Here is a 144,179-nt window from a genome sequence, read left to right on the forward strand (position 1 = left end):
TACATACCACATCCCGCATATCATGTCATGTTTTGCATCATGTTGTTTGTGCATTGCACCGTTGTTGATTGTGTCTCCCTTTTGCTTGTGTTCTTGCTTTGGGTAGAGCCGGGAGACGAGTACGTGTGCGAGGAGCCCGTTGAGTACGCTTACGAGGATCGAGCTAACGTCAACTCGGAGAACTTTGCAGGCAAGATGACCATACCCTCGAAATCACTTATATCTTTGCTTGCTAGATGCTCGCTCTTTTGCTATGCCTATGCTATAATACCTACCACTTGCTTATCATGCCTCCCATATTGCCATGTCAAACCTCTAACCCACCTTGTCCTAGCAAACCGTTGTTTGGCTATGTTACCGCTTTGCTCAGCCCCTCTTATAGCGTTGCTATTTGCAGGTGAAGATTGGAGTTTGTTCCTTGTTGGAACATGTTTATTGTTGGGATACCATTTTTATATCTTGTCTACTTTAATGCATCTATACACTTGGTAAAGGGTGGAAGGCTCGGCCTTATGCCTGGTGTTTTGTTCCACTCTTGCCGCCTTAGTTTCCGTCATACCGGTGTTATGTTCCTTGATTTTGCGTTCCTTACACGGTTGGGTTATAATGGGAACCCCTTGACAGTTTGCCTTGAATAAAACTCCTCCAGCAAGGCCCAACCTTGGTTTTACCATTCGCCACCTAGCCTCTTTTCCCTTGGGTTCCGCGGACTCAAGGGTCATCTTTATTTTAAACCCCCGGGCCAGTGCTCCTCCGAGTGTTGGTCCAAATTAGAGCCCCTTGCAGCGCCACCTCGGGAAACTCAAGGGTTGGTTTTAGTTGTACGGATTGCTTATCCGGTGTGCCCTGAGAACGAGATATGTGCAGCTCCTATCGGGATTTGTCGGCACATTCGGGTGGTCTTGCTGGACTTGATTTACCATTGTCGAGATGTCTTGTAACCGGGATTCCGAGTCTGATCGGATTGTCTTGGGAGAAGGAATATCCTTCGTTGACCATGAGAGCTTGTGATGGGCTAAGTTGGGACACCCCTGCAGGGATTTGAACTTTCGAAAGCCGTGCCCGCGGTTATGGGCAGATGGGAATTTGTTAATGTTCGGTTGTAGAAAACCTGAAAGTTAACTTAAATTAAAATGAATCAACAGAGTGTGTGACCGTGATGGTTTTTTTTCGGCGGAGTCCGGGAAGAGAACACGGTCTCGTGTTATGCTTGAACGTAGGTTGTTCTAGGATCACTTCTTGATCATACTTTCTCGAACGTGCCTTGCCTTCTCTTCTCACTCTCATTTGCGTATGTTAGCCACCATATATGCTAGTGCTTGCTGCAGCTCCACCTCATACCTTTTCCCTACCTATAAGCTTAAATAGTCTTGACCGCGAGGGTGTGAGATTGCTGAGTCCCCGTGACTCACAGATTACTTCAAAACCAGATGCAGGGGCCGATGATACCATTCCAGGAGATATGACTGAGCTCAAGTGGGAGTTCGATGAGGACTCAGGACGATACTACGTTTCCTTTCCAGACGATCAGTAGTGGAGCCCAGTTGGGGCGATCGGGGACATTATGCATTTGGGGTTTATCTTTATTTTGGTTCCATAGTCGGACCTTGATCATACCTGGATGATTGTAATGTTATATTTATGCTATTGTGTGACGTGGCGATTGTAAGCCAACTATGTATCTTTTTTCTTATTCAGTACATGGGTTGTGTGAAGATTACCCCACTTGCGACATTGCTTACAATGCGGTTATGCCTCTAAGTCGTGCTTCAACACGTGGGAGATATAGCCGCATCGTGGGCATTACAGGGGGCCTGTTGGGGACGCGGCTGGAGATGCTTTAAGTAGTGAGTTGTTTGGTTATCTAGCTCGCATGTAGAAACTGGCCCGCATGAATCTTAAAGCGCTCTCAGCTTGGCTCGCGAGGAACGCTCAGATCGACCATTTTTTCAGATGCAGACTCGGCCTAGTGCAATTTACACTACAGGGAGGATGCGAGTTAGGCTTGATGCAGCCAACCAAACGGCATGCAGGACATGCCCCAGATCTTGTATACACTTCAACAGGCTTCACTGGGCCAGACTCCATCGAGAATGTAACCAGACGCGGCCCATGTGCCCTCATCAGAACATAGCACCAATATTTACCTAGAAGGATGTGCTCCCAGTCAAATTGTAGCACTTGCAAATTTCAAAAACCGTGAAATAAGAAAACAAATTGTACACATTTAGTTCATAGCTTGTTTTATCAGATCACACACAAAGGAAAGCACCTCCAAGCTCCAACAAATTGCTATGAATTACTTACATACTCCTGCCAACCAGGCAAACATGTCAAGGTGTAAACAAAAGCATGGATACAACTCTGGAGCCAAAAGAAGCATTTTACATGACACTGTATTAACAGTCCCCAGACGAGTGTATAATGATGTACGGTTGCCTATCATTGCTGAGTCAATAAAGGGACATGTACTGGAATGGACAGATTGCTCACGGTATTTATTCTTCAAATTTAAGGATAGGTCGCAGGAAAGATTTGACGCCTTCTTCCAATTCCAATCTCTCCCAGGATCTAACATCAATCTCTAATACCTGCAGTTTCTGTGGCAAGCTGTCTGATTTGAAAGGAAGCCTCTTCAACTCTGAACAATCAAGAATCGCCAGTTGCTCTAGGGATGGGAATGTCACATCGGGATCAGCAATACTGACCAGCGATCAGCAGAACATAAATCTAAGATATTTGAGGCAGGGAAATGTCTTTGAACTGTCTTGTCCGCTGCACATATTATCACCAGGGTCTCGCATAAATGCTTGTTGCATCCCATAATAGTTACCTATCACGAGTTTTTCGAGGCAAGGCGGATACATCGACCAAGAGAGGTGGTTTAGCTTTCCACAGAACTCCACCTCCAAACAGGTGAGCGTTGGAAATAGAGATGCCGGAGAAGTTTCCATCCAAATTATTTCTACCAAGTCTGATAATTGTACCAAAATAACCTGATTGAGAATACCAAAGCAGTTGCTTGGTCGTGCAGACTCGGGTCCTAGTATTATTTCCTTCATGCCACACATTCCAATTTGCAGTTCATACAAGGACCTTCGTGCAAAGTCACATGATAGAATATCAAAGAAGAGTGCACATGTCTCGAGTTTCTGCAGATTTAAATACCTGATTGGGAGGATAGCGCATTCTTTTAATAATTCATACTGATGAAAGCGCCATGCATTAATACCAACTGCTTTCAAGTGGGGTAAGGTGTCCAACTCTCGAAGCATTCTAGAAAGAAAGTCCTCAGAACCTCGACTTACAAAATAAGTTCTGAAGTCTATTACTTGCAATTCTTGAAAGCTAGATATGATCCCCTCATGTATCGTTTGTATGCTAGTCGATTCGAGGTACAAGAACTTGAGCTTAATGAGGTTCCCAAAGTAGTGAGGCACTTCATCTATACCAACATTATGCGACAAATCAAGGTGTTCCAAGTTTGCCAAAAAACAAATTGCTTCAGGTATCCCCCTCAGATTGTTGAAGCGCAAATTTAGATATGTCAGTGAAGTGAACTTCTTGATTTCTTCAAATATTATGCTTTCACGCAACCGGTTATTTCCAAGGCATAACATCCTCAGGCGAGTAGGATTAGAGCCAACAGGAGGAAGTTTTGACAAAGAATTTTGCATCAATGAGATGCATCTAACTTGGCTCCAAGGAATGCTAAAATGTTCATACTGGCCAACTCCTGCACGGACAAACCACTTGCCATTGTTTTTACTGCAGCCACAAGCGATCCATAAAGCCATGTCATGAACCACATCATGCATTTTAACATGATTACCCAATTTTCCACATACATCTAACAAACATGCAGCTAAAAGCTCGCCCATCAAACTATATGCTTTTGTATAGGAGCTTTGAATATCTGACTCATCCACCAGACCTAAGCCAATCCAGCATTGAGCGAGCTCTACTTTGGGAATCTTCTGATCCTCTTGCCACAATGCACAAGTCAAGAAACAATCCCTCAAAATGTTGTTTCGTAAACTATCAAAACTAAACTTGACCTTGCTAAAAACAACTCTTTCCATATCCAATGGATCATCATTATCACAACATGACAGTTTCATATGTTGGATGGCATATTCCCACTTGGCTGTATCAGTTTTTGCATACATTGCCCTACCAGCAGTTATCAAAGCTAATGGCAAGCCCTTCATTTCCTTAACAAGTTCTCTTGCAAGAGCTTGAATGCGAGGACCATTAAGAGTTTCATGGCCGAGCTTATCTTGGAATAGCTGTCATGCCTCATCCTCCTGCAAACACACTACTTTAAACTCTTTTCTCACCTCCATTTGACCACAATTTTTTTAATCTTGTTGTGAGCACCACTTTTCTTTTGATTTGGTTTGCACTTCCAAGTGGATATGGTATGCAAACTGCTTGCAGATCAATTTGGTCCCAAAGGTCATCCAACAATACAAGAAAGCTTTTGTTCTTTAGGAAGTCAAAAATGACATGGCATCGAGATTCCACATTACCACCTTTCTTCAATCTAAGCTGACGTACAATGTCATTTTGGATCTTTTCAACCGAACACCCCCTTGAAGCTATCACTTGCACCACATAGTTAAAGGTCATGTCTCCATCAAGTGAGTTCTTGATATTGTTCAGAAGGTGTGTTTTCCCCACTCCACCTGGACCCCATATTCCAACCATTCCCACAAGATAATCCTTAATGAACTGGAGAGCATCTTGAAGGTTGCGTTCCTCAGCAGACATAGATGGATCATACTGAACCGCAATAGTATGAAGATTATCACTGAGGCATTCTTCGGCCTCTTGACAGTTATGATTCTCTACAGACATAGAGGTATGAGACTCAACTGCAACAATATGAAGATTATCATTGAGACATTCCTGTGCTGCACAAAGATTCTTAGTGGACCCTTGTTCAGCAGTAACATTCTTCTTGGCACTATCATTCATAAGAAGAACAATATTCCTCCTCAGAAGCAAGTTGTCAGTGGCATCCTCCATATTTTCGCAAGTTTTTTCTACCTTCAAGGCATAAGTGTACACATGTAAGTAAATACTCGAAGTTGGTATTAAGTTGAGTTATACATTCCACGAATGAAGTTACCAGTGGTATTGTTGAACAACTCACACCAGTCATGATGCATGTATTTTCTATTTCATCAAGCCTATTGATTATATGTGATGTATCTAGCCTGTTCTCTTGGTTACCATCAATGCACTCTATCCCTAGCTCGGTGCATAATCGTATCTGCTTCAATTGCATGTCCCGTTGTGATTTCCCCAACTTATTCCTCCAAATTTCAAGTACCTATTTAGATATGAAACTGAAGTGTGTTAGATATGTACAAAAAAATCTTCACTATACCTGGTATAGTGAACCATTATGTACCTGCAGACATACATATAGTAAAATGTCTCATTTTCTCTATATTTAAATATGGCATTTGATAAACCAATTCACCAAAAGTATCATCTTTTAGTCTGATAATAATACTATATATGATCAATTTATAACTAAAACAAATTGTTATAGTTCTAGCATTTATTAGTAGACTAAAGTAATGTCAAAGTATGGATGAATTATTGTAGCATGTTACTACGGAATTGACACGGCTCTAAAGTGGGTCAATATACCTAGGTATGTATATGTGATGCTATTCTAAAACTAAGAGTAGAGTAATCTTACTCTTCACCTGAGCCAACCTACCAAGTTGTAGCACAACCAACATGACACGTCGTATGTCCTACTAAACCACCACTTTCCACCCCTAGGCCCAACAAATGTCCTGAGTACTATCATTTGATCATAACTTCATATCAATTTACAAATCAATGAACATATAAATTTTGCAATTATTACCATGCTTATTATCATTTAGCTAGCACATGTTACGAAGGAATGTCTCTTTAGTTGTCCACAGTCACCTCAATAGCTTGGTTGGGAACAAAACACATTGCATGAGGTGCGTAGATTTAATCCATACTTGTCCTTTACTTTTAACTACAACATACAAATATTCTCACGGCAGTAAAATCATGCCATACTCCAATCATGAAATTGGTTTGGCAGGTTACTAGTTGGACATGGATGGTTTGGACGGAACACGCAAGTTTGATAGTTTTAAACTGTAAATTCATATAAGAAAATTTCTGAAGTATCTTTTTTTTGTGCGGGTGAAGTATCTTATAAAGCCACATAGAAGAAACCGTGTACTTCTAGTAAAAATATTCCGCCGTGCTATAAAATAAGTTATTCTACTCACGAACCAATACACAAATCAACAAAAGAATATCGATTTGTTGACCACATCAATTGAAGCTCGAGCAGCAAGACAATTCTTCCAAAAATAAAAGGATTGTACCAATAAGCGCATCTCATCCACACATATAGCAATAGAAAAGTAGAAGTACAATATTGCACATCCTGAGAACATATAGGTAAAATCCACTTACAATTGTTCTACCTAACGAGAACAAATCATCCTATCACCTCCAAATTTTTTGTCATTCATTACCATATTGGGAAGATTGATGTGTTCTGTGATTTGGTTTGATCTTACTAGTGGATATAATGTAGATTGTAAGATATAGTGTTACACTTTGTCCTGCCTATATTCTCTTACTCTCTTCATGATGTAGACAAAAAGAAGTGGCGTTGATGAATTTTAGACAAGGCTTCGTTGAGTTTTGTAAGATCTGGCAACATATAAATTTCACTTCCATGTTCCATTGAAAAAAGTAGGAATAAATGGTGTATTCCTAGTTATACTTAATCTACTTTGAAGAATGATATTATGTAACGCCTTCTTAAAAACTTTACTCGCGCCGTCCCACAAGATAAGATGTTTTTGCAAGCTATATTAGGGCATCTCCAAAGCAGACCCTCAAACCTCCCCTATGTGTCTGGACCATAGTGTTCGAACCATTTTGCCATCTAACGGGGGCCCTTATATGTCCGCTTAGCAGCCCGAAACTATGGATTCCGGTATCCTAGACGTGTGCGGCTTTGCGGGAGTCTCGACATCCACTTAACCAACCAAAAGTAACCACGTGGTCCTCCCCTCTTTTCCCTCTCTTCACATGCATGGTCCCCCTCTCCTCTCAACCAGATTAATTTGAGAATAACATTGGATGAACGGCTCCCGCATCATGTCCGCGGACCACGTACGGACAAGAAAAAGACATTCGCGGTAACCGTTTGTGGGTCAACATTGGAGATGCCCTTAGCTTGCAAGAATGTCTTATATTGTGAGACGAAGGGAGTATCTTCCTAGAGATATTTTAAAATCTAGCATTTACCCTTTTTTGAGGGATGTCTAAACGTTATCATATGGGAGAACTACAAATATTGTCTTACATTATCAACATCTGGATATGCCGGATACCACTTCTTTCCGGTTAGCATCTCTATAATTATGACACCAAGACTATATATGTCCAACTTGTATGTGATTTTGCACATGTCTCCACTATGGAACTCTGTTGCCATATACCCTCTGCATTAAAATGTCGTCATATAAGCCGATGGTAAAAGAAGAAGAATGCAATTACAACTTAATATAAAAAAGAATTAACGAGGCTTTCCCAACTTACAAGGTTCCAGCCATATTTTTGGTAATAGCTCGACTTTGATTTTCATTAAAGCACCTTGACAGCCCAAAGTCAGTAATTTTTGGCAACATATTTCCATCCAGCAGAATATTTGCCGGCTTGAGATCTAGGTGAACAATATGATTTTGGTGAAGGTAATGTAAACCTTCACAAATACCTTTTATTATCTGATAACTCTTTATCCAGTAAAGTCCATAGGATGCATCTATAAATGAGATGGAAGCAAAGAAAGTATAGTTTTAATATTTTGTAATGCTAGATAGAATACGACAACATAGGTGTCACTACTCACTACATGTGTGGGCTACTTGAACTCAGTAACCTTTACTATATTCATTAAAATGGAAACAAAAGTTGCACGCCACACATACCTTTGATATACTCATCAAGATTTCCTTTATGTACATACTCAAAGCAGAGCAACCTTTGACGTACATCTGCCATGACAAAATCTCCGTTGTACCCTACCATTTGGCCTTGTATGTTAGCACAATATCCCAAAAACCGTACTATATTTTTGTGGTTCACCTTCATCAAACAACGAATCTCTTTGTTGAAATTATTATCAGGAATATCAAGCTGTTCATACAACTTCTTCACAGCAACGATCCCATTCTCAAGCCTTCCTTGCAAGTCGCAAGAGCCTTCTCAGCATCAACTTGAGTTTCCAGATCAACCGAGGGCAGTTGAGAGTTGTATTACCTTATAAACCACCGCAGACCCACCGCAGCCAATTTGATTGTTCTTAGAGAAACCATCTGTGATGTCTTCCAAAAGTGATAATGGCAAGGCCCTTGGCTGTTCGTTCTCATGAGATAGCATGTGCTCAGGTCATTTCATGCAGTACTAGCTTGGCGGCCCATTAACAGTTACGTATGGCGAGTATTGCCCTTGAAACAAGAGCAGAGCATGTAATTTAGGACTAAGAGGCCAATATACCTAGTTCCCCAGTTACTCGTGTAATCATGAAAGTAAAAACTACAGAACAGAAAACAATCTTCTGTTTTGTTGTTTAGGAAAACATGGATCTGTGAGAAAAAAATCAATAACCACACTAACTTTACCGAAAAAGGCTTTCGCCCCGCTTTATATATAAAGCACAGATCAACCATAGCCTAAGTACAAACACACCCCACCACAACACACGCACACACCCAAGGAGGGATACATAGGCACTGAGCGCAGCAACACCACCCCTAACACTACAGGAGCAATCGGGGACCTCCACCGCGAAGAGATGAAGCCGCATATGACGAATCGTGAGCTCCAAGGCGGCGCCTCCAAGAAGGTTACGACGCTAGCACGCCGCCACCGCCTGACCCGGGGGTCAGAGTTTCCCCTGGAGCGACACGGTGACCGGTGAGAGCCGCGACGACGCCTTCAAGAAGGTAACGCGCTACGCCACCGCCGGTCCGTCCGAGGATAGAACAGGTTTTCACCCCAGCAAACACTCACCGCCACCAAACGCCACACCCCTGCCACCATGCTGCCCACGCGGCCGTGGTCACCGGGCAGCACCAAGCCACGGGCTCTGCCCATGAGCACTACGCTACCACCTCCAGGGCCACCACCCCGGCATCCAAGACCTTGACAGCACCGCACCCAAGACCCGTCGCTACCCCAACCAAAGAGACGAGTGGAAAGGTCGCTCATTTACACACCCCTGGACGGCCCCCGGCGTCGAGACCCAAAGGGCCGGCCCAAAAATGGCCTCCATCACCCGTCCTGTTGCACCGGGTGCAAGACAAGCTCGGTCCTGCTGCCGGGCGCGAGACGAGCTCGGTCATGCTGCCGGGTGCGAGACGAGCTCGGTCTCGCAGCCACGGGCGCGAGACGAGCAATAGACCGCAACTGGGAGCGTTCCAGCCCTATGACAAGGGTAGAGCCCGGACGACGAGAGGAGGAATCGAAGGTCGAAAAAGGCCGCTCACCGACGGCCGATGCCGGAGGAGACCAGCCGCCGCTGTGAAACGATCCAGACCACTGCCATGAGCTACCACCACGCCGCGGTAGCCCACATCCATGCCGAGACCCCGGGGAGCAGCCCCGAGCCACTTTGCAGCAGCTGCGACATGCCGCCGAAGGCGTAGCCCACCCCTCGGCCATGGACGCCCGGCGCCCCGCCACCCCGCTATCGTGGATCTAAGACTGACAGTAGAATGGGGGTAGGTATGAGGAGAAAATATCCTAGCTATGGAGTAGTTGTACACACAAGTTTACGAGTTCAGGCCCTTCGCGGAGGAAGTAACAGCCCTACGTCTCGGTGCCCTGAGGCAGTCGACTAGATTGTATGTGTGTGTGAGTTTACAAAGGATGCGAACCCTGTGCCGGTGGAGGGGGTGGCTTATATAGAGTGCGCCAGGACCCCAACCAACCCACGTTACAAGGGGTTCAATGTACATAAAGAAGGGGCATTACAGGTAAATTCTGTATTAAAGTGCTATAAATGATAATTAAGTCTATGGGTAAACGCCTGACTGTTGTTGTGTAGAGTGACTTTAGATCTTCTATTTGTCGAGTGGTTTCTGTGACGGTCGAGTGACATTGATTCTTCCGAGTGGAATGTCATTGGTCGAGTGGATGATGGTACCCTTTGAATGCTTCTGGCTTTAGGGTGATGTCCTTGGGGAGGGCGCCTAGGTTAGGCCTATGACCCTACCCTAGGTACATAGCTTCATCTATAGCCCCCGAATGGTTCGGGGCTTGAGTGGAGAAGGAGTTGAGAATTCCTTCGATTCAATTTTCGTGCTGCAGGAGTGACTTATTGCGACCAAACGAACAATCATGATGATCTCAACTTCTTTTCAGTCACCGAGTGAACTTTACTGTGATGTCTTGAGTACTGATATGGAAAAGATATTCCGTCTGACAGGTTGCCTTGCTGCGCGTGGATATCGTGGGATTCGGATTTGGGGAAGCGCGCGGGACGGGGGAGGCCGCAGTAATCAGAAGGGATTAGGTGAGGCCGCCTCGATCACCGTGCCACCTTTTTCGCCACATACCTCGCGTGCAACTGTTGCGGGATTTGATTGGATCGTCCGGACCCACAGGTCAATCACTCGGAAGCGGCCCCATATAAGTGTGCCAGATTGGGGTTTTGTGCACATCGTGCCCCTGTTCTTCTCCTTTCTCCTCTGCTTTCTCTGTCATCCCATATCCGCTCCCAGCGTCGCCGCTCCGTCGAGTTTCGCCTGCGGCCATGGGGAAGGAGAAGACGATGGCTCTGGAGCGCGCGAAGAAGGCGACGGCGAAGGCGAAGGGGAAGAGGTCCAGCCGGGGCGGTCCTCATCAAGGTCTGGCCTGCCGCGCGGCTGGATCCAGGGCGACTGGATCCGGTCGACGATCAGCCAGGACGACATCGACGAGCTGGTCGAGGGAGGGATGACCCCCCAAGAATCGGCGTGGCTTCCGGAAGGAGAGACTGAACCGCGTCCGTGAGATGGTGAATACGAACTCCTCGCAACTCATGTCGACCAAGGTTTTTCTCTGCCTCCCCATCCTTTTTTAAGGTGGTTCCTGAACTTCTTTGGAGCACAACTTCACCATTTCAACCCCAACTCCATCGTATATCTTGTCGCCTACGTATCCATGTGCGGGAACTTCTTAGGTTGTAGGCCACACTGGGGTCTTTTCAAGCACATTTTCACTTGCTGAAAGTGCAACTATCCCTAGGTGGTTTTGGTAATTCATAACAACATATAGCTCATTGAGATAATGCTATTCCAATATGATTATTTCAGGAAAGCTCAATGATTGGCATGGCATGGATGTGAAAGTGGAACCCTCAAAATGCTAAGGACAAAGGATTGGCTCAAGCTCAAAAGCCCAAGACTCTTCATTTTATATTTTAGTGATCCAAGATCACATTGAGTCTTTAGGAAAAGCCAATACTATCAAGGAGGGATGAGGCGTTGCTTAATAAGCCTCTTGCTTCATGTGCTTAGTGATATGCTCCAAAATCCTCAGCTACTTTCCCATATCCACATTTGACCTAAACCCTAAGCCAAACTCGGTCCTACCGATTCTTTCTATCCGGCGCCACCGAGTTTCACTTGTCATAAGCCACTGCCAAACCCTAGCAATTCGGTTCTACCGATAGGGATCTCAGTCTCACCGAGATGGGATTGCAAACTCTCTGTTTTCCTTTCGTAACTTTTCGGTCTCACCGAAAGAGCGAATCGGTCCCACCGAGATTGCAATGTAAATTCAGTGTTTCCCTTTTGTAACTTTTCGGTCTCACCGAAAGAGCAAATCGGTCCCACCGAGTTTGCCTGACCAACTCTCTGGTTAGCTAATTACCAAATTCGGTCTCACCGAGTTCGTGTAATCGGTCTCACCGAGATTACGTTATGCCCAAACCCTAACCATATCGGTCCCACCGAGTTGCATGTCAGTCCCACCGAAAATCTCTAACGGTCACTAGGTTTACATTTTCGGTCCGACCGAGTTTGTTGATTCGGTCTCACCGAGATTGGAAAACTGTGTGTAATGGTTGGATTTTGTGTGGAGGCTATATATACCCCTCCACCTCCTCTTCATTCGTGGAGAGAGCCATCAGAACACATACACAATTCCTACTCATATGTTCTGAGAGAGAACCACCTACTCATGTGTTGAGACCAAGATATTCCATTCCTACCATATGAATGTTGATCTCTAGCCTTCCCAAGGTGCTTTCCACTCAAATCTTCTTTCCAAAAAATCCAAATCCTATGAGAGAGAGTTGAGTGTTGGGGAGACTATCATTTGAAGCACAAGAGCAAGGAGTTCATTACCTACACACCATTTGTTACTTCTTGGAGAGTGGTGTCTCCTAGATTGGCTAGGTGTCACTTGGGAGCCTCCGACAAGATTGTGGAGTTGAACCAAGGAGTTTGTAAGGGCAAGGAGATCGCCTACTTCGTGAAGATCTACCGCTAGTGAGGCAAGTCCTGTGTGGGCGATGGCCATGGTGGGATAGACAAGGTTGCTTCTTCGTGGACCCTTTGTGGGTGGTTGCTTCTTCGTGGACCCTTCGTGGGTGGAGCCCTTTGTGGACTTGCGCAACCGTTACCCTTTGTGGGTGGAGCCCTCCGTGGACTCGCGCAACCGTTACCCTTTGTGGGTTGAAGTCTCCATCAACGTGGATGTAGGATAGCACCACCTATCCGAACCACGGGAAAAACATCTGTGTCTCCATTTGTGTTTGAATTCTCCAAACCCTTCCCTTTACATTCTTGCAAGTTGCATGCTTTACTTTCCGCTGCCAATATACTCTTTGCATGCTTGCTTGAATTGTGTGATGATTGCTTGACTTGTCCTACAATAGCTAAAATTTGCCAAGAACTAAAATTGGGAAAAGGTTAAGTTTTTATTTGGTCAAGTAGTCTAATCACCCCCCTCTAGACATACTTTCGATCCTACAAGTGGTATCAGAGCTTTGGTCTCCATTTGCTTTGATCTCCATAGCTTTTGGTGGTCATAGCCTTGGTTTCACAACCTAGGAGAGTATGGCGTCTAGCGAGGGAAATTATCACCGTAGAGGTCCTTACTTTGATGGTACTAATTTTGCTAGTTGGAAGCATAAAATGAAAATGCATATTCTTGGACATAACCCCGCCGTTTGGGCTATTGTGTGTGTTGGTTTGCAAGGTGACTTCTTTGATGGGAAAGAACCAAACCGTGAAGCTACCGCGGAAGAGTTGAAGATGTTGCAATACAATGCTCAAACTTGTGATATTCTCTTCAACGGATTGTGCCCCGAAGAATTCAACAAAATCAGCCGTCTTGAGAATGCAAAGGAAATTTGGGACACTTTGATTGATATGCACGAAGGTACCGACTCCGTCAAGGAATCCAAGTTGGATGTGCTTCAAAGTCAACTTGACAAGTTCAAAATGAAGGATGGTGAAGGTGTCGCTGAAATGTACTCTAGGCTTGCTCTCATCACAAATGAGATTGCCGGCTTAGGAAGTGAAGAGATGACTGATAGATTCATCATCAAGAAGATTCTAAGAGCCTTGGATGGAAAATATGATACCGTGTGCACATTGATCCAAATGATGCCCAATTACAAAGATCTCAAGCCAACGGAGGTGATTGGAAGAATTGTTGCTCATGAGATGTCACTTAAGGATAAAGAGGAACTTCACAACAAGTCAAGTGGTGCCTATAAAGCCTCATGTGAAGCCCCCACATCATCAAGTGAGAAACAAGACTTCAATGAAGAATTAAGCTTAATGGTGAAGAACTTCAACAAGTTCTACAAGAGTAGAAGCAAAGATAGAAGCTTCAAGTCAAGGTCCTACAATGACAAAAGATCTTCTAGTCAAGAGCGAAACTGCTACAGTTGTGGAAGACCCGGACACTATTCCAATGAGTGTACGGCTCCCTACAAGAGAAGAGAAGATTCTCCAAAAAGAAGAAGCAAAGAATCACCACCAAGAGAGAGAAGGAGTAGAGATGATCGTTATGAACGAAGATACTCACGGAGAAGCAAGGATTCGGAAAGGAAGGAAAAATCATCAAGGAGCTACACAAAACGAAGACATCAAGCTCATGTTGGTGAATGGGTATCCGGCTCCGACTCCGACAGCCACTCCGAGAGAAGTTATCACTCCGACTCCGAAGATACTCAAGATGAAGGTGTTGCCGGTCTAGCACTTGTGTCAACCAACTCCTACGACATATTTGACTCACCAAATGAGGGAATTGGAAGATGCTTCATGGCCAAAGGTCCTAAGGTAACACACCCCGAGTATGTTGATTTCAATAGTGATGAAGATGACTTGTTAGGTGATGATTTGCTTGTTGACAACTCTAGTGATGAATACTATATGAAACGTCAATTAATCATCCTAATCAAGATAAAACAAATGACAATGATAAGGAGAAGATTGAGGCTCTAACTAAAGAACTAAACACTCTTAAGTTAGCTCATGAAACTATCTTCAAAGATCATCGAGAACTTTTAAGAGCTCATGAGAAATTACGCTTTGAAAAGCTCAATATTGAGCAAGAGCATGAGTTCTTAAAAGCAATCAATGATGATCTCTGGAAGAAAAGTTCTTCTTACATTGCCAAGTGTTTACTCTTATCCACTTACATGCCTCAAGTCAATTCTAGTAACAAAAACAAGAAAGATTCTTTCTCTAGCAGTAACAATGATCATGCTAAATCCAATATTGTTGCTTCTAGTAGTTCTCTTGATTCCATTAATGATTCTCTTAGCCAAGTTACACTTGAGCAAGAAAATAGCTTATTGAAGGGAATTATAGAGAAAGGAGTGTACAAAAGCCTTGCCGGGAGCAAGCAATTCGAGGAAATTCTGCGCAAGCAAGGAATGCACCGGAAGAATCAAGGTGTTGGTTTTGAACGAAAGTTCAATGCCAATGGAGTTGAGTGGGAAGAAGATCAATACCCCAAGACAAAGTTTGTTCCTCAACAAGAGAAGTATGATACTTCTTTCAAAGGGACACAAGCTCAAGATGATCTTCCACCACAAGACTATAAGCAAAAAGGCAAGGACAAGCTTCAAGAGGAAATTGACACATTTGAAGAAGCTCCTAAGACCTTAGTCAAGTGGATTCCCAAAACTACTTCAAGTTCCACTTCATCAAGTACGACTACAACTCCAAGGATTCCCATCAAGATGATGTGGATCCAAAAGAAGAAGAACTAGAGAGTTCTTGAGGGTGACTCCGCCAACATACTTCACTCTTATCATTTTGGCAAGAACAAGTGCAATCAACTTCCACATCTTGCACTAGTTCAAGGAGTCACAAACCCTCTTGTTGGTAAGACAAGGGACAAGGTAACCTAAAAGGTTTCACGGACATCATCTTGTGTGTGCATCACTCTATGTCTATGGATATCCTTGTTTGTTCCTTGTGGGACTAACCCATGTAGGTATTGAAAGTGCAATTCACTCAAATGGATAGCTCCAAGCGATCTACATCAACATTGAGTGTCCACATCTTCAACATCTACATGAAGTCGTCATCGACAAAACCCAAGGTTAGTTCATCCCTCTTAGGGGGATATCACATCTAGGGGGAGCTTTACTCTAAGACTTGAGCTAAAGCAACTCTAAAGATGTGAACACAACAATGCTTTATGTAAAAGTGGTAACCCCACTTGAGCTTAAACGATGAGTATGACCTATGATCAAGTGTTCTCACTTGACTCCTAAGTCAATATACTCATATATAGATGACCTAGTCATCGCAAATTGCTTGATAGATGCTAGAATTGGTTGTGCATGCCTTGTCACATATTTCATTTGCCATCTTATTGTGTGAGCATGATGGTTGCATATTTTACTCATTCGTGGGCATCCACTTGTTGTTTTGATTGTTTGGTTTTATTTCCTTTTGCCAAGTGGATGGACAAGAGTGCCTAAGAACCTCCTCTAGCTATCTATGCTTTTCTCATCTCAAACTCTATTCATGCTACATCACAAAATTTGATCAAGTCAGATTCGAACCACTCTGTGTGAGGAGCGCTCGGAGTCCCTGATTCGTCATAGACTTAAACTTCCAAAACCTCTTTATGATTCTCGGTCTGACCGATACCCCACTTTCGGTCCTACCGAGATTATTAAGTTGATCTAGGTTTTTGATCTCGGTGCAACCGATTTGAACCTTTCGGTCACACCGAGTTTCAGTAACTGCCTGCAGTTATGAATCTCGGTGCCATCGAGTTGTTCCACTCGGTCACACCGACAGGGTCGGGCTATATATAGTCACGGGCAAAATTTTGGAAATTTCTCCGAACCCCTTCGCCCGCGCGATAGCCTGCTCTGCCAACGTGGTCTCCGGATCGTCTCCTCGCCGCCAGCCGCCTCCAGTCGCTGGTCTCCATCGCCATCAACGGAATTCTACCCCGCCGTTGCCGCCGTAGCGAGTCTCCGCCGAACTAGGGTATGGACTCGATCTTTGTGCTATTCTCCAATCTGATTCCTAGAACATTGTGATCATCATGACTCTTGCCACGATTGAAACACTCATATCCAGTCAATGCGTTCGTAGATTAGGTTTGATTCGAAAATTTTAGGGTTAGGTTTCCGCCGAAACCATCTCGGACCCACCGAATTGAAAAACTCGGTCCCACCGATTTGGCTTATGCCATTGCACAAGTGAGACTCGGTCTGACCGAGAATTACTTATCGGTGTGACCGATTTTGTAACTCTGTGAAACCCTAGCAGTCTCGGTGCCACCGAACTGTGACTCGGTCTGACCGAGTTCACTAGTTCAGGTGCCAAAACTGCTTCGGTATCACCGAGTTTAAAAATCGATAGATCCGAGATGATTTCAGTGGGAAACTAAAACTAAGTTTTTGGATCATTCTTTTGCAAAAATCTCTGCATTTTGTGATGCTCATCTATTCTACCTCATCTATAAACTGTTCACAGGGTCAGCAGTCAGCTTGTTCATCATGTCAGACCAGAGTGACAGCCAGAATGTGTCAGAACAGCAAGTGCACATGAGTGAGGGCACTAGTCCCTCCAGCTCTTCAGATGATGGCAGCAGAAGTACCCCAAGCAATTTGCCAAAAGCTGTCACTCAATAGAGGAAGAAGAGAACTTCAGATTCTGAAGATGAAGATTATGTGGCAGAGGAAGAGGCCACATCAAAGAGAGTTGAGCCAGCATAGGGCACAAAGCTAGGCTTAAAGATCAAAAGGCCAGGAGGCAGGCAGCCTATGTCAAAGGCTAGAGCTTCAACTGAAAAGCCTGCACCCAAAGAGCCAGTTGCTGCTGAAGGCAAGAAGAGGAAGGAAAGGGTAAAGAAGACCGTAGCCAGAGTGCTTGGAAAGGCTTCCTTTATGGAAGAGGAAGAGGAAGAAGAGGTTGCTGCACCAGCACCTAAGGCACCTAAGCTTATGGGTGATGCTATTAGGACAGGGGCTGCTGCATCTAAGCCCAAAGAAGCACCCAAAGCTGCCTCTAAGCCCAAGTCTGCACCAAAGAGGAATACAAGGAGCATATCTGCAACTGAAAAGAACAAGGCCCCAGTGCCTGAAGCTGCTGAAGAAGAGGATGAAGAGCAAGTTCTCAGAAAACTCAAGCCCAAGATCCCAGACCACAACGATGTTCATCCTGTGGCTGAGGATATGAAGCTCAGGAGAGACTCAGGGCTGAGGAAGTGGAGAGAAGCAGATCCGTATGCTTCAAGGAGGAGGACTGATGTGGATTACAGATTGCACACCAAGGAACAGCAAGATTTCTATAAGACAGTGCTGCTTGACAAGAAGCCCATTGTTTGTGACATGAGATGGGTCGACTGGACCTACATGAAGGAAACTGAGGAACACTACCCTGGAGTGTATGACAGCTTTAGTGCGTGTGGAGTTGCTGACTTTGTTGGGCAGAAGCTCACAAAGTGGAACGAGGAGCTTATCATGTAGTTCTACTCCACAGCACACTTTTATCCAGATGGTAGGATCACATGGATGTCTGAAGGTACGAGGTACCAATCAACTGTTGAGGAATGGGCAAAGTTGATCAATGCCCCAGAGGAGCAAGCAGATGACTTGGACATTTATGCCAAGAAGATGGATCATAACTCTATGTCCAACATGTACAAGGAAATTCCAAATGAAGCTCTTGATACTTTCAAGTTTGGGTCTGTGCATTATCTTCTGTCAGGGCTGCCTACTATAAATTGGATATTGAGGCACACTCTCTTGCCCAAGTCTGGAGATCACAAGATGATCAGAGGCCATGCAATCAACTTGCTACATGTATTTGATGTGCCACAGAAATTCAAGGTCATGAGCCTCATAGTAGAGACTATCAAGAGGACTGCAGCAGATCAGAAGAGGAGCTGTGGTTATGCCCCTCAGATTCAGGAGCTCATCAACTCTAAGATGGGCACGGGCATATACTTATTGGACAAGGAACACTTGCCCATCCGTCCAGATTTTGAGGACAATCAAGTTGTTATGACTGAGAATGAGCCATCATCTGCCCAAGCACAAGCAAAGAAGGAGAAGGCAAGGAAGGAGAAAGCTGCCAAGATGCCAACTCAAGAGGAGGCATCTGAGTATTTCTTGAAAACCAAACAAGAGCAGCTTGGTTACCTGATTGCATCCACCCTGCGGATTGAGAAAGGACTAGCCACCCTAACTCAGAACCAGGCAAGCTTAGAAAGGATCATGGAACAAAAGTTCTATGACTTGGATGTCAAGGTGACAGAGATTCAGACTGCCGTGGAGCAGCTCCAGGATGACATGCAGGAGAGGAGAGGCAGGACTACAACTGATGCCTTTGCCAGAGTGCCACGAGGTCCGAGGTCGTCTGCCATGCCAGTTGCTGACACCAGAGCCACCACTTCTGCACCAGCTACAGCCTCAGTTCCACCAGCTCCAGCATCTACTTCAGCTCCAACTCCAGCGTCTACTTCAGCATCTACAGATGCCTTCGTCCTTGGAGTGATCCGGACTCCACCACCACCTGAAGATTAAGCCTGAGTGTCGATCTAGCACTATGCATTTTCTAGGAACTTTTTGGTAACTTATTGTCAAAGGGGGAGAAAAATGTATAGATCATAGGCTTCGAGAGAGAGTGTGTTGCTTTTTTCTCTCTTGCTTTATTTGGTGGTTTTTCGAACTTTGTTTGCTTTTGAGTGCTTGAGATACTACGTCATTATCTGTGAGACATTGATGATCATGTGTTTGATCATAAGCTACACTTAATGTTTGCTTAATGCTATTATCTTATCTATCTTATGTGATCATTCACTATTCTTGGTGATGAGTGCATGTATTTCATTCTTATCATTTTAAGCACTCCACCAAGATGTATGTGACATGGAAGAGTAACCCATGACTCTAACTCCTTGTGCATTTGCAGTCCAAAGCAAATTTTAAATATGCACAAATTTAGGGGGAGCTCTTACTTATCACATACTTCTCAAAGCGACGATATATTTCATGCTTATTATCATTTGTCGAAGCTTTGATCTATATGTTGTCATCAATTACCAAAAAGGGGGAGATTGAAAGTGCAACTATCCCTAGGTGGTTTTGGTAATTCATAACAACATATAGCTCATTGAGCTAATGCTATTCCAAGATGATTATTTCAGGAAAGCTCAATGATTGGCATGGCATGGATGTGAAAGTGGAACCCTCAAAATGCTAAGGACAAAGGATTGGCTCAAGCTCAAAATCTCAAGACTCTTCATTTTATATTTTAGTGATCCAAGATCACATTGAGTCGTTAGGAAAAGCCAATACTATCAAGGAGGGATGAGGTGTTGCTTAATGAGCCTCTTGCTTCATGTGCTTAGTGATATGCTCCAAAATCCTCAGCTACTTTTCCATATCCACATTTGACCTAAACCCTAAGCCAAACTCGGTCCTACCGATTCTTTCTATCCGGCGCCATCGAGTTTCACTTGTCATAAGCCACTGCCAAACCCTAGCAATTCGGTTCTACCGATAGGGATCTCGGTCTCATCGAGATGGGATTGCAAACTCTCTGTTTCCCTTTCGTAACTTTTCGGTCTCACCAAAAGAGCGAATCGGTCCCACCGAGATTGCAATGTAAATTCAGTGTTTCCCTTTTGTAACTTTTCGGTCTCACCGAAAGAGCAAATCGGTCCCACCGAGTTTGCCTGACCAACTCTCTGATTAGCTAATTACCAAATTCGGTCTCACCGAGTTTGTGTAATCGGTCTCACCGAGATTATGTTATGCCCAAACCCTAACCATATCGGTCCCACCGAGTTGCATGTCAGTCCCACCGAAAATCTCTAACGGTCGCTAGGTTTACATTTTCGGTCCGACCGAGTTTGTTGATTCGGTCTCACCGAGATTGGAAAACTGTGTGTAACGGTTGGATTTTGTGTGGAGGCTATATATACCCCTCCACCTCCTCTTCATTCGTGGAGAGAGCCATCAGAACACATACACAATTCCTACTCATATGTTCTGAGAGAGAACCACCTACTCATGTGTTGAGACCAAGATATTCCACTCCTACCATATGAATCTTGATCTCTAGCCTTCCCAAGTTGCTTTCCACTCAAATCTTCTTTCCACAAAATCCAAATCCTATGAGAGAGAGTTGAGTGTTGGGGAGACTATCATTTGAAGCACAAGAGCAAGGAGTTCATTACCTACACACCATTGTTACTTCTTGGAGAGTGGTGTCTCCTAGATTGGCTAGGTGTCACTTGGGAGCCTCCGACAAGATTGTGGAGTTGAACCAAGGAGTTTGTAAGGGCAAGGAGATCGCCTACTTCGTGATGATCTATCGCTAGTGAGGCAAGTCCTGTGTGGGCGATGGCCATGGTGGGATAGACAAGGTTGCTTCTTCGTGGACCCTTTGTGGGTGGTTGCTTCTTCGTGGACCCTTCGTGGGTGGAGCCCTTTGTGGACTCGCGCAACCGTTACCCTTTGTGGGTGGAGCCCTCCGTGGACTCGCGCAACCGTTACCCTTTGTGGGTTGAAGTCTCCATCAACGTGGATGTAGGATAGCACCACCTATCCGAACCATGGGAAAAACATCCGTGTCTCCAATTGCGTTTGAATTCTCCAAACCCTTCCCTTTACATTCTTGCAAGTTGCATGCTTTACTTTCCGCTGCCAATATACTCTTTGCATGCTTGCTTGAATTGTGTGATGATTGCTTGACTTGTCCTACAATAGCTAAAATCTGCCAAGAACTAAAATTGGGAAAAGGTTAAGTTTTTATTTGGTCAAGTAGTCTAATCACCCCCCCTCTAGACATACTTTCGATCCTACACTTGCCGTTCTCAGTCGGTCAAGAAGGCCAATCCGAGTGACGAGAAAACGCACGTGATTCAGATGTGCGGGGGCCATGGGATTCATATGAGGAACAACAGCACTTTCCCAGCCATGATCCTTCCTGAGTCGGTCCGGGGTTGGCAGTCGACCTGGTTTTATTGTAAAGACCATCCGACTCCAGGCCAGTCGATCGGGCTCCCTGCCTTTTCCATGGCTCGGGTCGACAAGCCTTCCGCATTGAAAGTGATCCCAGAGGAGAGAGCTCAGGTGAAGGTGTTGGTCGAGCGGGTGGTCCAGCTCGTCCGGGACGGCATGACCGGTATGGATCTGCTGGAGGTATTCCTCAAACGACGCATCGAACCGCTCCAAGCTCGCGATCATCCAATGTGGATGTACTCAGGCATTGAGGATTCCACTCAGATCCACCCAGAGGAGATCGACGAGGGCACGGTGGAGAAGTGGCTGAGAGGCATCACATGCAACAAGGATAACCCCAGGGGGTCCAGGAGGGTCGTTCCATTCGACAATTCACGCCAGCCAGACCAGGTCCGACTCTGGATTACCTCGAGTACTTTTTTGATTAATCATGTAGCCGCCTGTTGACGACTGACTGTTTTTTGCTTTGCTTGTTATCTTTCAGGCTCTTGCTGAGATGTATTCAATGCCCAACGGAGAGCAGGAGTAGGACTCGGAGGAGGAAGCGAGTGGAGGCGACAGCGGCGAGTGGCACTCGGACGAGGAGGATGGTGAGGAGAGCGGCGACCCGAGTGACGAAGAAGAGGTCGACTCACCTCCTCGCAGAGAAAAAAGGTCCAAGCACGCTCACGACCCGGAAAGCCTCCACGCCACGATGGCCGCACCGATTGGGCAGTCTTCAAAGCGTCCTCGGATGTCCTCTCCTGTGCCAACTGAGAAGACACCGAAGCAATCTAAAGTTGCACCTCCTCCAGCTCCGAAACCACCGAAGGCTGCATCATCCAAACCTCCGAAGGCTTTGCCCAAGATCAAAATGGTCATTCCTACTATCTCTGGGTAATAATCTGACCTGATTCTTTGGTTGACTCGGTGTAACAAACGTGACTGACTGAATATTGAAATTTGCAGAGCTACCACCTCTGGGACTTCCACCCGCCAGTATGAATACGAGGACATGGAAGATGCAGTCACCTCCAACCCGGGTACAATTCTCGTGATCTTGTTCTCGATTGTATGGTCGATTAAATTCTGGTGACTCATCTAGGGTCGGCTGATTTCTTTGCAGCCCCTCCCAATGTCATTGAGCTTCCAGATGATGACGAGGACGTGCCGCTGAGGCCCAAGAAGAACAAGGAAATAGCTAGCAAGACATCCCAGTCGGAGCCGGCGGCGGAGCGGGTAGTTCAACAGCTCGAAGATGCGAGTAAGGTTTCTGTAATCTTTGTTGACCCAGTGTCGAGTGTGCGCCCCGCATTGTCGACTGCACCAGAGCTTGTCTCAACCATCCAACTTCATGCCTCGGATCTCCAAGCCGCTGCGTCTGGAACATCCGTCCCCTTCTTTGCCACTCATCATGTTCCAGAAAGCCAGTCAGACGCTGCTGCGGAGGCCATTCGTCAGGCTGGCATAATGATGGAGCGGGTGAAGGCAGTGCACGAAAGCAGTCAGGCTGCTTATGACGCCAGCATGGCTCTTCGAGCCAATGTCCAGGTAAGTTAACTCCCGATTGAACTTGTTCTTTTAGGATATGCTACCCGAATATTTTCCTTCGCGCAATCTTTCATTTTCTTGCACTTCGAGATTGTACATCCACTGGGTGCTTTGTCATCCTTTTTTTGTACTCGGTCTGGGCGGACCAGCCAAGTGGAATCCGAACCAGTGGGGGCACGCCAAGTGCACCCACTAGGTGTAGTCCCCGAGACCGCAGTCGACTGTTAGCAGTCGGTTGGGGTCTGAGCACTTCTTTCTCTCCCCTTTTTTTGTACTTAGTCTGGGTGGACCAGCCGAGTGGAATCCGAACCAGTGGGGGCACGCTAAGTGCACCCACTGGGTGTAGTCCCCGAGACCGCAGTCAACTGCTGGCAGTCGGTTGGGGTCTGAGTAGTCTTGAAGTTTTATTCACTCGGAAGTAAATAATCATTGATCTTGTCGATTGATATGTCTTTTACTCACTGTAGAAATCTTGTACGCTTATCTCCAAGTTCGCCGAATTTGAGGAAAAGCAGAGGCAACTCAACCTTAACCTGGAGTTGGCTCAGCAGAACTTAAAGAAGGCTCAAGACGAAGTCGCTGGTATGGAAGGTAACGGCCTGTCAACTACTTATCTTGACCATCCTTCAATTTATCTCTTCATTCTTCTGTTTGATCTAAATGTGTATTTTGCAGAGAAAATGAGGCTGGCCCTGGAGAAGAAGGACTTGGACCTTGCAGCTGCACAGAAGGAGGCTCAGGAGAAGACTGCCCTTGCCGACCAGAAACTGGCTTCGGTCGGAGTGCTAGAGGAGGAAATCAACAAGTTGAAGTCGTCTCTCACTGAATCCAATCGAGAGGCGACTTGTCTGAAAAAGATAAAGTGGCTCTGAACGACTAGCTAGAAAGCATGACTCGTAGGAGGAACAATTTGGAGGCTTATCTAAAAGCTCTCGCCAAGAAACTCTTTCTTATGCTCGAAGGTGTCCCCTTTTTACCCGACTGTTTTACTGTTTGCAAGTTAGTCCTGACCAATCGACTCATTAACTCCTTGACTCTGCAGAATTCTGCCAAAACTTTGAAGAGGAGACTGGACGGATCGAGACGGGCTTGGACCGTATCCTTTCTCCAGTCGGCGACGAGGCTGCCATGAATGTGCTTCGACTAGAATCCCACGTCGCCAGTGTTACAAGTTATCTTGACCGTCTGAAGGTGGCAGTTTCACACATCAACTCATCGCTCAATGTGGTCCCTGGTCGAGTGCAGGATTGGAAGAAGTCCTCTGCCCGATGCGGCGCTGATGTGGCCCTGTCACTGGTTAGGGTCCACTGCAAAGAAGCTCGAGAAGAGAAGCTGGCGGCGATTAAGGTCGCCAACACAAAAAGGCACGACTTCCAATACTTCATGGAGACTTTCATTGCTGCTGCCACTCGGATCACGGACGGGATCGATTTGGACGAGTTTGTCAAGCCTGCAAGTCTTCCTCCTGCCGAGTGAACAAACTTGATACTTAAACTTGCTTTAAATTTGCCTCGGAATGCCGAGTGGTTTTTGTAACCGTTAAAATCCTTCGGGCCTGACGCCCGAGTACTTTTATCTTCGTCCTGAAACTTTTGAGATTTTATCTGATCTTGGTTTATCTTCTGCATGTGCTTGCATTTGCCTTCAAGCGGAACTTATTCTTCACTCGGAATATTCTTTGAGATGCAACTCTGAGGGAGATATCCCAGTCGATCTGTGCCTCGTCATCCTTGGGGATAGGGATGGAGCGCTCATTGTACTTGTGGCGCAGCTCTAAAGAGAGGTTTGCAGTCGACCTGCACCTCGTCATCCTTGTGGATAGGGATGGAGCGCACATTGTACATGTGGCGCAGCTCTGTGGAGAGGATTGCAGTCGACCTGCACCTCGTCATCCTTGTGGATAGGGATGGAGTGCACATTGTACTGGTGGCGCAGTTCCGTGGAGAGGATTGCAGTAGACCTGCACCTCGTCGTCCTTGCGGATAGGGATGGAGCGCACATTGTACTTGTGGCGCAGCTCTATGGAGAGGATTGCAGTAGACCTGCATCTCGTCATCCTTGCGGATAGGGATGGATTTTCAACTTAGGCGAATACTAGACTGCAGCTAAGCCCCCGAGTGTGAGGTTTGCTCATCACTCGGTAGGTTTTTAGAAACTTAGGCGAGTACTGGTCTGCAGCTAAGCCCCCGAGTGTGAGGTTTGCTCATCACTCGGTAGGATTTTTGAAACTTAGGCGAGTACTGGACTGCAGCTAAGCCTCCGAGTGTGAGGTTTGCTCATCACTCGGTAGGATTTTTGAAACTTAGGCGAGTACTGGACTGCAGCTAAGCCCCCGAGTGTGAGGTTTGCTCATCACTCGGTAGGATTTTTGAAACTTAGGCGAGTATTGGACTGCAACTAAGCCCCCGAGTGTGAGGTTTGCTCATCACTCGGTAGGATTTTTGAAACTTAGGCAAGTATTGGACTGCAGCTAAGCCCCCGAGTGTGAGGCTTTCTCATCACTCGGTAGGATTTTTGAAACTTAGGCGAGTACTGGACTGCAGCTAAGCCCCCGAGTGTGAGGTTTGCTCATCACTCGGTAGGATTTTTGAAACTTAGGCGAGTACTAGACTGCAGCTAAGCCCCCTAGTGTGAGGCTTGCTCATCACTCGGTAGGATTTTTTCAACTTAGACGAGTACTGGACTGCAGCTAAGCCCCCGAGTGAGAGGCTTGCTCATCACTTGGTAGGATTTTTTCAACTTAGGCGAGTACTGGACTGCAGCTAAGCCCCCGAGTGAGAGGCTTTCTCATCACTCGGTAGGATTTTTTCAACTTAGGCGAGTACTGGACTGCAGCTAAGCCCCCGAGTGAGAGGCTTGCTCATCACTCAGTAGGATTTTTTCAACTTAGGCGAGTACTGGACTGCAGCTAAGCCCCCGAGTGAGAGGCTTGCTCATCACTCGGTGGGATTTTTTTTCAGCTTAGGCGAAACGGATTCGCAGCTAAGCAACCGAGTGAGAGGCTTGCTCATCACTTGGTAGGGTTTTTTAAACTTAGGCGAAACGGATTCACAACTAAGCCACCCACTGGGTGATTTCAGAAACAAGAGTAAGCAATCGACAATCATTTTAGAAGACTTTAAAAATTCTTGTCTTTGATAAACAAACTACAAAGGTGCTTCTTATTACACCCCAATAGACTGAGTGCTTAAGTATAAAAGGGGCGAAGCAGCTCCGCATTCCAAGCTCGCGGCTCGTCTTTCTTGTGCTCGATGTTGTAGAGGTGATACGCTCCATTGTGGAGCACTCTGGTGACAACGAAGGGGCCTTCCCAGGCAGGAGCAAGCTTGTGTGGTTTCTGCTGATCCACTTGGAGAACCAAGTCTCCCTCTTGAAATGCTCGACCCCTCACATTTCTGGCATGGAATCGACACATGTCTTGCTGATAGATGGTTGATCGGATCAAGGCCATCTCTCTTTCTTCTTCCAGAAGATCAACTGCATCTTGTCGTGCCTGTTCTGCTTCTTGTTCTGAGAAAAGATCGACTCGGGCGCATTGTGGAGCAAGTCACTCGGAAGTACAGCTTCGGCTCCATAAACCAAGAAAAAGGGGGTTCTGCCAGTCGACCGATTGGGAGTTTTCCTCAATCCCCACAATACTGATGGAAGTTCATCTACCTATGCTCCTGCAGCGTGTTTGAGGTCACACATCAGTCGGGGTTTCAGTCCTTTGAGAATCAATCCATTTGCTCTTTCAGCTTGCCCATTCGACTAGGGTGTAACATCCCAAATTTTCAATTTGGAATGTTATACATTAGATCATCAATGCATATCATATTTTATTTGCTTTTGGTTTGATCCTATAAATTTCTACGCAACTCAAGGACCCACGGAGAGAGTTGGGGAATTCATTATTTTCATATTTGAGTTTTCTCAAATTTTGCGAATAGGATCGTTTGATTTTAATTATTTTATCATCAATTATTTCTATTACAAAAATATGAGAGAGGGAATAAAATGACTTTCCCAAAATAAAGAAATATTGAGGATTTAATAATAAAAACAAACAAGATTTTATTTCAGAGTTTTTCGGTATTTTATTTGAATTTAGGAAAAATGCGCGTTTTTCAAAATTGCATTTAGGCCCCAAATAAATGTTCACCTTGTGCGGCTTGATTTTAGAAGCCCGGGAAAAATTATTTCGGGATTTTTGGAGTCTGTTTAGTATTTCTTTTATTTGTTTTTCTGTGCGGAATAATTAAAAAAACGCGAACCGACTTCGGGCCGTATCCGAGCGGGACACCGCCCGGGGGCAGCCTTTAAATAGCGCCGCCCCGAGCCCACCGCGCCCGAAAATCAGAGCCGCCGCCGCCGCCCGCCGCCGGACCCAGGTCAACCTCGTTTTCGCCGCCGTTTTGAAAAAAGAGAGTAGCGGTTAAAAAAAGTCACGGTTTTTTTTAGTTTCGGTTTTTGAAATAGATCGATTTTTCCAATCTATTTAATTAGCGAGCGTTCGTCCGTTCGTACGTTCTAGCGAACGTTCGTCGTTTTTCTTTTTCTCGGATTAAATCCGCGATTTTTCTGATCGCAATTCCTGATACGATTTTCGTTTTAGTATAACTTTTCGCTCGGTTATCGGAATCACGCGATTCAAGCGCCTGGAGTTTCGTCTCGAAACCCTCTAACCGTTTAACCAACTTAAACAAGTTTTTTCCACTGTAAAAATTGCCCTAGATCCAGAATAGTAAACGAAGCCTGTTTCTTTTGCCGTTTGACTTACGTTGCTTCGTTTGATTTGATTCTTTTTGCCAACCGGAGTTCTTAAGTTGAACTTTCTGGTTAGATCCCTTATTTGAGTTTTACCTGTGCATTAGATGAATACTTATTGTATGCTTGTTTGTTTGTCTACGATAGAACACCCGGAGTGCGCCGCCTGTTACTTCGAATCTCTAGGTTTCGCGGATCATCAGCAAGGCAAGTAACACTTTGATCATACCTCCTACTACCCAGTTTTATTGCATTAGATCAATCCTCAAACATTGCATGATTAGGATCTAATTAAATTGTGGGATGGGAAGTAGTTGAGGTAGTACCTATTACTTGTTATATTATCAAACCTTTGGGAGTTACTTCTACGTTTGCTTACTATTGCTATGCTATGCTAGTAGACGTGGATTGGGTGAGTGAATTCCATGACAGATGTGAGTTTGTTAATTAATGGTTTATCTAAGGTGGCAACTTAAACACACATCTGGATGGATTGAGGTACCTGGGTATTACAGGATTGCCTGTTTTTCTTTATGGACCGCCACCCAGGCCCAAAGGGATCATGAGATTTTTCATACTAGAAACTTCCGTGTGCAGCCACAAGCTATTATGGGCTCTAGCATAGTTGATTAAGTCGTGCGAACTCTTACAGGGTAGACTAGCAGATGTAGGGGAAAGTAGGTGTAACGGTCTATCCATCGTAAGGTGCTAGCGCTTCTGAAAGACTATGTCTCGGTCATCCGTTTCTCAAACACCATGTAGTGCGAGAAACCAAACGGAGGCGATCGAATCTTGTGAGGAAAAGTGCGCAAACCTCTGCAGAGTGTATAAACTAATCATGGTTAGCCGTGTCCCCGGTTATGGACATCTTGAGTATTTAGTACTTGGGTTGTCATGTGAATCTCAACATGTTACTCTAAATTAATTTTGTTGGGTTTTGTTTAATGATGATGCTTAATTGGGATTGAGAATGCTGTCAACCATTCTCAATGTTTAACAACTACCATGATAGTTAAATAAAATTTATTCCTTTGTAGTAGGTAAAAATTGGATTTACGCAAAACTGTAACCATAGAGCTTTCCACCAGCCAAATATGCATATAGTATAATTGTTTCATTCCATTACTCTCTATGTGTTACTTTGCCAGCATATTCCATGTGCTGACCCGTTTCGGGCTGCAACATTAATGTTGCAGACTTTTCAGACGATGATTAAGGAGTTTTTAGGTCGTGGTTCTATACTCAGTGATGCCGTTGGAGTTGATGGACTCACTTATCTTCCAAGCCTTCCGCTGTTATCGTTATTAGATGGCCTTAAGCCATATTTATTGTAATAAGTTCTCTATTGAGACACTCGATGTAATATGTGTGTGATTGCTACTCTGTTATAAATCCTCCGAGTACTGTGTGGTGTTAGCATTACTGATCCAGGGATGACACCTGAGCACAGAGATCAGACCATTTGAGGTCTGGTCGCTACAGAGATGGTATCAGAGCACACGCTAACTGTAGGACACGACCACTAAACTGAAGACCTAGAACACTATTCACTCTCTTCTCTTCTGACCTCTCATCTTTTCTATTCTTTAGGATGGCGGATGCAAGGAACAAGTTCACGCAACCGGATGACGATACACCCTTTGGACGTCACTTGAAGGAAGTCACTAGATACCTGAACATAGGAGTACCAAGCTTCACTGGAACCTACAACGCTACTTTACCTGAAGAAGAGTGCTGGATGATTCAAGTTCAAGTTCCAGGAAGGACGTTCATGCCAGTCACTGAGCCATAGAGTTTTCTTTTGATGCACCAACTTGGAGTCTAGGAAAGAGCATGGCAGCTCACATCGCCATGGGACGCATTGGAGAAGTCTACCGCAATGATCTCAAGGATACTATCTACCAGATTTGTGGGCACCGAGATGAGCACTGGGAGATGATCAGCACCAGAAAGGATAGATCAATTGCAGCTTTTATCCAGGAATTAAACCAGCACATTCGATGACAGGAGAACCAGATGTGCACCGACATGATAGACCTGAAGAAGGCAAGGATAAGAATCAAGGAACTGGAGGAAGAACTCAAGGCTACACGTGAAGATTTCGAAGAGGAAATCAAAGTATTGGTGGAAAAGAATGACGATCTGATCAAGAAGATCGGAATATTTATGGGAGGCCCTACACCAGTAGAAGAAGACGAAGAACCCAAGGAGATTCGCCCAGAAGACTACATCATCATCGACGACACCGACTCGGACCCAGATGATAGCGATGATGACTATGTTGATGAAGCCGGAGCAGATATCATGGAGTCTGCAACCGAAGAATATTTCTAGTAGACCACCTCATCAGTAGTAGTAGTCCACCATGTAAATACAGTAGTCCGAGCACTTTTGCGATAGTTAGATCGATTGTATGCCCTTGTTTGATTGAATGAAGTGAATTGTTTGCTTTCGCCTCATGTGCATATGGGTAGTGTTTTCTATTTAGACCCCCTCTATTCTTAAATCTCATCTTTTATAAAACCTCACATGCTGCCGAGACGTGACCCCGGATTTACCTTTCCACTGGAGCTCACCCAGTTGATCCAGCAGCAGAACACATTGATGCAGTTGCTAGTCCAGAATCAGAATCAGGGGAACAACAACAACAACCCACCACCACCACCACCTGTTGATCACTTAGCCCGTTTTCTTAGGCTGAATCCGCTGGTGTTTTCCAGTAGCACCGAGCCGATAGTAGCAGATGATTGGCTCCGCAAGACAGCTAGAGAGTTGACCACAACAGGATGCACAGATGCGGAGAAGGTGAAGTTTGCCGCACATCAGCTTGAAGGACCCACAGCATCATGGTGGGAGAATTTCACAGCCACTTTCCCTGTCGACACTGTCACGTGGGACCAGTTTCAGCAGGCTTTCTGTACTGCCCATGTTTCAGCAGGAGCTATGGCCATGAAGAAGCGAGAGTTTCGCAACTTGCGCCAAGGAGGACGGACAGTTGGCCAGTATGTGGAGGACTTTAGTAAAATTAGCACGTTATGCCCAAGATGACGTTGCTACGGATGCAGCTAAGCAGGAGAAGTTTCTAGAAGGACTGAATGATGAGTTAAGCATGCAGTTGATGATAGCAACCTTCAACAACTACCAGGAGTTGGTAGATCGTGCTCTTATGATTGTAGGCAAGCAGCAGCAAATTGAGAACCGCAAGAGGAAGTATGGACAAGGGAAGTACAATTCTGGAGCTCAGCAGAAGCCACGTTTTACCCCTAGATCGGGAGGACATTTTCAGCATACCCATGGAGGAGGTAGCTCGCACAATCACAATGGCACCAAGAATGGTAATGGCAATGGAGGAAGCAACGGCCAGAACCGTACCAACCCATCAACCCCCGCCAAGAAAGACCTGAGCCAAGTCACTTGCTTTAAGTGCCAGAAGACCGGACATTATGCCAATGAATGTCCTGAGGGCCAAAATGGCAATGGAAGCTATGGGAAGAAGCTAAACCCTTTCAACAGGGGACAGGTGAACCACGTTAACGTGGAGGAGGTTGAAGAGCAGCCGGATGCCGTAATCGGTAAGTTTTGGTTAAGTCATTTACTGCACTCGTTCTTTTTGATACCGGTGCATCGCATTCATACATATCAAGGGGATTTGTGGATAAGTATAACCTGCCCACTAAGGTTCTTAGAACACCTATGCTAGTAAGCTCACCAGGAGCGGAGTATAGGGCCAGTCAAGGATGTTTTTAAGTGACATTGAGTATAGGTAGGCATATGTTTCCCTCGGATTTAATCATTTTGGAATCACAAGGATTGGATGTAATTCTGGGTATGGATTGGTTGTCGATGTACGGAGGAAACATCAATTGTGCCAGTAAGACAATTTTGCTTACCACCCTAGAAGGGAGAAGGATCAAGTATGTATCCCGACATGTGCCAAAAGGGACTCAAGTAAATTGTTTAACAGGAGTTGTGCAGGAGGAAGTACCAGTGGTAAGGGATTTCCCTGAAGTATTTCCAGAAGAGTTGCCAGGCATGCCACCGGATAGAGACATTGAGTTTTTGATTGAGCTATTGCCAGGCATAGGGCCAATATCGAAGAGACCATACAGGATGCCTGCAAAGGATTTGGTGGAGATTAAGAAGCAGATTAAGGAGTTATTAGATAAGGGATATATTAGGCCAAGTTCTTCGCCTTGGGGATCGCCAATACTTCTAGTGGAGAAAAAGGATGGATCGTTAAGGATGGTTGTTGATTATCGAGAATTGAATGAAGTAACGATCAAGAACAAGTACCCACTACCAATGATCAATGATCTGTTTGATCGATTGCAAGGAGCTAAGGTATTTTCCAAGATCGATCTGCGATCAGGATACCACCAGTTGAAGATTCGAGAACAGGATATACCTAAGACAGCTTTTACCACCAGGTATGGGCTGTACGGGTATACCATTATGTCATTTGGTCTGACTAACGCACCTACCTATTTTATGAACATGATGAACAAAGTGTTTATGGAGTTCTTGGATAAGTTTGTCGTGGTGTTCATTGATGATATTCTGGTTTACTCAAAAAGTGAAGAGGAGCATAAGGAGCATTTGCGATTGGTACTTGAGAAGCTCAGAGAACATCAGTTGTATGCCAAGTTCAGCAAATGTGAGGTTTGGTTGAAGGAAGTAGGATTCCTCGGACACATTATATCCGGAGAAGGTATAGCAGTAGATCCCACTAAGGTTGATACCGTGACAAATTGGGAGGCACCAACAACAGTTGGAGAGATCCGGAGTTTCCTTGGACTCGCAGGATACTACCGGAGATTTATTGAGAATTTCTCAAAGATTGCGAAGCCTATGACGGAGTTGTTGAAAAAGGATACCAAGTTCATATGGACCGAGGAGTGTGAGGCTAGTTTCCAAGAGTTGAAGAAACGCTTGGTTACTTCACCAGTGTTGATTTTGCCAGACCAGACCAAGGACTATGAGGTGTACTGCGACGCTTCACGTCGAGGACTTGGAGCAGTGCTTATGCAGGAAGGGAGAGTTGTTTCATATGCCTCAAGACAACTTAAGCCTCATGAGTTGAATTATACTACGCATGATTTGGAGTTAGCAGCCGTAGTGCATGCATTAAAAACATGGAGACATTTCCTCATTGGAAATCATTGTGAGGTGTACACGGATCACAAGAGTTTGAAGTACATTTTCATGCAGAAGGAGTTAAACTTCAGACAAAGGAGATGGTTGGAGCTCATCAAGGATTATGATATGAGATTGCATTACCATCCCGGAAAAGCTAATGTAATAGCTAACGCATTGAGCCGCAAAAGCCATGTCAATACACTAATGACGGGAGAAATACCAAGGGAGTTAGCCGAAAATCTTCGTGAACTATGTTTGGAAATAGTTCCGAGAGGCTATGTAGCAGCATTGGAGATTCAGTCAACTTTGATGGATAGAATCAGAGAAGCTCAGAAGACTGACAAGGAGATTGCCTCTATAAAGGAGAAAATAAGCGAAGGAAAGGCTAAAGGATTTCGTGAGGATGAGCACGACACCCTATGGTTTGAAGACCGTGTTTATGTGCCCAATGACCCGGAGATCAGGAAGTTGATTCTGCAAGAGGCACACGATTCACCATATTTGATTCACCCAGGAAATACCAAGATGTATTTGGATTTGAAGGATATTTTCTGGTGGACTGGAATGAAGAAAGAAATTACGGAGTATGTAGCAGTTTGTGATGTATGTCAGAGAGTAAAGGAAGAGCATCAGAAGCCAGCAGGATTGCTATAACCATTGCCGATACCCGAATGGAAGTGGGATAAGTTAGGCATGGATTTTATCACGGGATTACCCAGGACTCGTTCAGGCTATGACTCGATTTGGGTTGTAGTTGATCGGTTGACGAAAGTAGCTCATTTCATCCCGGTAAAGACCACTTATACTAGTGCGAAGCTGGCCAAGATATACATGACCAGGATTGTATGCTTACCTGGAGTTCCAAGGAGCATTGTACCGGATAGAGGAACCCAGTTTACCTCAAAGTTCTGGAATCAGTTGCACGAAACTTTGGGTACCAGGTTAAAGTTCAGCACAGCTTTTCATCCACAGACAGATGGACAGACCGAGAGAGTCAATCAGATTTTGGAGGACATGCTAAGAGCTTGTGCGCTAGATTATGGATCTAGTTGAGACGAGAATTTGCCGTATGCAGAGTTCTCTTACAACAACAGCTATCAAACCAGTTTGAAGATGGCCCCTTTCGAAGCCTTGTACGGAAGGAGGTGCAGGACACCCTTGTCGTGGGATGAAGTTGGAGACCGCCAGTTGTTTGGACCTGACTTGATTAAGGAGTCTGAATAGAAGGTGAAATTGATTCGCGATAGGCTCAAGATAGCTCAATCCAGGCAAAAGAGTTATGCAGATTCTAAGCGCAAGGAGACAGTTTACGAAGTTGGAGATAGAGCTTATCTTCGAGTATCCCCACTTCGAGGAACAAAGCGCTTTGGTGTTAAGGGAAAGTTAGCACCACGATTTGTAGGACCATACCGAGTATTGGAACGTATGGGAGAAGTGGCCTACAAGTTGGAATTGCCTGAAGGATTGTCAGGAGTTCATGATGTGTTCCACGTTTCCCAGTTAAAGAAGTGCCATGCGGAGATGGCTGACATACCGCTGAGAGATACGGTACCACTGGAAGCAATTCGGTTGGACAGTGATTTGACCTATGAGGAGAAACCTGTTAAGATTCTCGAGTTTTCAAGCCGAGTCACCCGTAGCAAGGTTATCAAGTTTTGTAAGGTTCAGTGGAGCCACCACACGGAGGATGAAGCCACCTGGGAGCGAGAGGAAGCTTTGCTCAAGGACCACCCTCACCTATTTTCTAGCCAACCCGAATCTCAAGGGCGAGATTCATCTTAAGGGGGTAGGTTTGTAACATCCCAAATTTTCAATTTGAAATGTTATACATTAGATCATCAATGCATATCATATTTTATTTTCTTTTGGTTTGATCCTAGAAATTTCTACGCAACTCAAGGACCCACGGAGAGAGTTGGGGAATTCATTATTTTCATATTTGAGTTTTCTCAAATTTTGCGAATAGGATCATTTGATTTTAATTACTTTATCATCAATTATTTTTATTACAAAAATATGAGAGAAGGAATAAAATGACTTTCCCAAATAAAGAAATATTTAGGATTTAATAATAAAATCAAACAAGATTTTATTTCGGAGTTTTTCGGTATTTTATTTGAATTTAGGAAAAATGCGCGTTTTTCAAAATTGCATTTAGGCCCCAAATTAATGTTCACCTTGTGCGGCATGATTTTAGAAGCCCGGGAAAAAATATTTCGGGATTTTTGGAGTCCATTTAGTATTTCTTTTATTTGTTTTTCTGCGTGGAATAATTAAAAAAACGCGAACCGACTTCAGGCCGTATCCGAGCGGGACACCGCCCGGGGGCAGCCTTTAAATAGCGCCGCCCCGAGCCGCCCCAGCCCACCGCGCCCGAAAATCAGAGCCACCGCCGCCGCCGCCGCCGGACCCAGGTCAACCTCGTTTTCGCCGCCGTTTTTTTTAAAAAGAGTCGCGGTTTTTTTAGTTTCGGTTTTTTTAAATAGATCGGTTTTTTCCGATTTATTTAATTAGCGAGCGTTTGTCCGTTCGTTCGTTCTAGCGAACGTTCGTCGTTTTTCTTTTTCTCGGATTAAATCCGCGATTTTTCTGATCGCGATTCCTGATCCGATTTTTGTTTTAGTATAACGTTTCGCTCGGTTATCGGAATCAGGCAATTCAAGCGCCTGGAGTTTCGTCTCGAAACCCTCTAACCGTTTAACCAACTTAAACAAGTTTTTGCCACTGTAAAAATTGCCCTAGATCCAGAATAGTAAACGAAGCCTGTTTTTTTTGCCGTTTGACTTTCGTTGCTTCGTTTGATTTGATTCTTTTTGCCAACCGGAGTTCTTAAGTTGAACTTTCTGGTTAGATCTCTTATTTGAGTTTTACCTGTGCATTAGATGAATACTTATTGTATGCTTGTTTGTTTGTCTGCGATAGAATACCCGAAGTGCGTCGCCTGTTACTTCGAATCTCTAGGTTTCGCGGATCATCAGCAAGGCAAGTAACACTTTGATCATACCTCCTACTACCCAGTTTTATTGCATTAGATCAATCCTCAAACATTGCATGATTAGGATCTAATTAAATTGTGGGATGGGAAGTAGTTGAGGTAGTACCTATTACCTGTTATATTATCAAACCTTTGGGAGTTACTTCTACGTTTGCTTACTATTGCTATGCTATGCTAGTAGACGTGGATTGGGTGAGTGAATTCCATGACAGATGTGAGTTTGTTAATTAATGGTTTATCTAAGGTGGCAACTTAAACACACATCTGGATGGATTGAGGTACCTGGGTATTCCAGGATTGCCTGTTTTTCTTTATGGACCGCCACCCAGGCCCAAAGGGATCATGAGATTTTTCATACTAGAAACTTCTGTGTGCAGCCACAAGCTATTATGGGCTCTAGCATAGTTGATTAAGTCGTGCGAATTCTTACAGGGTAGACTAGCATATGTAGGGGAAAGTAGGTGTAACGGTCTATCCATCGTAAGGTGCTAGCGCTTCTGAAAGACTATGTCTCGGTCATCCGTTTCTCAAACACCATGTAGTGCGAGAAACCAAACGGAGGCGATCGAGTCTTGTGGGGAAAAGTGCGCAAACCTCTGCAGAGTGTATAAACTAATCATGGTTAGCCGTGTCCCCGGTTATGGACATCTTGAGTATTTAGTACTTGGATTATCATGTGAATCTCAACATGTTACTCTAAATTAATTTTGTTGGGTTTTGTTTAATGATGATGCTTAATTGGGATTGAGAATGCTGTCAACCATTCTCAATGTTTAACAACTACCATGATAGTTAAATAAAAATTTATTCCTTTGTAGTAGGGAAAAATTGGCTTTACGCAAAACTGTAACCATAGAGCTTTCCACCAGCCAAATATGCATATAGTATAGCTGTTTCATTCCATTACTCTCTATGTGTTACTTTGCCAGCATATTCCATGTGCTGACCCGTTTCGGGCTGCAACGTTAATGTTGCAGACTTTCCAGACAACGATTAAGGAGTTTTTAGGTCGTGGTTCTATACTCAGTGATGCCGTTGGAGTTGATGGACTCACTTATCTTCCAAGCCTTCCGTTGTTATCGTTATTAGATGGCCTTAAGCCATATTTATTGTAATAAGTTCTCTATTGAGACACTCGATGTAATAAGTGTGTGATTGCTACTCTGTTATAAATCCTCCGAGTACTACGTGGTGTCAGCATTACTGATCCAGGGATGACACCTGAGCACAGAGATCAGACCATTTGAGGTCTGGTCGCTACGGGGGGTGGGCGACTGAGGCATAGTCAACTCGAGTACCTTGGGGAGCACAGAAAGTTATGAACTCATCAGAATCGAAGTTTGACCCGTTGTCAGTGATGATGTTGTGTGGAATACCATATTCGAATGTTAACTCTCTGATGAAGCTGACAGCAGTACTGGCTTCAAGGTTCTTGATAGGCTTAGCTTCAATCCACTTGGTGAACTTGTCGACTACTACAAGCACATGAGTGAATCCACACCTACCAGTCCTTAGAGGTCCAACCATATCCAATCCCCAAACAGCAAAAGGCTAGATGAGTTGGATGGTCTTCAGGGCCGACGCAGGCTTGTGAGACATGTTGGAGTAAAACTGGCAACCTTCACATTTGTCCACTATTTCTTTTGCCATGTCATTTGCCCGTGGCCAGTAAAATCCCGCTCGGTATGCTTTGGCCACAATGGTCCGAGAGGACGCATGGTGACCACAGGTCCCCGAGTGGATGTCATTGAGGATCACTCGACCTTCTTCAGGTGTTATGCATTTCTGACAAACTCCAGTCACACTTTCTCTGAACAATTGTCCTCTTATCACAGTAAAGGCTTTAGACCGACGGACGATCTGTCGAGCCTCTTCTTCATCCTCTGGGAGTTCCTTTCTAAGAATGTACGCGATATATGGTACTGTCCAATCAGGGGTAATGAGCAAAACTTCCATAATCAAATCAACCACGGTTGGAACCTCGATTTCAGTCGGATAGATGGCACTCTTCGGCTGCGGGGGCACTTCAGTGAAGGGATCTTCTTGAACTGAAGGTGTATGAATATGCTCGCGGAACACATTGATGGGAATGGCTTCCCTTTTGGACCCTATCTTTGCCAGATCATCGGCTGCTTGATTTTTCAATCGAGGGATGTGATGGAGCTCTAACCCCTCAAACCTCTTTTCTAACTTTCTCACTGCATTGCAATAATCAGTCATAGCTGGGCTTCTGACATCCCACTCCTTCATCACCTGATTAACCACTAAATCCGAGTCGCCATAGACCATGAGGCGACGGACGCCGAGTGAAATGGCCATACGCAACCCGTACAGACGTGCCTCATATTCAGCTTCATTGTTGGAGGAGTCAAAGTGAATCTGGAGAACATAGCTGAGTTTGTCACCACGGGGGGGGATACCAACACCACCCCAGCACCGGAACCATTCAGCATCTTGGACCCATCGAAGAACATGGTCCAATGCTCCGAGTGAATTTGGGCCGGAAGTTGCTGTTCGATCCACTCGGCAAGGAAATCAGCTATTGCTTGGGACTTGATAGCTTTCTTTGCCTCAAATTTGATGTCCAGGGGAAGGAGTTCAATCGCCCACTTTGCCACTCGACCAGTTGCATCTCTGTTGTTCAGAATCTATGATAATGGGGCGTCGCTGATGACTGTAATGGAACGATTGGAGAAATAGTGTGCAACCTTCTTCGTGGTCATCTAAATCCCATAAGCAAGCTTCTGATAATGTGGATATCTTTGTTTCGCCGGATTTAGAACTTCAGAAACATAATATACTGGGCGCTGAACTTTATAGGCTTTTCCTTCTTCCTCTCGCTCGACCGTGAGTACTGTACTGACAACTTGTCCAGTGGTTGCATGATACGTCTCCAACGTATCTATAATTTTTGATTGCTCCATGCTATATTATCTATTGTTTTGGACATTATTGGGCTTTATTATCCACTTTTATATTATTTTTGGGACTAACCTATTAACCGGAGGCCCAGCCCAGAATTGCTTTTTTTTGCCTGTTTTAGGGTTTCGAAGAAAAGGAATATCAAACGGAGTCCAAACGGAATGGAACCTTCGGGAACGTGATTTTCTCATCGAATACAACTCAAAAGACTTGGACCGTACATAAAGACACCTAACAGGAGGCCACGAGGTAGGGGGCGCGCCTACCCCCCCCCCCCCAGGCGCGCCCTCCACCCTCGTGGGTCCCCTGTTGCTCCACCGACGTACTTCTTCCTCCTATATATACCCACGTACCCCCAAACAATCAGATACGGAGCCAAAACCCTAATTCCACCGCCATAACTTTCTGTATCCATGAGATCCCATCTTGGGGCCTGTTCCGGAGCTCCATCGGAGGGGGCATCGATCACGGAGGGCTTCTTCATCAACACCATAGCCCCTCCGATGAAGTGTGAGTAGTTTACCTCAGACCTACGGGTCCATAGTTAGTAGCTAGATGGCTTCTACAATGTTCTCCCCCTCTCTTGTGGAGATCTATTCAATGTAATCTTCTTTTTGCAGTGTGTTTGTTGAGACCGATGAATTGTGGGTTTATGATCAAGTCTATCTATGAATAATATTTGAATCTTCTCTGAATTCTTTTATGTATGATTGGTTATATTTGCAAGTCTCTTCGAATTATCATTTTGGTTTGGCCTACTAGATTGATTTTTCTTGCAATGGGAGAAGTGCTTAGCTTTGGGTTCAATCTTGCGGTGTCCTTTCCCGGTGACAGTAAGGGCAGCAAGGCACGTATTGTATTGTTGTCATCGAGGATAACAAGATGGGGTTTTCTTCATATTGCATGAGTCTATCCCTCTACATCATGTCATCTTTCTTAAGGTGTTACTCTGTTTTTAACTTAATACTCTAGATGTATGCTGGATAGCGGTCGATGAGTGGAGTAATAGTAGTAGATGCATGCAGGAGTCGGTCCACTTGTCTCAGACGTGATGCGTATATACATGATCATACCTAGATATTCTCATAACTATGCTCAATTCTGTCAATTGCTCAACAGTAATTTGTTCTCCCACCGTAGAATACTTATGCTCTCGAGAGAAGCCACTAGTGAAACCTATGGCCCCCGGTTCTATCTTTATCATATCAATCTCCTACTACTTAGTTATTTACTTTGCTACTTACTTTGCCTTTACTTTACTTTGCATCTTTATCATAAAAATACCAAAAATATTATCTTATCATATCTATCAGATCTCACTCTGGTAAGTGGCCCTATATGGATTGACAACCCCTATTTGCGTTGGTTGCGAGGATTTATTTGTTTTGTGCAGGTATGAGGGACTCGCGCGTAGCCTCCTACTGGATTGATACCTTGGTTCTCAAAAACTGAGGGAAATACTTACGCTACTTTGCTGCATCATCCCTTCCTCTTCGGGGAAAACCAACGGAGTGCTAAAAGAGGTAGCAAGAAGGATTTCTAGCGCCGTTGCCGGGGAGGTCTACGCAAAAGTCAACATACCAAGTACCCATCACATACCCTTATCTCCCGCATTACATTATTTGCCATTTGCCTCTCGTTTTCCTCTCCCCCCACTTCACCCTTGCCGTTTTATTTGCCCTCTCTCTCTATCCTCCCTCTCTTTCTCTATTTGCCTCTTTTTGCCCGCTTGCTTTTTGTTTGCTTGTGTGTTAGTTTGCTTGCTTGTCGCGATGGCTCAAGATAATACTAAATTGTGTGACTTCACCAATACTCCGATGCTGAATCTTGTGAAATTAATGCTGCTTTGTTGAATCTTGTTATGAAAGATCCGTTCTCCGGCCTTCCTAGTGAAGATGCCGCTACCCATCTAAATAGCTTCGTTGATTTGTGTGACATGCAAAAGAAGAAAGATGTGGATAATGATATTGTTAAATTGAAGCTATTTCCTTTTTCACTTAGAGATTGTGCTAAAGCTTGGTTTTCTTCTTTGCCTAAAAATAGTATTGATTCATGGAACAAGTGCAAAGATGCTTTTATCTCAAAGTATTTTCCTCCTTCTAAGATCATCTCTCTTAGAAACGATATTATGAATTTTAAGCAACTTGATCATGAACATGTTGCACAAGCTTGGGAGAGAATGAAATTAATGATACGTAATTGCCCTACTCATGGTTTAAATTTATGGATGATTATACAAAAAATTTATGTCGGATTGAATGTTGCTTCTAGAAATCTTTTAGATTCGGCCGCGGGAGGCACTTTTATGGAAATCACTTTAGGAGAAGCTACTAAACTCCTAGATAATATTATGGTTAATTATTCTCAATGGCATACTGAAAGATCTACTAATAAAAATGTGCATGCGATAGAAGAAATTAATGTTTTGAGTGGAAAGATGGATGAACTTATGAAATTATTTGCTAATAAGAGTGTTTCTTCTGATCCTAATGATATGCCCTTGTCTACTTTGATTTAGAATAATAATGAATCTATGGATGTGAATTTTGTTGGTAGGAACAATTTTGGTAACAACGTGTATAGAGGAAATTTCAATCCTAGGACTTATCCTAGTAATCCCTCTAATAATTATGGTAATTCCTATAACAATTCTTATGGAAATTATAATAAGATGCCCTCTGATTTTGAATCTAATATTAAAGAATTTATTACTTCGCAAAAGAATTGTAATTCTATGATTGAAGAAAAATTGCTTAAGATTGATGATTTGGCTAGGAACGTTGATAGAATTGCTCTTGATGTTGATTCTTTGAAACTTAGATCTATTCCACCTAAGCATGATATCAATGAGTCTCTCAAATCCATGAGAATTTCCATTGATGAGTGCAAAGAAAGAACCTCTAGGATGCGTGCTAAGAAAGATGCCTTTATAAAAGTGTGTTCTTCTAGTTCCTATGAAAATAATGATGAAGATCTAAAAGTTATTGATGTGTCCCCTATTAAATCTTTGTTTTGAAATATGAATCTTGAGAATGATGGGACTGAATATGATCCACCTTTACCTAGAAGGCGTTCCAAGAATTCTGAATCTTTTGATCTTGATGCTAAATTTGATAAAAGTGTGATTGAAGAAATTAAAACCCTAGATGTTGCTAAACCCACTATTATGGATTTCAAGGAATTTAACTATGAAAATTGCTCTTTTATTGATTGTATTTCCTTGTTACAATTCGTGCTAAATTCTCCTCATGCTTATAGTCAAAATAAAGCGTTTACTAAACATATTGTTGATGCCTTGATGCAATCTTATGAAGAAAAACTTGAATTGGAAGTTTCTATCCCTAGAAAACTTTATGATGAGTGGGAACCAACTATTAAAATTAAAATTAAAGATCATGAATGCTATGCTTTATGTGATTTGGGTGCTAGTGTTTCCACGATTCCAAAGACTTTGTTTGATTTGTTAAGTTTTCGTGATTTTGATGATTGCTCTCTAAACTTGCACCTTGCGGATTCCACCATTAAGAAACCTATGGGAAGAATTAATGATTTTCTTATTGTTGCAAATAGGAATTATGTGCCCATAGATTTTATCATTCTTGACATAGATTGCAATCCTTCATGTCCTATTATTCTCAGTAGACCTTTCCTTAGAACGGTTGGTGCAATTATTGATATGAAGGAAGGGAATATTAGATTTCAATTTCCATTAAGGAAAGGCATGGAACACTTTCCTAGAAATAAAATTAAATTACCTTATGAATCTATTATGAGAGCCACTTATGGATTGCCTACCAAAGATGGCAATACCTAGATCTATTCCTGCTTGTTATGCCTAGCTAGGGGCGTTAAACGATAGCGCTTGTTGGGAGGCAACCCAATTTTATTTTTATTCCTTGCTTTTTGATCCTGTTTAGTAATAAATAAATTATATAGCCTCTGTTTTTTGTTGTCTTTTTTGTGTTTAATTAGTCTTTGTGCCAAGTAGAACCGTTGGGAAGACTTGGGGAAAGTCTTGTTGAACTTGCTGTAAAAAACAGAAACTTTAGCGCTCACGAGAACTGATATCATTTTTATTTGGAAAGTTATATTTAGTTAATTATTTTTGCAGATGATTAATAGATAAATTGCTCACGTCCAGAAATTTATTTTAGAATTTTTGGGGTTCCAGATCTTGTGCTAGCTACAGATTACTACAGACTGTTCTGTTTTTGATAGATTCTGTTTTTCGTGTGTTGTTTGCTTATTTTGGTGAATCTATGGCTAGTAAAATAGTTTATAAACCATAGAGAAGTTGGAATACAGTAGGTATAACACCAATATAAATAAAGAATGAGTTCATTACAGTACCTTGAAGTGGTCTTTTGTTTTCTTTCGCTAACGGAGCTCACGAGATTTTCTACTTTAAGTTTTGTGTTGTGAAGTTTTCAAGTTTTGGGTAAAGATTTGATGGATTATGGAACAAGGAGTGGCAAGAGCCTAATCTTGGGGATTTCCATGGCACCCCCAAGATAATCTAAGGACACCTAAAATCCAAAGCTTGGGGATGCCCCGGAAGGCATCCCCTCTTTCGTCTACTTCTATCGGTAACTTTATTTGGAGCTATATTTTTATTTACCACATGATATGTGTTTTGCTTGGAGCGTCTTGTATGATTTGAGTCTTTGCTTGTTAGTTTACCACAATCATACTTGCTGTACACACCTTTCGAGAGAGCCATACATGATTTGGAATTTGTTAGAATACTCTATGTGCTTCGCTTATATCTTTTGAGTTATATAATTTTGCTCTAGTACTTCACTTATATCTTTTAGAGCACGGTGGTGGATTTGTTTTATAGAAACTATTGATCTCTCATGCTTCACTTAGATTATTTTGAGAGTCTTAAATAGCATGGTAATTTGCTTAAAATCCTAATATGCTTGGTATGCAAGATTAATAATAAAATTCTTTTATGAGTGTGTTGAATACTATGAGAAGTTTGATACTTGATAATTGTTTTGAGATATGGAGATGGTGATATTAAAGTCGTGCTAGTTGAGTAGTTGTGAATTGGAGAAATACTTGTGTTGAAGCTTGTGATTACTGTAGCATGCACGTATGGTGAACCGTTATATGATGAAGTCGAAGCATGATTTATTTATTGATTGTCTTCCTTATGAGTGGCGGTCGGGGACGAGCGATGGTCTTTTCCTACCAATCTATCCCCCTAGGAGCATGCGCGTAATACTTTGCTTTGATAACTTGTAGATTTTTGCAATAAGTATATGAGTTCTTTATGACTAATGTTGAGTCCATGGATTATACGCACTCTCACCCTTCCACCTTTCTAGCCTCTCTAATACCGCGCACCTTTCGCCGGTATCATACACCCACCATATACCTACCTCAAAACAGCCACCATACCTACCTATTATGGCATTTCCATAGCCATTCCGAGATATATTGCCATGCAACTTTCCACCGTTCCGTTTATGACACACTCCATCATTGTCATATTGCTTAGCATGATCATGTAGTTGACATCATATTTGTGGCAAAGCCGCCATCCATAATTCTTTCATACATGTCACTCATGCATCATTGCATATCCCGGTACACCGCCGGAGGCATTCATATAGAGTCATATTTTGTTCTAAGTATCGAGTTGTAATTGTTGAGTTGTAAGAAAAATAAAAGTGTGATGATCATCATTATTAGAGCATTGTCCCAGTGAGGAAAGGATGATGGAGACTATGATTCCCCCACAAGTCGGGATGAGACTCCGGACGAAAAATAAATAAAAGAGGCCAAAGAAGCCCAAATAAAAAAAGAGAAAGAAAAGAGGCCATAAAAATAGAGAGAAAAGGCCCAAATAAAAAATGAGAGAAAAAGAGAGAAGGGACAATGTTACTATCCTTTTAACACACTTGTGCTTCAAAGTAGCACTATGATCTTCATAGTAGAGAGTCTCTCATGTTATCATTTTCATATACTAGTGGGAATCTTTCATTATAGAACTTGGCTTGTATATTCCAATGATAGGCTTCCTCAAATTGCCCTAGGTCTTCATGAGCAAGCAAGTTGGATGCACACCCACTTAGTTTCTTTTTGAGCTTTCATATACTTATAGCTCTAGTGCATCCGTTGCATGGCAATCCCTACTCACTCACATTGATATCTATTGATGGGCATCTCCATAGCCCATTGATACGCCTAGTTGATGTGAGACTATCTTCTCCTTTTTGTCTTCTCCACAACCACCACTCTATTCCACCTATAGTGCTATATCCATGGCCCACGCTCATGTATTGCGTGAAGATTGAAAAAGTTTTGAGAATGTCAAAAGTATGAAACAATTGCTTGGCTTGTCATTGGGGTTGTGCATGATTTAAATATTTTGTGTGGTGAAGATAGAGCATAGCCAAACTATATGATTTTGTAGGGATAACTTTCTTTAGCCATGTTATTTTGAGAAGACATAATTGCTTTGTTAGTATGCTTGAAGTATTATCATTTTTATGTCAATATGAACTTTTGTCTTGAATCTTTCGGATCTGAATATTCATACCACAATTAAGAAGAATTATATTAAAATTATGCCAAGTAGCACTCCGCATCAAAAATTCTGTTTTTATCATTTACCTACTCGAGGACGAGCAGGAATTAAGCTTGGGGATGCTTGATACGTCTCCAACGTATCTATAATTTTTGATTGCTCCATGCTATATTATCTACTGTTTTGGCATTATTGGGCTTTATTATCCACTTTTATATTATTTTTGGGACTAACCTATTAACCGGAGGCCCAGCCCAGAATTGCTGTTTTTTGCCTGTTTTAGGGTTTCGAAGAAAAGGAATATCAAATAGAGTCCAAATGGAATGAAACCTTCGGGAATGTAATCTTCTCATCGAATACAACTCAGAAGACTTGGACCCTACATCAAGACACCTAATAGGAGGCCACGAGGTAGGGGGGCGCGCCTACCCCCCCCCCCCCCCCAGGCGCGCCCTCCACCCTCATGGGCCCCCTGTTGCACCACCGACGTACTTCTTCCTCCTATAAATACCCATGTACCCCCAAACAATCAGATATGGAGCCAAAACCATAATTCCACCGCCGTAACCTTCTGTATCCACGAGATCCCATCTTGGGGCCTGTTCCGGAGCTCCGCCGGAGGGGGCATCGATCACGGAGGGCTTCTTCATCAACACCATAGCCCCTCCGATGAAGTGTGAGTAGTTTACCTCAGACCTACGGGTCCATAGTTAGTAGCTAGATGGCTTTGTCTCTTTTTGGATCTCAATACAATGTTCTCTCCCTCTCTTGTGGAGATCTATTCGATGTAATCTTGTTTTTGCGGTGTGTTTGTTGAGACCGATGAATTGTGGGTTTATGATCAAGTCTATCTATGAATAATATTTGAATCTTCTCTGAATTATTTTATGTATGATTGGTTATCTTTGCATGTCTCTTCGAATTATCAGTTTGGTTTGGCCTACTAGATTGATCTTTCTTGCAATGGGAGAAGTGCTTAGCTTTGGGTTCAATCTTGCGGTGTCCTTTCCCGGTGACAGTAAGGGCAGCAAGGCACGTATTGTATTGTTGCCATCGAGGATAACAAGATGGGGTTCTCTTCATATTGCATGAGTCTATCCCTCTACATCATGTCATCTTGCTTAAGGCGTTACTCTGTTTTTAACTTAATACTCTATATGCATGCTGGATAGCGGTCGATGAATGGAGTAATAGTAGTAGATGCAGGCAGGAGTCGGTCTACTTGTCTCGGACGCGATGCCTATATACATGATCATACCTAGATATTCTCATAACTATGCTCAGTTCTGTCAATTGCTCAACAGTAATTTGTTCTCCCACCGTAGAATACTTATGCTCTCGAGAGAGGCCACTAGTGAAACCTATGGCCCCCGGGTCTATCTTTATCATATCAATCTCCTACTACTTAGTTATTTACTTTGCTATTTACTTTGCCTTTACTTTACTTTGCATCTTTATCATAAAAATACCAAAAATATTATCTTATCATATCTATCAGATCTCACTCTCGTAAGTGGCCCTATAGGGATTAACAACCCCTATTTGCGTTGGTTGCGAGGATTTATTTGTTTTGTGCAGGTACGAGGGACTCGCGCGTAGCCTCCTACTGGATTGATACCTTGGTTCTCAAAAACTGAGGGAAATACTTACGCTACTTTGCTGCATCATCCCTTTCTCTTCGGGGAAAACCAACGCAGTGCTAAAAGAGGTATCACTACAATATAAAGCAGTAAAGGCTCTTTGTTGATTGGTGCAGCAAGCACCGGCTGGGTGGAAAGCAGGGCTTTGAGCTCTACAAACGCTGCATCAGCTTCGGGAGTCCACTCGAACTTATCAAACTTCTTCATCAGTCGATAAAGAGGCAATGCCTTTTCACCGAGGCGGGAAATGAATCGACTCAAGGCGGCCAAACAACCAGTAAGCTTCTGGACATCGTGCACACGCACAGGGCGTTTCATCTGAAGTATAGCACCAACTTTCTCCGGGTTAGCATCGATCCTCGTTCGGAAATGAGGAAACCGAGTAACTTTCCGCCAGGAACTCCGAATGTGCACTTTGATGGATTAAGCTTGATATCATATCTTCTGAGATTGGCAAAGGTTTCAGCAAGGTCAGCCAGCAGGTCGGAACCTTTACGTGACTTGACCACAATGTCATCCATGTATGCTTCCACATCCCGACTGATTTGAGTGAGTAGACACTTCTGGATCATCCTCATGAATGTGGCTCCGGTGTTCTTTAAGCCGAATGGCATGGTGACATAACAGAAGCATCCAAATGGAGTGATGAAAGCCGTTTTTATCTCATCAGGTCCATACAGTCAGATCTGATGGTACCCGGAATAGGCGTTCAAAAAAGACAAACGCTCACACCCTGCAGTTGAGTCGACGATTTGGTCGATGCGGGGGAGAGGAAAATGATCTTTCGGGCAGGCCCGATTGATATGCTTGAAGTCAGTGCACATGCGAAGTGAATCGTCCTTCTTGGGGACCATGACAACATTGGCGAGCCACTCGGAGTGGTAGATTTCTCGGATGAACTCAGCTGCCAGGAGCCGAGCCACTTCCTCACCAATTGCTTTTCTCTTCTGGACGACGGGCTGTCGGAGATGTTCCTTGACTGGTTTTACTTTTGGGTCGACTCACAAACGATGCTCAGCCAGTCCCCTGGGTACACCTGGCATGTTAGAAGGTTTCCATGCAAAGATGTCCCAGTTCTCACGGAGGAACTGGATGAGCGCTTCTTCCTATTTGCTGTCGAGCGTTGTTGAGATATGGGTCGGAGCAGCATTGAGATCGGTCGGGTGAATATGAATCGACTTAGTTTCACCGGACGACTGAAATGCAGAATCTGTGGCAGGCTTCTTGGCTCGCAGCAAATCACTCGGATCTGCATTTTTCTGATATTCTTGCAGTTCTACTACTGCCATTTGTGCATCGTCAATTTTTTAGCCCTTTTGGAAGCACTCTTCTGCCTTCTGCCGATTACCAGTGATGGTGATTACTCCTCTAGGACCAGGCATCTTCAATTTGAGATACACGTAACATGGTCGAGCCATAAAACGTGCATAAGTGGGCCTACCCAGAATAGCATGGTAAGCACTCTTGAAATCCACAACCTCAAATGTCAACTTTTCCTTGCAGTAATTCTTGGAATCACCGAAAACCACATCAAGGGCGATCTGGCCGAGTGACTGAGCCTTCTTGCCAGGTATAACGCCATGGAAACTCATGTTGCTTTCACTAAACTTGGACATCGGGATGCCCATTCCCTTCAAAGTTTCAGCATAAAGGATATTCAGGCCACTGCCACCATCCATCAGCACTTTAGTCAGTCGAGTGCCTTCAACTACTGGGTCGACCACCAGTGCTTGCCTCCCAGGGGTGGCTATATGTGCTGGATGGTCCGACTGGTCGAATGTGATGGTAGTCTGGGACCACTTCAGATAACTGGGTGTTGTTGGAGCAACCATGTTTACTTCTCTGTTAATAACTTTCAATCGACTTTTGCTTTCAACATCAGCAAAAATCATTAGCGTGGAATTGACATTGGGAAAACCATCATCATCTTCTTCCCTATCCTCACCTCTATCCGACTCCTTTTCCTTCTCCTTGGGTTGTTTCTCTCGGAACTGCTAGATCAGGAGATGACACTGTCGAGTGGTGTGTTTAGGGTAAATGAAATTCCCCTCTTCATCTTTTTTGGTATGAATATGGCACGGTAAATCCAACACATCATTCCCATCTTGATCCTTAAATTTTTTGGGAATCCAGGGCCCTTTGGGCTTTCCTTTGAACTTTCCTTGGGCAACAACTAAAGCTTCACCAGGAGCAGCTGGTTCGGCCTTTCGCTTCTGTTTCCGACTGGAATTCCCTCCTCCGGTTTCTTGGGCGTCTGTTTTGTGCTTGCCACTCCGGAGCCGGTCTTCCTCTTCACCATTGGCATACTTGGTGGCAATCTCCACCATTCATATCAGGGACATATCTCCTGTCCGGCCGAACTTCAGGTTCAACTCTCTGTACTTAACTCCTTCCTTGAAGGCACAAACTGCTTGGTGATCCGACACATTCTCCACTGTGTGGTGCAGAGTGATCCATCTCTGGATATAATCTCTCAAGGTTTCATTCGGCTTCTGAACACAGGACTGTAATTCTGTCAACCCTGCTGGCCTTTTGCAAGTACCTTCAAAGGTTCTAACAAACACTCGAGCAAATTCCTCCCAACTATATATGATGCCAAGAGCCAACTGATTCAACCACGCTCTGGCTGAGCCCTCAAACATCAAGGGAAGGTGCTTCATGGCCACATCATCATTGCCGCCACCGATCTGCACAGCCACTCGGTAGACCTCAAGCCAAGTGTCTGGCTTGGACTCACCGGTGAACTTGCTGACTCGAGTCGCCAACCTGAAGTTGGGGGGAATCATTGCTGCTCTGATGGCTCTGCTGAAACACTCGGGTCCTGAAACGTGCACCCTGCTTCCAGTCAGATAATCCCTATCGTGGCCTTCTCTGTGAGCTCTGTTCCTATCAACCAGACCTTGAACAAGAATAAATCTTGCATCAAAGCCTGGCTCTCTAGGGTCGACCGGGATTCTTCGTTCGTTGCTGTGGGGGCGCCTATCATCTTGCCGCCAAGGCACGTATGACCCACTCCTCGGAGGAGGTGTGGGCACTCGACGACGGTCATCGTGGTCGATTCGATGATCATACTGCTCACGGTTCCTATACTGATCTTGCCGGTGCCCACGTCCCTCACGCCGCGGAGGCGATCTTGGGCTGTGAGCAGATTGGACAGTATCTGCCACCACAGATCTGCTATGAATCCTATTTCGCGACTGAGATACTGTTGTATTCTGCTCTCCTGCTGCCCGGAGTAAAGCTCGGATCTGCATCAAACCTCGGCCAGCTTCTGACTGGGAAGGTTGAATTGACTCTGCTATTCGAGCTACAGCTGTGAGATTCTGGATCGGAGTTCGGTATACCTGAGTCGGAGGCAAAAAAGTTGTCGTCGACTGGACTCAGGAATCCGCTGCCGAGCACGCTCGTCGAGTGCGCGCTGGAGGTTCTCCAGTCGAGTGCGCTCAGCCAAGTTGGCCAGGCGCGCCTCCTCCAAGGCCTGGGCCTCGGGGGTTTCTCCAACGATAGGAGTGTGGAGTGCATCCATATTACGGCGGCGAAGATCTTCCCTCCGCTGCGAAGAGAGGGGTTCGGGGCGGTACTCCTCGTGGACATGTGATGGGTTGCCGACGCCATCGCCTCCGTCTTCACGGGGGAAGCCGGGAGGACTGCATGGTCCATTGACCATCAAGACTTCCACCGTGGGGTCGCTGCTGTCACACTCAGATGCAGTCTCGACGGAGCCAGACGACGGATCGAACATGCTGTAGAGAGTTTCATCGGGCTCGATCGCCGCGATTTGTGGGGTGGCCGATTGGCGGGTCACCGCATGTCTCACCCACCGCTGAAGTCGCGACCGACTAGATCACTGACGCCAGCGAACAATGGGAAGCGAGGATGCCGTAGGAGCCGACTGATACTGAATCGATGACTGTCGAAGAAGGACGCCGCGGACGCATGCGCGAAAGTGCGTCGCCCCGCGGACGGGGAGCGCCTCGACGTTGAGTGGAGCCTCGTGGAGCCAAGCGGAGTCGTCGACGATGAAGATGAGCGCGCCGAGACGGATCTCGCGGCCTTCAGCCAATCCTCCGCCGAAAACCATGATGACGGGAATCGGAAGAATCACAACTTCTCCAACAAACTGCTAAGACACCTGCCCCATGGTGGGCGCCAACTGTCGTGGATCTAAGACTGGCAGTAGAATGGGGGGTAGGTATGAGGAGGCAAGATCCTAGCTATGGAGTAGTTGTACACACGAGTTTACGAGTTCAGGCCCTTCGCGGAGGAAGTAACAGCCCTATGTCTCGGTGCCCTGAGGCGGTCGACTGGATTGTATGTGTGTGTGAGTTTACAAAGGATGCGAAACCTATGCCGGTGGAGGGGGGTGGCTTATATAGAGTGCGCCAGGACCCCAGCCAGCCCACGTTACAAGGGGTTCAATATACATAAAGAAGGGGCGTTACAAGTAACGTCTGTATTAAAGTGCTATAAATGGTAATTAAGTCTATGGGTAAACGCCTGACCGTTGCTGTGTAGAGTGACTTTAGATCTTCTGTTTGTCGAGTGGTTTCTATGACGGTCGAGTGACATTGATTCTTCCGAGTGGAATGTCTCTGGTCGAGTGGATGATGGTACCCTTTGAATGCTTCTGGCTTTAGGATGATGTCCTTGGGAAGGGCGTCTAGGTCAGGCCTATGACCCTACCCTAGGTACATAGCTTCATCACCCGCAAGGAGCAGCCAGACCGCTGGCCGCCCCGCCACCACCTTAGCCAGGTCGCCGCCGCCACCCACACGACTGCCGCCACCACCACCCGGATCTGGACAGGGGCACCCAGATCCGGCCCCCGCCCTCGGAACCCCAAGAACCGCCGCCAGGAGGGGGAGGGAGGAGGACGGCAGGACCACCGGGACGCCAGCACGCCGAGGAGGGGGGGAGGGAGCAGAGCCCGAGGACGGGCGACGACCATCGCCGACGAAGCAGAAGGTCGCGCCCCGCGACGCAAGCCTCCGGCGTGCGGGAAGAAGACGCCCCGCCGCCGCCTACGCCGCACGGCCATTAGCCGGCGACACGGCCGGCGGCGGCGAGGGGAGGGAGGCCGGGAAGGGGGGCTGGGGAGCGGCGCCGCTAGGGTTGGCTCCCTGAGTCGCCCGCGGGAGCGACTCGGGAGCGGATGTCTCGGGCCAACCACACTAACTTTCGCTCGCTGGGCAAACATTATAAAATACATAATCTCAGTTAACTGAAAAATGTTATGAAACAAAGCAATCTCAGTTAACTTTTGCTGCCTAGTGAAGGAGAGTTTAGATGTGCACACTAGGGCGACAAGAAATATCATTTCTGAAAACAATAAACAGAGGAATAGGTGATATCAGACCTAACACTCGATTAATGAAAAACATATTGTAAGATCGGGAATTGAGACCAAGATCCAACGATAAATATACACTTGATTAATGAGAAATATATTTAGTTATTCCCAACAATTTAGAACTAATATGAAATAACGCTAACAAAGGATTGTAAGATCAGAAGTACTTACCGACTTACTGTGAACCTCCTTTTTCTTTCCAGGAACTGCTTCAAATAAGACCGGCTTTATGACAAACAAGCCTTGTTCCCTTTCCAGAATTACATGAGTATAACTGGAATGAGATCTGGAGTTGCAGACAATATTAAAAGAGCAAAGCGTCAGGAACTCAAACAAGAGAGCTTTCACAAGTTGCAGTAGGCAAGGGACTGGAGGCAACGGTATGTTCTTAGGAATGAGCAGCGATCCAATGAAGGTGTTTATTCCTGTGGCTGGAGTCGATGCAAGTCCCTTGCAAGGGAGAGATTAGTCAATAATGGAGGCCACAAAAGAACAGAGGTTCACAATAGAGTATATACTCAACAGCTCCAACAATAAGTACTTTAAGATTAAAAGTTTCAATGATTGATCATTAACTAATAGTGAGTGCATCACGTGGATAAGTACAATATTTAATTCGGGCGGCTAACCTCAATCCAATCATATTTCTTTGGTGTCACGAAATTTGGTATACGTCAGTCTAAATTTTACGGTGGCATGTACAACCCTCATGTCGCGAAGCATACGAAATGCATATCCATCCCCTAAGTATGCAAATTTCCACTTTCCAATACTAGCTCCATTATTTACAGTTAGTGGGGCGGCCTAAACATTAGTAGAACATAGCGTCGGCCATCTGCTTTGTCATATGCACAAACTGCTTGTATCTAAATCACATGCTTGCGCAGCACCGATTTTCACCCAAAGAGAGAACCCTATAGCAAATAAGAGTGCTAAACAAAATGAATAAGAACAGAAAACATTCATTGCATCCGAGCAGGGTAAAAACAATGTAACCTCCATGTGAGGAAGTCGAAGGAGTGATGCTCCACGACAGGTAGAAACAGAGATCTTGCCCTCCACTATGTAGGCCAAAACCAGTATCAAATCAACTTTTGTTATGCCCTACACTGCTTAGCCAATGGCACAGAAAAATTTCAGGAACCAGAGCACCTACTTGCTCCGATGCCCACTTCCTTCATGCGATAAAGTAGCACTATTTTACTGATAGGTTGCTCTCATGCATGGAGGAAAGTTCACCGTGTCAACTTTTTTTATGTATGTGTGGGTCCTACTTTTTTACATGCTGCAATCATACACTGCTCGAGCGGTGCCAATATTTTTCTCAAGGCACCGCTGGTGAGGTGACAAGCTTTTGAGGCATCGGGCACCGATTACATAGTAGAAGGCCTTACGGGCTGTTTTTTCAAGAAGGGGCCCTCCCTGATTTTATTAACGAAATCATTAGATGTCTCTTACAAAACTCCGCACTGACGCTCGTCCATCAGAGAACGTTTCCCGTCCATTGGTCCATCCTCCGACGCCCGCCTGACCCATCTGTGCGCGCCAAAACGGATGCCTCGGGCCTCGCGCCACCTCGTCGCGGTCGGTACATAAGCTTTTTGTATTTCTCCATTGTGGCCACTCGAGGTAGAGCGACCAATGGTGTCTTGGATCGACTGAAGGTGGCGCGGATGAATCCAGCGTTGACCATCAGGCTGTCAGCGGGTTCATTTTCTTATCTTTTTCAATTCCCTTTTTTAGGGAACTCTCCTTCAATTTCTTTTGTTACAACTCAATCTCCTTTATGAATTGGACAGCAATGTTAGGGCATTTCTAACCAATCCCCTATCCCGCGTTAGAGGAGTAAAAAGTCGGTTTTACTCCTCTAATGCACACCTAACCGACCCCCAACCCACTGTAGAGGAGGAAAAATTATCCTTCGACGCCTCTCCCTTCCCTAAATATACTCGGCCGCTACGGCTCCAAGTAAAAGCCGAGCCTCTCCCTTGCATCGCACCCCGCCACTGCATCTTCGCCGGTGCACCTCCCGGTGACCGCCTGCCGGCCCCACCGCTACCTCGTTGCCTTCCTTGGGCCCCGCCGCCGTTCTGCGGTTCTGCCCGACGTCGAGCCCGTTCGGCCCCTGTCGCCGTCGTTGAAATCAAGCTGAAACGCCACTGCCATCATCATAGTCGATTCGTTGGATTGCTTCAAAACTTCTTCATTTTCTGTCGGCCACCGCATCCTTGCTTGCACACCGCCGTAGATCATTCACACGCGTCGCCACCCGCTGGTTTGGTCTAAACGACATCGGCCGACCGGTGCACTACCACTGCATCGCAAGTGTTCGACGAATTGCCTAAGTGAGTTTTTTTGTTAGTTTCCTTTTTAACCGATCCGTTTGGATTGAACGTAGTCATTTGATTGTAGATGATGAGGTTGAGGGAGATGATCTTAGAGGACTCGTCGTCATCTGAGGAGGAAGAAGACGGCGATGACTTTGACACTGTTTTAGGCATGATTTTCAATGATGATGTTCGGCGGCCTAGGAGAGGATCACCGTTTGGCCACATACAAATGAACCATGATAGAGCGGAGGGCCATGCCAAGATCATGAGAGACTACTATGATAACCAACCTATGCGAAGAAGTACTTTCGTCAACGATTTCGGATGCACACAAGTCTTTATCTGACCATTCTAAAAAGCCGTTGAGAGGTATGATGACTGGTTCAAGCTTCGGAGAAATGCAAGTGGAGAGATAAGTGAAAGCCCACTGATGAAGTGCATTGCGGTTGTTCGAGTCTTGGCATATGGGTGTTTGGCCGATGCAATTGACGACTATGTCCGCATTGGTGAAGACATAATCTTGGAGGCCGTTTGAAGGTTCACTAAAGCAGTGACCATTGTCTTTGACCCAGAGTACTTGAGAGCACCTAACGAGGAAGATACTTAGAGGCTGATGACAAAGAGTGAAGCAAGAGAATGGCCAGGGATACCTGGATCACTTGACTTTATGCACTGGACATGCAAGAATTGTCCTGCACGGTGGAAGGGTCAGTACAAAGGCCACTACAATGATCCAAAGATCATTCTTGAGGTAATTGCAATGAAGGATCTTTGGATATGATATTTAGTTTTTGGTTTGCCTGGCTCTCACAATGACTTGAATGTGCTGTCAAGATCACCACTGTTTTCTAGGCTTCTTACAGGAGATGCTCTTGGCTTGCAAATACTCGGTCAACAGGCACAACCACTCGATGGGTTACTACCTTGCGGTTGGCATCTATCCACCATGGGCCACCTTGGTCAAAACAATTTCACGTCCAAAACATAACAAAAATATTCACTTTGTCCAATGTTAAGAAGTTGCTAGGAAAGATGTGGAGAGAACCTCCAGTGTGCTTCAGAAGCGTTTTGCAATTGTTCGTGGCCCTGCCAAGTACTGGAGCCCCAAGGTTATACGGCATATCGTGACTTGTTGCATCGTATTGCATAACAAGATCATGGAAGACAAAAGGGGTATGCCTGAGAATTTTTGATACATCACCAACGGAACTTCGGTTGATCCAGAGTATGATACGAACATGATCCTGGCATTCCTTGAAAAGCATCACAAGATCGAAAACCGACAAGTTCATGCTCAGCTCCAACAAGATCTTATTGAGCATCATTCGCAGCGTCTTAGCGAGTCTTAGTTGTTCTATCACATGTTATTTGCTAGATTTGGACCATTCTGTGTGTTCAAATTTGAATAATTTGGTTTGTAAACTTTCAATTTGGTGTGTAAACTATATTCATGATTTGCTTGAACATTCATATTATGTTTAGTTTCTATATCTGTGACAATATGTATTTGCAATGTATACTAGGATTGCAAACTTAAAAAACAAAATTTTACTCCGTTATGTATAGGGGATCAGCTAGGTCCGACCAAATCTTAGTGAAGTAAAAACACTCCACTAAGGGTTTACTCCGCCATATCCTCTGTTATAGGGGATCGGTTAGAAATGCCTTTACATCGTTTACAGTCAGGGAGATCTCTCCTTCAGTTCCTTGGCTGATAACTTTCTTCCTACTCGATAGGTGTGCAATATTGCAAGGCTACGAGTAGATTTGTTTTTTATTTGAGAACCATCTAGATATAGACTTGGGCAGAAAGGCTAGTTTTCATTTAAAAAATTATATTTTTGGAGCAAAAGAATATAAGATTGTAAGTATGATCTAGTTGGGCGTCAGCCGATTTCACCAGCGACTGGACCATTCCGATGATATGTATGGGCAGTAGCTCCGGCGATCAGTGCCATCTACTTCGTTCGCTCCTAGCCTAGCCCATCAGTTCCTGGTGAGAGAGCATTGTGTTCTTATTTGTTTGACTCGACCCGACGAATATCTGCAAACTTGCTTCTTCCTTTCCCGGCAATGTTGGGTCAGTAACGCTGACCCACATCGCTGCGGAACACAACAAGATCAGATCGGGTTGGCCAGATAAAAATATCGAGGCCAGCCGCAGAACGCTGCAAAGCCATGATGCCTAGTGAAAACACCATGCTTGGTCAATGGCACCATTCTAGCACGTCCGAACAAGCAAAACAGTATTTGTAAAGCGTTTTCCCCCCTTTGATTAACATTCCAAAAGCAGCCTGCTCGTGCCACGCTTCCGCCTTTTGCTTTTACCATTCTAACTTATCGCATTATGGAGAACAAAGCCTGCTCACGTTGTGAATTTGCTTGACTAAACTTAAGAGATCAAGTCTGATGGAAATCAAATGATCTATGGCCGTTGAGTGAACATGTCACAAACTGACAATCAAACACCCCCCTCACATTGTATGCATATGTAGTGTTGATGATGATACATTTTTTAACTTCACAAATGTTGGGAATGAAGATTTTGTCTCTCAAGAATTTCCCTCCCAAGAGGATGAGGGAACGCAATATGATGACAACAATCTTGACTTGGACGATGAGGGCTTTCTTGACGCCCCACAGGGAAGAACCACAAACAACAATAACACCAGAGACGTGTTGATATGTATAGCTTGGAAGAAAATCTCTCTCGATGTCGGCGTCGGAACCGATCAACCGATGAGCACACATTATAAGCGCATCAAAGAATGGTTTGATCAACACAACAGAAGTGGTCATGAACGATCGGCCCCTCCTATCCGCCAATGTTGGGGCACAATATCCACCCAATGTAAAAATGGGCGACTTGCTTGACCAATATCGAGCACATGAACCCAAGTGGTTGCAGTGATAGTGATAATGTGATTGTTTGCTACATTCGAGTGCTTTCTCTTTTAAGTATGAAGACGTGTTACTAACTATGGTTCTAAATTGTTTTGTAGCTCATTCTTGCTCAAGGTTTGTTCCGACAAAGAGGAAAGGAATGGGCAAGGGGAAGAAAAATGGAATACCATTCGCTTTCTTAATTGTTACAAGGAGACTAAAGACGAGGGAAGTGGAAAAACTAGAACTTGTTTGAAGTTCCCTAGGAGGAAGAGTTCTGTTGTGATGCATGAAGCGGTGATGGGGAGAGGAAAAGGAGCCCTACTCTCAACTTTGTTGCCAAATCGGAAAGGACCGATGGTAACATGGGATGATTCATATGGGTGGTTTGATGAGCATGATGGGAGGTGGCTTTGATAACATGATGGGTAGCATGTGAGGTGGCTATGGTGGTGCAATGGGTGCTATGGAAGGTGGCTTTGGTGGCGGCATGATGGGTGTATTTGGTGGTATAATGGGTACCTTTTTTGCGGGGTACCATCAGAGATGACTTTGGTAACACCATGCATGCCATGCGAACCAACTACGGTGGAGATCAAGGTAGCAGCATCGATGATGAACCATGCGACAATGAAGAGAAAGAAGTCGATGATCACCATGAGGTCAATTTCCACAACAAGACCAATGTTGACATTGCGGCAAGCGACAACGGGGAAAAGGAAAGTTGAGAGGCTATGATACTTTTATGTTTATGTGCACTTTTATTTGCTTTGATGATGAACTATGTTTGATATGATGCACTATGAGGCTATGATTTACATTTCAAAATAATAGGTGGATTCAATGGTTAATTTGATATGGTGTTAATTATGTGTGACAATTTTGAAAAATATTTAAATTACTCATAGTGATGCAGCTGCCATTTTTCTTTTTCTTTTAGGGCATCTATTTGAGTTGGTGGTCTAAAATATTGTACTTTCTCCATAAACAAATGTGCCCTGGTCTTGGTGAGTAAAAATGATAGTTTTGGGTGTTACAAATTTTGCTCCAACAAGTGCCTTGCTCTAAGTAGGAAGGAAAGGTCAGCTTACCATGTGGTATATGTTCAAAAAAGAAACTTGATATATCTATACCTAAATAATAAAAGGGTTATTGCTTCTGACGGTTTGTCATGGAAATTACCCAAAAGTTGCAAAATATTACCCAACAATATCATCCATAAGTGATAAAAAACACTTTACACAAGGGAATCCCGGGGAAATATCTGGTACTCCCACTCTTAGGGTACTCCCGGTGCTTCAAAACTCGGTAGCACATTTTAAAATGTTTAAAAAATTCTAAAAAAATATGCAGCACATTGGCACAATATCAATGTATGTTGTAAAAAAATATGAAATCAAAATTCAAAACATTGCTTGAGATACAAAAATGACAAATTCGACAGTAAATAGGACACAACATAAGTTGGGCTTGAGGTTAGGCCCATTATCACATTGATGTACATTTTGTCATTTTTGTATCTCGAGCAATGGTTTGAATATTGATTTGAATTTTTTTAACAACATATATTGATGTTGTGCCAATGTGCTGTATTTTTTCAGATTTTTTCGAACATTTTAAAATGTGCTACCGAGTTTTGGAGCACCGGGAGTACCCTAAGAGTGGGAGTACTAGATAGTTCCCCGGGGAATCCCCCACCTGGGGAGGCCCATGCAGTAGGGACCTCCAATTCCGCGCTCCGCGCGCTGAGCGGCGTGCCCGTTTGGGCCAGCCCATGTTCAGACGGCCTGTTTTTTTATTTTTTTTCCTTTTTCCTTTTTTCTACTTTAAATAATTTCAGACTTGAAAAAAGTTCCAACAATTTAAAAAATGGAAATTTTAAAATAAAATGTTTAATAAATCATAAAAATTTGCGGATTCAAAAAAGTTCCCGATTTTGTAAAAATGTTTCCTTATTCAAAAAATATTCAAAATTTTGAAAACAAATGTTCAGAAAATCAAAAAATGTTCATGATTTAAAAAAAATTGTGTATTAAAAAATGTTAATGAAATTGAAAAAAATTGCCAGTTCAAAAAATGTTCATGAATAAAAAATACCCTAAAAACTAAAAAACTTTTCATGACTTACAAAATAGCTTATTCATTCATAAAATGTTCGCTGATTCAAACAATGATCATGCATTTTAAACAATGTTCGTGAATTTCAACAATTGTTCCACCAATTTCAAAAAAATGTGTGTTGATTATAGAAATGTTCACCAATTCAAGAAAATTGTTTAATATCTTTTTGGAAATAGTATAAAATGTTCTTGATTTTAGAAAATGTTAGCAAAATTGTAAAAGTGTTCGTGAATTTAAAAAATATTCATGATTTCAAATATGTTCACGAGTTTAAAAAATATTCATAATTTCATGAATTTGAGAGTGATAATAAATCTTGGTGATGCAAAATATCGTCATGGCCTTCAAAATTATAAAAAAAAAATCCGTTACATCACACCCTTTTGCTAGTAACTAGTCAATCTGTACATGTAATGCACGTTAATTGAAAAGAATATTAAGTACATGCGGATATTAAACAGAATATTATTTGCGTTAGCATTATATTTGTTATGAAATTAACTACACGCTAAACATGTTGAGTGCTTGACATTGAAGCAGTCTAGATCGTTGGATTGAGATGATTTGATGACCGAGATTAATTGGATATATTTTTTTGGGTTTTTTTATATTGGTATAGATATAGATAAAAAAGTAACGGAACATCAGCTCAATTGCAAAAATACGTTGGGCTCTTTCCACGTCACATCGCCGCCGGCCGCCAAGATCGAGGCGGCGCCGCTGCGCCGTGCGCCTGGGGTGAGGGGCGGGGAGGCGACGGGGCCGAGGGCCACCGTGCGCGCTGGGAGCAGCCTCCGCCTCGGCCCGATTCGACGCCGGCGCTGGCTCCGCGGCTCGGCATCGTGCTCTTATCGCTGCGCCGTATCGCGGCGGATGGCGCCTCAGCCGGAGTGCGCCGCTCCGCGCGCGCCTGAGGGAGTCGTGGTATGGCGTAGCCACTCGTCGGAAGGAGCCCAGCCGAACGCTGGAGGGCCCTCGCCGGGGCTGTTCCAGTGCTTCAACTGAAGGAATTTTATTCGAAGAACAACATGGTACCTTCTCCCTTCTTTTCTATGGATGTTTTGTTGATGGTGGTGCCTGAGGTATAAAAATGAGATTGGACATGCAACGGTGATTTCTAACAATGCTAAAACCTGGTGCAACGTGTTCTTAATCTTGTTCTTGCTTAATATTTTCTTCCCGGTTGTGCTTGCTTAATGAATGTGCGATGCATCTCTCTATCCAACTGCTCACAGTGAGGAGTAACACAGAGTAGTAACTTATCAATGTTACTAGTCTATGTTACTACCTCCATAGTGGATAGTAACATATAAGTGATATCATGAAAGAGTTCATTTATTAGGCTATAGACTCATTATGCCTTGAAATGTGTGATGTTACAGTAACTAGCTAAGTTACCACAAACCCCTCTCTTCTCATTAATTAGCTGCCACATAAGCAATCTTGTATTGAAATGTGTGATGTTACTACTTAAGTTACTCACGTTGTGACTAGTCTCCTACAGAAGTCTACAACACAAATCTGATTAGTTTTACAAGTTCGGTACCACAATGCGAATAACGGTCATACAAAGGCTATTTGACAAACACAGCAAAAGGCAAGCACAATTAATCCACGGAAAATCAAGCAGATTGTAAACTGGGAAGATATAAAATCAAGCAGCTATCTTGATTCTTGACACGTGCGGAGACACATGGAGAAAACAATTCTCTGAAAAATAGACACCGAAAGAAAACAGCACACTTGTACTACTACTTATCCACCCCTTCCTATTTAAACTTGCACATTAGCATCCATCATCTGCCGTGCAACACCCACGATGGTTGAAAGGGTTTGGTAATTAGCCATGTCCCCTGCACTGCCGGTAAGGAGCATACCTAGTTCCAGGTCTCTCATATCTTCTAAGGCACCTTGCAGTTTTGTGCTAGTGTTCTTATTCTGGAATACTCTGATGCAGTCTGGCTTGTGTTGCATCATCCATGTACATAACTTTGTCACTGTCTTGATTATCATCAGATACTCAAGTGAGGGACCCTTCCCTTCCAAGCTGTCAAAAGAGTGGCCCTTGCACTGTTCTATTATATGATTCAGTTTATCCACAAAGTCATCCATGGAAAGAGGAATGAGCGCAAGTGCATTATCAAAATCATCTGGACTGATCTCCAGTTTGTCACATATCTGCAATGTAAGGCCTAAGAAGGCTGCCAGGGATTTTCTTTTAGCACCTTCGAGCTGAGCAACAGCCGGTAAATTGTCACTGGGATTGTTTCTGTTAGCAGCGTGAGAGTGTTGAGCCCCGAGAAAACTGTTCAAGCGATAAAGTGCCCGAGAAAATGGGGGGCGGCCCCGGTTGTGCTGTGGAGAACCCGTCTGATTTGCATTTGCTGCTTGTTGCTGCTCAAGGTTGTGCTGTGGAGAACCCACCTGATTTGCGTTTGCTACTTGTTGCTGGCCTGGGTTATGCTGGGGAGAACCCGCCTGATTTGCGTTTGCTGCTTGTTGCTGGCCTGAGTTGTGCTGTGGAGAACCCACCTGATTTGCATTATTTGCTGCTTGTTGCTGGCCCGGGTTATGCTGGGGAGAACCCACCTGATTCGCATTTGCATTTGCTGCTTGTTGCTGGACCAGGTTATGCTGGGGAGAACCCGCCTGATTTGTGTATGCTGCTTGTTGCTGGCCTAAGTTGTGCTGTGGAGAACCCACCTGATTTGCATTTTCTGCTTGTTCAACATTGCATATAACTTTGAGCACCTGCCATGCCAATAAACAATTTAGTAAAGAACAAAACCTCTTATTCGAAGAACAAGGGTGCATGTGTGATATTTCGACAGCAATGTTACATCAAGTAAAAAGAAAAATGGTAGTGCATATTCTACTCATGATGTGTACTAATTAAAAACCAAGGTATGATAATATTCATTACTCATTACTTTTTTCAATAAACAAAATTGTTAAGGCTCATGCCTTTTTATTGGAATTTCTGCTATGGAGTACGCATGGTCCCAACGAACTTTTCTGTTCCGTTTGGCATGCATGAGTCCAAAACACGAGAGGAAAACAAAATCTTTTTTTTTGAACTTTTGGGTTCCATTTGGTGCTAGCCCCCATTCGAATTTCTGTAGATGTTTGGAAATTCGATTGTAGCAAACAGTTTCATGGTGGCACACTACAATGAAGATTAGGACTACGAATTGTTGTGTCAGATCAAACTTAGATACTACATCAACCTAATTCGAGCAAAAGTCTACTGAACTGTTAGATATAAGTTCACAAATTTATGTTATGTTTCATCACGCATGTTAATTATATCCTCTATCTGAAAAATGTGATGCTGATGACAAAGATGAGATATACTCCCTCTGTCCCAAAATATAAGAACGTTTTTGACACTAGGTGACTTCACCATTCCGAACTGCTCTTTCGTATCTGTGAAGCATAGAGTACTAATTGATTATTGGAAAAATAATATGGAAATCTATATGTATTCTTACCTCATGTAGATTTGTTTTGACTGATGCGAGATGCTCCTCCCTTTCTGCAGGATTAGAATTTGCACAAAGTTGCATCAGCAGTTGTGCTATGGGAGTTTGATATAATCTATGGTTTACCACAGGAATCATATCTGTGAGCAGCTGAACTGAAGTATTTGTCTCTGTGCTGAAATTCATGATCGTCATACAATTGGCATTGTCCGTTGCCAGTACTGCTAATGCTTCACCTGCGGTCTTCTTGAGTCCTTCACTCTCATTAGCAGCATCAAAGAAGATGTCCATCAAGTCGTTAATGAAATCAGCTACGCCATCAAGTCCAAGGGTAGCTCGAGTGGACGTATCCAAAGATAGCTCCGTAAGGATCTTTGTTGCTGGAACCTTTAGCTTGTCGTACATGTGGTCCTTTTCCAAGATTGAGCAAATATTGTGCGCTACTATCCCGTTGCTACAAATATCTTGGCGTATCTTTTCATTGGTTTCATCTGTGCCACTGACAAGCATGCTCACCACTTCCAGTGCCTTCTCAGTTATTTCCATGGTGATACCATCATCTCTGAGGATCTCATACACTTTATTTTTTACTGGGGATATGATTTTGGAGAAGAGACCCTTGTAATCATATATGTGCTTGCAGTTGTCCGGGTTAACTGCAAGCTTGGCAAGAATCAACAGGCCATGGATAATTAGAGGTTTGCTTTCAGCTCCACTGGTAGTCCTGGAGGATTGAAGAGTTCTTTGCTGTCTATTTCTGATGATTTCTGCTCTCTGCCGAGCTACCCTTTCCATTAATTGCTTAACAAAAATACAAGATCCATTGCTTTCTCCTCCATTGGCAGCGCTGGCTGACTGAATAGCCCCCTGCTGGTCAATTGTGATGTCAATAGCTGTCTGATGGTCAATGTTGACATTGGTAGCCGGTGTTGATATTTTCGTAAAGTAGGGATCAATCATGGAAGAAATGGACTCTGTTGCTCCTGATATGTCAGCCAGGGGCAAGTTGCTAGCAAGATGTGCCACAATTTGTGCAATGCATAATTTTGTCCTCTGATCAGTGCGGCTCTTTGAGGTAACCATGTCAAGCAGCCTGGAAACACAGAGCGGCGAGGATTGTATCTGGGATAGTGTTCTTGTTCTATGGTCCTCCTGGGATGTCAATCTATGCATCACCAAAACTGCATCAATGCGGTCCTGACTGTACTCAGATTTCATCATTTCTGCTGCGAAGGAAGCCAGGTTCCTGTTGATTGTACTTGACACCCCATTTTTTATGGCCATGCTCAAGGTTTTGTCCATATATTTGTCAATCAATTCTCTCTTATCCTCAAGTCCATACTTGAAGCTGACGTGGTTTGCAAGATAAGAGCGATACAACCTCAGAAACAACCACAAGATGAACAATCCACCTTGGAGAAGCACGAGAGCATAGAACAAGATGAGTGCACGAAACACATTGGAATTGTCATGGTGTCTCGACAGGATGGCAATGAGACGATAGATGGAAAGTGATATGCAGCCTAGCCCTGCAATCATCGGGACCGCAAGGACCAATATTGCTAAGAAGGCCACAATGGTTATGAAATCCCTCGCACTTCCAAGTGCCAGCATGAGATAGTAAACGAAATTTTGGCCAGTTGCTCGGCCAGTCAGCGGCCTCCCCCGCCCCCATTTCGTGTACTGCTCGGCGCCCAATTCGAGGAATGCTGGTGGAACTTGGTTGAAGAATTCTGCCTCGGGGCTTACATTTATGCCCACGACCCTGTGGCTCAACAGAGGCAAACTAATTACTCCTACTGTACTGGATCTGTTTTATATTACGACTAGTCGACAGTGATAAGAAGAGGGCGAGGATTGAGGAGGTACCTGGCTGTTTGTATGAAGACGATGGCGGTGATGACCCAGAAATCAGCCTTCTCTAGGGAAGTGGAGAAACCGCCGAGCAGGACGACGGTCGCCCAGACCAAGGCGAGGGCGCCGAGCCCCGTGGCAAGGATCTGCAGGAACATCTCGGATACCATGCAGATGTTAAGCGGCAGCTCCGGTACCTGGTGCAAGGGCGTGTCTCCGCTCGTTGGCCGTTCAAGGTCGAGCCCTCGAGCACCTTGCAGCTGGAGTGCATCCTTCAAGACCACCACGACTCCACGCACCAGTTGCACCACCACCCTCGAAGCCGCCCCTACCGCCACCTCCATTCTGCTTGCGGTCTGTTCAACCAAGCAGCTTGGTTCTCCTCTATCAAGTGTTCTAGTCTTCTAGCTCTAAATGCTGTCTGGGAATGCAAGCGCACACATATATCCTAGAATCAGACAACCACCAGGTATATATTAACGCGTACGAATTTCATATACCACCTCTTGTCTCCTTGACCAGATTCTAGGACTTGCTGCGTGTTACTATTCTATATACCCAACTTGGAAGTAAAAGTTAGTATGTGCAACGGCCACTATGCTATCTTAATCACGACCACGATGCACATCAACCGATCCGGATCATATTGTATGTAGCAGCTGGTAAAGCATGATTATCGTCGAATGCTTTAGGATCATCTTCCCAAGTCACCACATTAATATTTATCCTCTCGGACAAGATCTTGACAGGATCACCCGCCCCTGCTTCGTCTCTCCTATGTGATTTGGCGGCCACCCCCACCGGCCACCGCGACAACAATGGTGGAGCCAAGATTGGCTGACTGACCCGGGTGAGAAACTAAGGGCGAAAAATAATCCCCCCCCCCCCCCCCCCTCCCCCCAAAAAAACTAAGAATCCGAATCATATTGTAGCTGGTAAAGCATGATTATCATCGAATGCTTTAGGATCATCTTCCCAAGTCACCACATTAATATTTATCCTCTCGGACAAGATCTTGACAGGATCACTCGCACCTGCTTCGTCTCTCCGATGTGACTTGCGGCCACCCCCACCGGCCACCGCCACAACAATGGCGGAGCCAAGATTGGCTGACTGACCCGAGCGAGAAACTAAGGGCGAAAAATAATCCCCCCCCCCACCCCCCCAAAAAAAACACTAGTTTCATGGCATACAGAAGTCATGCTATGTTGCATAACTAATAAGAACTCTTAACACAATATTCAATTGCAGTATTTGTTCAATCATGTTTCAACTAATAAAATAAGACATATTAAAACGGAAATAGCCAATGGGTCTTATGAAAATGTTCGCGAAGGAATAGCTTCGACCGACACCAGGGCCAAGAAAACAAATTTGCGATTATAAAAACCCATGAGTAGTAACTTTTATATAGTGCCAGGTTTGCTTTTTTCACCCACCCAGGATACCACGAGAGTCATTCCTCTATGAAACTTTTAACACGAGTATTATGATAGACCATGGTTGTTACAGAAAAGTTTCAGAAATGTTCGACTCCTTTTGATTTTTCTAAAATGGTTTTCTCCATTTCAGGTGCATTGGCCCCTATGTTCCAAAAATCTGTGTCGATATTAAAAGACCATACATAACATAGATGATACGAAATATTGTACGAAATCAAATGATTGATTGCTCCGAGCTTTCCATGATTACATCTTCAATGATAGAATCAGCTAAACCTTAGAAGATTAATTTTGAAATGCAAATCAGTGCAACGCACGGTCATTTAGCCACTTATATTGATTTTTTTTACTAAATCAGTTTCCACATTTAAGTTCTCTGCAGAATTACAAAATTAAGGGAAACAACCTCCAAAGACCAAAGTTCAAGTCGCCGGTTCCCTTTTTTCTCGTCAAAAAACTCTCCGCGGGCGAAGAACCACGCACACGCGCTTCCGCTTTTTTTTTCTAGGATCACACGCGCTTCTGCTTCTCTCTAATCTGGGTGTTGGGCTGGCCAACGGCCCAGCAAGAGAGGTAGGAATTGGGCTGTGCCCCAGGCCAATTGTTTTTTCTAAATATAAGGCCGAGATTTTTTCCCAGGCCATTGCCTGGGCTGCCTGGGCCCCAGCTACGATGTTGCCACAGCCACTTCACCAGCCACCACCCCCTTGCTGGCATTTCCTAACGGGCGCCTTGAGCGGGAGCAACTAGTTAATGAGTGCTCCTTCGGGAGTCTCACAATGATCAGTATCACTTGACGCGCTCTTAGCCGTTCGTCACATGTTACGCTCCGAGCGCTTTCTTTGAATTTTTTTCACACGTGTTTTTGACTTTTTAAAGGATCTTTTTCAGGTTTTTTCGACGTTACGGTTTTTCATTGGTCTTCCTTAGCTTTTGGATAAAATTTTTTGAATTTTTTTTGTGCAAAAAATATGTTTTTTTATTTTTTCTCTTTCGCGAGAGTCGCGGTTTTGTTTCGCGAGAGTCATGGCCGTGTCTCTCGGAAACAAAAAAAACATGTTTTTTGTTTTTTTTTACTTTCTTGAGTCACGGTTTTGCTTCCACGAGAGGCACGATTGTGCTTTCCCGAGAGTCACGGCCGTGTCTCTCGGAAACGAAAAAAAACACGTTTTCTATTTTTTTCCTTTCGCGGGAGTCACGGTTTTGCTTTCGTGAGAGGCATGATTATGCTTTCGCGAGAGTCACGGCCGTGCCTCTCGGAAACAAAAAAAAACGTGTTTTCTTTTTTTCCCCTTTCACGAGAATCACAGTTTTGCTTCCGCGAAAGGCACGGTTGTGCTTTCGCGAGAGTCACGGCTATGCCCCTCGAAAACGGAAATAAAAACGTGTTTTTTCCTTTCGGAAGAGTCACAGTTTTGCTTCTGCGAGAGGTATGGTTGTGCTTTTCGCGAGAAGTATGGTCGTGCCTCCTCGGAAATAGAAAAAAAAAACGTGTTTTCTCTTTTTTTTCCGCGAGGGTCATGGTTTTGCTTCCGCGAGAGACATGGTTGTGATTTCGTAAGAGGCACGGGCGTGCCTCTTTCAGAAAGGAAAAAAAAACCCGTGCTTCCGGTTCAGTTCTTTCGTCCGATTTTTTTCGTGAAAAAAAGTTCGTCAAAACCTATTAACATAGGATCTAGTTTTGAAGATCTCGATGCAAGAAATCCAACGATGAAAGCGATTCGAGATTTTGACGCACAGTTTGAGAGATAAAACATTTTGAGTAACGAATTAAAACTCTCAGGTTGCGACAAGTAGCGTACATGCAGCGCGCCACTTGTCACAACCTAAAAAGGTTGGAGTGATCTTTGCACATGCAGCATGCCCCGCGCTTGGCTGGCCCGTTTCTTTCTTTTTCTTTATGTTCAATACTGCAGCAAAAATCATATTTTGAATGTGCGAGCTCTAACTTATGATCTTCTGGTTGAGAGAGCAGTGCACTGACCAAAAGGACACCATTCTGTTTGTGTCTATTAACTTCTTTTCACCCTTTTATTTATCTAGGCCGCGAGAGACCCCAAACCAGCTTTCACTGCTTCGCTGATTTCAGGGTGTTTTTTTTCTGGTTCCTTTTTCCTTTTTATTTTCTTGTTTTTTTCTTCAATGTGTGAACTTTTTTCAAATTAGGTGAACTTTTTCTAAAATTGACGAACTTTTTTAAAAATTTGATGAACTTTTTCAAATTCAATGAACTCTTTTCAAATTTGATGAACTTTTTTTCAAATTGGATGTACTTTTTCAAAATCGATGAACTTTTTCAAAATTGATGATTTTTTTTAATTCAATGAACTTTTGTTCGAAATCGATGACCTCTTTTTCAAAATCAATGAACTTTTTTAAAATTTAATGAACTTTTTTCAAAATCGATGAACGTTTTTTCAAAATTGATGATATTTTTATTTTTTGATGAATTGTTTTTGCAAAATCAAAGAACTTTTTTTTTCAAAATCAAAATTATTTTTTGATGAATTTTTTATAAATGGATTGTTTTTTTAAAAAAATATGTGAACTAATTTTGAGGTTTATGAACTTTAATTCATGAACTTTTTATAATAACTCGATGAACTTTTTTCGATTTTCTTGAAGTCTGATGTATTTCGTGAACTTTTTCTAAATTTTTATGAACCTTTTCAAATCCGTGAATTTTCCTGAAATTAGTGCCCTTTTTAAAATTCCATGTACTTTTCAAATCTGTGAACTTTTTCCTGAAACGAGTGATCTTTTTTGAATACATGAACCTTTTTTAAAACAAATTCGTGAAACTTATTTTTATTGTTTGTCAGCTTTTTTTTTTTGGAACCGCGCGGCTTCCATTGTTTCTTAAGAGTTTTGCGGTACAATTCGTATCTTTCTTGTAGCTAGTAGCTCAACTGGTTAGCTTGCTCGTGCAGTACGTGGACGGCGTGAGCTCGAATCCTCGCCCAACTGACTTTGGGACATGCTCGTTCCGTTTTGAAAGTATGCTTAAGCCAGGTTTTCTATTTGCAGCACTGGCGGAGCTATGTGTATTACTGCAGGTGCCATGGCCCCCCCAGCTCTTGGACTTTTTGTGAAGAAGCTCTGTATTTGGGTGCCATTAATTGGAGAGAAATGTAGTTTTTGACCCCTTTAAAAAATATATTTGGTCATTTGGCCCCTCAGCCATATGTCGCTAGCTCCGCCACTGATTTGCAGGCCCCCTCTCCATCTGCATTGGTCATCGCCAGATCTGGCAGTGGCGGCAGCCTGCAGGGCTGGCCCCTGCGCCCACTTCTCTACTCCGCGTCTTCGCACTGGACTTCGCCACTGCCCGCCCTCAACTGCTCACCATCGAAGGCTGCAGCTCTAGCGCGCTCGACACCCCCCGTCCCGCCTCATGTAGTTCCAAACGCCACACCTACCATCTCCACCACCCGGAGTTTGGTCGTCGTTGCACTCGCCAACGAAGGTGGCATCGCGGCTCCAGTGACATTGGAGCCCTCCACATCCCAGTTCTTCCAATGGGTTGTCGCTGTTCGTGGCTCTGTTCACCGAGGACGCCTTGCCGGTTGGATTTTCCTAGATCTGGGGTCACCCATTTTAGCGCTTCCCGACGGTATTGGCGGGTGATTACCTGGAGAAGCTTTTGCTGCCTAGTGAAGAGGAGTTTAGATGTCCGCACTAGGGCGACAAGAAAAACCGTTTCTGTAAACAGCGAAGAGAGGAGGGATAGAGGTGATTTCAGACCCATCCAACACTCACCCAGAGATGATACCTTTCCAACGATAGACATACACTAGTTAAGGAGCAATATTTACACACAAAAAATTATAGAACTAACAGATGATAACGTTAACCACGGCTAAAGAAAGAATTTAAGAACAGAAGTACTTACTGTGAATCTCCTGTCTTTCAAGATATCTGCTTCAAGAAAAGATCACAAACGAGCCATGTCCCCTTTCCAGAATTACGCAAGTAAAACTAGAACGAGATCTGGAGTTGCAGACAGTAGTGGAAGAACCCAAAGCAAGCAATCAGCGATAGAAGAGGAAGAGCAAAGCGGCAGGGGAGAGCTTCCGCAAGTGGCAGTAGGAAGGATATGATCAGCAATCCAGTGAAGGCGTCTGTTTTGTGGCTGGAGTGGATGCACGGACCCTTTCAAGGTAGAGATTAGTCAATAATGGAGGCCACAAAAGATCAATTGTGGAAGCGGAGCTGGGTCTTGACCGGTCGTCCCTGAGCCTGGAATATCCTGTTCATGGCCCGTAGCGTCAGTCGCTAAACAGCGAGATTTTTTTTTTTTTTAGAATTTACTGCGAGAGCTTGGGTGCACGCAGCTGCGGAATGGACGGTCGGCCGAACTGCAAGAGCTTGGGTGCACCGTGCATGAGCGACAACTGATCTCCTAAGTTACTGTAAAAAAAGAGCTGATTTGAAAACAGCTAGGAGATGAACGGATGACACGCAGAGAGAGAGAGAGAGAGGAGGCGAGGCGACTCGCGGAGCGAATAACCTACACACCTCCCCCCCCCCCCCCCCCCTACCCCCGCCATTACCACACCACCAAACCACATCACGCTCTTCTATTTATGGCAAGCAATATTGGACGTAACGAAAATATATATGTAAAATCCATATATGGAACTGTTCTATCTAACTAGGTATACAAATCATCGGATTACCTACATTTTTCTGTCATTCATTAATCCGCATTTGGAAGATGTACACGTACTCTAATATATTTTTATCATTTATCTTACTGTTTGTCGATACCATGTCAATTGTAGATATATAGTGTCACTCTCTGCTCTCTCTATCTTTTCTTCCTCTCTACACCATGTTGACCAAAAAAGGTGGCATTAATGAATTTTAGATATGGCTTCGTGGAGCCTAGTAAGATCTAGCTCCATGTAAATTGCCATTTCATGTTCAGCTGAAACAAGAAGAAATAAAAGGTTATCCTCCTAGAGATACTTTACTACATATGCTTTGAAGAACGATATGATGTAACGCCTTAAAAAATGCCAAGTTAAAGCAAAATATGCCATATTGAAACCTAGTGTTTATCTTTTTTTGAGGGAGGTCTAGCATTTATCATGGAATAGTCGCAAGTATTGTTCATACATTATCAACATCAGGATATGCTAGATAACACTTCTTTCCTATCAACATCTCTATAATTATGACACCAAGACTATATATGTCCGACTTGTATGTGATCGTGTATATGTCTCCACCATGAAACTCGATCTGGTGCTATATATCCCCTGCATAAAAATTTAGTCATATAAACGTATGAGAAAAAGAAAAAGGAAACAATTTCTAAATAAAACAAAAAGGATAACTCAAGAGGTTTTGCCAACCTACAATGTGCCAGCCGTATTTGTGGTAATAACTCGGCTTTGCTTTTCATCGAAGCACCTTGATAGCCCAAAGTCAGTAATTTTTGGCATCATATTGCCATCCAGCATAATATTTGGGGGCTTGAGATCCAAGTGAACAATACGATTCTGGTGAAGGTAATGTAAATCTTCACAGATACCATTTACTATCACATAGGTCTTTATCTAGTCATGTCCATAAGATGCATCTATAAAGGAGAGAGAATTGAGAAAGTAAGGTGTTAATATTTGACATATTTTTTTTGGAAAAGGAGGATGACCCCCGGCCCGAGCCGAATATCAAACAGACCTCGCACCAAATCCTAACATGTAAAGCCGAAGGCCCCAACCAAGACTCATACTGGGTCTGGGGCACACACCGGTCCGACGCATTCTCAGAGATCGCCGCCGCCGTCTTCCACCGATCCATCTTCATATTTGACATATATGAAGATTGAAATACTTTTTTTCTCGAATACGCACGAGTGTGCGTATCATTCATTAAAGAAGAAAATATGCATCAACTTGAGTTATTAGATCAACCCAGGGAAGTTGAGAGTTGTGTTACCTTGTAAACCACTGCAAACCCACCGCTGCCAATTTGATGGTTCTTAGAGAAACCATCCGTAATGTCTTCCAAAAGTGATAATGGCCAGGCCTTTGGCAGCTCGTTTTCATGAGATAGCATATGCTCGAGGTCATTTCGTGCAACACTAGCTTGGCGGCCCATTAGTAGTTACGTCCGGCGAGTAGTACCCTTGAAACAAAAGCAAGCATGTTATTTAGGACTAGGAGGTCACAAGACACGAGTAATCATGAAAAAGACACATCTATGAACATAGTGTTGCTCTGTTGTTGGCAGGTTGTGCGGGTGTGCAAGCTGCTCTCCCAGGTTCGAGACTTGGGCTCGCCGGATGCTCAGGTTGCTTCTCCTATAAAAAAAATATGCTGCCCAGGGGTAGTTCTAACTGGTCTCCTCTTTTTAAGACACAGCTATAGAATAGAGAATATTTTTTTCAATTACTACATTCTTTGTTCCCTTGTCAGGGCCAGTTGGCTTGTAATCAGCCTTTGGTAAGGATCGCTTCACACGTTTTTTATTGAATCTTGTGTGGTTTTGTACTTATTTTGAGAGCACTGCCTCTCCTTGCTCCCAACATGGGAAAATATAATCACCATAAGTGAGATTCTTTTGGCATTCAAAACTTAGAAACTGTGATGTTACGGTTCAGTTAGAAAATTAGGAGCATGGGATGATGTCTAAGAAGGATTTACCACTAAGTTGCGCTGAATTCCTTATGAACTGGTATATTCTGTTAACTCTACTAGATGATCAATTTTATGGTTTTGTAGTGGTGGTGCAAAAGCCATATTTCAAAGGCATTTAGATGATGCATTCCCTGTAGAAGATTTGAACTTATATCTCCATAATCAAATTTGGATCTGCAGATGATATCATGTAATTACTGAATCTCCTGTTCAATGGTTTTCTCATATAGTTAATGAAACTTAACTCCTTATCCATGTTATCTCTAGGGCTTAGAAGATCGTTCTAATGCTTAAGAACAACTTTTTTTTATCAAGGGCATGTATAAGGAGGTGCTGGATGTGTTGATAATAGCTGAGGTATTCTACCTTATGTGGTTATTGTCCTACTGGAAATAACATGTGCATCTTTTACAGAGCTATATATTGAGGAAAAGTGATGTGAGGTTTGTAAAGTCTCCCAAGAGAGGTTAAATCGTTTGGTAACTTTATGCGTTTAGATAAAATATGAATGAGATTGATATTGATACCATGCATCATCAACGAATTTGGATATAGGAATCTTAAAGAAAATTATAAGGCAAAAATATTCGTTATTTGATTTTGGGTGCATTTCAAATGTTTACTGCTAAGGATTCACATATACATATATTGAATTTCTTTTGATGTTTATATTAAGGGCCCTGGATTCTAATCTCGCCCCGGAGCCCCAGAAATCTCAGGACCGGCCCTGCTTAGTGGGAAAACGTTGCAAAACAGGAATGTCAGCTAACAGGGAAATGTTATGAAACAGAGCAAGCATACACATATCCCCTCCTCAAAACTCAACACGCGCTTGATGGCATAGGTAACTACAATAAGTTTGAAGCAAATAAACAGTAAACATAGAGCTGTCATGATGCATCAGGCATGCATTTGGATGAATGTCCAAAAGGAACCCAACACGCAGCTATCGATGATGCAAGAAGAGCATCTGTAAGCCACTTTAACTATGAGGAACAAGCAGGCTGGTAATCAACCTGAGAACATTGGCTAGATTTTTGAGTCGGTGAAAATCACGGCTAGCAACAACGACTCGACTGCCAACAAAAAGATTATAAGATCAGAAGTACTCACCGTGGATCTCCTGTCTTTCCAGAAATCAGTTCAAGAAAGATGAGCTTGATCACAAACGAGTTATGCCCCCTCTCCAGAATCGCGCAAGTAAAACCAAAACGAGTACTGGAGTCGCGGACAGTAGTGGAAGAGCAAAGCGGCAATCGCGCGGCAGTCGTGATAAGAAGCAACCCAGCCAGAAGAATCGGCGATAGGAGAGCAAGGCGCCAGGAAGTGAAGCCGCCGGAGAGCTTTCAACAAGTTGCACTAGGCAAGGGAGGCATCCTTTTTTGTGGCTGGAGTGGAGTGGATGCACGCTCCCTTTCAACTTTCAAGGTAGAGATTGGTCAATAATGAAGGCCAAAAAAAGAAACGACCGCGGAAACGGAGCGGGAGGATGCTGAGCTGCCGCTTGACCCGGGAGGTGCTCGTCGACCTGTGCTGCTCCGCCGTCAGCCGCCGTCGCCGTGCTCAGCTTCCTTGCCTCCGTCGTCCTACGCTAGGGTCAGATATCTGTGGTTCTGTAGCTCCTGAAACGTACAACAGTTTTCCCACTAGAACAGAGGAGCAAAAAAAGTACAGAGATTTGACTACTGACACTGAAGCGAACAATCCTATTCGGCAGTCGAAGGCCGCACGGTGCTCACAATTAAACCATGGTGGTCTTGTAAAAAATTCTGTCAAAGGACTACATTCCTTCAGTCCCAAGAGAGCCTGTCCGTGCCCAACAAAGACTCAGCCACAGCCAAATTCCTTCAGCAGAGCAAGAGAGGAAATGGAAGAGGCCAAGAGGGGCAGGAAGGAGGCCAAGGCGAGGCAGGAGGTGCCCGTCCACCTGTGCTGCTCCGTCGTCAGCGCCGTCGCCGCCCTGAGGTTCCTCGCCTCCGTCGTGCTCCAGTAGAGTCAGGGACGGGATATCTGTCAGGTACCTCGTGAAACATGTACAACAGTTTCTGTAGAGAGATTTTGACTGTTACTAAAACTTAAGAGACAATCCTATTTGTACTGTTGGACCTGAAAATTCAGGCAGTAGAAGACCGAACAGTCTCCACTGGGATTATTCTGTATAGTACCTATCATGGCTTGCACACATCGACTGTAAAAGGGATGCATTAGCTGCAAACAAGAGATTCAGAGACATTTAGTACATACCTTGTTTTATCAGATTGCACACAAATTAGAACACCTCCGGACAAGTCGGCTAAATTTTTACAAAGTTAGTACAACTTTGTAGTAATATGAATCGGAGGGAGTACATACTCCTGCCAATCAAGAATCAAGAATTGTTAAACGAAATCATGAATACAACTCAGGAGCTAAAAGATGCGTTTTCGATGGCAGTGTGTAAAGAACATGCACCGTAACACTTTGAGACGAGACAATGATATAGTTGTCCATTCTTGTTCATGGTACATCTTCCACAATTTCAAGCCTGGGTTGCAGGAAAGATTTGGCACCTTCTTCCAATTCCAATCTTTCCCATGATTCAACATCAATCTCGAGTACCTGCAGTTTTCGTGGCAAGCTGTTTGTCCTGAAAGGAAGCCTCTTCAGTTCTTGACAATCATTAAGTTCCAGCCGCTCTAGGGATGGGAATGTCACATCCGGATCGCCAATATTGACCAGCGATACACACCTCGAAATTCTCAGATACTTGAGGCAGGGAAATGTCTTACTAGAGCTGTTTTGTTCGCTACAATTTTTATCACCATGATCCCTCATAAATGCTTGCTGCATCAAAGAACAACCACCTATTATGAGTTGTTCGAGGCAAGGCAGATACATCGCCCAAGAGAGGTCATTTAGCTTTCCGCAAAACAACACCGTCAAACAAGTGAGCCTTGGAAATAGAGATGTTGGAGATGTTTCCATCCAAATTATCTCTCTCAAGTCTGACAAATGAAACAAAAGGAGCTGATTGAGTGTACCAAAACAGCAGCTTGGTTGTGCAAACTCGTGACTTAAAATTATTTCCTTCATTTTGCACATTTGAATTCGCAGTTCATACAAGGTCCTTCGTGCAAAGTCATGTGATAGAATATCAGAGAAGTTGAGTGCATGTGTCTCTAGTCCCCGCAGATTTAAATACCTGATGGGGAGGTCACCGCCTCCTCTTAATTGTAGTATTTTATACTCCACAATGATACCAACTGCTTTCAAGTGGGGCAGGGTGCCCAGCTCTCGAAGCATTCTAGAAAGAAGTTCGTGAGAAACTGGACTAAAAAAATCAGTTCTGATGTCTATTAGCTGTAATGCTTTAAGGCTAGATATGACCCTCTCCGGTATCCTTTGTATGCTAGTCGATTCTAGGTACAGGAACTTGAGCTTAACGAGGTTTCCAAAGCAGTGAGGCACTTCATCCACATCAAGATTATCCGACAAATCAAGGTGTTCCAAGTTTGGCAAGGAACATAATTCTTCAGGTATTCGGCTCAGACGGTTAAAGCGCAAATCCAGATATGTGAGTGAAGCGAATTTCTTGATTTCTCCAGCTATTATGCTTTCATGCAACTGATTATTTCCAAGACATAAGATACTCATGTAACGGGGATTCGAGTCACACAGGGGAAATTCCAACAAATGGTTCTGGACCAATGAGATGCATCGAACTTGGTTCCAAGGAATGCTAAATTTTTCATCCGGGCCAACTCCTGCACGAACAAACCACTTGCCATTGTTCTCACTGCATCCACAAGAGATCCATAAAGCCATGTCACGAACCACGTCATGCATTTTAACAAAATCATACAACTTTCCACATCCATCTAACAGACATGAAGCTGAAAGCTCTCCCATCAAACTATATGCTTTTGTGTAGGAACATTGTATGTCTGACTCAAACACTAGACCTAAGCCAATCCAGCATTTAGCAAGCTCTACTTTAGGAATCTTTTGATTCTCTGGCCATAGTGCACAAGTCAAGAAACAATCCCTCAAAGTGTTGTTTCGTAAACTATCAAAACTAAACTTGACCTGGCTGAAAACAACTCTTTCCATATCCAAGGGGTCATCGTTATCACAACATGTCCGTTTCATATATTGGATGGCATATTCCCACTCAGCCATATCAAATTTCGCATACATTGCCTTTCCAATAGTTATCAAAGCTAATGGCAGGCCCTTCATTTCCATCACAAGTTCTCTTGCGAGAGCATCAACGCGAGGACTATAAGAAAGAGTTTCATGGCCAACCTTATCTTGAAATAGTTGCCATGCCTCCTCCTCTTGGAGACAAGCTACTTTAAGCTCTTTTCTCACCTCCATTTGACCACAAACTTTTCTTGATCTTGTTGTGAGCACCACTTTTCTCCTGATTTGGTCTATACTTCCCAGGGGATATGGTATGCCAACTGCCTGCAGATCTATTTGGTCCCAAAGGTCATCCAATAGTATAAGAAAGCTTCTCTTCTTCAGGAAATCAAAGATGGCATGACATTGAGATTGCACATTACCATCATACTTCAGATCGAGTTGGCGTGCAATGTCAGTTCGGATCTTTTCCACCGAACACCCCCTTGAAGCCGTCACTTGTACAACATAGTTAAAGGTCAAGTCTCCATCAAGCGAGTTCTTGATATTGTTCAAAAGGTGTGTTTTCCCCACTCCACCTGGACCCCATATTCCAATTACTCCCACGGGATCAACCTTAATGAATTGAAGTGCCTCTTGAAGGTTACGATCCTCTGTAGAAATAGATGGAGCATACTCGGCTACAACAGTATGAAGATTATCACACAGACATTTGTTGGCCTCTTGAATGTTACAATCATCAGCAGACATAGATGGACCTGACTCGACTTCAACAATATGAAGATTATCATTGAGACATTCTTGGGCCGCATGAAGATTCGTAGCTATCCCCTGCCCAACGATGATATTCTTCTTGGTACTATCATTCATAAGATGAACATTTTTCCTCCTCAGAAACAAGTTGTTGGTGGCATCCTCTAGATTTTCCTTCAAGGCAAAAGTTTACACATGTAAAATACTCGAAATAGGCATTAAATTTAGTTATACATACCACGAATAAAGTCACAGGTGCAAATATTGAACAACTCATGCCAATTACCATGCATTTATTTTCTGTTTCACCAAGCCTATTGATTATGTGTGATGTATCTGGTCTGTTTGCTCTGTTAACATCAATGCACTCTATCCCTATCTCGGTGCATAACCGTATCTGTTTCAACTGTATGCTCCGTTGAGAGTTCCCTAACTTATTCCTCCAACTTTCAAGTACCTATTGAGATAGGAAACTTAAGTGTGTTAGATATGCAAAGAAAGAATGGCAATTCTACACCCACGTATAGTGACCCATTATGTATGTGCATACGTTACCCAAAAAGGCTTTCGCCCCGCTTTATATATAAAGCATCGACCCTCATACAACCGAACCATACAACACAGCACCCAAACAAACACACACACACACACACACACACACACACAAAGCAAGATACAAAGGTGCCGGAGATCAGCTAAGCCAACTCGAAGCAAACAACGGATGTACAACAAGCATCACTACAAAGATGACGGAGCCCTCCACCGAGAACAAGCCACCGTGAAGAACATAGCTGACCGCCGACGGGTACCGCAAGCTCCAAGGTAGTGCCTTCAGGAAGGGCACGACACCGGAGCGCCGACACCACCCGATCCGAAGATCAAGATTTTCATTCGGAGCGCCACAGAGAATTAGGAGAGACCGCGACGGAGCCTACAGGAAGGAGACGACGCCCCCGGACGACGCCACCGTCGGTCTGACAGCGGTCAGACAAGGATTTCACCCCGGTATACCTCTCCATCTCCGATCACCACGGGTCGCCGAGCCCGAGCCACCCCGCCGCCCACGCGACCAAGGTCGCCAGTCCACACCCGAGCTGCGAGCTCCGCTCACGAACACGGAAGCTCCCACCGCAGAGCCGCCGCCCTGCCACCCGACACCCCCAACGACCGCCCAAAGGAACGAATCACGACCAGTAGCAGACCCCTACCATCGTTGGAGCCGCCAACTCCTCGATAGATGAAACCGAAGGCAACTAGGCCAGGGAAAAGAAGAGGGGGCGGAGCGGTGCGAGACCTCGACCGGCACACCCCCGCGCCGGTGACGGGTGGGCAGACCACCAATCCCTCCAGCCAGCCTCCTCACATTGCCCCTGCAACGCCCCACCACGACCTCCAAGTCAAACATGCGAGGAGCCGGCCGGACATCTGGCCGACGAGGAGGACGCGCGGACGGACAGATCCGTCTTGGAGATGACCACACGAGGCGCCAAGCCGGGCCTTGCACACCGGCCACCGGCAGCCGCACGAGCCACAACAGATGCACCGTGTCCCCGCCGGCGAGCCGCAGATCTGGCCGCGCCAGACCCAGCCGCCACCCCAGCCCAGGAAGCGTGCACGCCCGCGAAGCCCACCACGCCGCCGCCACGTGCTCGCGATCTCACCGTTGCGTCGCCGCGCCCCTCGTCAGCACGACACAACGCCCGCCGCCGCCGGGCGAAAGGATGAAGAGGCCCGCCGCCGCCGCCGGCGGCAAGGAGGGGAGGTGGCTAGGGTCCCCCCCCCCCCCCCCCCCCCCCCCCGGTCTACTATTACTGAAACTCCATGTGCATACATTCATACACTAAAACATCTCATCTGCTCCATATTTAAAATAGTACTCTTTTCTGGTTGAAACCATAATATGGAACCATAAATAGTAACATTTAACAACCAGTTCGTAAGTAACCTTTTCTGGTTGAAACCATAATATGTATGACTAAAGTAAATTGGTATAACTCTAGCATTTACTAGTAGACTAAAATAATGGTAAAATATGCATGGGTTCTTGAAATATGTTCTACTATAATTATATTGCTTTAAAGAGGGTCATTATGCCTAGGTATGTATATGTGACACTATTCTAAAACTAGCAATCTTACTCTACACCTAAGCTAACCCACCATGCTAGAGTGTAACCAACTCAGGTCCTACTACACCACCATTGTGCACTCCCATGGCCCAACAAATCTGTCTGTGAAGTATTGTCATTTGATCATGACTTTACAATCCATTAAAAATGAAAGTAATGTAAAACCCATATTGATTCAGGATTGAGCAGCAAAAAAATTCCTCCAAAAAATAAGGGATTGTACTTATGACTCCATCTAGAATCTTCCATCCACACATGTAGCAGTAAAAAAAAAGTATAGCTACAATATTGTGCATCTTGAAAATAGATGTGTAAAACCAACATACAACCGTTCTATTTAACTAGGTCCACAAATCATCCTATTATCTTCATTTTTTTTCTTTGATCCATTAATAGGTATTTGGAACATTAATGCTCTCTCTAATATAATTTTATCGCGTATCTTACTCTCCTCCTGGATACCGTGTCAATTGTAGATATGTGCTCTTTGTCATGCCTATCTTCTCTGACGTCTTCCCCATGTGCACAAAAAAGGTGGCGTTAATGAATTTAGATATGACTTCGTGGAGCCTTGTAAGATCTAGCACCATATAAATAGCATTTTCATGTTTCGTTCAGAAAAAGGAAGAAATATATATCTTCCTAGAGATACTTTACTACATCTACTTTAAAGAATGATACTATGTAACACTTATATGCAAAGTAAAAGCGAAATACTGCTATTTTAAAATCAAAAGTTTATCCTTTTTTGATAGAGTTCTAGCCTTTATCATGGAACAACCGCGAATATTGTTCTTACATCATCAATATCAGGATATGCAGGATACCACTTTTTTCCTGTCAGCATCTCCATAATTATGACACCAAGACTATATATGTCTGATTTGTATGTGATTATGCATATGTCTCCATTATGGAACTCTGGTGGCATATACCCCCTGCACGAAATTTTGTATAGTCATATAAATGGAGGAAAAAAGGGAAAATAGTGCAGTTTCTGCCTGAGATAAAAAAAGATTAATTCAAGAGGCTTTGCCAACTTACCACGTTCCGGACATATTTTTGGTAATAGCTCGGCTTTGCTTTTCATCAAAGCACCTTGATAGGCCAAAGTCGGTAATCTTCGGCACCATATTGTCATCCAGTAGAATATTTGCGGGCTTGAGATCTAAGTGAACAATATGATTCTCGTGAAGGTAATGTAAACCCTCACAAATTCCCTTTATTATCTGATAGCTCTTTATCCAGCCAAGTCCAAAAGATGCATCTATAATGGAGGGATAATTGAAGAAAGTGTGGTTTTAGTACTTGACATATTTGAAGGCAGGAGTGCTTAGTTTTGTAATACTAGATATAATGACACCGTAAGTGTCACTACATTTGTCGGCTGCTAGAACTAAATAAACATTAATATATACATTAAAATTGGAAACTGAAGTTGCACGCCGCGTGATCCTACCTTTCATATATATATATTCATTAAAATGAAACAAAAGTTGCAGGCCACATGATCTTACCTTTGATATACTCATCAAGACTTCCTTTAGGTACGTACTCAAAGCAGAGCAACCTTTGACGTACATCTGCCATGACAAAATCTCCATCGTAGCCTACCATTTCGCCTTGTACGTTAGCACAATAACCCAGAAAACGTACTATATTTTTGTGCTTCACCTTCATCAAACAGCGAATCTCTTCGTTGAACTTATTATCGGGAATATCAAGCCTTTCAAACAGCTTCTTCACAGCAACGGTCCCATTCTCAAGCTCTCCCTACAAGTCACAAGATGCCTTTCAGCATGAACTTCAGTTTTTGGATCAACTGAGGGCAGTTGAGAGTTGCCTTACCTTATAAACCACCGCAAACCCACCGCTGCCAATTTGACGGTTCTCAGAGAAACCATCTGTAATATCTTCCAAAAGTGATAATGGCAAGGCCTTTGGTTGTTCGTTTTCGTGAGATAGCATGTGCTCGAGGTCATTTCTTGCAGCACTGGCTTGGCGACCCATTAACAGTTAGGTGGGGCGAGAGTACCCTGAAACAAGAGCGAGCACATTATTTGGGAGGCCCAGTAGATCAAGCATCCCAGTTGCTCAAGTAATCACAAAAGATATAGCTATGGAATAGAGAACAATCTTCTGATTTTATGAGTAGAAAAAAAATTCAACAACCCAGTTGCCCGGAAAAATGTTGCGAAACAGAGCAAGCACAAGCACAAGCATAGCTCCTCCACAAAACCCAACACGCACTTAACGGCATAGGTAACTGCAATAAGTTTGAAGCAAACATAGAGCTGCATGATGCAACTGGCCTGCGCTGGATGAATGTCCAAAAGGACTAGGAAGCAGGTTGTTAATCTCAAAACTACCGATCTATAGCAGCAGCCAGTTAAATATCTGGAGAATATCTTCTCAAGGGGAAAAAAGAAAACAAGTACTAGTGGTGATTACCTGGAGAAGAGATTATCTTCTCAAGGGTAACTCACAAAAAAAAAACTTCTCAAGGGGAAGGGAAAAAAAAGTACTAGTGATGATTACCTGGAGAAGCCTTTTGCAAGATTGTTGATTCGGGATAATCGCTCCAAATCGCCGCTACTAATCAGAGGAGCGGGAGAGGTGGCGGCAGACAGATTTGCAGATGGTAACCTCAGGGAGTGGTAGGCAGAGATGTTTCTTTCTGCAGAGTGGAAGAAGCTGTGGGAAGAAGACGGCAGCTAGTCGGCTGGTGGGAGGATTGGTGATCCTAGTCGCCGGCTAGTCGGAGGAATCGCGTGAGTCGAGCGGCTGCAGCTTGCTCTTCAGATCTCAGGATCTCGTTCCTGAGAACAGAAAAGGAGGGGGAGAGAGATGTGATAAATCAGACCCCCATACTCGCCGAGAGTTGAGACTTCAAATCCACTTTTCTCAATGCCAGCTCCATTATTTTACAGTTAGTGGCCTGAACATTAGAATATCCGTCTGCTTTGTCATATAGTAGTACGTACTACACAACTTGCCTGCGTCTGATCACATGTTTGCAGCACCGATTTTCAGCCAAACAGAGAGCCTAGCAAACAAGAGCGCTTCCGAGAGCGGGAGGTAGGGTTTGGAAATGATAGGAGTATGTTGGGGGTGAGCTCGGCGCTCCGGCGATCATTGCCGCCATCCACTTCCTTCACTCCCAGCCCAGCCGTCAGTTCCCCGGTGAGAGCAACGCCGTCCTTGTTTGTTTTGGCGCTCGCGATGTGCAAACTTTGTTCTTGCTTTCCGGGGGATGTGGACGGCAAGTCGGCAGCCGTATCAGATCAGAAAGAAATGGCAAGGGCAGCAGCAGAACGCTGCAAGCCATGAACGCCTCGTAACAATTCCATGGGCGGTGGCGCCCGAACATGCCAAATCATTCATTCATGAGCCTAAAGCAGCCTGCTCGCGCCTGGCTTTTGCCTTTTGATTTTACGATCATATAACGTACTCCCTCTTGTACTATTAGTGTCAAGAAACGTCTTACATTTTGAAAGAGAGGGAGCATTACATACTGTAAAAAAAAAAGCAGAGAGATATGGGAAGTATCAATCTTCATAGCTGCAATCACCATACGTGTATTAAGACAAATAAGTCCATGTTGAATAAGTTTCCTGACCTTTTGAAGCCTCACAATTTTAAAAAAAAAATCAGTAACATGGTAGTGCAACAATAGCAGGCACTGCAGCACTTGAGACCGAAAAATAATACTGTACCCTCTTTTTTTGGACAAGTAAATATACACCATCTCCCTCCCTCCCTGGCTACAAAAGGTTTTATGGCAGAGGGCATGATAGGCTATCTGATAGTTGAAATTTCCTTCAACTGTTATGTTGCTTGTGCCCTCCCTTTTGCCTATGACGTTCCCTTTGTAATCACGCCGTGAGAAGAAGAGTGCATTTTTAATTGGAGGAGACATCATAGAACAGCATAGAGTTGGACCATGCATCCAACCGAAAGCTCCACGGATCAGAGAATGATTTCAAAACTTTGCGCTGCAGACAACAAAAGACACAGTAATGTCACTACATCGATACATCTGATAGTACAAGTGAATACTTACTTTATTCGATGCATTTGCAAAATAGAGAGGTGTGGCTGTTCCATTGTATAAACCCAGTCTGTCGAATCAAATTAACAAACTCTCTAATTAGCAACATCTCTACACAATGTACCTGTATTTACTCTGTTTTGCCATGAAATGTTATCAGCGGAATTCGCTTGTAAATTGCTTATCAGGACATCATCAATCACCCATGAAGAGGCTGCATCATCCCACTGTACTCACTGCCTGCAGCCACCTCGCAGAGAAGCCACGCCTCATGGAGGTCACATCATGCAGCACACACATCATCGATCAGCGAATGGATGCAAAAGCTTTGCTCTGTAGACAATCAATGTGCACCAACATCATCATACCTGGAAACTGTACTGAGAGTACAACCTGAATGATAGGCAGGAGGAAATAGACACAAAACTAACCATGATCAATGCGACTTGCTTCAGTGCGTCAGGATCTTGGCCGTGCACGAGAAAAGATGCCCCCCATGATAGAGGCGGTGAATTTTCTCCCAATAGGTTTGGTCCGATTTACAATCTCCCCTGTTGCTTCGCACGGCGGAGAGTCTCTAGGCAAGGAGTTAGCATGATGGATAAACAAAACGTTGGGCCTATTAGGATGGTTCATTGCAGCTGCTTGCCATCCATCCTTTATCGTATCTTGTACTCCGGAATGGAGCGCGACTTCTTTTAGCCTTCCCATGCGTGTGATGTCGATGCCTGGAAGATCACCCTGAGCTTCACAAAGTATATGAAGTGACACAAGGTAGGGCATAGCTTCATCTTGGATTGATATGTCCTCTAGACTTTGCTCGCCCACGAGGCATAACCCCTTCAGGCTTCGGAAATGCTCTGGTTTTATGACCAAGTGACCAAGCTTATCTTCTACCAGCTTGAAATATTTCAGTGTCATTTTCAGTCCAGACAGGCTACTCAGGATTGTGTCACCGCTCAGACTAGTCTTTGAGAGGCATAACTCTTCGATGTAATTCAGCTTTGCACGGAACTGAGGGAGTTGTGTCAGCTTGCCTCGCAATTTGAGCGAGGTAAGACGGCCTGTAGGCTGTAGCTTTCAGAGAATCCATGAACTGTTCTGAGCATTCTGTTGGGCATCCTTGGAAGTCGATAGATAAAGAACGATCGACTCTTGTCATATCCAGGCCTCCGCCAATGAATTTCTTTGTGGCTCCTAAAACATGAACCAGTTTCGTCACATCTGCGGTGGAATCGCACCATATTTTCACCTTCCTCAACTTCCCCATGCGACTCATCAGCTGCGCAAACCCTTCGCTTTTGTCTGTGACAAATCCGGAAAGCCTATGCAGTTCAATATCTTTTGACAGGAGCTTCTCTAGCTTCTTCTGTGTGCAGTCGCCTTCAACTAGCTGAAACTTTCCAAGGAGGTGTTTCAACCCGGGGAGCTGGAGGACTTCAATTGGCAGCGTCACTACCTGGGTTCTCCTCATGTCGAGAGTCTCTAACCATTTTAGCTTCGCTATTTTCCTCGGAACCTTGTCAATACTGTCCCCGAGGCTCAGATATTTGAGCAGCAACAGGTCACATATTTTGCCCACATGTTCTGCTTTCACATCGGCACATTCTTTGAGATCCAAAACTCGCAGTAGCTTATATTTGGCATAATTCAAATTAGCTTGATGCCTGGAGACATTTGCATCATCAGGGAATACTGCCAGAGTATGGAGACGAGATAACTCCTTTGGCAAATTAAGTGGCCCATTTGCCGCACCGTTAAGATGGAGCGAAAGCCGGCGAATCTCTTTGCCCGGTGGATTCCTCTCCGTCGTCTGGCCACTACCACACAGCATGGTGATGAAGTTCTGTGACTTGGATTTGCTGGAAATGGAGTTAAGCATCATCCCAAAAGTTTGGCATCTCTTCACATTTCCATAGTTCCTCACTTGAATGGGCTGGATGACATTGCGGCTGATGAGGCTCTCCAAATTCTTGGCTGCAACATCCTGGGAAAAACTCTCTGTTTCTGGTTGAGGAAACACAAGTCCTTCAGCCAGCCATCGCCTTATCAAGGGATTCCTCCTGACAGGATGGTCGCGTGGGAACATGCAGAAATACAGCAATAAGTCCTGGACAACAGGACTGGATAGGATCTCGTTGTTGCCGCGCCGAATTCTTTCTATAGTGTCATCACGAAGATGGAGGCAGGCCTCCACAAATCCACTCTCTGTCAGCTCTCCAATGAAAACCTGGCTTGTGCTATCCATAGCAAGTGATGAACCGTTACCACATCTGCAGCATGTCGCTTCTGGCAGCTGAATGGCCGTCGTCATGATAATTCTGCAATCCACTCCATCAGCCCAAGAGAAGGCAGATAGCACGTCGTACAACTCATGTGTATTCACACCATCAATCACAATCAAATACCTACAAGATACATAATGAATGAATCTTTGAGAAAATAAAAATCATGATTTTTTTTTTGTTGCTGCAGGTTTTGCAGCTATCAATATTTGCTTGCAATCTTACTAGTCGATTCCAATCATAAGTTACTGAAATTTTGAAATGCTGACACCAATTTAGCTCTCTGTTTCCTACTTGTGAACTTCATTGAGTCAGTATACTCAAGATTGAATTCAACGGGAAATCCTTCAACAAGTTTAACCTACAGTCCTAGACCACATTCCATCAATCTACTTTTATCAGAATCAACGCATGTATGTTTTAGAGCTTAAATTTTCCTCATTCCACAGTTCTGCTTTCAAAACATATTTGCACTCGGCAATAGCCCTATTTACTTCATTTTCCCAAAAGAGGATATTCTAACAGAATCATGTCTCCAACAAGTTCACAATAATAACACTGTTGAAAGCAAACATTACTAGTTAATCTATATAATCACCTTTTGGTAATCTTTAGCTATATCGGTCAGGAGGCATTATACTAGTTAAGCTATAATCACCTTCCGGTCTTGAGTAATCCGATGAGCCCGCGGTCAGTTTCGGCTTCTCCGTTGACCTGTGGTATTATTTTGGAGCTGGAGGCAGTGGCACCATGATTCTTGGCAATACTAATTAGCAGCAGTTGGTCATGTATTTTCTGAAGAAGCTTGTGCACACTCATGCCCGGGGATGCACGAACCCAGGCGTGCAGAGGGAACTGGCTGCGCACATCCCTGTTGCTGTAAACCTTGTGGGCAAGGCGAGTCATACCTGCTCCACCGAATCCGGCGACTGAAATCACCTTGAGCCTCCCCTCCGATGGGCTCCGCGGAAGCAGAGCAAGTAGTTGCCCCTCCGGATCCTGATCGTTGCCCCCGCCGGCGGGAGCCGGAGGTGCGGCGGCTCCGGTGATGCTGATGGAGTTCTGCAGCTGCTCGAGAGTCTCCTTTGACCTCTTCTTCAGTCTGCCGATCTTCCCGACGAAACGGACTCTGCCCATCTTCCCGACCTGGAAGCGGTCGATGCAGTCTTCCATGTCGTCCGCCAGGCGCCTGAGATCTCGGACCCAGAGGTCCGTGATGGATCTGCCGCCACTCGAGCGGCCAATGATTTCTTGGATCGACTGCAGGTCGCGGCGGATGAATCCGGCGTCCACCTCCAGGTTGTCCAGCTGCTTCCTTTTGCCATCTATCACCGATAGGAGCTTCGGCAGCAGCTTCACTATCGGGCCGACGACCACCGCAACCTCCATCTCAATATATCCCTAGCTAGCTAGTCTACATGCTAAGTTGCTAACCCCTCTCTCGCCCTATGAGGCTAGTTGTGCACCCGTTGTCAGAGCATCTCCAGTGGATGCAGCAAACGGTTCCCCGTCGGTGAAATTGCACCGGCCGGAGTTGAGCAGGCGGCGGCCGTTTCGGGCGCCGGAGGAAAAGACGAAAGGGTGGACTAGCAGTTTTGGTCCAGTGAGCGAGTAGAGACTGGATAGGGGCGCACGTCCGGTTGGACTTTTTTTTTGGACTTAGAAGTGTGTGGATTAGCCTTTTTAAATTCCTTTTACATATTCCCCTAAAAAAATCCTTTTACATATGAAAATAATTAATTGCAAAGAAAACCATTTGCAGGTGTACGGTAATTCTTAGGTTTTCTGGACAAACTGATTTTTTTCTTTGGTAAATACACTGAAATTATTTTAAAAAAATCAGTGTATGGTATTTTTATAATGAGAAATGCTTTTTTTTCAAACGGACGCATAAAATTTGCCTCATCTATTAAATAGGGAGATAACAGAGTTTAGAGGTTTTCAACACACCCACACAATTTCGGCATGACTATTACTAGCCCTGAAAAATATTCTCTAATTTCTTTGCGCCTGTGGCCATCCAAAGCTTGGCCTCCTCGACGATGGCGGTGAGTAGGATGGTTGGTGACGCACTCTTGAGGCGGAATACCCGTGCATTTTTTCATTCCAAATGGTCCACGAGACGAGCATGGTGTGGGAGGCCATATAGCTTGCCCAGTTAGGGTTGCAGTTGTCGGTTCTCTTGTCCCACCACTCATAGATGGAATCGTACATGGACCAGTCGGATGTATCCATGTGCGCGAGACCAAGCTTCTCAATGAGAGACTTCCATAACCGAATAGTGTAGCGGCACATGAAGAAAAGACGGGCTCCCCATGTTCCCTATTGCAAAGCTTGTAAAGGCCACAATTTGGTCAACCTCGTCGCTCCAAGCGATCGACGGTCCAAATCCTATCTTGCAACGCCAACCAAGCAAAAAACTTAACCTTTGAAGGTGCCCATGCCTTCCAAACCATGCGATCCAAGGGGGAGAGAGTCATGTCTAGGAATTGAGGCTTGTACGCAGTGGCCGCCGTGTAAATCCCATCATTTGCATGCTTCCAGATGAAACATCATAGGGACACATGGACATTCACAACACTCACGCACACCCACCCCTATCCCTATGGCACCTCCAAGACTTAGAGACTGGGTTGATATATCTTTTGATTGACAAAATCACCACACACACACACACACCTCAAAGTCATCAGACACATCATGCCACTGGAAAAAAAAGCGTTGAAAAGTCTTATCTTCAATAAATATGGGGAAGTTTGATCTTGAGCTAGACCTACCTTCTACCAAGCATGTCAACCTCTCTATATGTATATAGGGCATACGTGGTTTGTTCAAATACCCCTCATTAGACCTGATACGATCAGGAGGTGGCGCGGTTAAGTGTGTCGTGTATTCTCATAACTGCCTTATCCCTAAAATGTTGCAGTCGTCTGTGCCCCTAACGAGTGTTTACTCGATCTTGATGAGGCGCAATACTCGAGAGCCCCTGGACACTCATACATGTGCACCTTGGACTCGTCCTTCCGAGTTTCCCCGTATGTGTATCCTTACTCATTGACATGTGCGTGTCTAATGACTATGGGCCAGTTTGGATTGAGACATGGGGTTCATGCCTGGAGAAAGGTATTGCTTCAGAGTAGCCTGACAAAGATGAGATTTTTGCTTGGTTAGGCATGAGTACGTGGTGTTTGGTTTGCGCTTGAGAGGATATTATAGTGTTACAGTACTACCGTATAATTAGTTGCTTTTGCAGGCCAGCCTAGAGTCAGATTTTCTGGGCCACCAACCAAACAAAGCCCAGGAAGATTCGAGGGAAACTTGTGGCCCAACAATTTTGCTCCAAGCCTCCGACCAAACATGCCCTATATATGTTTTGCATTGCTTGCTGGTATATCCAACCACATGGGGGGCTTCCTCTTGTCCTCCTACACATAAACCCAACATATCCATAAAACAACCACCATACCTATCTACTTATGGCATTTTCATAACCATTCAGAATAATTTGTCATGCACTACTAACATTTATGTTACATGACTAGATATGAGTAGTCATTGTCATATGCTTTGGTTCATCATAATACATGCTACATAGATCATTGTTTTTTCATGGCTATGTCGAAGACATCATATATAGTTTCTTTTCATGGTCATAGCTAGAGCTATGTTTGCATTTAAATGAGGTTGAGAAAAGCGTACAGATCGCCATTGTAAGGTGTTGCTTCTACCTTGAGAGAAAAAAACAAATGCAACACGGAGTTGTAAAAAAAATGATGTGTCATAGAGGCACCAAAAGAAGTGAGAGAGAGAGAAGGAGCAATAACATTTTCCTTTTTATAAACTACACATATGAAGTGATTCAAAGTAGCACTACGTGTTCAACAGTGGCTGCTCGGCAAATTGGGTTGGATTTCTTTTTCTTTTTCTACAAGATTTGAATTGGCTCAAATTCATTTGAATTCAAATCCTTTGAACTTCAGAAAATTTAAACAAATACTTAGGGATCATGTAGATCATAGAAAAAAATCAACCATGATGCAAATCTTGAACATCTATTTATGCAAAATGGATTTAATATGGCTATTAAATAAATCCCAAAATCAATTTAGGGTTTCCTAAAATAGCCAAATTAATTCCAAAAAGTTCCAAAATGCACTGAAATCACGTTATGCACATGAATATTATATTCACATCCTAATTTGAAAAAAAAATTGGACGTGACATGAAGCTCGCTGGAGGCGTCGCAACCCTCGCAACACCATTGGTGGCCCGCTCGCGACACATATGACGCCACCTGGCTCCCGCGACGGACCGGCCGGAGCTCGGCCGAGGACGATTCGTGAGAGAGCGAGAGGACGCGGTGCGAGGGCACGTGGCATCACATGGGTGTTGGTGCTGCGTGAAAGAAGAAGATGCAGTGCGGCACAAGAGGGAAAAACATGTGGACGTGAGAAGGATAAGACTCTGCTCGCGTGAGTCCCACTAGACGTGTGGCGCGAGACCGATGCGCACGAGTAATCGGTCACCCGATCTGCGTCATTTACCTAACATACTGTGGTGCTAAAATTTTGTGGATTGATCTTAATTGTAGGCTCAGCATAACAAATGTTCATAATTTTTTTTTTCATATTTTTTGATGTCCCAGAACTAAAGAATTGCCGTATGCAACATGCTTGTGGTTGAAACAATTCCTTATTTAACACTATTTTAAATTGTGTTTCCTTATTTAACATTGAAAAACTTTTTCTTCACAAGTCTAAAATTTATGCCCTTTATAACACTTTCGTCCATTTTAAGACTAAATAACATCTGAAAAGACCATTTTGCCTTCATGTGATATGTATGTGTGCGGGACAGTAGCACACACATGTAATATCAGTACGGGGCAGTAGCACACACACAGTGGCAACACATACACACACATGCAGCGGCAGCACATACACACGCACACAGCACACACACACGCACGTCACACAACAACACACACCCACGCATCAGCACACACACAGCAGCATGTACGCACACACAAACACGCAATCATGCGACAGCACACATCGAGCAACACGCGCAGCAGCATACACACGCACGCACACACAAGCACACAGGCACGCAGCAGCACATACACACACATCAGCAGCACACACGCGCACAAACATACAACATAAGGGGTAAAGGGGTCTTTTCAGTTGTCATTGAGGCTTAAAATAGACAAAAATGTCATAAAAAGCATAAAATTTAAACTCTGTGTTAGATAGGGCAAAAATCATCTGTCGATGTTAAATAGGGTATAAAATTTAGATACGGTGTTAAATAAGGAATTCTCTCCTTGTGGTTTGTGTGGTGCTTGTTTTCCCAGGCCAACCACCAGAGAAGTACCCCCACATCCTGCTCGTCGGGATTGAGACTTCCATTTCCATACCATTGGTCACGATTCCTCAGCGGTCAGGCATGCTTTCTCGTGCCTCTCGATATTCTCATCCATGTTCTCAGAAAAAAGAGGAACTTCTCATCCATGGCAACAATTAGTTAGGCAGATGCATACTTCAGGTGGGGATGCAAAGCCAACTGCTGGCTTCCGGTGAAGACGGAGGACGATCCTGATTCCGCTCCGCTTGAGGCGAAAATGGAGGATCCCGTCACTGCTTCGCTCGGCCCCATAGGTCGCCTCCTCCGGCGACTCCATTCGCTGGATGCTTCCCAACAGCCTCTGCCGGAGGGGCTCAGTGCGAACGGGGTCCGGCTTCTGAAAGAGGGCCTAGAAGGATTGTGCGACCACCTCAAGGGTTTGCCGGAGGCAGATCTGGACCCTGGCTTCACGCCCAAATGGTGGGCCAAGGAGGTCCGGGAACTTGCTTACGACTCGGAGGACTTCTTCGACGAGGTTATGCAGTCCGGTGCCGGCGGCGGCATCGCCAGAAGCGCTCCTCTCAGTACCATATTCGGAGTTACCAGTAAGCGGAAGCGGCGCCTGCCCCAGATTGCGCAAGATTTCTCGCATTTAATGGCCCGTGTGGATGATGCCAGAGAAAGATGCAAAATTTTCCAGCTTGCTCCGGAGACAGCCATCAAATCTGACCATGGACAAGCCAGTACCAGCCGCCACACCCCTGGACTGTCGATAGACCTGCCGGTGTCGACCGCCGGCCGTAGCCTAGTTGGTGTCGAGGAACCCATGAAGAAGCTTGTCAACTTGCTTGCTTTGGGCGACGACCAGCAGAAACAGCTCAAGGCGATACCTATCTTTGGATCTGCAGGAGTTGGGAAAACGACAGTTGCCAGAGCGATATATCATCAGTTTGGAGAGGAATTCCAGTGCCGGGCTTTTGTACGGGTGTCCCGGAATCCTGATATGAGGAGGCTTCTCACCAGCATCCTCTCACAAATCAAGGCACCAGGGGCTCACACCTTTTCTGATGCGCAGGACCTTATTGACTGTATCATCAAACATCTTCATCAGAAAAGGTATTTCCCAATTGTTTCGAAAACAAACTGATAGTTTAGGCTGGGGATCTTTAGATTGCTTGAAATGCATAGGAAAAATGAGTCTTGCTTTTGTACAAGTGTACTGATCTCAAAGTAAAAAAACAGTTATCAATGAGAAAGAATCCCGTAAAAGTTTTTTTGAATCTGATTTTTCTACTTATCATGATTAATTGATTACTATTCCCCATTTTCTCATGCCAAACTGTTAGCACCATGCTTTATTCAAACAAGAATTGTTTTCATGGTTCTAGTGCCAAGCAAATACTCCCTCCGATCCTAAATATAAGTCTTTTTAGAGATTTCAATATGAACTACATACAGAGCAAAATGAGTAAATCTACACTCTAGAATATGTCTATATACATCCGTATGTACTCCATATTAAAATCTCTAAAAAGACTTATATTTAGGAACGGAGGGAGTACATACCTTGATGCACGTCATGCTTCCCTGAAGGAAATCGTGCCCAATATCTCTTGAGTTGATGAGGAGGATATCACATTGTAGGTTCTTTGGCTGCTAGAATTTACTTTCAGATATTTTTAGCAAACCATATTTTAAGTCTCTGGCTAACTAGGGTCTGGTATCTTGTAAACTTTATTTGGGCAAACATGCTCTGGTCTCCCCATAGTAACTAAATATGTTATATTCAACATGAACACAATTATCTTGCAGGTACTTCATTGTTGTTGATGATTTATGGGCAGCATCAGTATGGGATATTATTAGCCGTGCTTTTCCTTATGGTGATTGTTGCAGCAGAATACTGACAACCACACAGATTGAGGATGTAGCATTGGCATGTTCTGGTTATGAGTCAGAGTACATATTTAACCTGGAACCTCTTATTAACGATGAATCTCGAAAATTATTCTTCGATACTGTTTTTGGCTCTGAATGTGAAGGTGGTTGTCCTAAGGAATTCGAAGTAGTTGTGGATAGGATTATCAGGAAATGTGGTGGTTTACCGTTATCAACTCTAAATATAGCAAGCCTGTTGCTCCCAAGCAAACCAAACCCTGCATTTCAGCAGTGGGAGAAGGTAGAAAGTTCTCTACCCTCCACTTTGAGGACAAATCCTACTTCCAATGGGATGAAAGATGTTATAATCCTTGTATATGATAAGCTTCCACTTCATTTGAAGACATGCTTGCTCTATGTTGGTATGTATCCAGAGGGCTACACAATCAGTAAGGGTGATTTGGAGAAGCAATGGGTTGCTGAAAGTTTTGTCAGTGACACTGAGCATGGTTACTTTAACGAGCTTCTCAGAAGAGGTATGATCCAACCGGTAGACACTAACTATCACGGTGAGGTGTTGTCATGTACAGTTAACCACATGGTACTGGATCTTATCAGGCACAAATCCATGGAGAATAATTTCATCATTACTGTGAACTATCTTGAATCAACTATAGGGCTTCCTGACAAGGCTCGTCGACTGTCCATCCAGTTCGGAGGTGCAAAAAGTGTGAAGATACCGGAAAGCATCAGAATGTCCCAAGTCCGATCGCTTTTCTTCTGTGGATTTTCTGGATGTGTACCTTCCATTCTGGATTATGGCCTTCTTCGAGTTCTAATTCTTCATATTTGGGCTGATCAAGACAAGATGAGCTTTGACCTCACTGGAATCGGTGAACTCTGTCGACTGAGATATATCCAGGTTGAATGTAATATCACTGTCAATTTGCCAGACAAGATTCAAGGGTTACGATACTTGGAGACACTGCAAATAGATGGAAGACTATCTGCTGTTCCATCAGATATTGGAAATTTGGAGAAATTACGGCACCTCCGCCTTCCAAACCAGGCTAATGTGAGGGACCTTGGTGGGCTGGTTAACCTTGAGGATCTTCATCTCACCTGTTCTACAGTACACCCAGTTGATAATTTGGAGGACAACATGAAATACCTGGGCACAGTTCTCGAGAAACTCAGCAACCTCAAATCTCTAACTCTGACATCTTTAGGCTCATCTCCCGTAAATACTTCGAGGATGAGTATTTCGTGCAATGGCTTGAGCAGCGTGTCCCCTTCTCCAGCCCATCTTGAGAGACTTGAGTTACTGCCGCGGATTTGCATCTTTCCCAGCCTCCCAAAGTGGTTCAAAACACTCAGCAAACTCTGTAGTCTGAAGGTAGCAGTTAGAGAGTTCTCAAACAGTGACATTGATATCGTGAAAGGATTGCCTGCCCTCACTGCTCTCTCGCTGTATATCCGGACTGCACCTGCAGAGAGGATTGTCTTTAGCAAGGCAGGATTTTCAGCTCTCAAGTACCTCAAGTTGAAGTGCAGTGAACCTTTGTTGAAATTTGAGGCTGGTGCGATGCCTAATCTTTGGAAGCTCAATCTAGTCTTCAATGCCCATGAAGTGCAGCATGATGCTGCACCTATCTGCATCGAGCACCTAGCAGGGCTTAAAGAGATCTCCGCAAAAATTGTGGGTGCAGTTGCTGCTGGCACAGAGTCTGCCTTGGGGATTTATGTTAGGAATGATCCAAAAAACCCGAAAATCAACGATCAACTGGTGAACTGGAAGTTCTTTGAGGACGAAGATAGAATTATGGCGCCACCAAGGCATGCAGGACCAATTATAGAAGAACTAGGTGAGATCCTGGAGGAAAACACAGAATATGAGTACGAAGGGGAAGATGAAAACAGACAGCAACCTGATAGCGGGTATGAACTTTTCCTCCCTTGAGTTGATTGATTCTTCAACCTGTCTTTCTTTGACGCTAATCAGTTGCCGTAATCAGGATTTCTACGTTACTGGAGTCGCCGCCTGCGCCACCTTGGAGACCCCCTGATAGGCGATATGGCTGGAGAATCCTCTCTGTGTGGGCCAGGGCCAGGCCCACCATGAAAACCGGACCCCAGACCATCTTGAAAGCTGCCTATGAAGGCAGCGACAGCCTCCCCTGGTGGCACCACCTTGCGCCATCCAACACTGGTGAGCTCTCCGCCAGTCATACGAGCTAACAATCTGCTCGAGGACCATTGTGTCGAGTCTACCCCGGCACCTTCGTCGCGGCTGCCCTGAAGCCGCTCACCTTGGAGGGCACCCCCTCTGTTTTCAACCATATTCGTTTTGCCATAGTGCTCGATGCAGATAATTATCTATCTTTTGGGTCCGGAGCATACCACCACTCGCAGGAATCAACATTCCTGGCTTCCTGCTATGTTGCTTGTTATGCTGTTTGAAACAATCTTCACATTAACTTCTGGAACACCAGTTAACTAATAATTGCTAGATTTGTGTGGCACAGATGGCAATGGCTAATTTGCATTCTCATGGCTCATATTGTTCAGATAATGGGCAACTAACGATTGCTTTCTTCATCCAGTCCCTAGTTGTTGTGCAAAATTTCCTTTACAAAGGTAGAATCAACCATTCAGAACTTGCAATACATGATTATCATACCATGTACTCCCTCCGTTCCAAATTACTCGTCGCAGAAATGGATGTATCTAGAACTAAAATACATCTAGATACATCCATACCTGCGACAAGTAATTCGGAACGGAGGGAGTACCTGGGATAGATCAATGCAAAAACTTATTCATCAGATAATACTTCCATTTAAAATAGTGTCTTGATTTTGTAACTTTTATATGCAAGTATCATTCAGAAGAATCTGTACTGAAGACATGATCTGCAGGAATGTTCTCAAGGAGTCGCCGTAAACATGAGAGTAGTCTTACTGCCAGCAGCAGTCCAACTTTTTTGGCTTCCAGACTTACTGGCGGCAGCAGTCAAACTTTTTCAGCTTCCAAGCCTTCAAGCGTGAACACCTTTTCAAGTGCGAACACTTCTTCAAGTGCTAACACTGGATGTGAAATCGTGCAGTCAGCCAAAGTTAAGGCCTTCAGCTATAATGCTCTCAGGTTTGCCACGAGGAACTTCTCTCCTGACAGCGTGCTCGGCGAAGGAGGGTTTGGATCTGTCTATAAAGGATGGCTTGATGAGCGTACATTGTCAGCTTGCCAACCCGGTACAGGAATACCTGTTGCTGTGAAAAAACTCAACCAGGAGGGCTTTCAAGGGCACGGAGAGTGGTTGGTGAGCATAAAGGGCATTCTATTTCATTCTGTTGTCCTTGATATCATGTTTTTCTTTTTCTCGAATACACACCTAAGTGTACATCATTTTGTATTAGAAGAAAAGGTCTAAATGACGTCAAACTTACAGCCAACAAACAAAAGAAGAAAAGGAAGCCAAAAACTAAAGAAGTCAAAGAAACTATACAACTATCCATACTGCTACTATTGCCGATATCATGGTTGATTCATGTTTATTTGAAGTTCACTTTCGAATATGGCCATAGTTACGTGATGTATTTGAATTCCCTATTTGCAACTTTATAAGTCCCATGGTTCGCACCTCTGTCCTTTATGTGATGTTTCTGCATTCATTTACACACAGCTTCATGAGTGTTAATAAAAAAAATGGATATTTTCTCACATTTTCATGTGTCCATTTATAGGCCGAAATTAATTACCTAGGTCGGCTTTGCCATCCCAACCTTCTGAAGTTAATCGGGTACTGCATAGATGATGAGTATCGGGTGCTGGTGTATGAGTGGATGCCACGTGGGAGCTTGGACAATCATCTTTTCAGGAGTAAGCTACACTTGGACGTGGAGCATTTATTCGTTTTGCATATGTCATCGCTGTAAAACTGTTTCTACTTATAACTTGTTATATATGAATCCTTGATGTAGGAGGCTTTGAACCTCTTTCATGGAACATAAGGATGAAGGTTGCACTTGGAGCTGCAAAAGGACTAGCCTACCTTCACAATGCGGAGGTTAACGTTATCTATAGGGATTTTAAGCCATCTCATATTCTCCTTGACACCGTAAGTGAAAGTGAATCGTCAATATAGCATAGTTAGCCTCTATGACCATCTGATCTCTACACTTAAATGAATGCATATTGTACTGCCCAGGATTATACTGCAAAACTCTCTGATTTTGGATTGGCAAAGGATGGTCCTGTTGGTGAAGACAGTCATGTGACCACAAGGGTAATGGGAACATATGGTTATGCAGCTCCAGAATATGTGTCAACAGGTAACTTTTGACTTGCAATTTTGTGTTTCATGAAGCCAGTATTCTGCGCATTTGCTTGTCTTTTGGATATAAAACATCTGGCATATGACTGGAACAATTGAGTGTTAGTGAGCTTTTAGTGCACTAGTTAATAGCAGTCGATCTTATATTAGTTTAGTTTACAGAGGGAGTACAAGTTAATAAAAAATGTACAAGTTGTTTCGTCTTCTGTCAATCTGCTGCTGCGCAGATACCATTTTTGGAACAACATTACTTTCTTGAAGTTGCTACGCATGCAGTTGAAATGCATTCAGTGTCAGGATCTGATACTGAATATCTAATGCCCCAGTGCCATCATGAAATTTATGATTTATTCATACCTTTTCTTTGTGAACTATGTACAATGGTGTGAATACGCAAACTATATCGGGAAATGTTTTATGAGTTTTTTACCTTCAACCATAATTTGTTCCATCAAATGACATGTTTTGAATTACACTCAATTTAATTTGCTTTCAAATGTTGCAAGCTACCCTTTGGCAAAGAAGTATGCATTGACATTTTTGTAAAATTTACCTAGAGCTCATATTCAGCGTGCGGTAAACATTCATTTAACCGGTCAGTAGTTTCAGCTCATCCCTACTCCTAATGGAGCAGTTGGTAGTCTCGCTTCCAGGTTTTTTTTTCGTCCCACCACTTTCGTCTGGTTTTTTTTCGTAGGTTAACCGTCGTAGATTTTTTTCGTCGCCTCCCCCACTTCATCGGTTTATTTTCACTTCACCCTCTCACACAACGAAAAAAACTGAACGGATCAGAACTTTCCATACTGACGCAAATTATTTAGTAATGTCTTTATGTAAAAGAATCAATCACAATCAATCTCTAAAGATCAAATCTAAATTAATTAATCTTCATAACGTTTGTTTTCTTCCGAATCACGTCCATAACTTTCCTTCCTTGTTTGGGCAGAAACTGTTTGGTAGCAGAGATTAGGAAGCTTCCTATGAGTGTAGTAATAGGAAGTATTTTTTTTTCTTGATGATTCGTTTCCATGCATGATGATAGTAAATTAGGCCAACATTCACCACTATTTATCAACGTCATCAATCGTATCCATTTCTACCAGTTTTAAGGGAATCTGCTCGCTATGTTTTTTTAAGGGGATCCGCTCGCTAAGTCGTCGTCGCACGTTATTTTCACAAGCAATTCCCCTAAAAAAAGGCGTGGGTATTGGTAGTTGAACGCCCGCTAGGTTTTCCGCCTGTCCCATCCTCGCGCTGTGCCGCCGCCACCCGCCGAATTTCCAGCCGCCCGAGCCCGTTAACTTCGCCAGCCATCGGGTCGACTGCCCCCGCCCCAAACCCCCATCCCCGAGCACTAGCTATCGCCGCGTTGCCGCCCCAAGCTCCACGCCACCGGGAACGAATCAAGCGCCGTCCCGACACCGCCGTCGCCGGCCCAGCACCTCCAGCCTTGCATGGACAGCTTCAATGTGCAGTCTCCCTTGCTGCCTCACCTTCTGCCAGCGCATGCAGCAGCGGGGTTGGACGCGTGCGTGCTTGCTAGCTTGCTCTCCGTGCGTACGTACTTGCTCTGCGTGCGTCGCACCGGCCAATGCGCATGATGCATGTGTGCCTGCTTTTCTGTATGTGTATGCCAGCGTGATGCGTGTGTGCGTTGCTGTGTGTGTATGATATAGATGGCCTGAGTGTGTGCATGCTGTGCTCTGCTCTCTGCTGATCTATGTGTTGGTGCTCCTGCTATATGTTCATGCCATACAAATGAAATTTCTGTTAATCTTCTGACATGTTGAGTTGGTTCTTTCTGTCTTTTGAGGGGGTGAATGCAAAGCAGTCTATTAAGCCAGGCACTATTGCTGAGCTAAATTGACAAAAAAATATTGGTAGGCATAGTTGTAGTTTAAGTAGTAGCGAGTTGTCTGATATGTATAAAGAGCCCGTTGCAACTGAGCCCGTTGCTAAATTGACAAAAAAGATCACCAGTGTCACTTGATATGTATGAGAATATTAAATGTATTATTAACATGATTAATATTGAACTCTTAAAGTTAATGTGGCCCCGTTGCAACGCACGGGCGTTCTTCTAGTCTTCTTACATTTTGAATTCGGCTGAATGTACTTTAACCGAACAAATGTTGCAATGCTGCGTTCTTGGCAAAGAACATATACCTACTTTTTATATTATTACCAGGAGCTCATATTCAGCATGTGATTAACATCCATTCAACTAATTTACCCATATTCAGGCCATCTTACTGCAAAGTGCGACGTATATGGCTTCGGGGTTGTGCTTCTAGAGATGATGTGTGGTCGTCGCGCACTTGACACGAACCGTCCCCAGGCGGAGCGCAGTCTTGTTGAATGGGCCCGGCCGTATCTCACAAGCAAGCGCAAGATCTTTCGTGTTGTTGATATAAAGCTAGGAGGCCAATACTCGCTCAACGGGGCGCGAAAAATCGGCAACCTTGCTGTCGCGTGCTTGCACGTCGAACCTAATATGAGGCCGACCATGGATTACGTGGTCTCTGTTCTAGAAGGGGTTCAAGACTCCAGCGACCCACGCAAGAAACAAGCAGTAGAGAAGCATCAAGAACCCAAGTCTGCCGGCAGAATGACACCGCCCAGCGCGAACACGCGTACTTCAGAACAACCCAGAGTCTGAACCTGTGTTATCTACTCCCGCCGCCCCATAATGTAAGATGTTTTTCAACACTAACACTAGTGTAGTGTCAAAAAGTGTCTTATATTATGGGATGGAGGAAGTAGCTAGCTAGGGTGATGGTCTGAAAATGTCCTGAGTACGCCAGTTACATGGATGTATTTGTGTGTCGTTGAATTCTTGGCAGCGGAGCTCATGCTGCCGAGTACTCACTGTCTTGCATGTGTCGTCCACTACTGGCTGCTGCCGTGCATTTTGACTTTGACACATACTCCTGGATGGTTATGTGTGTGTGATCCTGCTGGGCGTCAGCAGATATCACCGGTGAGAGCAACGCCGTCCCTGTTTGTTTGACTCGGATACTACGTGGACGATCTGCAAACTTGCTCCTGCCTTTCCCGGCGATGTGGACGGCGACGAGGTCAGGCCAGACAGGCAACGGCAATGCCAGCAGGAGGACGTGGTTGCTGCAAAGCCATGATGCCGACCGTGAAAACGGCATGCTTGGCCGGTGGCGCGCCATGGCTCGTCCTTGGCGCCATTCCGTGCTCGTCCGAGCAAAAGCGAAGGCGCGAAGGGTTCGCTTTCGGAACTCAGGGTGGTGCCTTCGCTTTTCACCTCCGTTTTCATACTTTGCACGCGTTTTTTCCCATCCAGCGTTTGTCCCGGGAGGACTGACTGATGGCCACGGCGCTGCAAATTTGCCCGACTCAGACTCAAACATACGCATACATACTGGTGCACACGCACATGTCAGAGAGAGGTAATAGTATTATCCTTCTTTGCAACCCCAGCGACCAAGCTGGTTGATAGATAGACACATATATAAATCAGGTCCATGATTGATCGATTGACATGATAAATAGTACTAGTAACAGCCAGCAGCGTGCCATGGAGACAAAGATGACACGACACGGGGCACAGGACACCGGAGAAGCAGCAGCTGCGGGCTACACTCGCCGCTCCCATCTTCAGCTGCAGCTTTGCAGCCACTTCAGCCGCCGCTCCACACAACCACCACCCTTCAGTTCCCAGCTTCACCCTAATTAAGACTAGATAGATAGACTGCTACTAGTATGAACCTGCTTGCACCTTGCATCTGCATTCGCAGGCCACACACCAACCTCGCCCACTCACTGTAGTAATTACTCGCTCACTAGTATGTAGTAGTATATAAGACGACGTCCATGCGCCGCATCCATCGCCGGCGCCGGAGAAGGAGAAGAAGGGCAGCTAGACCCTGAAGTTCTTGCCCTCGAAGGTCTGGCCGAAGCGCCAGTTGTGTGGGGCGGCGTTCCAGGAGGTGGAGGTGCGGCGGTCGCTGGCGGTGACGCGGAAGGAGAGCGGCTGGCCGACGAGGACGGAGTTGGACTGCCAGTTCTGGCCCCAGTTGCGCGACATGGGCATCCACCCGGTGCTGGACCCCTTCACGCTCGCCCGCACCAGGTCCCCGGCCCCCGCCACGTTGGTGATCAGCACCAGGTTGAAGTACCTGAACCCGTTGATGGTGAACCGCACCCCGCCCGACTTCCGGCACGCCACCCTGTGCACACACGCACAAACAACATCCATCACACGTTAGCCAAATCATCAGCACATCACACACACACAGATATAGTACATGGCACGTGAGCAAATCATGAGCCGCGAGTCGTTAATCTGGTCGTGGGGGTAGGATGGTAAATTTGGGGTGGTGCCAGGGCAGGGTAGTGGGCGGCCGGGACGGTGCGGCGGAGTGTCGCAGAGGCGAGGACGACCGACCCACCGACCGAGCAATGCAGGGTGAGCTGGTTCACGCGTGGTCGACGACAGGGCCAAAGGACGAGATGGCCCCGGGTGAGTCGAAGCATGGCCTTGGGCGTTCCATGTCAGACTGTCAGTGAAACCAGAAACCAAAGGTCAAAGGTTTCGGTGTGTGCGCCCTGTGCCCTGCACAGTGGGTTGTACTGCAGCTACTATACGTGCCACAACCACGACGGACACGCATGAGCGCCGGAGCTGTCGATCCACCGACCGGAGATCATGACAAAAACAGCGTCGACATCACCAGCTTACTGCTGACAAATTTAAAGCTAAACGTGACAAAGACAGTGTACTACTGAGCGGCATTAACGCCCGCTTTGACACGACGACGAAAGGGACGTCAAAGCACATGACGCCGGCCGGCCGGAGGCGTTGGCTGGAACCAGCGCGGCCCGCCGCTTCCAAGGCCGCTTTTACTCGTACCACGACACGCACAAGTAATGGCGGCCGGTCATGTCACGTTCCGCTTTCATTATGGCCCACGTTCTCACTATACATAGATTCAGAAGATAAGAAATGCTACCGATTCTACTAGTAGAAGAAGCGGCAAGATTTATAGGGATTTATCGCCATGCCGTGCCACCCATACATATCTACCGTATCATCAATTTATTTATTTTTGGGAGAGAATAGAGACAGCCCATGTTACTACTACCGTATCAATTTCACCAGTAGAGGATAATACTTGCCCATAAAGTTGAACTTACTACTACTAGGAGATTTTGTCCATATAATGAACTTTATTACTCGCATGCTAGTACTACTGTGCAAGCGACGGCGAGGATAATAAGAGAAATTAATTATCAGACGGGACGGAGGGCACATTTCTTTTTCCTTTTTCCTGTGGAATGGAAGGACGGACGTCTTAAAAGACGCGAAGAAAAGGAATCGCTGTTCTGCGCCGGGTAAAGTGGGGGGCGCGCTGCAGGGCCTGCGCTCTCCCCATTGGCCGCACAAGAACAGAAAATTTCAACCAAGACGAATGTTTTCTACTATACTACGACCAAGAAACAGCGTCGCATTTGACTCCGGAGCAGTAAAAAAATTGGGAAGTGACAGGATAGGAAGGAAAGGTGGCGGGAGATTTGGGAGGGAGGGATGGAGCGTAAGTTACCGGCGGTAGGAGACGGGGACGATGCCGGCGCGGTACTGGGCCATGTGGAGGAACATGGGCATGGCGAGGTCGAAGTGGGGGCGGGGCGGGTTGCACCAGCCGCCGTCGTCCGAGGGCAGCGCGTAGTTGGGCGGGCAGAAGTTGGTGGCGGTGACCACGATGGACGGCCGCCCCGGCAGGCACCACGCCCACCCGGGCTGGTTCACGCACCGGATCTCGAAGCACGCGCCGCACCTCTCCCCCTCGTTGAACAGCGCCGTGCTCAGCGCCGCGTTGTTCACCCCGTACCCCTGGCTGTACAGGTTCCCGTACCCGCACGCGCCGCCTGCCACGCCAGATCAAGAACACGAGATCAGAAGACATGATGGCGGGAACCAAGAACACGAGATCAGAAGACATGATGGCGGGAACCAACTGCCGGTGGAGGGAGGAAGAAAACGGTACCCATGGTGCCCGAGGCGTCGCTGCCGCCGTAGAAGGTGGCGTGCGCGCTCTGCCAGTCGCCGCCCGTGTACACGCCGGGGACGCGCGCCGCGGCCGGCGGAAGCGCCACCAGGAGCAGCAGCAGCGCCGCGAGGAGGGCGGGCAGCGGCGGCGGTGGCATTGCGGCGGCCATCGTCGCTCCGGGCGCGCTCGCGGTGGGCAGAGCAAGAAGGCGAGTGGACGGCGGCGGAGGCGTTGGCGAGTGGTGTGGGGGGTTGAAGTTGAGGAGTGGGAGCGAGCGGGGCGGGGTACTTATGGACGGGCGGGAGGGAGACCGAATAATGGCGCCGGGCGAGCCGGGGGAGGGGCTAATCCAATCCCATCGGCGGCGGGCCGGGCCGGGCGAAGAAAAGAAACGAGTTTCGGAAAGAAAATGTACACACACGCTCCAGCAAAGCGAGGCGAAGGGAAATTGGACGGGCGTTTCTCCGTTCGGAAGTGCGTGATTATTGCTGGTTTTAGCCATTGATGGCGGGCGCAGCTACTGCTGCTTCGTGGCCGCCGTGCTACCATGGAAAGCACAGTTGGGACCTCTGCCTTTTTCTTTCTTCCTCCTCCCTGCTACTACCTGCCACCGTTTGGGCTTCAGATTTCAGAACAGTACTGCTTGACAGCGCCGGCCATGGCTTTGTCGGGTAAAAAAGATTTTCACTAGTATATGTATAATGCTTAATAATTTGCTGGTTTGTCCTAATTGTCAGGGATTTTTCGGGTTATTTCCTGCATTCAAGTACAAAATCCGGGCGCGTGATTTGTCGATCCCGAATATTGTTCTTTCCCCGGCTCCAATCCGCTGCTGTGGAAAAGACCTAGTATTGCACACTTGATTGCTGTTCGCAGTAAATCTGTTATATACAGAATATGACCGCGGTAAATGCTGGATCTACTAGTAGGATTGATTGCCGGCCATGATTCTGTCTGCCGGAACCAGGAGCGAAGCAGAGCGGACGGACGGCCGGGATGGCGCGGCGCGCGTACGTTTACGGCGGGGAGATACGACGATATGGGTGATCGGAGGAGGAGCGGCGGGGAGACCAAAAGCGCGGCACGGCTGTGGCATGTTGGTGGGCATGGAGCACGGCTGTCCGCTTCCTCCCACTTTGCTTCCATCGCAAGTTGTGCCATCCCCTTCTTCTCTTTCCCCTGGTCCTCTCCCGGACCCGCCGCTGGCTGACGCCGCCGGGCGGTGAGCGAGCGGCGAACGGACCCGATCGATCCATCGGCTGCAGCTTTTCTTTAATCCCGTTGCAGCCGAGCCTTTTGGCTTTCGCTTTCGCTTTCGCCCGGCCGCCCGGCCGCTGCGAGTAGTAGTAGTAATAGTGCTGTTGAAGTTCCGATGGGCCGGCGCCATGTTTCGTTTGGTTTCGTTCGAGAAAAATATGGAGGGAACCGCGGCAAAAATCCCATGCGCTTTCGTGAACCTTCCGTTCCGTCTGTCGTCGTCGTCGGTATGGCGGGAATGGGATGCCCGTGCCACGCGCCGCGCGTACTGTACGTACCGGCGCCTGCCGGTACTTCATCGCGTGGCGTGGTCATACGGATACGTACGTATACTACTAGTAGGATTTTACTCGGGCGAGTGCATGGCGATGGCATGCATGCATGTGTGCTTGGGCAAAACCATGAGCACGCCACGCCATCATGCTGTCTGCGGTATTCGTTTCTCCATCTTATCCTCTCCCGTAAGAATTCCATCATTTTAGCACTGCCCATTCTTTTCCCTTTTATTTTGGCAGGGAAAAGAGCTTGTAGTATTACTCAATCATCACGCCATTCATCCAGTAAAAACTTTAATTTTTACTAGTATTATTTTACCCACGCACGTTGATGTCCTTCCACCCGAATATCTTCACCAAATAATTGTCGGACGTACGTACGTACGTGCGTACGTTTGTGCTGACTGCAAAGTCTGCAGCGTGTTCCCGGCAGCCCATGGAACCAGAGGAAATGCCACCGTGGCACCAAAGCACCTTTGCCGCCTCGATCGGCCCCAGAGTTTTTCTTTTTTTGCCCACCTACACGTGCTGTTAAAAAAGAGCACATCCAAAATTTAGCTGCCAAAATTCATCATGGGCCGGGGAGAGAAGATTGGGTAGGGAAAAACATTTATGCCTTTACAGCATATCCATATCTACATACCCATATTTCAACTTTTATTTATATTTATAGATATGCGATGCTTCAGATAATACCGAACGCATGTCAAGTGGATCCAACACAAATAAAACATAAACAATACTTGATTACTAGATAGTTCATCAATCCACAACCTGAATTCAACTCACTTGTTTATCAAACATAAAACATAGTGCATTAAACATAACACGGAACATGGAAGTAGGAATAGCGGCCTTGTAGCCCATTCCACTTCCACCACTCATCGATGAGATTTTGTTGAAGACTGACATGAATATTTGTATCTTGAATTTCATGGTGAACTTGAAAAATAACAAATACCAACGTCTCCCCTACACGGATTCACTACCCTTCCCATGAAGACATAGTAGGAGTAGTCCAAATTTTGCATAAAATCCCACAAGCAGTCATGATCATATAAAGCGTATGTTGGTCCCAAAATCAAGCCGGTTTCTTGCACGATAGCAAAATAAATTCGCAAAATCTCAAATGCACTCTCAACATCCTTCTTAGTACCTACTTGACCATATGGAGGGGGGAGGGGGTGACCATCTTGGTTGGCGACGGGTTTGGTGGACAGCCTAAATCAACGTGAAATGATGGCGGTCATGGTGGGCGGGCGGGGGGGGGGGGGGGGGGGGGAGCCTGAGCAACGGGATTGGGGGATGGGGCTCAAGGTGGCTGACAGACTGGGAGCGGCGGCCCACAGCCGAAATTGGCCGACACGGAGGCGGGGTGGAACGACACGACATCGATGAAACTTCTCGTGCAACTGATTTTGTGTCAGATGAGCATTGTGATAGGTTGGACCCAGGTATGGGTCTTTGCTAACAAAATGTGAGTGACTACCCAAATTTTTTGGGTCCCCGTGTGATAAACCCAAATTTCTAGATTTTGTGTCTTGGGATAAAAATAATTTCTTCGCTCACAAATAGATGTTCTAACTTTTTCCTGAGCCAGATATAACCACACATGTTTCAGTGTGTTTATTCACTCATTTCAGTTCACATGTTTCAGTGTATATGCGTGGTAGTATTGGAGATGCTCTTGCCGGACAGCGTCCACAATTCATGTGTACGGAACCGCGGTGAAGAAAAAACAGCCGTGAACAGGATACACACATAGACTAAAAGACGATGATTGGGTAGCTGGCAGGGGTGCAAATGTGGATGGCAACACATGCATACTGATCATGGTTTGCTCGGTGGACAGACAAATGTGAGCGAGCGGCCATGGGTGGCGCCGCGTGACATGTAGCGGTAGCAGTAGCGTGGACCAGGTTGGTTAACAAAATAAGGTTGGCGTATGAACCAATATGCCCGTGCAGCCGTTCAATGCCAACAGTAGCGGTAGATGTACATTTTGGGCACGCGATTGAGTGGTGCCAAAAAGGTAGAGCTTAGACTTGATTGCGATCGAGCGAGCCCGGTACACGCATATGTACGCTCTCCCGGGGTCTCAACCAAAAATAAAAATAAAATAGTGCATCATTTGTTTCTTTTTTTTTCAAAAAAATTTGATTATAAATTGAGTTTCGAATAGAGCATGTTTTCACACTTGGGGCGGAAAAATGTGCTCATACACACAGTGAGTAAAATGACAGTACATTTTGTTGTTGGTAAGACGGAATTGCATGGTGTCGGTCGTGCGCCCTTGCCAAGCACGTCGTAGGTAGGGTGCATGCGGCAAAGTGGAGGCCGCAGCAGGCGCACGTACGTACGTACGCGCCCTAGGATACCTCGGCATTGTCCGAACGAGTGTACATACGCACCACGTCCACCCCGGGCGGCCTGCGTGATCGCTTCGACCACGCATGCCCCACCGCAGGCCGATCGCCTCGTAGCCGCACCACGGGGATGGATCGATCGCACCACACACACATGGACATGGCACCCGTTCCGTGCGCCCCTATTTACTGCGTGTGCATGACGCACGCCTGCGCGCATAAATGGGGTCAGGAGAGCATCGATCTCGCACGGCATGGTTCGAACGGGATGCGTGGTACGTCTCCTGTGCCTTCAATTGGATCCGAGGAGATACGCGTACTGGTACTGCGAGGATACGTGATGGAGTACTGGTGAGCGGTGACAGGATCGGTAGCGCCGGGACGCCTTCGTCCGTGCGCAATCCACGAGCGCGTACGTACGGGCAGTGAAATTGATTTTGCCACATCGTCCGTGCCCGTTCGTTTTCTTGACGGGCAGTGAAGAAGGCAGCCCACGAAGGCCGGCATTCGCGGCCGCCGTCGCCGTCGCCGTCGGGCAGTTTGCGCGGCGTGACGAGCGGGGCGAACGCGGAGCGTGACTCGCGCTCGGCGTCCCCCACTCCCCGCCGCGACAGGCGTCCGCCCGCACAGACACGAGAAACTTCACGGCTGCGTCCACCGGGAGGATCGGTGTGCGCGCGGCCACGTCGCCATGCACACGTACATGCATGCATGCGCCCCATGTTCGCTCAAGTCTGTGGGCGTGTCCGAGCCCCTCGATCGTCGCGAACGCGGCGGCGGTCGACAGCGGCCCGCCGGGGCCATGCCGTACGCGGTGGGCGCGCGCTGTGGTAGACAGTAGAGTAGCCCAGCTAGATAGCCCGCCGCGCCGTACGCTCCGGCCTGCATGGCTGGCCATGTGGCGGCCGGGTGATCGGCACGTACGTACGGTACGTCGAGGGGGGGATCGCCAGCCGGCCACCTAAAACAACGGTTTCCTCGGGCGCCTCCGTGCGCGCGTGTTAACTCCGGTGGGTGGGTGGGACGGCGGCTTCTTCTTCGCCTCTACGTTTCCGCTGTCCGTCTCGAAGCTGATCGAGGTCAAACGCATGGATGGCTACGCGCTCTACTCTACCTCTACGCTGCCTACGTAACCCACTGCAGCTCCTTTTACATGTACGAACACACAAGTCAACTATGAAAGCAAGCTTCAATTTCCGTACGATTCTTTTTCCCTTGACGATATCAATCATTGCATTGCCACTGCCACCCTTGCTCAAATCTGCCGCTACCTCTTGGCTATCACCATACGTGCTTCCTACACTCTGTTCGTCACAGCTATTCTCTCCCTTCCGAATTACTCGTCGCAAAAATGGATATATCTAGATATATTTCTGCGACGAATAATTTGGAATGAAGGGAGTAGACCCGAACCTTCCTTGTTGGGTCCGGTTGCAACTATCTTAACTAGCCATGCGACGGATTTCGTGTTGCCGAGCAGCGATGATCAGGGTGGTTGACCGCAAACTAGCTCGCTGGCCTCGGGCCGCATTTTTGTTTTTCATACTTCCCTTATTTTTATTTACTTCACATATTATTTTTAACTGAAGTCAGACTTTATAAAGTTTGACCAATTTGTAGAAAATAATATGAACATTTACAGCAACAAATCTATATGATGTGAAAATATATGCAATCATGATCCAGTGGTATTGATTTGGTGGTGTATGTATTAATATCTATTTCTATAAAGTTATTGAAAGTATATAAAGTTTGACTTTAGATAAATCTAATATGCAGACTAAATAAAAACCAATGTTGGAGATATCGCTTATCGGGAACTTATCGGTCGACCCATGATAAGGGGTAAATCGGCCGGTTTATCGGCATATCGGCCGATTTATCGCCATATCGGTTGATTTATCGGCCAATTTATCTTATCGGCCAGACAACGGGAAGCGATAAATCGGCTGATTTATCGGAATATAGAAAGATATCTTGAACAGTGATAAAAATAGAGACAACCAGGGCAATTGATTTCTTGTTGCATTGTTTAGATACTGCCACCTCCCCGACATATACCACAACCTATCACGGGGGACAAACCATAACAAAAACAATGGGAGGCCAGACAAATGAAAAGTATGCTGGGTTGGATTGAAAAAACAAAGGTAAGGGGATAGTGGCTGGGCTGGGAACGGATCCTCTAACATCATGAAGGGATGTCACGAAGCTACAATGCAACCCTAGTGCAAAACGAAGAAGGGATGTCACGGGCACGGTAGCAAAGACAATGTGCGTAATTACTGTTCATAGAAAATAAAATTCGAAATTAATTTTATTATACCATAATTTTGTTTGTATGTAATTATTGTAAATGTATAAAGTAGATTTGTAATTTGTAAATTAATTCAAGTCATTTTAGACTTAATCATATAGATGTGAAGAAGGGATGTCAGGGTACTGTAGCTTTCCCTAACATCCCTTCGTGATGTTAGAGGATCTCGTTCCGGCTGGGCTAAGGCCTGACACTATTCCGGTTAGAAAACACGTAATACAACAACCTCCCTTTTCTGATCTTATCAAGATCAATGTCGACACTAATTATGTGGAGATTATTGGCGCTGCGAGTGGGGGGGGGGGGGGGGGGGGGTTGTTGCGGGGAACTCTTTTGGCGACGTCCAAATATCTTCATGGGATTTTACTGGGATGTGCCTCATCGCTCGCTATATTGGTATCATCCTTCATAAGATGATTTGTCTTCTAGGAAATTGATTGTTCATTTGTGGCTTCCTTCTTTGCAAATGATAATCTTGAGAGATCTCATCTCGTTGATATGAAGAAGGAAGCGTCAAGTCTATCAAAACTGCTCCAAATTTTTAGTTGTCCAAGATCAACCGTGAGGCCAATACCGTTAATATTCCGCCCTGCGTGACATATGTTGTAAGGAATAATTCCGAAAACCTTTTTAATTTAATAATATATGAGGAAGTATTTTTTGAGTATGCTACTCCCATATGAATGGATAATTAAAAGTGTGTAGATGATGACGGAATCCAATGAAAGGTTAAACCTGGGAGTATCATCCCAAAAGAAAAACTTCAAACCAACATCTTTAACAAGGGCATGACCCACACACGTCGTGCTAGCTTATCTATTTGAAGATGCGTGATCATCTCTACTCCTAATTGTTGGGGAACACAGTAATTTCAAAAAAAAAATCCTACACACACGCAAGATCTATCATGGTGATGCATAGCAATGAGAAGGGAAGGGTGTTGTCCACGTACCCTCGTAGACCATAAGCGGAAGCGTCATGACAGCGCGGTTGATGTAGTCGTACGTCTTCACGATCCGACCGATCCTAGTACCGAAAGTACGGCAGCACCGCGATCTGCACACGTTCGACTCGGTGACGTCCCACGAACTCTCGATCCAGCTGAGTGTCGAGGGAGAGCTTCGTTAGCACGACGGCGTGATGACGGGGATGATGATACTACCGTCGCAGGGCTTCGCCTAAGCACTACGATGATATGACCGAGGTGGATTATGGTGGAGGGAGGCACCACACACGACTAAGGGATCAATGATCAACTTGTGTGTTCTAGGGTGCCCCCGCCCTCGTATATAAAGGAGTAAGGGGGGAGGCCGGCCAGCCCTTGGGGTGCGCCACGAGAGGAGGAGTCCTCCTCCTTGTAGGAGTAGGACTCCCCTTTCCTAGTCCTACTAGGAGGAGGAAGGGGGGAGGAAGGAGAGGGAGAGAAGAGAAGCAAAGGGGGGCGCCGCCCCCCTTCCCTAATTTTTTATTGCCTCTAGGGCACAACAGTCTCTCACTTGCACTAGAGTCAATAATCTAGTTCACATCACCATGTGATTAACACCCAATTAGTTCTGGGTTTGATCATGTTTTGCTTATGAGAGAGGTTTTAGTCAATGGGTCTGCAACATTCAGATCCGCGTGTACTTTGCAAATTTTATGTCATACTGTGGATGTTGCTACCATGCTCCACTTGGAGCTATTCCAAACGGCTGCTCCACCATACGTATCCGGTTTGCTACTCAGAGTCGTCATGCGGATTAGTGTTAAAGCTTGCATCGACGTAACCCTTTACGCCGAACTCTTTATCACCTCCATAACCGAGAAACTCTACTCAGAGTCATCCGAATTAGTGTTAAAGCTTGCATCGACGTAACCCTTTACGCCGGACTCTTTATCACCTCCATAATCGAGAAACATTTCCTTATTCTTCTAAGGATAATTTTGTCCGCTCTCCAGTGATCCACTCTTGGATCACTCTTGTACTCCCTTGCCAGACACGTGTCAAGGTACAGATCAGGTGCGGTACACAGCATGGCATACCGTATAGAGTCTATGGCTATGGCATTGGGGACGACCTTCGTCCTTTCTCTTTCTTCTGCCGTGGTTGAGCTTTGAGTCTTATTCAACTTCACACTTTACAACTCAGGCAAGAACTCCTTCTTTGACCGATCCATTTTGAACTCCTTCAAAATCATGTCAACGTATGTGCTCCGTGAGTCTTATGAGGCGTCTTGATCTAACTCTATAGATATTGTTGCCCAATATGTAAGAAGCTTTACCCATGTCTTCCTTTGAAAAACTCCTTTCAAACAACCTTTTATGCTTTCCAGAAATTCTACATCATTTCCAATCAACAATATGTCACCCACATATATTTATCAGAAATGTTGTAGTGCTGCCACTCACTTTCTTGTAAATACAAGTTTCTTGCAAACTTTGTACAAACCCAAAAGCTTTGATCACCTCATCAAAGTGTATATTCCAACTCCGAGATGCTTGCTCCAGTTCATAGAAGGATCGCTGGAGCTTGCATGCCTTTTAGCATCCTTAGGATTGACAAAACCTTCTGGTTGTATCACATACAACCTTACCTCACGGAAACCGTTAAGGACACTCTGTTTTGACATCCATCCGCCAGATTTCGTAATCAAAAAATGCAGCAACTGCTAACATAATCCCAACAGACTTTAGTATCACTACGAGTGAGAAAGTCTCATCATAGTGAACTCCTTGAACTTGTCGGAAACTTCTTTGTGACAAGTTGAGCTTCATAAATGGTTACATTACCATCAACATCTGTCTTCTTCAAGATCCATTTATTCTGAATGACGTTTTGCCCTTCAGGTAATACTTCCAAAGTCCATACTTTGGTTTCATACATGGATCCCATCTCGGATTTCATGGCCTCTAACAATTTGTCGGAATCCGGGCCCACCATCGCTTCTCCATAGCTCGTAGGTTCACCGTTTTCCAACAACATGACCTCTAAGACAGGGTTACCGTACCACTCAGAAGTTGTACATACCCTTGTCGACCTACGAGGTTCGACAGTAACTTGATCCGAAGCTTCATGATCATCATCATTAGGTTCCTCTTCAACTAACGTAGGTGCCACAGAAACATATTTCTGTGTTGCGCTACTCTCTGGTTGAAGTAAAGGTTCAACAACCTCATCAAGTTCTATCTTCCTCCCACTCAATTCTTTCGAGAGAAAACTCTTTCTCGAGAAAGGACTCATTCTTAGCGACAAACACTTTGCCCTCGGATCTGAGATAGAAGGTATGCCCAAATATCTATTTTTGGTATCCTATGAAGACACATTTGTCTGCTTTGGGTTCGCACTTTTCTGGCTGAAGCCTTTTGACATAAGCATCACATCCCCAAACCTTAAGAAACGATAACTTGGGTTTCTTGCCAAACCACAATCCATAGGTGTCGTCTCCATGGACTTAGATGGTGCCCTACTTAAAGTGAATGTAGTTGTCGTCTCCATGGATTGAAAAAACAAAAGTAAGGGGTTAGAGGCCAGGCTAAGGCCTCACACCACTCCGTGTAGAAAACATGTAGTGTGGCACCCATCCTCTTCTGGTCTTATTAAGATCAATGTCGACACTAATTATGTGGAGAGCATTGGCGCTGCGAGTGTGAGGGTTGTGTTGGGCACTCTTTTGGCGACGTCCTCATATCTTCATGGGATTTTATTGGGATGTGCCTCATCGATCGCTATATTGGTATCATCCTTCATTCATCCTCCATAAGATGATTTTTCTTTTAGGAAATTGATTGTTGTTTTTGGCTTCCTTCTTAGCAGATGATAATCTTGACAGATCTCATCTAGTTTATATGAATAAGGAGCGCGAAGCCTATCAAAACTTCTCCAAATTTTAAGTTGACCAAGATCAATCGTTAGGCCAATGGGGTGGCACATGAGATTGCGAAATTCAGTTGGTTTTTCGCCCTGCATGGCATATGATGTAAGGAATGATTCTGATAACCTTTTTAAATTAAATAATATTGGGAAGTGTTTTTTGAAGTATGCTACTCCCATATGAATGGATCATTAAAAGTGTGTAGATCATGATGGAGTCCAATGAAAGATTAAACTTGGGACTATCATCCCCAAAGAAAAACTTCAAACCCACACCTTCAACATGGACACGACCCACATATGTCATGCTGGCTTATTTATTTGAAGATGTGTGATCATGAGTATTCTATTATTAAATTAGTTATTGCCAACAACATATATACTTGTTGATGTCTTCATACCAGTCAGATCCCGACCCAAGGACAACCTGGGCGACCAGCGAGATGAGTTCAAACACTTAGGTCATAAGACAAAAATGCCATCTCTTGTACCATAGAAGATCTTTCTATATTCTTTATCTAATTTTTGTCCATTTTTGAATATTGTTTGTGGGATAAATAAGAAAAGGCATATCATTCTAAATATCAATAAAAAGTATTAAATCCAACTAGTACTTATCGGGTCCTACCATATTTTGCTTATGTTTTCTATGTGAAAATTAAGCCACTTTATTATTAGTAACAAATGATCATTAGAAAGCAATTGAAAATGATACACTATTTGAGAGGCCTTGTGTGACGCCCCCGATTCAATCGTACACTAATCATACACGCAAACGTGTACGATCAAGATCAGGGACTCACGGGAAGATATCACAACACAACTCTACAAATAAAATAAGTCATACAAGCATCATATTACAAGCCAGGGGCCTCGAAGGCTCGAATACAAGAGCTCGATCATAGACGAGTCAGCGGAAGCAACAATATCTGAGTACAGACATAAGTTAAACAAGTTTGCCTTAAGAAGGCTAGCACAAACTGGGATATAGATCGAAAGAGGCGCATGCCTCCTGCCTGGGATCCTCCTAAACTACTCCTGGTCGCCGTCAGCGGGCTGCACGTAGTAGTCGGCACCTCCCGAGTAGTAGTAGTCGTCATCGACAGTGGCGTCTGGCCCTTGGGCACCAACGTCTAGTCGCAACAATCGGGTATAGAAAGGGGGAAAAGAGGGAGCAAAGCAACCGTGAGTACTCATCCAAAGTACTCGCAAGCAAGGAGCTACAATACATATGTATGCATTGGTATCAAATGGAATAAGGGTATCATATGTGGACTGAACTGCAAAATGCCGGAATAAGAGGGGGATAGCTAGTCCTATCAAATACTACGCTTCTGGTAACCTCCATCTTGCAGCAAGAGAAAAGAGTAGATGGTAAGTTCACCAACTAGCATTGCATAGCATAATCCTAACCGATGATCCTCCCCTCGTCGCCCTGTGAGAGAGCGACCACCGGTTGTATCTGGCACTTGGAAGGGTGTGTTTTATTAAGTATCCGGTTCTAGTTGTCATAAGGTCAAGGTACAACTCCGGGTCGTCCTTTTACCGAGGGACACGGCTATTCGAATAGATCAACCTCCCTGCAGGGGTGCACCACATTTCCCAACACGCTCGATCCCCTTTGTCCGGACACACTTTTCTGGGTCATGCCCGACCTCGGAAGATCAACACGTCGCAGCCCTACCTAGGCACAACAGAGAGGTCAGCATGCCGGTCTATATCCTATGGCGCAGTGGTCTAGTCCCATCGCCCATTGCACACCTGCATGTTGCGAGGGCGGCCGGAGAGCAGACCTAGCAACCTCCATTACAAAGGAAGTTGCGTTACGCGGTCCAACCCGGCGCGCGCCGCTCAGTCGCTGACGTCATGAAGGCTTCGGCTGATACCACGAGGTCGAGTGCCCATAACTGTCCCCGCGTAGATGGTTAGTGCGTATAGGCCAGTGGCCAGACTCGGATCAAATACCAAGATCTCGTTAAACGTGTTATCTTGAAATAACAGCGAACGCCGACCAGGGCCAGGCCCACCTCTCTCCTAGGTGGTCTCAACCCGCCCTGTCGCTTCCCCACAAAGATCCACACAGAGGGCCATTGGGACAAAGGTCCTTTCAGCCCCCAATCCGTGAATAACTCGCGGGTGCTCCACGAGCCGACCCAACTTTAATCACCACATGTATCATGTATAAAGTATATAGTATATACCCGTGATCACCTCCCGAGTGATCACGGCCCGATAGTATAGCATGGCAGACGAACAATTAGGTAGGGCCACTGATGATAAACTAGCATCCTATACTAAGCATTAGGATTGCAGGTAAAAGGTAACAACAGTGGTAGCAAGGACAGTCTATGCATCAGGATAGGATTAACGGAAAGCAGTAACATGCTACACTACTCTAATGCAAGCAGTATAGAGAAGAGTAGGCGATATCTGGTGATCAAGGGGGGGGGCTTGCCTGGTTGCTCTGGCAAGAGAGAGGGGTCGTCAACACCATAGTCGTACTAGCTAGCAGCGGCGTCGGTCTCGGTGTCTAGCGAGAGAAGAGGAGGAAGAAACAATAAATATTAAGCAAACAGATGCATAGAGATGCATGACATGACAAGTAGCGGTGCTAGGGGTGGCCTAACGCGGTATGAGGTGGTACCGGTGAAGGGGGGAACATCCGGGAAATTATCCCCGGTGTTTCACGTTTTTGGACAGATGAACCGGAGGGGGAAAGTTCCATGTTCGCTATGCTAGGGATATGTGGCGGACGAACGGGCTACATATTCAGATTCGTCTCGTCGTTCTGAGCAACTTTCATGTACAAAGTATTTTCATCCGAGCTACGGTTTATTTTATATTAATTTTTAAAGATTTAATCAATTTTTTGAATTTATTTATCTATTTAATTCTAACATTATCCAGAATAGTGTATGATGACGTCATCATGACGTCAGCAGTCAACAGGGCGTTGACTGGGTCAATCTGACATGTGGGTCCCGCATGTCATACTCTGCTTATTCTAATTAAGGTTTAACTAATCCAATTATTGTTTAATTAATTAACAATAGTTAATTAGGTTAACAAAACATGATTAATTAGGTTAATTGTTTAATTAATTAATTTTATTATTCTTCTTTTTTTTAATCTCTTTTTTAATGTTCTAGGGGCAGGCCCCATGTGCCATAGGCACAAGGGCCATAGTGGATTCGGGCAGCGGTTAACGGGGCGGGCGCTGGTTGCGGGTGCTCGTGCCCGAGGCCACCAGGGGCGGGGAACAACCGCGCGCCCAGGAGGGCGAGCGCCGGCGGCCACGGCGCGCTGGAGCCGTGGGGGGGACCGGTGGCCGGAGGCGGCACAGAGGGGCGAGGTGGGACTAGCGACAGAGGTAGGCGAGGGTGTGGCGCAGGTAGTGCGCGGGCCGCAGCAGCAGGGCGGTGCGGTCACGGGCGGCGCGTGGGCATGCGCGATTGCGGGGAGCCGCGACCAGGGAGGCTGCGCGCGGGGGGGGGGGGGGGTGCAGGGGAGCGCCCGGGCGGCGGCGGCCATGGGCATGGGAGGAGGGCGACTGCGGCTTCGGTCGCGGCGGTGACGACAGCTACGAAACGGCGGCGAGGGTGCTCAAGCTCGAATCCGAGCTCGGGAATAAACGGGGAAGTGGCGGAGCTCACATTGAGCCTGCAGATGTGCTTAGTGGGCTTGGGGAAGGCTCGAAGGTGCCGGAATCGACGGCGAAGCTCGACGAGGCGGACGAAGAACAAGGCGGTGCGGGGCTCGACGCGGTGGCTTCCGGGAGAGAGATGGCGTCCGCGGGGTGGTGGTGGGACGAGGCGGTGACGCAACGGCGGCGGTTGGCGTCGGTGCGACGAGCACGATGTCCTGCGGAGCTCGGGGAAGACGGGCGCGGTGCCGGAGGGTGAGGAAGCAGGCCGGGAGAGGGCGGCGAGGACGAGGCGTTCGGTGAGGTCCGGCGACGGGGCCAGGGCGTCACCAGGCGGCGGCGTTGGGGGCGAGTGCGATGGCGCCGGGGACATGTCGAGGGCGGGCGTGAGCACCCCGATCCCGATCTGGATCGGGGGAGGGAGGGAGAGAGACGTGGGAGAGAGTGGGGGGGATCGTGCGGGGTGAGTGGGGGGTGTGCGCTAGGGTTCCTGGGGGTGGGGGCATGTAGGCCAGGCACGGGGTGGGCCGGCTGGTCAGCTGGGCCGGCCGACTGGGCTGAGGTCCAGTTGACCATAGGGGGCTGTTGTTTCCTTTTTTACCTTGCTTTGACTTTTCAATTTACTTTTCCTTATTTTCCTTTTACTGGTTTAATTTTATTTTGGTTTAGTAAAATATGATGATAGCTCCTAGAATAATGTTTCAGAATAACCCACTACCACAAAAGGTTTTAACCCAAAATAAAATAGTTTAGTATTTGAAAAAATACCAAAGGCATTTAAATAATGTTTTTGGCTACCGTTTAAATCATTTTGGTAAATTTATACATTATATAATAATGTGGATTCTTCATCATAATCACGTATGCATTATCTGGCACAACCCAAACATTTTGGTTTTAACATTTGAAAACTTTTGAGGTTTTCCTTTATTTTAAATTTGAATTTGAATCGTTTTTGAACCATCGCGAGATTAACAACAGTAACCGAGGTGACGTGGCATCATTAACGTGTGATTAATGTAGCCTAATTATCCGGGCGTCACAATTCTCCTCCACTACAAGAAATCTCGTCCCGAGATTTAAGAGGTGGTGTAAGGGGGGAAGTTGTGGTTGTGAAATTCTAACGGTTCTTCTCGGTCTTGGTTGCTCCCCTCGAAGAGGTCGATCCATTACATTGATGTCTCCATTTCTCTGCTTCAGTTCCTCATGATGAAGTCGTCATCCTTTCTTCAGGAACTCCATCGTACCTATGAAAGGGATAAGGGTATCTATGAAAGAACATACCTCTACAAGGTTGCTTATCCGGATAATAATATCAAGGAAGGTGGTGGAAAGTAACTCTCGAATTTGAAACTTAAGAAAATATCGAGAGCAAAGTAAGGAGGTATCATGGGAAGTTTTTGAGCGGCCAGGCAATCGTTCGATGCCTGAAACAAAGTGTGAAAGGGGTTCAGAGCAATGAGAATAAGTATTGCGACCGATACCAGAATAGATCATCTCTAGGAAGCTGACCCGTGAATTACATACGAAGTCAACGCGAGAAATAACTTTAGCAACAGGGGTGTACAGGAGAGTCAGGTTACGATCCTATGGAGCCGAGGGTTATGGGCCCACCATGTGGGTTTAAAAAAAATTAAGGAGGGCGTTGTGATCATGCACGATCATGATAGCAATGCAGGTCAGAGGAAAGCCTGTTAGTTACGTCGACGTCAACATCGGTACCAAGGGAGAGGGACGAAGAGAACAATTTTCCTGCTCGTTGAACGAGGCGGACCAATAGGCAAAGTTCTCGTCCATCGGTGGTTACCGGAATGCTATCGACAAATGCAACAGGGTCTTAGTGACACGGTTGTACACCAAGGTGTTTACATAAGAAGAAGAATATTACTGCTTAGATCATATGGATCACAAGGAAGGTTAAACAAATCAATGGAAAGGAAAATATGATCATCAGATCAAACAGAACAATGGAAAGGAAAATGTGTTTGACACATATTTCAGGGTATACCTTCTCAAGGACAAACAGAGCACGATACCCATGACAGGATATAATGTAGAAAATTCTTTAGGTAAGGGGGAGAAATTTCAAGACATTACCCATACAGCGGTGTTTGGATAATTGAGCAGGAAACATTTAACATTAGGCTTTAAATGTTCTTGTTGAAAATTGGAGTAACATATATATGCTTCGAGATAGCATTGACATGGTCTTCAGGCAAAGGTCAGACTTTGGAAACACAAAGGATCTATCAGGAATAACTTGTAGAATAAGTCTTACAATTTCCTCATGGAAGAATGGATAACCTTGCTGAAAAGGAATCTATAACCATAGGCCCTCCGGCCAGGTGTGTTAGGCATGACATCCCCTTACCAGGTCACATAAAGACCAATGTTATAACTATTGGAAATATGTTCCAACCATTATATCTGACCGAAATTCAAATCTGATTGGTGTGAGGATAACTCAGACTCAATATGCCTGAGGAGAAAAGGTGCAACACAAATTGACGAGATGTCATTATAGGATTCTCGGAAAATGAACTATGGAAACGAGTTCCGAACAAGGGTTCATCATTAAGCCAAGGAGAGGATGAGGAGGGGGCTGATGGACTCAGCGACATATCATCGAGATTTCCAAAGGATGGATTTCTACAATTATGTGAACAAGGAGATAACACTTGTCAGATCAACTGATATAATGAGGTATGCTCGAGGAAAACATACACAGTTAAACATCGGTTGAAAAGTGCACCCAAAATAAGGGCTTAGGTAGCATGATCAATGTTAGAATGGTGATTCAATAATCAATAGTCTAAGAATGAACTATCGACCATTAACTCCAAAGTAATAGGATTGCTAGAAGTTTTGAATTCACGCATCATAGTTCAATTGTCGGTATTCAGGGTAGAAACAACACGGGGATCAGAAAACGAATGGAGATGGCGAGAAGTATTACTATATCGAGAATCCTCAAGAGGTGGAGCAATTCTCACAACATCCTTGAAAAAAAGGCAGTAATACTTTAAGGTAGATCATAATACGAGCTGGATAGCAAGTTGCACCCATAACATGAAAAAGTTTGTGATGAAAGGAAGGTAAGGATGTTGTTGATGGTAACTCAAATTACCAAGGAACGAGGATGGCACTTATCATCAAGAATTCCATTGATATCCTGGAAGAACTCAGAATGTTGATGATGATCATGACAAATTTTGTCAAGAGGTTTCATGAATATGTAATCGGTCGGCGATGACATCATGTCAAAGGAATGATGAAGCGAAAGGTTATTGGAACCCTGGGTACGACACCAACTTGGAATCAAACTTGTTGTTCGAGGTGGAACGATAGGACAAGTAAATCGACGTAAGCTTAGCTCATCATCAAAAGTTGTGCTCCGGGATTAAGGACCAGGTAGCATAGTTAAAATTAGCATGATAATGATTTAGCCGATCAGGCTAGGAGTGACGTGATGGAGTATTAAACTTCTCAACAACAAAGTATTGGGAGTACTGAATCTCAGTGTTGATTCGATTCACAAATCGGTGTTCTCGGTTGACGACAACCCAGAACTCGTGGAGTGACTATGACGGGGAAAGGTACTACTGTTGGGGAACGTAGCAGAATTTTAAAATTTTCTACGCATCACTATCGGCGTTCTGGGAACGGGGGTCCCCAGACTTGCCTGCCTGCGGCCTGCGGCGTGGCTCGAGGAGGGGCCCAGCACGACCTATCTTCATCAACACGGACCCAAGACCCTCGCGAGGGGTCAAGCCTCGCGGGGCGGACGACACAGAGCTTCCTCAGGCACTGCCTCATCAGGCTGGCTCGCAAGGAGGCGGAGAGATCAAGGCGGGGTACCTCACGATGTGCCCATGACGCAAGCCATGATGACCAAGGGTGCCAGGCGGGCGTCAGCCCGCGCAGTGTCCTCCTTTCCTCTTTGGTGCAAAGGGAGCAAGCGCAGGCGAGAGCATCAAGCAAAGGCACCCGTTTCGATGCAACGAGACCAAGACCAGCCCAACGGCAGGGAGGAAGTCATTGTGGAGCCCAAGCCATCGTCACCACCAGAGCCTTTGGCAGGCGAGGACCAACTTTAGTCAGGATAAGTGTACCAGATGTCCCCCTTCAAAATGGCCAATTGTTGGCGCCCTTCCCGCTCAATATTTGGGAAGAGGCCCAGGGCCTTTGCCTATAAATAGGACTAGCCAACCCCAGGGTAGGAGGAGGGAAAATCGGAGAGAGAATCGAGAAGAGAGAGAGAGAGAAGGGTGACTGAACTCCTCCTAGCAGTTCGTCGCCCCAGCCAAGAACAGACCCTCGTGAGGCCGTTCTTCCTTGTATTGCTCATCATCATCAGCCCAAGAGGCAATCCACCACACCACACACTGGAGTAGGGTATTACACCACAACGGTGGCCCGAACCAGTATAAACCCTGTGTCTCTTGTGCTGTTCTTTCCATAGCTTAGATCTTAGCGAGGCGGAGGGGTGCAGGTAGGTAGAAGGTGAAATCTCCGCGCGCACCCCAGTGTTCGAACCTCAATGGTCTGCCGGAACCCGTAATCCGACATTTGGCGCGCCAGGTAGGGGTGCACCGGAGTTTTCCCTTCCGCCACCGCCACGACCTGCCTCGCGATGAGTAGCGCGTCGCCCGCTCCAGCCGCCGGCACCAGCACGGGGGGCAGGGGGCTCCGAGCCCTGGCCGCAGCCCTGCAACGGGTACGGTGGCCGGACAAGTTCAAGCCAACGACGCCGCCGTGCTACAGCGGCGCGACTGATCCGCTGGCCTTCTTGCTGGCGTACGAGGAGGCCATCCTCAAAGCTGGAGGTGACGATAGGGTCATGGCCAACTGGCTCCCCATGGCCCTCACCGGCGCTCCGCGTGCATGGCTGCTCCACCTGCCGGCATCCTCCGTGGCCTCTTGGGAAGAGCTCCGCAGCCTCTTCCCCGCCCACCACGCTACACCAACACCCCCGGTCGTCGCGGCCCTCCTGGACGGCTCGCAGGCGCCGCCTACAAGTCACCACGTCAAGCCGTTCATCTGCCGGGTCAGCGTCGCTTCCACGCGGCAGGGGGCTCTCCCGGACCGGGCGGCGCCCAAGGCCGGCCTGACCTTCAGCTCGGAGGACCACCCCTCCAACTCGGCCTGCTCGGGTGCGCTCCCCATGCTGTGCACCCCCACCATCTGCCAGGTGGTCGTCACCAGAACTCTCATCGATGGCGGTGCGGGCCTCAGCGTGCTCTTGGTTGAGGCCTTCAACCTCCTCTGCATACCCCTGGAACGGCTGCAACCCAGCCGGCCCTTCTCAGGCGTTGGGGGCGGATCATCCAACTCCTTGGGACAGATCCGGCTCCCAGTAACCTTCGGCACCTACAACAACTTCCGCACGGAGCTGGTCGACTTCGACATCGCCCCCATCGGCCTCCCCTACAATGCCATCCTCGGCTACCCAGCGCTGGCCCAGTTCATGGCCGCGACGCACCCGGCGTACAACCTCATGAAGATGCCCGGGAGCAGCGGTGTCCTCACCGTGCACGGGGACACCGGAGACGCGCTGCGAGTGCTCAAGCTCGCCTTCAAGATGGCGGCGTCGGAACAGCCCGCCGACTCGGAGACCCCCGAGCCCAAGGGGGCTGCACCCGCCAAGAAGAAACAGTTGTTCACCCAAGACAAGGCAGAAACCAAGCAGATACCCGTCGATGAGGACGGGTCCACCCATGCCACTTTCACCATAGGCGCCAACCTCGAGCGCGAGCAGGAGGAGGCCCTGGTCAGGTTCCTGCGCGCAAACAAGAAGGTATTCGCTTGGGAGCCTGACCAATTAGCGAGGATCCCTAGGAGCGTAATCGAGCATCACCTCAACGTGTGCCCCAACGTGCGCCCTGTGAAGCAGAAGGCAAGGCGGCAGTCCACAGAAAAGCGGGCCTTCATCGTCCAAGAGACCCGCAAACTAGAAGCCGCTGGGGTCATTCGTGAGGTCCGATACCCGGATTGGTTGGCCAACCCTGTCGTTGTGCCAAAGAAGGGAGGGAAGGAGCGCATGTGTGTCGACTTCACCAACCTCAACAAGGCATGCCCGCAAGATCCGTTCCCGCTCCCCCGCATCGACCAGATCGTCGATTCCACCGCAGAATGCGACCTGCTATGCTTCTTGGATGCCTTCTCTGGGTATCACCAGATCAAGATGGCGGTACAAGACGTCGAAAAGACAGCCTTCCTAACCCCGTGTGGGGTGTACTGCTACACGTGCATGCCATTCGGGCTGCGTAACGCAGGGGCGACCTTTCAGCGGCTGATGCACATCACCTTGGGCCCGCAGCTCGGGAAGAATGTTGAGGCTTACGTCGATGACATTGAGGTGAAGTCTCGGGAGGCCAGGACCTTGATACAAGACCTGGAGGAAACCTTCGCGAGCCTCAACGCAGTGAACCTGCGGCTCAACCCAGAGAAGTGTGTGTTCGGAGTCCCCTCGGGCAAGCTCTTGGGTTTCCTCGTGTCCCACCGAGGCATCGAGGCTAACCCGGAAAAGGTCCAGGCAGTCGAGGACATGAGCCCGCCAAAGACCCTCAGAGAAATGCAGAAGCTCACTGGGCGCGTGACCGCGCTGGGGCGCTTCATCTCCAAGTTGGGGGAGCGAGCGCTGCCCTTCTTCCAGCTAATGAAGAAAAAGGGGCCCTTTGAATGGACTGAAGAGGCCGACAAGGCATTCCAGGATCTCAAGAGATACCTGACCAGCCCTCCGGTCATGGTGGCCCCGCGCCCTCAAGAGCCCCTGGTGCTTTACCTCGCCGCCACTCCCTACTCCGCCAGCGTAGCCCTGGTGGCGGTTAGGGAGGAGCGTCGAATCAAAACCACAGCAGCAGCCCGGGGCAGGGCAAAACAGGAGCAAGGAAGGCCCACCGAAACCGCCACCACGGCTGAGGAGGATCAGCCGCCGCAGAGGAGTGCACCGGAGGCGGAAGAGGCCCCTCTCCCAGATGGCCAGCCTCAGGAGGCCTCATCGCCTCAGGAGGCGCCATGGTCTCTGGAGGGCGCCACCAACACTGACGCACCCAACCTCGTTGAGCACCCAGTGTACTTCGTCAGTACGGTGTTGCGGGACGAGAGGGCACGGTACCCCATGCCTCAAAAGCTCCTCCTCGCGCTATTGGTGGCCTCGCGCAAGCTGCGGCACTATTTTTAGGGTCACCCCATCAAGGTCGTCTCGTCATACCCCCTGGAGAGAGTGCTCAGGAGCCCTAACTCAGCTGGAAGGGTCGCTGAGTGGAACATAGAACTGCAAGCGTTTCAACTCGAATTCAGCACGACCAGAGTCATCAAGGGAGCAGCATTAGCAGATTTTGTGGCTGAATGGACGGAGGCACCAGGCCTCAAGGCCGACGAGGATCGATCCCTCTCCCCGGGAAGCGAGGCGCCAGAGGGCTGGGTCATGTACTTCGATGGGGCATTCTCCAGGCATGGCGCTGGGGCTGGGGCAGTGCTTATATCGCCCACTCAAGACAAGCTCTACTACACTGTACAGCTCTGTTTCCAGCAAGGTGAAAAGGTCTCCAACAACATAGCGGAATATGAAGGTTTAATAGCGGGCTTGAAGGCCGCAGCTGCCCTGGGGGTGAAACGCCTCACCATCAAGGGCGATTCGCAGCTCCTTGTCAATTTCTCCAACAAGGTGTACGAGCCGAAAGATGAGCACATGGAAGCCTACCTTGCGGAGGTCCGCAGGATGGAGAAGCAGTTCTGGGGGTTGGAGTTGCAGCATGTGCCCCGTGCCACCAATCAGGAGGCCGACGACATCGCCAAACGGGCGTCCAGGCGGTTACCTCAGGAGCCTGGCGTCTTCGAGGAGCGGCTCTTCAAGCCCTCAGCCCTGCCATCATTGTCAAACACGGCTCAGCCTCGGGAGGAGCTCCCCCAGCCACCTGCCTCAGGAGCCCCAGTCTGTGGCCCGGCCTCAGGAGCACGCCTGCTCCTGACGATGGAACCTCAGGAGGGGTGCTGGATCACGGAGCTCCAGAGTTACTTAACACAAGGGACCCTGCCGGAGAAGGAGGAGGAAGCGGAGCGTGTGGCACAGCAGGCCACGGCATACTGCATCAAGTATGGAGAGCTCTACCAGAAGCGACCATACGATGTATCCCTGCGCTGCATCTCCAGGGAGCAAGGAAAGGAACTGCTGGAAGATATACACGGCGGAGACTGTGGACATCATTCATCATCACGGACACTCTCGGCAAGGCGTTCTCCAGTGGGTTTTATTGGCCCACCGCACTCAATGACGCCGTCGAACTGGTGAAAGCTTGTGAGGCCTGCCAGTTCCACGCCAAGCAAATCCATCAGCCGGCAGGAGGCCTGCAGACTATACCCCTTTCATGGTCATTCGCAGTCTGGGGGCTGGACATCCTGGGCCTGTTTCCTCGGGCGCCAGGGGGCTACCGCTACCTCTACGTCACCGTGGACAAGTTCACCAAGTGGGCTGAAGTAGAGGCCGTCCGCACCATCCCCGCGGGTTTCGCGGTCAAGTTCATCAGGGGCATCGTGAGCCGGTTCGGGGTGCCGAACCGCATCATCACTGACAACGGTTCGCAGTTCACCAGTAACCTCTTCAAAACATATTGTGCTAACCTTGGAACGCAGATATGCTATGCTTCGGTGGCGCACCCCCGAAGCAACGGCCAGGCCGAGCGAGCCAACGCAGAGGTCCTGAGGGGCCTCAAGACCAGGACGTTCAAGAAGAAGCTGGAGGCCTGCGGCAGAGGATGGTACGACGAGCTTCAGTCCGTGTTGTGGTCCATCCGCACAACCGCAACCAAGCCAACTGGAGAGACCCTGTTCTTCCTGGTCTACGGAGCCGAAGCGGTCCTCCCTCACGAGGTCAGACATCGCTCCGCGCGGGTCCTAGCGTTCGACGAGGCGCAGCAGGATGCCATGCGGGGGATGGACCTCGTGCTGGGGGAGGAACATCGCCGAGAAGCCGCGCTGCGAGCGGTGAGGTACCAACAAGCACTGCGACGATATCACTGCCGCAACATCCGCCCCAGAACTCTTGAGGTAGGAGACCTCGTGCTCAGGCGGGTTCTCTCCAGGGAGGGACTACACAAGCCTTCTCCCATGTGGGAGGGCCCGTTCAAGGTTGTTCATGTTTCCAGGCCCGGCTCCGTGCGCTTGGAGACTCCGGAGGGGGTGCCGGTCCAGAACGCATGGAACATCCAGCACCTCCAGAGGTTCAACCCCTAAAAAGGCCCAGAGCCTGTGAAGAAGGCGAATGCATGTGAAGATTATCCTATTTGGAAAAGGCCCAGAGACTGTGAAGAAGGCGAATGCCTGTGAAGCTGTCGCGTTTTGGAAAAGGCCCGTAGCCTGTGAAGAAGGCGAATGCGTGTGAAGCTGTCGCGTTTTGGAAATGGCCCAGAGCCTGTGAAGAAGGCGAATGCCTGTGAAGCTGTCACGTTTTGGAAAAGGCCCAGAGCCTGTGAAGAAGGGGTGAAGCTGTCGCGTTTTGGAAAAGGCCCAGAGCCTGTGAAGAAGGCGAATGCCTGTGAAGCTGTCGCGTTTTGGAAAAGGCCCAGATCCTGTGAAGAAGGCGAATGCCTGTGAAGCTGTCGCATTTTGGAAAGGGCCCGGAGCCTGTGAAGAGGGCAAATGCCCATGAAGCCTGCTTCCCCCAAGAAAGGCCTGGAGCCTGTGAAGAAGGCCAATGCCTGTGAAGCTCGCCGCCCGTGACACTCTCACGTAATAATGAGTTGGGGCTGTACACGCCCCGGAGTCTCAGGAGCGCCGGCCTCAGGCCCTTGGGCTCCCTCCCACGCCCAGTGGCAGCACTTAGCTCCGCGCTGGTGAGAAGACGTCGAAGACTAGATTAGGTGCCGGACGCGGCTTTTTCATTTGCTTTCCGCAGTTGGCTTGTTCATTCTCATTCGAAGTTTTATTGAAGCTGTTGCCGTCTTTGGCTCGTGGTTCTTCGACTTTTCACTCTCCTGCCTCGATTTCTCTTATGCAAGGCCTCGCGAGGGGGGCAGCCGAGCGCCCTCGTGAGTATTCCTGTCCTAGTCGTTCAAAGGTTTCGCGACCTGGGTCCATTATAGGAGCACCCCTCCAGTCCGTGCCCCACAGGCACCGCGACACGAACACAGGGCCTGGGTCGGTCGCCCCCCACGGCTGGGGCCAGGAACTATCCACGCGCGGGCATGTAGCCGGAAGGCACGATAACGGAAGCAAAGCGATGATTAACAGCAATAACCCAAACACGCCCCCGCGGGCTCCACGCTACTGTCTTTTTACGCGGGAAAAAGAAAAAGAAAGAACAAATCAGGCGCAGCTCGCCTCACACCGACCTGCAGGGAAGGCTCGAGCTGCCTCCAGGGCTCAGGTAGACTCCCTCTCGCGCTTCACCGAAGCGCGACGGCGGGCAGACACGCTACCACCTCCCAAGCAGGTACGACGGCGTGGAGGCTGACCGCGACCATCGCTAGAAGAGTCACCGCCTGAAGAAGAACCGGTGAAGCTTGGGGAACCCTGAGCACCACCAATCACGCAAGCGCTGTCCTCTCCATCATCGCCAGGGCTGGGTTCCCGGCCGCGGTCGTCGTCCTCAGGGAAGCACCCTGCGCGGCGACCATCTTCCCCAAACACCCTCACGTAGAGGGTGGCATCGCCGTCAAACTTGAAGTGCAGGGTGCACCGACGGCTCAGGCCACGCGCGCGGGCAAACGTATGCCAACCGCGGGTCAAGGCTAGGCTCCCGGCTGCGGAGACCTCCAGTAAAGCCCATGAGGCCCGGCTGCAGCAGCCGTCTGCCTGAAGCCAGAGGCCGCCCGGGGCGCTGGCCGGGAGCTCGCCGAGGAGGAAGCGAGGAAGTTGAAGCCGGGTGCTAGTCGGCTCCGCCGACCACATAACAAACTCCGACAGCACCTCTGCAGCGCGAAAGCGCGGCCTAGGGGGACGCGCCACCGAAGCGCGCCCCCCCGGCCGTAGCAGTCCGCCCGTCACCGTGCTGGAAATCGTCTCCACGGCCGCGGGGAGCTGCCGTGGTGGCCACAGGATGTTTGTGTTGGGGAACGTTGCAGAAAACAAAAATTTTCCTACTCGTTTCACCAAGATCATCTAGGAGTTCATCTAGCAACGAGTCATTGGATGCATCTACATACCTTTGTAGATCGCGCACGGAAGCGTTCAAAAGAACGGTGATGATGTAGTCGTACTCGACGTGATCCAAATCACCGATGACCAAGCGCCGAACGGATGGCACCTCCGCGTTCAACACACGTACGGGACGGGAGACGTCTCCTCCTTCTTGATCTAGCAAGGGGGGAGGAGAGGTTGATGAAGATCCAGCAGCACGACGGCGTGGTGGTGGATGCAGGGCGTCACAGTAGCAGGGCTTCGCCTATGCTACAAGAGGGAGAGACGTAACGGGGGGGAGGGAGGCGCTAGGGGCTGGGGTATGAAGTCCCTCCTCTCCCCCACTATATATAGGGGTGCCATGGGGGGGCGCCGGCCCTAGTAGATGAGATCTACTAGGGGGGGCGGCGGCCTAGGGTGGGGGGCTTGCCCCCCAAGCAAGGGGGCGCCCCCTCTAGGGTTTCCCCCAACCCTAGCCGCATGGGCCCTTGGGGGGTGGCGCCCCAGCCCACTATGGGCTGGGTTCCCTCCCACTTCAGCCCATGGGGCCCCCCGGGATAGGTGGCCACACCCGGTGGACCCCCGGGACCCTTCCGGTGGTCCCGGTACAATACCGGTGACCCCGAAACTTGTCCCGATGGCCGAAACAGCACTTCCTATATATAATTCTTTACCTCCGGACCATTCCGGAACTCCTCGTGACGTCCGGGATCTCATCCGGGACTCCGAACAATATTCGGGTTACTGCATATACATATCTTCACAACCCTAGCGTCACCGAACCTTAAGTGTGTAGACCCTACGGGTTCGGGAGACAAGCAGACATGACCGAGACGACTCTCCGGTCAATAACCAACAGCGGGATCTGGATACCCATGATGGCTCCCACATGCTCCACGATGATCTCATCGGATGAACCACGATATCGAGGATTCAATCAACCCCGCATGCAATTCCCTTTGTCAATCGATATGTTACTTGCCCGAGATTCGATCGTCGGTATCCCAATACCTCGTTCAATCTCGTTACCGGCAAGTCACTTTACTCGTACCGTAATGCATGATCCCGTGACCAGACACTTGTTCACTTTGAGCTCATTATGATGATGCATTACCGAGTGGGCCCAGTGATACCTCTCCGTCATACGGAGTGACAAATCCCAGTCTTGATCCATGTCACCCAACAGACGCTTTCGAAGATACCCGTAGTCTACCTTTATAGTCACCCAGTTACGTTGTGACGTTTGGTATACCCAAAGCACTCCTACGGTATCCGGGAGTTACACGATCTCATGGTCTAAGGAAAAGATACTTTGACATTGGAAAACTCTAGCAAACGAACTATACGATCTTGTGCTATGTTTAGGATTGGGTCTTGTCCATCACATCATTCTCCTAATGATGTGATCTCGTTATCAATGACATCCAATGTCCATAGTCAGGAAACCATGACTATCTGTTGATCAACGAGCTAGTCAACTAGAGGCTCACTAGGGACATGTTGGTGTCTGTTATTCACACATGTATTACGATTTCCGGATAACACAATTATAGCATGAATAAAGACAATTATCATGAACAAGGAAATATAATAATAATGCTTTTATTATTACCTCTAGGGCATATTTCCAACAGTCTCCCACTTGCACTAGAGTCAATAATCTAGTTACATTGTGATGAATCGAACACCCATGGAATTCTGGTGTTGATCATGTTTTGCCCTAGGGAGAGGTTTAGTCAATGGATCTGCTACATTCAGGTCCGTATGCACTTTACAAATCTCTATGTCTCCATCTTGAACATTTTCACGAATGGAGTTGAAGCGACGCTTGATGTGCCTTGTCTTCTTGTGAAACCTGGGCTCCTTGGCAAGAGCAATAGCTCCAGTGTTGTCACAGAAGAGCTTGATCGGCCCCGACGCATTGGGTATGACTCCTAGGTCGGTGATGAACTCCTTCACCCATATTGCTTCATGTGCTGCCTCCGAGGCTGCCATGTACTCCGCTTCACATGTAGATCCCGCCACGACGCTCTGCTTGCAACTGCACCAGCTTACTGCCCCTCCATTCAAAATATACACGTATCCGGTTTGTGACTTAGAGTCATCCAGATCTGTGTCGAAGCTAGCGTCGACGAAACCCTTTAGGACGAGCTCTTCGTCACCTCCATAAACGAGAAACATTTCCTTAGTCCTTTTCAGGTACTTCAGGATATTCTTGACCGCTTTCCAGTGTTCCTTGCCGGGATTACTTTGGTACCTTCCTACCAAACTTACGGCAAGGTTTACATCAGGTCTGGTACACAGCATGGCATACATAATAGAACCTATGGCTGAGGCATAGGGGATGACACTCATCTCTTCTATTTCTTCTGCCGTGGTCGGACATTGAGCTGAGCTCAATTTCATACCTTGTAACACAGGCAAGAACCCCTTCTTAGATTGATCCATATTGAATTTCTTCAATATCTTATCAAGGTATGTGCTTTGTGAAAGACCTATGAGGCGTCTCGATCTATCCCTATAGATTTTGATGCCTAATATATAAGCAGCTTCTCCAAGGTCCTTCATTGAAAAACTCTTATTCAAGTAGGCCTTGATGCTGTCCAAGAGTTCTATATCATTTCCCATCAAAAGTATGTCATCTACATATAATATGAGAAATGCTACAGAGCTCCCACTCACTTTCTTGTAAACACAGGCTTCTCCATAAGTCTGTGTAAACCCAAACGCTTTGATCATCTCATCAAAGCGAATGTTCCAACTCCGAGATGCTTGCACCGGCCCATAAATCGAGCGTTGGAGCTTGCATACCTTGTCAGCATTCTTAGGATCGAACAAAACCTTCCGGCTGCATCATATACAATTCTTCCTTAAGGAAAGCATTAAGGAATGCCGTTTTGACGTCCATTTGCCATATTTCATAATCATAGAATGCGGCAATCGCTAACATGATTCGGACGGACTTCAGCTTCGCTACCGGTGAGAAAGTCTCATCGTAGTCAACCCCTTGAACTTGTCGATAACCCTTAGCGACAAGCCGAGCTTTATAGATGGTCACATTACCATCCGCGTCTGTCTTCTTCTTAAAGATCCATTTATTTTCTATGGCTCGCCGTTCAACGGGCAAGTCAGTCAAAGTCCATACTTCGTTTTCATACATGGATCCTATCTCGGATTTCATGGCTTCTAGCCATTTGTCAGAATCCGGGCCCGCCATCGCTTCTTCATAGTTCGACGGTTCACCGTTGTCTAACAACATGATTTCCAAGACAGGGTTGCCGTACCACTCTGGCGCGGAACGTGTCCTTGTGGACCTTCGAATTTCAGTAGGAGCTTGATCAGAAGTATCTTGATCATTATCATTAACTTCCTCTCTAGTCGGTGCAGGCACCTCAGGAACATTTTCTTGAGTTGCGCCATTTACCGGTTCAAGAGGTAATACTTCATCAAGCTCTACTTTCCTCCCACTTACTTCTTTCGAGAGAAACTCTTTCTCTAGAAAGGACCCACTCTTGGCAACAAAGATCTTGCCTTCGGATCTGAGGTAGAAGGTGTACCCAATAGTTTCTTTTGGGTATCCTATGAAGACGCATTTTTCCGACTTGGGTTCGAGCTTTTCAGGTTGAAGTTTCTTGACATAAGCATCGCATCCCCAAACTTTTAGAAACGACAGCTTAGGTTTCTTCCCAAACCATAATTCATACGGTGTCATCTCAACGGATTTCGACGGAGCCCTATTTAAAGTGAATGCGGCAGTCTCTAAAGCATAGCCCCAAAAAGATAGCGGTAAATCGGTAAGAGACATCATAGATCGCACCATATCTAATAGAGTGCGATTACGACGTTCGGACACACCGTTACGCTGAGGTGTTCCAGGCGGCGTGAGTTGTGAAACTATTCCACATTCTCTTAAGTGTGTGCCAAATTCGTGACTCAAGTATTCTCCTCCACGATCTGATCGTACAAAATTGATTTTCCTGTCACGTTGATTTTCAACCTCACTCTGAAATTCCTTGAACTTTTCAAAGGTTTCAGACTTGTGTTTCATTAAGTAGATATACCCATATCTACTCAAGTCATCAGTGAGGGTGAGAACATAACGATAGCCACCGCGAGCCTCAACACTCATTGGACCGCATACATCAGTATGTATGATTTCCAATAAGTTGGTTGCTCGCTCCATTGTTCCTGAGAACGGAGTCTTGGTCATCTTACCCATGAGGCATGGTTCGCACGTGTCAAATGATTCATAATCAAGAGACTCTAAAAGTCCATCTGCATGTATCTTCTTCATGCGTTTGACACCTATGTGACCAAGGCGGCAGTGCCACAAGTATGTGGGACTATCATTATCAACCTTATATCTTTGTACTCACATTATGAACATGTGTAGTATTACGTTCGAGATTCATAAAGAATAAACCATTTACCATAGGAGCATGACCATAAAACATATCTCTCATATAAATGGAACAACCATTATTCTCAGATTTAAATGAGTTGCCATCTCGAATTAAACGAGATCCCGATACAATGTTCATGCTCAAAGCTGGCACTAAATAACAATTATTGAGGTTTAAAACTAATCCCGTAGGTAAATGCATAGGCAGCGTGCCGGCGGTGATCACATCGACCTTGGAACCATTCCCGACGCGCATCGTCACCTCGTCCTTCGCCAGTCTCCGTTTATTCCGCAGCTCCTGCTGTGAGTTACAAATATGAGCAACGGCACCGGTATCAAATACCCAGGAGTCACTACGAGTACTGGTAAGGTACACATCAATTACATGTATATCAAATATACCTTTGGTGTTGCCGGCCTTCTTGTCCGCTAAGTATTTAGGGCAGTTCCGCTTCCAGTGACCCTTCCCTTTGCAATAAAAGCACTCAGTCTCGGGCTTGGGTCCATTCTTTGGCTTCTTCCCGGCAGCTTGCTTGCCGGGCGCGGCAACCTCCTTGCCGTCCTTCTTGAAGTTCTTTTTACCCTTGCCTTTCTTGAACTTAGTGGTTTTATTGTCCATCAACACTTGATGTTCCTTCTTGACTTCTACCTCCGCTGATTTCAGCATTGAGAACAACTCAGGAATGGTCTTTTGCATCCCCTGCATGTTGAAGTTCATCACAAAGCTCTTGTAGCTTGGTGGAAGCGACTGGAGGATTCTGTCAATGACCGCATCATCCGGGAGATTAACTCCCAGCTGAGACAAGCGGTTATGCAACCCAGACATAGTGAGTATGTGCTCACTGACAGAACCATTTTCCTCCATCTTACAGCTGAAGAACTTATCGGAGACTTCATATCTCTCGATCCGGGCATGAGCTTGAAAAACCATTTTCAGCTCTTCGAACATCTCATATGCTCCATGTCTCTCAAAACGCTTTTGGAGCCCCGGCTCTAAGCTGTAAAGCATGCCGCACTGAACGAGGGAGTAGTCATCAGCACGTGTCTGCCAAGCGTTCATAACGTCTTGGTTCTGTGGGACGGGTGGATCACCTAGCGGTGCTTGTAGGACATAATCTTTCTTGGCAGCTATGAGGATGATCCTCAGGTTCCGGACCCAGTCCGTATAGTTGCTGCCATCGTCTTTCAGCTTGGTTTTCTCTAGGAACGCGTTGAAGTTGAGGACTACGTTGGCCATTTGATCTACAAGACATATTGTAAAATATTTTAGACTAAGTTCATGATAATTAAGTTCATCTAATCAAATTATTAATGAACTCCCACTTAGATTAGACATCCCTCTAGTCATCTAAGTATTACATGATCCGAGTTAACTAGGCCATGTCCGATCATCACGTGAGACGGACTAGTCAACGTCGGTGAACATCTTCATGTTGATCGTATCTTCTATACGACTCATGCTCGACCTTTCGGTCTTCTGTGTTCCGAGGCCATGTCTGTACATGCTAGGCTCGTCAAGTTAACCCTAAGTGTTTTGCATGTGTTCCGAGGCCATGTCTGTACATGCTAGGCTCGTCAACACCCGTTGTATGTGAACGTAAGGATCTATCACACCCGATCATCATGGCGTGCTTAGAAACGACGAACTTTAGCAACGGTGCACAGTTAGGGGAGAACACTTCTTGAAATTGTTATGAGGGATCATCTTATTTACTACCGTCGTTCTAAGTAAACAAGATGCAAAAACATGATAAACATCACATGCAATCAAATAATAAACGTGACATGATATGGCCAATATCACATAGCTCCTTTGATCTCCATCTTGGGGCTCCATGATCATCTTGTCACCGGCTTGACACCATGATCTCCATCATCATGATCTCCATCATCGTGTCTCCATGAAGTTGCTCGCCAACTATTACTTCTACTACTATGGCTAACGCGTTTAGCAATAAAGTAAAGTAATTTACATGGCGTTTCTCAATGACACGCAAGTCATATAAAAGAATAAAGACAACTCCTATGGCTCCTGCCGGTTGTCATACTCATCGACATGCAAGTCATGATTCCTATTACAATAGCATGAACATCTCATACATCACATATAGATCATTCATCATTCATCACAACTTTGGCCATATCATATCACAAACCACTTGCTGCAAAAACAAGTTAGACGTCCTCTAATTGTTGTTGCAAGTTTTACGTGGCTGAATTTAGGGTTCTAGCAAGAACGACTTCTTACCTACGTTAAAGCCACAACGTGATTTGTCAACTTCTATTTACCCTTCATAAGGACCCTGTTCATCGAATCCGCTCCAACTAAAGTGGGAGAGACAGACACCCGCCAGCCACCTTATGCAACTAGTGCATGTTAGTCGGTGGAACCGGTCTCACGTAAGCGTACGTGTAAGGTTGGTCCGGGCCGCTTCATCCCACAATACCGCTGAAGCAAGAAAAGACTAGTAACGGCAAGAAAGTTGACAAATCCACGCCCACAACTAATTGTGTTCTACTCGCGCAAGAAGAACTACGCATAGACCTAGCTCATGATGCCACTGTTGGGGAACGTTGCAGAAAACAAAAATTTTCCTACTCGTTTCACCAAGATCATCTAGGAGTTCATCTAGCAACGAGTCATTGGATGCATCTACATACCTTTGTAGATCGCGCACGGAAGCGTTCAAAAGAACGGTGATGATGTAGTCGTACTCGACGTGATCCAAATCACCGATGACCAAGCGCCGAACGGATGACACCTCCGCGTTCAACACACGTACGGGACGGGAGACGTCTCCTCCTTCTTGATCCAGCAAGGGGGGAGGAGAGGTTGATGAAGATCCAGCAGCACGACGGCATGGTGGTGGATGCAGGGCGTCACAGTAGCAGGGCTTCGCCTATGCTACAAGAGGGAGAGACGTAACGGGGGGGAGGGAGGCGCCAGGGGCTGGGGTATGAAGTCCCTCCTCTCCCCCACTATATATAGGGGTGCCATGGGGGGGCGCCGGCCCTAGTAGATGAGATCTACTAGGGGGGGCGGCGGCCTAGGGTGAGGGGCTTGCCCCCCAAGGAAGGGGGCGCCCCCTCTAGGGTTTCCCCCAACCCTAGCCACATGGGCCCTTGGGGGGTGGCGCCCCAGCCCACTATGGGCTGGGTTCCCTCCCACTTCAGCCCATGGGGCCCCCCGGGATAGGTGGCCCCACCCGGTGGACCCCCGGGACCCTTCCCGGTACAATACCGGTGACCCCGAAACTTGTCCCGGTGGCCGAAACAGCACTTCCTATATATAATTCCTTACCTCCGGACCATTCCGGAACTCCTCGTGACGTCCGGGATCTCATCCGGGACTCCGAACAATATTCGGGTTACTGCATATACATATCTTCACAACCCTAGCGTCACCGAACCTTAAGTGTGTAGACCCTACGGGTTCGGGAGACAAGCAGACATGACCGAGACGACTCTCCGGTCAATAACCAACAGCGGGATCTGGATACCCATGATGGCTCCCACATGCTCCACGATGATCTCATCGGATGAACCACGATGTCGAGGATTCAATCAACCCCGCATGCAATTCCCTTTGTCAATTGATATGTTACTTGCCCGAGATTCGATCGTCGGTATCCCAATACCTCGTTCAATCTCGTTACCGGCAAGTCACTTTACTCGTACCGTAATGCATGATCCCGTGACCAGACACTTGGTCACTTTGAGCTCATTATGATGATGCATTACCGAGTGGGCCCAGTGATACCTCTCCGTCATACGGAGTGACAAATCCCAGTCTTGATCCATGTCACCCAACAGACGCTTTCAGAGATACTCGTAGTCTACCTTTATAGTCACCCAGTTACGTTGTGACGTTTGGTATACCCAAAGCACTCCTACGGTATCCGGGAGTTACACGATCTCATGGTCTAAGGAAAAGATACTTTGACATTGGAAAACTCTAGCAAACGAACTATACGATCTTGTGCTATGTTTAGGATTGGGTCTTGTCCATCATATCATTCTCCTAATGATGTGATCTCGTTATCAATGACATCCAATGTCCATAGTCAGGAAACCATGACTATCTGTTGATCAACGAGCTAGTCAACTAGAGGCTCACTAGGGACATGTTGGTGTCTGTTATTCACACATGTATTACGATTTCCGGATAACACAATTATAGCATGAATAAAGACAATTATCATGAACAAGGAAATATAATAATAATGCTTTTATTATTGCCTCTAGGGCATATTTCCAACAGTTTGAGAGGGCGCCCTCAGCCGTGCTTGGGCGGGGGAGAGGCAGGCTCAACCTGGCGAGCCTTCCCCTTCTCTGCGGCCGAGAACCTCCTCGACGGGGCCATGGAGAAGAAGGAGAAGCAAGGGGGAATGAACTGGAAGGGCGCGCGCCGATCCGTACTTATAACCGGCGAGGGCCAACCGTCGGCCCCCACGATCGCAGGTAATCATGACCCGCTTTTCATGCAGGGACTTGTCCAATCCGTGCAGTTTCCGAGGCGCCATGGGGAAGTGGAGACGCCCACGTCCAATCAACCGCCACGCAGCGCCCAAGGCCGCAGGCTGTTAGGGACCGCGGCGCTTCGCACTTGCCCTTTCGCCTCCCTGCACGGCCAAGTCCGGGTGTGCCTTGGGCCCGGGGGCTACTGTCGGCGTTCTGGGAACGGGGGTCCCCAGACTTGCCTGCCTGCAGCCTGCGGCATGGCTCGAGGAGGGCCCCAGCATGGCCCATCTTCATCAACACGGACCCAAGACCCTCGCGAGGGGCAAGCCTCACGGGGCGGACGACACAGAGCTTCCTCAGGCACTGCCTCATGAGGCTGGCTCGCAAGGAGGCGGAGAGATCAAGGCGGGGTACCTCACGATGTGCCCGTGACGCAAGCCATGACGACCAAAGGTGCGAGGCGGGCGTCAGCCCGCGCAGTGTCCTCCTTTCCTCTTTGGTGCAAAGGGAGCAAGCGCAAGCGAGAGCATCAAGCAAAGGCACCCGTTTCGGTGCAACGAGACCAAGACCAGCCCAACGGCAGGGAGGAAGTCATTGTGGAGCCCAAGCCATCGTCACCACCAGAGCCTTTGGCAGGCGAGGACCAACTTTAGTCAGGATAAGTGTACCAGATGTCCCCCTTCAAAATGGCCAATTGTTGGCGCCCTTCCCGCTCAATATTTGGGAAGAGGCCCAGGGCCTTTGCCTATAAATAGGACTAGCCACCCCCAGGGTAGGAGGAGGGAAAATCGGAGAGAGAATCGAGAAGAGAGAGAGAGAGAAGGGTGACCGAACTCCTCCTAGCAGTTCGTCGCCCCAGCCAAGAACAGACCCTCGCGAGGCTGTTCTTCCTTGTATTGCTCATCATCATCAGCCCAAGAGGCAATCCACCACACCACACACTGGAGTAGGGTATTACACCACAACGGTGGCCCGAACCAGTATAAACCCTGTGTCTCTTGTGCTGTTCTTTCCATAGCTTAGATCTTAGCGAGGCGGAGGGGTGCAGGTAGGTAGAAGGCGAAATCTCCGCGCGCACCCCAGTGTTCGAACCTCAAGGGTCTGCCGGAACCCGTAATCCGACAATCACCAAGATCAATCTATGGAGTCATCTAGCAACGAGCGAGAGAGGAGTGCATCTACATACCCTTGTAGATCGCGCACGGAAGCGTTCAAGCGAACGGGGTTGATGGAGTCGTACTCATCGTGATCCAAATCACCGATGACCTAGCGCCGAACGGACGGCACCTCCGCGTTCAACACACGTACGGTTGGGAAGACGTATCCTCCAACTTGATCCAACAAGAGGAAGGAGAGGTTGATGAAGATCCAGCAGCAGGACGGCATGGTGGTGGAAGCAACGGTGATCTCGGCAGGGCTTCGCCAAGCACAGGGAGAGGGAGGAGTGTCATGGGAGGAGGAGTGTGACGCCCCCGATTTAATCGTACACTAATCATACACGCAAACGTGTACGATCAAGATCAGGGACTCACGGGAAGATATCACAACACAACTCTACAAATAAAATAAGTCATACAAACATCATATTACAAGCCAGGGGCCTCGAGGGCTCGAATACAAGAGCTCGATCATAGACGAGTCAGCGGAAGCAACAATATCTGAGTACAGACATAAGTTAAACAAGTTTGCCTTAAGAGGGCTAGCACAAACTGGGGTACAGATCGAAAGAGGCGCAGGCCTCCTGCCTAGGATCCTCCTAAACTACTCCTGGTCGCCGTCAGCGGGCTGCACGTAGTAATAGGCATCTCCCGAGTAGTAGTAATCGTCATCGACAGTGGCATCTGGCTCCTGGGCTCCATCGTCTGGTTGCAGCAATCGGATATAGGAAAGGGGAAAAGGGGAAGAAAAGCAACCGTGAGTACTCATCCAAAGTACTCGCAAGCAAGGAGCTACACTACATATGTATGGATTGGTATCAAATGGAATAAGGGTATCATATGTGGACTGAACTGCAGAATGCCGGAATAAGAGGGGGATAGCTAGTCATTTCGAAGACTACGCTTCTGGTAACCTCCATCTTGCAGCAGAAGAAGAGAGTAGATGGTAAGTTCACCAAGTAACATCGCATAGCATAATCCTAACCGATGATCCTCCCCTCGTCGCCCTGTGAGAGAGCAACCACCGGTTGTATCTGGCACTTGGAAGGGTGTGTTTATTAAGTATCCGGTTCTAGTTGTCATAAGGTCAAGGTACAACTCCAAGTCGTCCTGTTACCGAAGATCACAGCTATTCGAATAGATTAACTTCCCTGCAGGGGTGCACCACATAACCCAACACGCTCGATCCCATTTGGCCGGACACACTTTCCTGGGTCATGCCCGGCCTTGAAAGATCAACACGTCGCAGCCCTACCTAGGCACAACAGAGAGGTCAGCACGCCGGTCTAAATCCTATGGCGCAGGGGTCTGGGCCCATCGCCCATTGCACACCTGCACGTTGCGAGGGCGGCCGGAAGCAGACCTAGCCTAGCAGGCGTTCTAGTCCAATCCGGCGCGCGCCGCTTAGTCGCTGACATCACGAAGGCTTCGGCTGATACCACGACGTCGAGTGCCCATAACTGTCCCCACGTAGATGGTTAGTGCGTATAGGCCAGTGGCCAGACTCAGATCAAATACCAAGATCTCGTTAAACGTGTTAAGTATCCGCGAACGCCGACCAGGGCCAGGCCCACATCTCTCCTAGGTGGTCTCAACCTGCCCTGTCGCTCCGCCACAAAGTAACAGTTGAGGGTCGTCGGGAACCCAGGCCCACCTCTACCGGGATGGAGCCACCTGCCCCTTCAGCCCCCAACGCCGAACAGTACCACAGGTAATGTAACAGTGCAAAGTATATAGTATATGCCCGTGATCACCCCTCGAAGTGATCATGGCCCAGTAGTATAGCATGGCAGACGGACAAGAGTGTAGGGCCACTGATGGTAATCTAGCATCCTATACTAAGCATTAGGATTGCAGGTAAAGGTAACAACAGTAGTAGCAAGGACAGGCTATACATCAGGATAGGATTAACGGAAAGCAGTAACATGCTGCACTACTCTAATGCAAGCAGTATAGAGAAGAGTAGGCGATATCTGGTGATCAAGGGGGGGGGGCTTGCCTGGTTGCTCTGGCAAGAGAGAGGGGTCGTCAACACCGTAGTCGTACTGGGTAGCAGCGGCGTCGGTCTCGGTGTCTAGTGAGAGAAGAGGGGGAAGAAACTATAAATATTAAGCAAACAGATGCATAGTGATGCATGACATGACAAAGCGTGATGCTGGGTGTGCCCTAACGCGGTATGAGGTGGTACCGGTGAAGGGGGGAAACATCCGGGAAAATATCCCGGGTGTTTCGCATTTTCGGGCAGAGGAGCCAGAGGGGGAAAGTTGCGTTTTTGCTATGCTAGGGATGCGTGGCGGACGAACGGGCTGCGTATCCGGGTTCGTCTCGTCGTTCTGAGCAACTTTCATGTACAAAATAATTTAATCCGAGTTACGGATTAAAAGATATGATTTTCTAAAGATTTTATTAATTTCTGGAATTATTTTTAATTCGAGAATAATTGCTAAATTGTTAGGCGCACCCAGCACAGTGTACACAAAAGTGTACCCAGTGACTGACAGGTGGGCCAGAGGGACCCAGTTGACCAGTCAACGTTTGACTGGTCAATAGGGGTGGGACCCCCCGTCATTGACTGTTTTAGTTAATTAGGGTTTAGGTTAATTAGTTAGGCTTAATTAGTTGTTTTAGTTTAATTAATCAAAATTAATTAAGTTAATTAATTAATTAATTAATTTTATTTTATTTTATTTTAATCACGTTCTGGGGCGGGCCCCACTGGTCATAGGCCCAAGGGCCAAAGCGGGCTAATGGGCGTGGTCATGCGAGCGCTAGCGGGCATCAGCGCCTGGAGCGAACCCGAACAAGCGCTCGGCCCCAACGGCCATGGCGGCCATGGCAGGGCGACCGCAGGGAACGAGGGGGGTAGGTTGGCGCACCCGCATGGAGCAGCGGCAGGGCCGCCGTAAGGCGGTAGCAGGGCGACGGCGGGTGGAGCCGGGCGATGACGGGTAGCGTCAGCAGCAGGGGAGGCAGTGCAGTGGCGGGAGCTACGGCGGCAGGTCGAGGTGCGGCGAGCGTGTTCCGGCGTGGTCCGACGGAGGTGGAGGTGGCCTGGGCGAGGCCAGGGAAGGCGGCGCGGGCGCGAGGCGCGCAAGGGCCATGGGTGCGGCGACAGCGGGCGCCGGAGCGCGGTCGATCGAGCAAGCAGTCGAGAACCGGGACGAGGCCCTTGCGTGAGGGGGGGCGCGGCCGTGCGTGGCCGTGGCAAGTGCGCGCCCGGGCACTACAGCGGCGAGTAGAAGGTGAGGCAGGCGCGCTGTGGCCGGGACGGGCGACAGGGATGGGGAGAGCGAGGGAGGTGCTCACTGCGGGGCCGTAGGGCACTGGCAGTGGGCTCGGGGAGGTTCGGCGAGGCGGCACCGGCGACGGAGAAGACGGCGGCGTCCGACGCGGGGTCGAGGGCGCGGTGTAGGAACTGCGGCCTCCGCACGGGGCGGGGAGGAGGACATGGGCGAGTCGGCGATGACGGCGTCGGTGGAGAGGACGGCGAGGCGTCCAGCGAGGAGTGGTCGAGGCGGCGCGGTGGGTCGATCCGGGCGGCGGGGTCGTCGTTTCCCCCGATCCAGATCGGGGGGGCGAGGGAGAGGGAGTGGGGGCGGTCGTGGGGGGAGGATTGTGGGGGAAGTGGGGAGGGGCCGCTAGGGTTTCGGGGGGAGTGGGTTAGTAGGCAGGGGGTGGGCCGGCCTGGAGTTTGGCCTAGCTAGTAGCTGGGCCGAGTGGCCCAGTGGGGAGGGAGGGTTGCTTTATTCCCTTCCTTTTTTTACCTTTTCATATTTTTGTTTTTTTGTTTTATTTTAGTTACACATTAATTTTAATTTTAGACAAATATATCTATAGCCCCTAAAATAATGTTTCAGAACAATGCACTACTATAAAAAGTTTTACCCTCATAAAAATAGTCCAGTATTTTATAAAGTACCAAAGTCGTTTAAATAGTTGTTTAGCTACTGTTTAAATCATTTTAGTGCTTTAAATCTTTTTACTAAAATGTGGTTCCTCCACCATTTGGACTTAGGATTTATTTGTCCCATTTTGAACATTTTAGTTTTAGCGTTTGAAGAATTTACCGTTTGACTCGATTTTGAATTTGAATTTAAATCGGTTTCGAACTAACACGAGATTAGCAACAGTAACCATCGTGACGTGGCATCATTAACACAGGTTTACTGTAGCTCAAATACCCGGGCGTCACAGGGAGGGAGAGGGAGAGGCCAGGGGCTAGGGTGCGGATGCCCTTCCTCCCCCCCCACTATATATAGGGTCCCTAGGGGGGGCGCCGGCCCTAGGAGATCCAATCTCCAAGGGGGGGCGGCGGTCAAGGGGGTGGCTTGCCCCCCCAAGCCAAGTGGGGCGCCCCCACCCCTAGGGTTTCCAACCCTAGGTGCAGGGGGAGGCCCAAGGGGGGCGCACCAGCCCACTAGGGGCTGGTTCCCCTCCTACTTCAGTCCATGGGGCCCTCCGGAATAGGTGGCCCCACCAGGTGGACCCCCGGGACCCTTCCGGTGGTCCCGGTACAATACCGATTACCCCCGAAACTTTCCCGATGGCCGAAACTTGACTTCCTATATATAAATCTTCACCTCCGGACCATTCCAGAACTCCTCGTGACATCCGAGATCTCATCTGGGACTCCGAACAACTTTCGGGTTACCGTATATTAATATCTCAACAACCCTATCGTCACCGAACCTTAAGTGTGTAGACCCTACGGGTTCGGGAGACACGCAGACATGACCGAGACGACTCTCCGGTCAATAACCAACAGCGGGATCTGGATACCCATGTTGGCTCCCACATGCTCCTCGATGATCTCATCGGATGAACCACGATGTCGAGGATTCAATCAATCCGTATACAATTCCCTTTGTCAATCGGTACGTTACTTGCCCGAGACTCGATCGTCGGTATCCCAATACCTCGTTCAATCTCGTTACCGGCAAGTCACTTTACTCGTACCGTAATGCATGATCCCGTGATCAACCACTTGGTCACATTGAGCTCATTATGATGATGCATTACCGAGTGGGCCCAGAGATACCTCTCCGTCATACGGAGTGACAAATCCCAGTCTCGATTCGTGCCAACCCAACAGACACTTTCGGAGATACCTGTAGTGTACCTTTATAGTCACCCAGTTACGTTGTGATGTTTGGCACACCCAAAGCACTCCTACGGTATCCGGGAGTTGCACAATCTCATGGTCTAAGGAAATGATACTTGACATTTGGAAAAGCTATAGCAAACGAACTACACGATCTTTGAGCTATGC

The 144,179-nt window shown here is 46.4% G+C and overlaps 3 protein-coding genes, 1 long non-coding RNA gene and 2 pseudogenes across 8 annotated transcripts; 2 read left to right on the top strand and 4 right to left on the bottom strand.

The window, feature by feature from the left end:
* Positions 1–2,308: 2,308 nt before the first annotated feature.
* On the bottom strand, positions 2,309–75,559 carry LOC125527774 (disease resistance protein UNI-like; annotated as a pseudogene). Its single transcript, XR_015602945.1, has 9 exons — positions 75,393–75,559; positions 72,448–72,636; position 70,653; positions 8,013–8,267; positions 7,624–7,846; positions 7,388–7,526; positions 5,135–5,338; positions 4,845–5,052; positions 2,309–4,757 (listed from the first exon to the last, which is right to left on the bottom strand). The product of XR_015602945.1 is annotated as a disease resistance protein UNI-like (transcript).
* Positions 60,372–65,952, top strand: LOC125511181 (uncharacterized). The gene is made up of 3 exons (XR_007284923.2): positions 60,372–60,754; positions 61,740–62,627; positions 63,265–65,952. It is a non-coding gene; the product is annotated as an uncharacterized LOC125511181 (long non-coding RNA).
* On the bottom strand, positions 61,223–70,643 carry LOC125511180 (uncharacterized). 2 transcript variants are annotated; one of them, XM_048676483.2, is made up of 4 exons: positions 70,394–70,643; positions 65,075–65,480; positions 63,215–64,970; positions 61,223–62,474 (listed from the first exon to the last, which is right to left on the bottom strand). In XM_048676483.2, the coding sequence occupies exons 2-4, from the start codon at positions 65,401–65,403 to the stop codon at positions 61,497–61,499; spliced, it is 3,063 nt and encodes a 1,020-aa protein (XP_048532440.1). In that variant the 5' UTR covers positions 65,404–65,480; positions 70,394–70,643; the 3' UTR covers positions 61,223–61,496. The 2 variants fall into 2 exon arrangements, with proteins under 2 accessions (XP_048532440.1, XP_048532441.1); XM_048676484.2 differs by having other exon boundaries at positions 65,075–65,507.
* Positions 75,560–83,705: 8,146 nt separating the features above from the next.
* Positions 83,706–88,133, bottom strand: LOC125511183 (disease resistance protein RGA4-like; annotated as a pseudogene). Its single transcript, XR_015602946.1, has 4 exons — positions 87,146–88,133; positions 84,634–86,610; positions 84,327–84,535; positions 83,706–84,146 (listed from the first exon to the last, which is right to left on the bottom strand). The product of XR_015602946.1 is annotated as a disease resistance protein RGA4-like (transcript).
* A 3,692-nt stretch (positions 88,134–91,825) lies between these two features.
* Positions 91,826–101,062, top strand: LOC125511184 (disease resistance protein RGA5). 2 transcript variants are annotated; one of them, XM_048676486.2, is made up of 9 exons: positions 91,826–92,949; positions 93,646–95,649; positions 95,727–95,920; positions 96,280–96,348; positions 96,630–97,030; positions 97,455–97,590; positions 97,692–97,828; positions 97,919–98,042; positions 100,288–101,062. In XM_048676486.2, the coding sequence occupies exons 1-9, from the start codon at positions 92,111–92,113 to the stop codon at positions 100,701–100,703; spliced, it is 4,320 nt and encodes a 1,439-aa protein (XP_048532443.1). In that variant the 5' UTR covers positions 91,826–92,110; the 3' UTR covers positions 100,704–101,062. The 2 variants fall into 2 exon arrangements, with proteins under 2 accessions (XP_048532443.1, XP_048532444.1); XM_048676487.2 differs by lacking the exon at positions 96,280–96,348 and having other exon boundaries at positions 91,829–92,949.
* Positions 101,063–101,451: 389 nt separating this feature from the next.
* LOC125511186 (expansin-A7) lies at positions 101,452–104,402 on the bottom strand. Its single transcript, XM_048676488.2, has 3 exons — positions 104,062–104,402; positions 103,618–103,942; positions 101,452–102,243 (listed from the first exon to the last, which is right to left on the bottom strand). Exons 1-3 carry the CDS (start codon positions 104,231–104,233, stop codon positions 101,934–101,936), a joined length of 807 nt encoding a protein of 268 aa, XP_048532445.1. The 5' UTR covers positions 104,234–104,402; the 3' UTR covers positions 101,452–101,933.
* Between the last annotated feature and the right edge of the window lie 39,777 nt (positions 104,403–144,179).

Source organism: Triticum urartu, chromosome 5A (assembly GCF_056163025.1).
Source record: "Triticum urartu cultivar PI428250 chromosome 5A, HENAU_Tu73, whole genome shotgun sequence".
Taxonomy (NCBI): Eukaryota; Viridiplantae; Streptophyta; class Magnoliopsida; order Poales; family Poaceae; genus Triticum; species Triticum urartu.

Bases quoted from the DNA above. Each gene is read 5' to 3' on its own strand.
- LOC125511180 (XM_048676483.2), bottom strand. From the start codon at position 65,403: ATGGAGGTGGCGGTAGGGGCGGCTTCGAGGGTGGTGGTGCAACTGGTG. The intron at 64,971-65,074 runs GTACCTCCTCAA...GTTGAGCCACAG, and splicing joins GTCTTCATACAAACAGCCAG to GGTCGTGGGCATAAATGTAA. The intron at 62,475-63,214 runs GTAAGAATACAT...TTGGCATGGCAG, and splicing joins TCAAAACAAATCTACATGAG to GTGCTCAAAGTTATATGCAA.
- LOC125511184 (XM_048676486.2), top strand. From the start codon at position 92,111: ATGGAGGATCCCGTCACTGCTTCGCTCGGCCCCATAGGTCGCCTCCTC. The intron at 92,950-93,645 runs GTATTTCCCAAT...ATTATCTTGCAG, and splicing joins AAACATCTTCATCAGAAAAG to GTACTTCATTGTTGTTGATG. The intron at 95,921-96,279 runs GTGAGCTCTCCG...CATATTGTTCAG, and splicing joins CCTTGCGCCATCCAACACTG to ATAATGGGCAACTAACGATT.
- LOC125511186 (XM_048676488.2), bottom strand. From the start codon at position 104,233: ATGGCCGCCGCAATGCCACCGCCGCCGCTGCCCGCCCTCCTCGCGGCG. The intron at 103,943-104,061 runs GTACCGTTTTCT...CTGGCGTGGCAG, and splicing joins CGACGCCTCGGGCACCATGG to GCGGCGCGTGCGGGTACGGG. The intron at 102,244-103,617 runs GTAACTTACGCT...GTGTGTGCACAG, and splicing joins GTCCCCGTCTCCTACCGCCG to GGTGGCGTGCCGGAAGTCGG.